Genomic DNA, 114,023 nt, shown 5'->3' on the forward strand with positions numbered 1-114,023 from the left:
CATCATAGGCTAGCATGGACAAGGCAGACAGACGCCTTACTACTCCACGCCACCACTCCACCCCTAAAATAGATTTTTAAACTTCATTTTAGGTAAATTTACAGGGCTGGAGAGATATGGTAAAGCTTAGTTTTTTACATGTGAGACAACAGGTACATACAGGTGTAGGTGTAAAGGGTGTGTGTTGTGTGTTTGTGTGTGTGTATGTGTATGTGTAGTGTATGCACACAGGTCTATGTGTGTTCATGAGAAACCAGGTGCATACAGATGTAGGTGTAAAGGTGTGTGTATATGTGTATGTATGTGTGTGTTCATGAGAAACCAGGCACATGTATGAATGCACTACACCTGGCAATGATCCTAGCTAAGCTGAGGAATTACCCTGGGGGTGCTCTTAGAACCATACAGGGTACTGGGGATTGAATAAGGGTAGGCTCCATGTAAGGTAAATTCCTCTTCTCACCACTGTCTCACCTCTCAGGCTGAAGCCTCTAGCATTGCATGGTCTCCAGAGCATTGCTAGATGTGATTCCAAACCAAAATTTTAAAAATAATTTTTAAATGTACAGGCTAATATAGACTAGCCACATGCTTTCCACAGGAGCTAAAATTTTAGGAATGTTTAGACAAATAATTGACAAGTTGAATTATAGAATTACATCTAGATAAACTATTGAAGACAATGATAATGCAGAAAAATGAGTTTCCTGTGTTTGGAGATGATACTAGAGGCACTAAGGCTAAAAACTGATGTGTATCTACTAAGGAAAAGAAGTTCACATAAACTTCAGATAAGCCAAGTTGGGAGCTCTATGTAATTCCTGCCAGATATCAAGCTAAGTCAACAAAGGTAGAAATCTTCTATTTACAACTGTCTCTAAAGTGAGAAGAAAAATGATTACGGTTTCTCACTTCCAGTTTCCAAAGTAAGCTCGTTTTACGTCAGCAGTGGGCACTACTAGGTAATGTGAGAACTTTATTAACACAAAAGGAATCCTGGTTATGTCTACTAAAGGCACATTACATTACAATTAATGGTCAGGTTTTATAATTAGAAATTAGGGTGGGGAGAAAAGGAAAAGGATAAGTCCAGATGGATTATTTTTAAATTAAAGGTCATTCATATTCCCATTACTCACAACCCTAGACTCCAATCCAAAGCCCTTGAAATAAATGTAATGAAGGACAAATAGAGGTGAAAGAGCCAGATATTTCTTCCACCATGCATTACTGTCATGCACACTGCTGATCTGGGGGAGCTGCCTTCATTTTCCTCCCCAAATGACTTCAGAAATGTTCTGGGGATCCCAGGATATAGGGTAAGGACAACAGGGGATTCTAAAAGTAGAACATAAAAGACCATTGAAAGCAAACCCTTTGACTTTGACCACAGCATTAAGGTGGGGGGAGGGGGGAATGGGTTAGAAGTTAGAATCAGATGTACTGTTGTGGAGAAAGGCACAGTACCCCTAAGACAAGTATAGATTCACACAGTGTAAATGGTATTTCAATTTAAAAAAAAATAAAAGGAAAGCGTAACAGCTCTAACAAGTCACAGATTTAGCTTTTGAGAGGACAAGAATACATTCCTATCGGAAAAAAATAATACTGAATGAGAAGTACTGGCGAGTCCAGTAATGATGAGTAGAGAAAATAAAAAATAACCATCCCCTTCTACAGGAGAAAAAAATAAACCTTCAGATTTCGCAAAAGAAATTAGATGTGTTGGTCTGAGCAACAGTACAGAGGACAGAACGTTTAACTTGCACATGGCTGACCCAGATTGATCCCTGGTATTCCAAATGATCCCCCGAGTTCCACCAGGAGTAATTCCTGAAGGCAGAGCCAAGAGTAACCCCTGAGCACAAAAGAAAAATAAAGAAAAGATATGCTATACACTGGAAGTAAGGGAGGAAAAGTGGATGTGAGCAACTGAGACGAAACCTGAAGCGGACATGGTGAAAAATAGAAGTAAATCAAAAAGGCTGAGAAAAGATGCAAGGGATCACACAAATCGCTTCAGCTAAAATGCAAGAACTAATTCCTAAAGGATGGTAGCATGCTATTTCCTTCTCAGTGGCCTATGCATCACTGTTGCGGTGTCAATCCTAGGGCCCAGAGATGCGGTGATGTCAGAGAAGCAAGCAGCAAGAGCGCTTCCGGGAAACTGTCAGTTTACAATTTGCAAACATAAAGGAGCTCGAGTTATTGAACCAGACGATGCAAAGACCCTCGGGGGTAAAAAAAAAAAAAAAAAAAAAAAACAGCCTAATATGCCAAGTCCAGTCTCCCTAGCCCATGGATTGCACGTTGGCTGCTGCGCCAAGCAGGGTTCACAAGTGAAAAAAGAAAAGGGCGGTGACCCTAAACTCAGCGACACCTGTAACATCCTAGCCGGGGCATGTCCCTTGCCCGGGCACGAAAGGAAGCACAGGGGGTGTCTGTCGTGTTAAACCGACGGAACCCACGCGAATCCATTTTCCACCGAAGTCTGGCGGACGAACGCCCCGGGAATTCTGCACGGAGCGTTCGGAATCCCACGGGGACCAGGGGTACCCCGCGACTGTCGCCTGATCCAGAGAGCGAGGATGGAGCAAACCGCTCGGGCCCGATGGGGAGAAGCACAAGGACACCCTGCGGGGCACACAGACCTTCGGGGGCCGGGGGTTCAAGAAGCGACAAAACAAAACAAGCAAAAACGGCCCCGCGAGACTGAAGCCAGAGGATCACGCCTCAGCGTCCCCCGGGGCCGATCTCCGCCCGCCGCAAGGTCAAAGCCGCACTCCGGGCCGGTGTAGGGAGGGAGGGCCCGACCCCCGCACCCACCCGGGCGTGCTAGGCCCCAGACGCCGGCCTTAGCCTCCCGGCTCTGCCTCCGACCCCTGGAGCCTCTTTCTCACCCTCACCCCAATTCCGACACCCAGTCGCCTCGTCTCCGCTTTTTTCTCCGGCTCCCGGCGCTCGTCCCGGTCAACCCGATCCCCGGTAAACCTGATACTCGGGTCCCGTGTTTACATTCCTTGTGCCCTTTGACCACCGGAAGCGGAAGTTCTTTCTCGACCTCCGACCTTTCTGCCATAGAGCCGGCAAATAAGTGACTTCTCAGAACTTTTCTTTGGAGTCTCTGGACTACAAGTCCCAGAAGTTCCTTGCGTGCGCATTGCTCTCTGGGATTTGTAGTCCGCCGCCCGCAGCGGGCCAAAAAACTGCGGCTGCGAAAGCGCTGTGAGACGCCCAGCCAGTCTGTCTTCTTGTAAATTACCACTCATCCGGTCCTCTCGTTAATTACAGTTCGGTGCTTAAAGGAATTGACAGCTAGTTGCGGCCTTGATTTCCCAGGAACGTTAACGCAAACCTATGGGATATGAGTTCAAAGCTGGGAATTCAGGAAAGCTTTGCCCAGAAGTGACTTTAATTAATTGGGCCCAGAAGAGAACATTTTGGTAGCTGAGATTCTAATCACTAAAAAAAGTTATTAATGAAAATTAATTCAATTTAAAAATAAAAGAAAGGGGCCGGAGCGACAGCACAGCGGTAGGGCATTTTTGCCTTGCACGCAATCGTTCTGCGTTCGATTCCCAGCATCCCATAAGATCTCCAGAGCCTGCAATGGGCAATTTCTGAGCACAGAGCCAGGAATAACCCTTGAGCGCCGCCGCCGGGTACAGTCCAAAAACCTAAATAACTAATAAAGTGGTTAGGCAGGAAACTGTAATTCAGGCGAACGTTTAGGAAACGAAATGAAGCTTTTTAACAAATGTGCATAGCTGTTTTGTGTATAGGAACTCCATCTATATAGCAGGCATTGTCGAGTACTGGGAACTGGGTGATTCACCAAGGGCTCTCCAAAGCGGTTAGCAGCCTCTCTGGGCACTACCTCCTAAATGTCAGCAGCAGCTATGGTCACCATCCCCACTGGTGACAATCAGACATGTCCCTAGACGCTGCTAAAATGTCCCTGGAAGATAATCTGGCTCCCTCACCCCTGCACATTGAGAACCACTAATACATACCAATGATTCTGAAAAGGCTGATCTTCAGGCCACTGAGGCTCAATAACACGCTTTCAGCATCATTGCAGTGCTATTTACAATATCCAGAATCTGGAAACAACCCAGATGCCCAACAACAGACGAGTGGCTAAAGAAACTGTGGTACATATACACGATGGAATACTATGTAGCTGTCAAAAGAGACGAGGTCGTGAGATTTTCCTATTCATGGATGGCATGGAAACTATTATGCTGAGTGAAATAAATCAGAGGGTGAGAGATAGACACATATAGTCTAAATTAAAAAAAAAAAGACAGTGGGGGCCGGAGAGATAGCATGGAGGTAAGGTGTTTGCCTTTCATGCAGAAGGTCATCGGTTCGAATCCCGGCGTCCCATATGGTCCCCTGTGCCTGCCAGGAGCAATTTCTGAGCATGGAGCCAGGAGTAACCCCTGAGCACTGCCGGGTGTGACCCAAAAACCACAAAAAAAAAAAAAAAAAAAAAAAAGACAGTTTGGTAATAATACCCAGAGACAATAGAGATAAGGGTGGTCTGGAAAACAGGCAGGCGGGTGGGGGAGGATGGAGTTAGGGGGCATTGGTGGCAGTAAGGTTGCACTGATGTGCTTTTTTGACTGAAACCCACCTACAAACATGTCTGTAATCACTGACTGCGGGAAAGTGCAGGTGGACAAAACTGCTGGCACCTATCAAAGGATAGATAAGAGCATATGCCTTGAAAATGGCAAGTTGGAGTTGGATCCTCCACATCATTCTATATGGTACACCCCTACCCCACCAGGAGTAGTTTCCAGGTGCAGAGCCAGGAGTAATCCATGAGTACCATCAGATATGAATCCAAAACCCAAAATAAGTAAGTAAAATGACCAATGTAGGCCGGAGCAACAACAAATAGGGCATTTGTCTGCATGCAGCAGACTGTGGTTCCACCACTGGCACACTACATGGTCACCCATGCAGCCCCAAGAGGAATACCTGAGTACAAAGCTAGGAGTAACCACCCCAGGGGCCATTGAGGTGGCGCTAGAGGTAAGGTGTCTACCTTCCAAGTGCTAGCCAAGGAAAGGACTGCTGTTCGATCCCCTGGCGTCCCATATGGTCCCCCCAAGCTAGGGGCAATTTCTGAGCGCTTAGCCAGGAGTAACTCCTGAGCATCAAATGGGTGTGGCCCGAAAAAAAAAAAAAAATATGGAGTAACCACCCCTAAGCACCTAAGCATCTCTAAGGCAACCTATAATTCCTCCAAACAAGGGCAGGGCAGGGGGGAAATCCTCAAGAATAAATAAGTAAACTGACCAATGAGTGGTCTAAACGTACAGTAACTAAGCTTTGCAAGCAGTCCACAAAGGTTGGATATCTAGCACCTCATCGAGTCCCCCAAATACCACAAATAGTGATCCCTGAGCATAAAGCCAGGAACAAATTCTGAGCAGAGAAAGGTTTGATCCAAGAAAACAAATTAGTAATTATAATAAAAATAAAATAACCAGTGAAGTACCATGAACATGGTGCAGCAATAAAGCCTTGGATGCTGCTAACCTGGGTTCAATCCCCAGCACCCCATTTGATTCCCAGACCCCCGATAGGGGTGATCATGAGTGCAGACAGGGGTAAGCCTTGACCACTAGCAGTGTCAAGACCAATATATATTATTATATATTTATATAAACAACTGTAAATACTCAAAAAGAATTTCTGTATATTGAAGCATGAAGTCTCAAGTAAAAACTTACAGACTGAGTTATAAACTGACACACAACATTTTCCTGAATACAACTTTTGACTTAGAACCACTGGCAAATAGCCAGACAGCAGGACAATCTCCAATGAGGCCCTACTCCCAACATCCATAGTTTTTTTAACATTTGACTTTTTGAAAATTTATTATAGTTTAGGTCAGTAGTGGGCAACCTTTTTTTTACAACTGAGCCAAATCTTGCCAAAACTACGATTGAAATTTATTTTGAGAGCCACATTTTTAAAACCGAAAATACATAGGATGGTACACTGTTTTTAGTTTCAATAAATTTTTATTGAGAATATTCTGCATGCAAGTATCCACATAGGTCAAGAGGATACAAATAATACAACTAATAAAACAAAAACTTTAGAACAATATTTATTGACGTTAAATTTCATAAAATTTGCCTTACAATGTAGAGAAAATTACATCCTGACAATGACTGACAAAGTCACAAACACTAATGTGAACATTGGCCTTACATTTCCTCGATAGTTTAAGTCAGGCTTGTATGTTGTTTTAAATTTTAGGCACGATTCCAGATTCCATCGATGAAATGATTTCTCAATTTACTCTTTTTTTTTTTTTTTTTTTTTGGTTTTTGGGCCACACCCGGCATTGCTCAGGGGTTATTCCTGGCTGTCTGCTCAGAAATCGCTCCTGGCAGGCACGGGGGACCATATGGGACACCGGGATTCGAACCAACCACCTTAGGTTCTGGATCGGCTGCTTGCAAGGCAAACACCGCTGTGCTATCTCTCCGGGCCCTCAATTTACTCTTGATAAGATTCATGCTTGAAAATGATAGTTCAGGGGCCGGGCGGTGGCGCTAAAGGTAAGGTGCCTGCCTTGCCTGCGCTAGCCTTGGACGGACCGCGGTTCGATCCTCCGGTGTCCCATATGGTCCCCCAAGCCAGGAGCAACTTCTGAGCCAGGAGTAACCCCTGAGCGTTACTGGGTGTGGCCCAAAAACCAAAAAAAAAAAAAAAAAAAGAAAATGATAGTTCACATAAATATGTAGACCCGAACAAGGAAAGAACAGCAAACACTGGCTTTTTTAGTTGATTATGAGTCAGGAATACAATTCCAGGTGTTAAAAATAAACATATCTTCCTTCTCCGGGTCTCCAGTAGACCACTTGTGCTGTAAACTAAGTTCACATTTGTTTCTCCAATCTTTCTAAATTAGCACAAAGACATTCAAATTTCGAGCTCCACAGTTCTTTGTTTTTTAAACCCAGCAATTGCATTTCAAAGTTGCCGGTGTCCATTTTAAAGGGAGAAAAATTCAATTCTGTTACAGTGGCATCCAGAGGTTTTCTTTTTAACAAAGGCCAAGGTCGCTTTGCTGTTTCTGAACTCCTGAAACCTCTTGAGAAAAGCTTCCCTCATATTTAAAAGTGCTGTTTTAAAATAGGTAATGTCAATATCAGAATTATTTTCTTGGCGATGTTTCAACAGGCTGGGAAAGTGAATCAAAGTTTCTCTGTCAAAATCTTGAGCAAAGGGGCCGGGCGGTGGCGCTAGAGGTAAGGTGCCTGCCTTGCCTGTGCTAGCCTTGGATGGACCGCGGTTAGATCCCCCGGTGTCCCATATGGTCCCCCAAGCCAGGAGCAACTTCTGAGCGCATAGCCAGGAGTAACCCCTGAGCATCACCAGGTGTGGCCCAAAAACCAAAAAAAAAAAAAAAAAAAAAAATCTTGAGCAAAAGCAGATAATTTGTTTTCAAACAAAATAACTTCTTCTTCTAACATCAAAAAAATTGTGTTTCCTTTCCCCTGTAGTTTATGATTAAGCTGATTTAGATGTAAAGTAACATCCACCATGAAATACAGTTTTTGAATCCACTGATCGTTTGTTAATTCTGGATAGTGAACACCCTTCTCGAGGAAAAATGCTTTGATTTCTGATAATAAGGAAGCAAAACATTTCAAAACGTTTCCTCTTGATAACCAAAATATGCTAAAAATTTGAAACCCTACAATATGGAGATGAAACAGGTAAAAGAGAAAAACCTTTTTTAACAATCTTTAAAAGCAAGAACAGTGTTCCAAAGAAAAGTAGTGATTTCACTGAAAGGAAAAAGAAATCTATTGACACTTTAGTGTGTGCTGCAAGAAACCAAACTAAAATACACACAAAAACAAAAACGGCACTTTTAAAGGCATATGATATCATATCCTAAAGAAATTATGATAGAGTGCCTGAAACAATATAAAAATAATTTTTTATTTAAGTGTATTTGTTACAAAATTATTCATACTTGCGTTTCAATCATAGAATGTACACCACCCTTCACCAGTGCACTTTCCCCACCACCAATGTCCCTTGTTTTCTTCCCCTTCATTCTCCTCTGCGTATGTCATGGGCAGGCATTTTGCTTTTTTCTCTCTATCTCTCTTTTCCTTTATGACACTGAGGTTTGCAAAATTTCCTTTATGACACCGTGGTTTGCAATGTTGTTAATTAAAGGGTACCATGCATGCCACTTATCCATTTTCAGCATCCAGTTCTTGTCCAGAGTGGTAAGTTCCAACTATCAATGTCATAATGTACCTTTCTCTATTCTAACTGAACTCACCACTTTTTATGGCAAGCTTCCTATCATGGATTGGTCCTCTTGTCCCTTATCCCTATTTTCTCTAGATATTATTACCATATTGCCATTTATTATTCTTATATGCCACAAATGATTGTTCTCTCCTTCTGACTCATTTCACTCAGAATAATAATCTGATGTGCTGATGTATGTACAGATGATGCACTGTGCATGGCTCAGTGTTTTTGTGTAGTCACAAGAAACAGAAGTTGCACACCAGTACATTGTATCCACTCATTGTATGATAGACTGTATTCAAAAAAACTCCCTGCTGAACTAAACTGTGACAGATGACACAGTAAAGATAATTTGTAAAATTCACAATTGTGATCAAATCCAGGCTATTCACCACCCTGGGTGAGAATATGGATGCCCACTATTAGCATCTTCTCCATGAAGAAGTGAAGTGGCTGTTCAGAGGAAGGGTGCTCTCTCGCCTTGTTGGCAAGAGGGAAGAAGTAGTGCAGTTCCTGTGAGAGCAGAACTCTGACTTTGTACAGCCCCAGTTGGACAAGGAATGGATAGCTAAGCTTGTGTATTTGGCAGACATTGTTCATTTTCTCTATGAATTTATTATTTCTCTGCAGGGGAATTTCACAAGTAGTTTTTACAGTGAGACATAAGATGGATGTGTTCAAAAAAGAATCTGATTCTGAGATGCTGAGGAGATATTGAAATGTTTCCACTATTGCAAAAAATTTCTGACTGCCACTTATATTATGCAGAACGTCATAATCAATATGAAAAACAGCATTTAAGGGCATTAGCTCACAACTTTAATCATGAGTACTCTGAACATAAGAATCCACAGAAAAAAAAAGAACTCTGGGTTGAGAATCCCTGCATGGAACATGCCCACTCTTGTGCAAAATAAAATATGTGTTTTAAGATCATTCCAGGCACTGTATTTCTAAACCCCACCCAACCTGGTCTGAAGAAGCAGGGTAGCAAGAAAGAAATAATAAACCAAGCTAGCCAGGAAAGGATGATCATGGAGTCCATGGCCTTTTACCTTGTACTCTCTACCTAGAGCCCAAAAAGTTAGAACACCTCTTTATTAAAACCAATTCCCAATAGCAGGAGGCTTCAGGTCAAGAGAGAGAGACTAAAATACATATTCAGTGGACTTTTACATATCAAAGGAAGAGGTTTAAGAAAGGATGACGTTGGTAGAACACCTTTGTTTAGGGTTGATACTGGGTATCATCTTACACTCTTGGAGCCGGGCTGCAAACAGGGCGTGCACTGACAGAGGCTAGGAGCAGAGTCCTGACTCCTGGAGCGGCTGCCTGCAACCGGCACACAGAAGAGCCACATTAAAAGTGTAAAGAGCGGGGGCCGGCGCGGTGACGCTAGAGGTAAGGTTTCTGCCTTGCCTGTGCTAGCCTAGGACGGACGGCGGTTGGATCCCGCTGTGTCCCAGATGGTTCCCCCAAGCCAGGAGCGACTTCTGAGCGCAGAGCCAGGAGTAACCCCTGAGCGTCACCGGGTGTGGCCCAAAAACCAAAAAAAAAAAAAAAAAAAAAGTGTAAAGAGCCGCGAGCCAAGGTTTGCCAACTACTGGTTTAGGTAACATGGTTACAATATTGGTAACACAAGTAAGTTGATTGATGGGCAAAGATTCTGCAATCCACACCACTACCCAAGTGTCCAAGACCCTCCATTACTGTCCATGTCACCTGTGGCCCCATCCTGTCATGGCCCACACCTCTAACTATGTTGCTTGGGGATCCTGAATTTTGTAAACTGAGGCCATGGGTTTGTCACTCCTATATTATTTTCTTGTTTTGTCTCTAAGCTCATTAGGTATTTGTCCTTTCTTATTTCTCTGCCTGATTTTGCTTACCACTAGTGTTTATACTTCAGTTTTCACACTTTAGGGCACAACTTCCCAACTTACTTTGGTCTATGATCTTGGTACACCTCTTTTCATTGCCTATGCTGTTTTTTTTTTTTTGGGGGGGGGTCACACCCGGCAGTGCTCAGGGGTTTCTCCTGGCTCCATGCTCAGAAACTGCTCCTGGCAGGCACGGGGGACCATAAGGGATGCCAGGATTTGAACCGATGACCTTCTGCATGAAAAGCAAACGCCTTACCTCCATGCTATCTCTCCGGCCCCTCCTATGCTGTTTATAGAAAGCCAATCATCTTCCAAGTTGCTAGAATTCCTCTATATTGATCAAGTAACATTTATTGTCATTCTGTAATAAATAGAACTATTTGTTCACTAGAACTAAAACAGTTCAATAAATGTTGATTTTTTTCAAAGAGAATGTCTTGTTCAACTTTGTACTGTATGAATAAATACCCAGTGAAATTTAGAAGTTTCCTACCATGCTGTGTAACCTTTATAACTCTTTAGTACTATTTGCTTTTGTTGATATTATCAAGCTATTTTAAAGAGATAGTGTACCAATAATCTAACACAAGAATTGCCTAGCGTTGCCATAGAGGATTAAAGACAATGCTCAGTGAATTCTAAATTAAATCTAGCCCAGGGATAAAGAGTAAATGCTTTGTTTTTATTATATAGATCTTAATATACTGTTCAGATGGTTGGTATTTAGATGACATCCCAACTAATTAAAATGACTCACACAGGGGCTAGAGAGATAGCATGGAGGTAGGGCATTTGCCTTACATGCAGAAGAATGGTGGTTCGAATCCAGGCATCCCATATGGTCCCCCGAGCCTACCAGGAGTGATATCTGAGAATAAAGCTAGGAGTAACCCGAGGGCTGCCGGGTATGACCGCTCCCCAAAAAAATATCTCTCTCTCTCTCTCTCTCTCTCTCTCTCTCTCTCTCTCTCTCTCTCTCTCTCTCTCTCTCTCTTTCACACACACACACACACACACACACACACACACACACACACACACACACACACACACACACACACACAAAACAATGTTTCAGGGACCAGAGAGTACAGTGGGCAATGCACTTGAACCGCTTGCAGCTCAAGTTCAATCTCTGGCACCCCATATAATCACTCCCTGAGACTGAGTCAGGAATGATCTCTGGTGGAGAGCCAAGAGTAAGCCATGAGCACCACCAGATATGACCCTAAAACAAAACAAAAATATTACAATATCTGACTGCTAAAATTTGTTCAAGCACTATTTCTTTTATTCTTTGGTGTTTGGTTTATTGGGTCTCAGCTGGAGCTACTTGGGGATTATTCCTGGCTCTTTGTACTCAAGTATTTCTCTTGGTGGTACTCAGGAGACCATATGGGATGCTGGAGATAAAACATGGGTTGGCTGTATACAAAGCAAAAGAGCTATCCATGTATGCCAAGTACTATATTTTATGTTTCTCAGTTTTACAAAGGAAAGGTGCACAAATCGCCAGCTACAAATAGGTGCTTTTTTTCAATTTAGTTTTCCCAAAGGCTTAAAAAAAGTTCACACACTGTACCATGAAAAATGATATTTTCTTTATTATCCATTTTCTAAATCAAGATATTTGAAATTGCTTATACTCCAATCAAAACATACATGTATGCATCTCAAATAATGTACCACAAAAATGAATTTCTTACCTTATTACCAATATACAGTTAGACTGTATGTGGAATTTCATTCATTTTATTGGAACACACAGTGAAAATGAGATTTCTGTTGTGGAGAGGGAGATGGAAGAAATTAAGCAGAAAAAGAAATCAAGACAATTTTTTGTCCTGTCACCTCAAAGGTGAATGAAGTTGTACATCTATCCACAGTCTACCACACATTACCTGGCTGTGAATCTTATCAAGTCAAAAACGGCAGGAGGGAGGAATGAGGGTAAGACATAGAGTATAAAACCATTTAAAACTCTGAAAAACTACAAAAGCATCTCAAGAGAAAATATAATAAAAAATAAAAGCAATGGAGTTTATTTCAGTGAAATTATTTTAAATTAGATATGATATATTAAGCTCTCATATCCCCCAACCTGATAGAAAAGTTCTTCCCAATGAGAAATCATTTATTTGAATGGCAAATTGTTTACATATTAGTAAAATCTGTTATATTTAAAACTATTTATACAGTACTTTTCTTGCAAAAGTCCTTATACATCTTTCAGTTGTCAAGACAAAGTAAAAATATGGTTGCATAAAATCCAAAAATATAAATTGCTGAAAAGATAATAAAAAAAGATAAAAATCATTTTCATTGACTCCATTACATCTTCAATTAGTAAGAATTTGCAAACAACAATAAATTCGAGAGAATTCTGATACAACCTTGACATACTTAAACAAAAATTGTCATTTCAAATATCCCAGCTTTAAAAAAAGAATTTACTGCAATATGTCTGTGCATTTTATCATACTATTTGTACAAGTGCAATATTTAAACATCTCCAAAATAAAACTCAGTAACTAAAAGGAATCACAATAACTTAAAATTAAAGCAAAGTTTACAAAATTAACAATTTTAGAAGGTCCTATTTTAATTGATTCTTCCTCTTGCATCCCCCTCCCCACAACAGCTTATAGAAACGAAGATGTCTTAATTCCATATACAAAAAACTGTAACTTTAAAAATACAGTCTTCTGTTCTTAACATCAAGAACATGATTCTGCATTTATAAAGCCTTAAGAGAAATTTATATTGCCAAAACAGATGGCCACATACAAGTTATAATGATTTTAAACCTATATTTAAGTGTAATCCCTATTATTTTGTACAACTTCCAAATTATATGTTGAATAGAAGAGGCTCTGGACAAAAAGAAACAAGAATTGCCTTCTTTCTGAATTCAGTGCACATTTCCAGAGCCAAATTTACAACTACACAGAACTGTTTATGAAAGCTGCTGTGGCATATCTTTTGGCTGCATAGGTGTTCACTGCTACCTCTCACAAGAACAATCCTACAACACATTATTAAAAAGAAAAAAGGAAAAAAAAGATCTTTTACAAGTGAAAAATCATTAATACTAAAATTCTTGAAGTTAAAAGTTATCAGGTAGCTATGGGTGATAACTATGTATTTTTATAAGCACACATAAATTAGTTTTTTTCCTAAGGTGAAGTTTCTTCTTCATTTATACTTTTGCTATGACTAGAACATAAAAATATTGACGTGAATCAGATATTTTAGAAAATTAAGCATCTTGGGGCCAGAGAGATAGCATGGAGATAAGTTGTTTGCCTTGCATGCAGAAAGTCGGTGGTTCGAATCCTGGCATCCCATATGGTCCCAAGCCTGCCAGGAGCAATTTCTGAGCATAGAGCCAGGAGTGGCTCCTGAGTGCTGCTGGGTGTGACCCAAAAACCAAGGAAAAAAAAAAAAGAAAGAAAAGAAAAGGCAAGCATCTTCAGACAGTTTCCATAATTCAGTTATTTTTGGCTTTGTTTTTGTGCCACACTCAGCAGCACTCAGAAATTACTCCTAGCAATGTGCTCAGTAATCACTACTAGCAGGCTCCGAGGACTATATGGGATGCTGGGGATGTAACCCTTGTCGGCTGCGTGCAAAGCAAATGCCCGACAATGTCTATCACTCCGGCCCCCATAATCCATTTTTTAAAAGTAATTAAAAACCAAAAGTGGTCATTTAGAAGAATTACCTGATTTGGTGCCATAGATTATCAGAATAATACTCTTGTCATATCTATGGAGACATGTACACTTTCAATTAGGTCATGGTATGAATAACCAGTTATATAAAAAATCTGGGGCCAGAGCAGTGGTGCAGGCGGTAAGGCTGTAAGCGCCTTGCCTGCGCTAGCCTAGGACAGACCGAGGTTCAATCCGCAGGTGTCCCATAAGGCCCCCCCCAAACCAGGAGTGATTTCTGAGCACATAACCAGGAGTCATCAGGTGTGACCTCAAAACCAAAACAGACAAACAAAAAAGAAATCTGAAGGGCAATTGAAAAAAATCATGATTATAATCATGATTAGATTAGGAAATGAACTATATTTTAACCACAATATTTAAGAGATCCTTGAAGTGTTGAGTGATAATAATTTGCAATGTCCAAATGGCTCATGGGGAAAAGCACATATACACATATGTTTAAGTATATCCTATCTTTATATTGATATAAAGCAAATATGTTAACATCAAAGTGTTAAGTGATAAGTTAAAAATGTTAAGTAACAGATAAACGTGTTATCACCGTGCAGCCTTTCAATTTTCCTGTTTTGAAAAATGTTCATAATAAGGTTTTGGAGAAAAAGTCCTATCTATGCATTTATACACTTTTATGTAAGATGTTCTTCTCTGTGCACTGAATGAATTTTAAAGATACATAGTCTGATGGCCAGAATATTTTGTATACATTCGATACTGACGGATATGATAAACAAGGAATTTGTGAGATTGGCAAATACAACATGATTTATTTACAATATATGCAACTCAGCTCTTATGACAAAAAGAGCAATTTATGTACAGAATATAGTGGAATATATGGTAAGATTAAACTTAGTGCCTAAAGTATTTGAGTATGTTTTTTTAACTTACCAAGCTAGAGGAAACTATGTAATTGTGTCTTAAATCTGAAGTGTGAGTTATATCATACTAAAGAGTATGAAGGTGGGGAATGAGTAACGCAGATAATACCACTGTTGAAAATATTTGCTACTTACGAAGCCCAGAAAATAAAATCACCTATGAAGGTCTCTGGAGATTCTATGCAAATATTTATTGAAAAGCTTTATGAAGCAAATATATAACACATCAACATATAATATATGAAGGCCTTTATGGTAAATTAATATTCTATAAAGCCCTGTGTACACTAAATATAAAATAGCCAAAAATCAAGTGAGCCTGAGAGACCTATAATTCATTTTGTATATTACTCTATATACCTAATTAAACAATAAACAAAATTATTTAATTTTGAACATTAGATTTTTAACTATTGATAATGTTCCAATTCCTGTGCAAATTGCATTCAAAAAGGCCAATTCTCAGTTACAATTGTGTATAACTTGATTATAAATGGAAGCATTTTGGCTATAATTTATTATGCATGCTTATTGCTATAAAAGAAATAAGCAACATTTTAGGTTTATTGTGCAAGAATTTTAATCAGATTTGCACACATCTCAAAAAACTCTATTGTGTGACTTCCTGGCCTTGGAGTTAAGTCAACAGGAGAAGAGTCCAGTGATGTCACAGATGAGGTAAGAGAAGCTTCTGAGGGTTTCCCTGGAGTCTCAGCTTCTGAATCATTCTTTTGGCAAGATCGATAGTTGCTGACAGATCCCGATCTCTGTGGAGTAGCAGTCCCTGACTTGGCTTCAGTAATTTCATCTGGGTAAAAAGAATCTTGATTTAGTATAGTTTATCATACTTTTTTTTTTGTTTGTTTTTGGGCCATACCTGGCGGCGCTCAGGGGTTACTCCTGGCTATTTGCTCAGAAATAGCTCCTGGAAGGCACGAGGGACCATATGGGACGCCAGGATTCGAACTAACCACCTTAGGTCCTGGTTGGCTGCTTGGAAGGCAAACGCCGCTGTGCTATCTCTCCGGCCCCTAGTTTATCATACTTTTTTTTTTTTTTTTTTTTTTTGGTTTTTGGGCCACACCCGTTTGACGCTCAGGGGTTACTCCTGGCTATGTGCTCAGAAATCGCCCCTGGCTTGGGGGGACCATATGGGACGCCGGGGGATCGAACCGCGGTCCTTCCTTGGCTAGCGCTTGCAAGGCAGACACCTTACCTCCAGCGCCACCTACCCGGCCCCATCATACTTTTTAAAAAAAAATTTGGGCCACATTCAGATATGCTCAGTTTACTTCTGTTCTGCTCTCAGGGTTCAATTCTACTGAACTCAAGAAACCAAGGAAGACACTGGAATCAAATACAGCAAAACAAATGCCCTATCCACTCTCCTATCACTCCAGCCCTACCAGAAATTTTTAATATTTCATTTGCTTCTTTGAGTCTATCTATCAGTTATCAACATGTTTAGGGCTGGAGAAATACTACAAAGGGTAAGATACTTGCCTTGCATGCAACCCTGGTTTGATCTCAAGTACTGTGTACTGTTCCTTGAGCACAGAGCAAGAGTAAACCCTGAGCAGAGCTGTGGCCCCCAAACAAAACAACAAAACAATTCTTCTAGGGTCAGGAAGAAAGCTCAAAGGAGTAGGAGCAGATATCATGCACATCACATGCAAAGAACACAGTTCCATTCTAGGCACTATATACTCCCTTTATATCATTAGCCCTAATACCAAACCTTTGGGCCCACACATGGCCATGCCAGTTATTACCAGGAATAACTACCCCTTCTCAACACAGAGAAACCCTTCATCCCTTTAAGTAACTCCTCTATATCAAATCATATGCTAGGGACTTGAGAGTAGTACAGAGTTTTAGGCACTTGCTTTGCCTACTGATGAACCTGGTTCAATCCCCTATACCACATGAGGTCCCCTATGGCCAGCCAGGAGTGATCCCTGAGCAAAGAGCAAGAAAATTAAGCCCTGCTCTAAGCATTGCCCGGTGTGGCCCAAAAACAAAAACAAAAAAAAATGGTCATTCATTTGGCAAACCAGTTGCAAGTAAGCCTAACATTGTAACTTTAATACAAAAAAAAAAAAAAAAAACAGTGAAATAAATAAAACTCATTTTATTTTTCAGATGGTATTAGTAGATAAATAGCATCTGCACATAAACAAAAGCAAGTAAGTTTGGTCAGCTCAAATCTATGGCTTTCTGATACTACACAAGTAGTAGTTTGTGTTAATTAAAAAAAAAGACAAAAATAATCATAAATATATTTAATAAATTTTTGTTTTTATTTTGCTTTGGGGTCACACCTGGCAACAATCAAGGGCAACTCATGGCTCTGTTACAAATTTGTATTTAACTAAAGGCTTTTGCTCAAAAAACATTTGTAAATATAGGAATGCTCTTTACAATGCTAGAGAAAATGTACAATGTAAAAGTACATTTTAAGGGCATGCAAACGTGGGATCTGAATTCATATAGATTTCAAGCCATTTAATGTACTACATCGTTTTCTTTTTTTTTGTTTTTGGGCCACATCCAGCGGTGCTCAGGGATTACTCCTGGCTATCAGCTCAGAAATAGCTCCTGGCAGGCACTGGGGACCATATGGGATGCCGGGATTCGAACCAATCACCTTAGGTCCTGGATCGACTGCTTGTAAGGCAAACGCCACTGTGCTATCTCTTTGGGTCACTTTCTATTAATCTGTCCTATACATGTATACCCCAATATTAAAGATGCCTTTTTCCCATTTCAAAATTAAAATGTAAAATATCTTGCTTCCTGAAATTTATAATTTATCTCAAGCTCACCAAAGTAAATTACTTAAGATATTCTTGCAAATTATACAAATTGGTAATCAGAGATGCATTTTCTAGGTATAGAAAATTTCACTTTAAAACTGAAAATTGTGGGGCCAGAGAGATAGCATGAAGGTAAGGCATTTGCCCTGCATGCAGAAGGTCGGGTGGTTCAAATCCTGGCATCCCATCTGGTCCCCTGAGCCTGCCAGGAGCGATTTCTGAGCATAGAGCCAGGAGTAATCTCTGAGCACTGCCGGGTGTGACCCAAAAACCAAAATTAAAAAAAAAAGCAAAAAAAAAAAAAAACCTGAAAATTGTGAAATACTCCACCTAATTTAATGTTTCTTTAATTAAATTCAAGAAGGTTCTTTAAGACCTTCCAGTAGGGGTCACTTTTGATGACTGAAATACAAAATCTAAAATTTTAAATATTTCAGTGGCTTCATATCAGGCCTGTGACTATATTAAAGAGTAAACAAAAAATAAGGCTGAAGTGGTAATATACAGTGTGTAGGGTGTATGTTTGAATGCAGTCAAATGATTCCCAGCATCCCATATGGTTCCCCCAGTCAGTCAAAAGTAACTGCTAAGCACAGTGCCAAGAATACTCTTGAGTACTGATGGGTGTGGAAAAAAAATCCTTTATTGAAAGCTAAATAAAACTGGAATCATGTAACTTACAACAATTAATTATCAGTTCATATATTTCTTCAGTGTAAGGATTTGGAAAAAAAAATCTGGCTCAAGAGAAAAAATAATCTAAAATTGTATAAAACAGGGGCTGGAGAGATAGCATGGAGGTAAGGCATTTGTCTTTCATGCAGAAGGTCATTGGTTTGAATCCCGGCAACCCATATGGTCCCCTAAGCCTGCCAGGAGCTATTTCTGAGCATGGAGCCAGGAGTAACCCCTGAGCGCTGCCGGGTGTAACCCAAAAACCAAAAAAAAAAAAAAAATTGTATAAAACATTTCTCAGTCCCCTGAAATAAACCTTACTCAGCAATATTTCCATTTCCTATATGTTACTGAACAACTCTATTAACTATATTCTAATTCTTAACTGAAAATTTAAACTTTATTAAATATTTTTAAAATTTTTTAAATATCTTACCTAAAAACAAAAACCATATGGACCCCCAAGCAGGAGCGATTTCTGAGCATATAGCCAGGAGTAACCCCTGAGCGTCAACTCAACAGGTGTGGCCCAAAAACAGAAACAAAAACAAAAAAATAGGGGCCGGAGCGGTGGTGCTAGAGGTAAGGTGTCCGCCCTGCAAGCGCTAGCCTAGGATGGACCTCAGTTTGATCCCCCAGTGTCCCATATGGTCCCCCCAAGCCAGGAGTAATTTCTGAGCACATAGCCAGGAGTAACCCTCAGCGTCAACAGGTGTGGCCTTAAAACAAAAACATAATATGTTACCTAATGTTTGTTAAATATTAGATTAAAATGTATCTTAATAAAAACCAATAGAAAAGTCAATATTTCTTTCTAAATGAAACACTTTATCTCACTGAAATGAATCACACAAAACAAGTAGCAGAAACTATCACTTTAAGATTCTAAGAATCAGACTACATCTAGCCTTAAGGATTTTATAAGATATACATATGAACAGGAAATGAGATTCACAAACAAAGGCATACATGCATACACGTCACATTTTATTTTCTTTTGTTACTGAAATACTGAGACTAATTCAAGAAACTTGAACTGGAAAGCCAAATGGCAAGGTCATTTGGTCTAATATTTATGATATTATTTTGTGAAATGTACATACCATCAATACTCCGGAAATCCAGTAAGTATGTTCTGCTATCCACTTGGTATAACTGTAGACTCATTTTGGAATAAGTGCTTGTCACAGGATTCTTCCTTCGAACCCGCAAGTAATATGGGTTTACAACCTAGCGAACAACGTAGACAAAAGCAAAGTCAAAACACAAATTTTATCAAAAATTTCACATGCCTGGGCCCGGAGAGATAGCACAGCGGCGTTTGCCTTGCAAGCAGCCGATCCAGGACCAAAGGTGGTTGGTTCCAATCCCAGTGTCCCATATGGTTCCCCATGCCTGCCAGGAACTATTTCTGAGCAGATAGCCAGAAGTAACCCCTAAGCAATGCCGGGTGTGGCCCAAAAACCCAAAAAAAAAAAAAATTCACAAGCCACAGTTTTGCCAAAGGGCTGTCAAACAGAATGCTCATTCTTACCTTCCATTCATAATCTAGTTGTTTAATTGCTCTACAAACTTCTGCCATGATATCATTTGGTCGACTCTGACTTCTAATTCCCAAATGCCATTTAGCTTTCCTTACTCCTTGGTGTTTGGATTTCTGTGGATTTAATTCATCAAGCGTATGGCGAGCCCGTGGTGTTTCAGCAACCAGGAACGGTACTCGCTCAGGGTGGGGTCGAGTCAAATGGTGATCATCAAGAAAAGAATCAGGTGGACTTGTCGCCAAATAAAAATCTTTGGCCTCGTTCATTATTCTCCTGTTATCTATTATGAGGTGGTAGGCAACGGCCAAAGGGTCCTGATGATTTCTATTGTAAAGGCAACTAAGAACCTCCTCTTCTGAGCATTCAAATTTTTCACAAACTTCTTTTAAGGCTTCGTCATCAATCATGGTCGAACTGTACGATGGATCCTCAGGAAAGAGGTATTTTGGAAGATCCTGTTTAAACCATTCATGTTCCCTTCGAAAAAATTGTAATGTTAGGAGTCTGAATACAGATGAGATTGAAAGTAACTGTGGGGCAGGATTAAGATATTAATTCGGGGGGGGGGGGCTGTTTGTTTTCTATTGTTTGCACTCAGAAATCACTCCTGCCTGGCAGGCTTGGGGGTCCATATTGTCTCCCCTATTCATGTGTTTTTATGCCCCCTATTCATGTGTTTTTGTTCATGTGTTTATGTACTCTGCCCCATTCATGTGTTTTTATACTCATTCTGTACTTCTCATTATTTTTTCAACTGAGATTTTCTTCTTCTGGCTTACATTTCATCACTGCATAAATATTCGGGAAAATGCCACAATCTCCCATCAAATATTAAAAGGGAGAAAGCATTTGCCGTAGGAGTAGAAAAAACCGTCTACCCTCTTTGCTTAAATATTTTAAAGTATAAGTTTTAGGAAAGTAGAAATAGGAAACATGAGTAACCCAAGTACTGCCGGATGTAGCCCCAAAGCAAAAACAAAACAAACAAAAACAAAATACACCATGATGAATGAATGAATCAATCAACACAAGATTGGTGAAGTACCTGCCCTGCATATGATATGCCCTTGCATTCAATCAACAGTATCACTCCCATCCCCCACAAAATAGTTAATAAATATATCTGTACATTAGTACAGGAATGCTTTATACTTCCTCTGTCCTACAACTTCTACTCTTGAATAACTATGATGAGACTATTAGATCTTGCAAATGTATTACCTGATATCTTTTATTGTGGCCCTCTTCATGGGATCCACCTGCAGCATATGTTTCAAAAGGCTAATCACAGAAGGATTTAAATACTGTGGGGTATAAAAGATCCCATCGCATATCTTCTTAAAAAGAGTTGGCACATGATCATCATCAAATGGAAGTGTTCCACATAATAAAGCATAAAGAATGACCCCACTACTCCATATATCTACCTCTGGACCTGCATACAATCTGTAAGAACAAATACAAATTGGATTAAATAATCATCAATGACAGAGAGCCTACCAATCAGAATTTTTTTTTTTTTTTTTTTTTTGGTTTTTTTGGGTGTTACCCAGCAGTGCTCAGGAGTTACTCCTGGCTCCATGCTCAGAAGTCGCTCCTGGCGAGCACGGGGGACCATATGGGACGCCAGGATTCGAACCGATGACCTTTTGCATGAGAGGCAAACGCCTTACCTCCATGCTATCTCTCCGGCCCCACCAATCAGAATTTTTAAATACAGATACTTCATAAAGAATTTCTAGTAAAATAGAGCTAGAGCTATTGCTACAGTAAAAGATCCTAGAGCTTTAAAAATTAAAATCTTTCTATAATCCTCATGAGACAAGGTCGAAACTTGAATAAAATATCACTATTGGGGACCGGAGAGATAGCACAGTGGCGTTTGCCTTGCAAGCAGCCGATCCAGGACCAAAAGGTGGTTGGTTCGAATCCTGGTGTCCCATATGGTCCCCCGTGCCTGCCAGGAGCTATTTCTGAGCAGACAGCCAGGAGTAACCCTTGAGCAACGCCGGGGTGTGGCCCAAAAACAAAAAAAAAAACAAAAAACAAAAAAAATATCATTACTGATTTAAAACCTCCCCTTTCTTTTTCATTCCAGAAAAGAACCAAGTAACTGCTTTACAGGGAAAAAAATTCTATTTTTGGTTTTTGGGCCATACCTGACAATGCTCAGCAGTTACTCCTGGCTCTGCAATCAGGAATCATTCCTGGAGGTGCTCAGGGATGCTAATGACCAAACCCAGGTTGGCTGCATGCAAGGCAAATGCCATACCCACTTATCACTCTGGCTCCTACAGAAAATTTTAAACTCATATTTGTAATACGCAATGGTCCACCAGCTTAACTAGCTATCATATAACCCAGTCAAATGACTGGTATTAGGCAAAGGATTTCTTTAAATTGGTCAATATAAACACTATTTTGAAATTTTGGGCCAAAAAGATAGTACATGTTAACCTGGCCAAGCCTAGTTCAATCCCTCAAGCAGCCCTGAGAGTCATTTCTGAACACTACTGGATGTGCCCCACAAGCCTGAAGTGTCCCCTCAACTTAGTCCCAGCACTAAACCACTGCACAACCAGGTGTGACCAAAAGGGAAACTAACTTCTTGTTAGTTAGGGAAACTAACAAGAAGTTAGTTTCCACTCACCCACACAAACAGAAAAATATCTTCAAAATTGGGAGAATTAAAACATTTATTACTTGTTGTTACATTTATGCATGATTATCATATATTTATCTTCCTTATAACTTAGCATCATCCCAGTATCCATATACCTGGCATCATATATGGTCCCTAAGCCTGCCAAAGATGATCCTTGAGCACAGAGACTAAAGCAAGCCCTGAGCACAACCGGGTGTGGCCCCAAAACCAAAAAATTAAAAAAAGTCAGGAATACAGTCAAAAGGCTAAAGCTTATAATTTCATCATAGAGTCCTGGGTTCCATTATGGTACCACATGGTCCTCTGAGAATCACTAGGAGCAACTTCTCAGGATCTCTGGGTATGGTCTCCAAAAAAAAAAAAACACAAAACACCGAGCTAAAAATTCAGTGCATGTCAGCAGCATTTGCCTTACAAGCAGCCGATCCAGGACCAAAGGTGGTTGGTTCAAATCCTGGTGTCCCATATGGTCCCCCGTCCCTGCCAGGAGCTATTTCTGAGCAGACAGCCAGGAGTAACCCCAGAGCAATGCCGGGTGTGACCCAAAAACAAACAAACAAAAAAAATTCAGTGCATGTATGTGGTAGTCCCTGGTTCAATCCTCAGCACCACCAAAATGGTCCAGGACATTGCAGGCATTGCAGGACCTAACCACACATTTAATTTTATTAGAGGGCCAGAGATATTGCAGAGGATAGGGCATCTGCCTTCCACACACTAACCAGGGATTGATCCCTGACAACCCTATGGTCCCAAGTCCTGCCAGAAGTAGTCAGGAGTAAGTCCTGGACACCAAGTGTGACCCAAAACCAAAAATAGACAATAAAATTAAATTAAAATGAATAAACTTGGTAATAATACAATGGGAAAGACATTTGTTTTGCACATATGCAACTCAGTTTTGATCCCTGGCACCATAGAAGGTCCCGAATATTGCAAAGACTGATCCCTGAGAGCAAAACCAGGAGCAAGTGCTGCACACCACTGGGTATGACCCCCCCAAAAAAACAAACAAAAAAACAAAACAAAAAAAAAAAACAAGAAGAAAAAATTATATCTCTGATTCCAATTTCAGTGATAACGGTGAAGAAAACTTACTCAAGAAATTTCTATTTTGTGGAGCTCATGAGACAGTACAGGAGTTAAGGAGCTTGCCTTGCACAGGACCAACCCCAGTTCAATTCATGGCAACCTGGCACTCCTTCTGATCATCCCGAGTTCCACCAGAAGTGATTCCTGAGCACTATCAGATGTGGTCAAACATCTCTCCACAAAAAACTGTATTTTTTGATCCAGAGAAATAGTACAAAATTAAGGCGCCTGCCTTCTATGTAGCCCAATCTCCCCCTCAAAAAAATAAGCTAATTGGGCCCGGTGAGATAGCACAGTGGCGTTTGCCTTGCAAACAGCCAATCCAGGACCAAAGGTGGTTGGTTCGAATCCCGGTGTCCATATGGTCCCCCGTGCCTGCCAGGAGCTATTTCTGAGCAGACAGCCAGGAGTAAACCCCTGAGCAATGCCGGGTTGTGGCCCAAAAACCAAAAAAAAAAAAAAAAAAAAAAAAAAAGCTAATTAATTAGTAAGCTAATAGTAAACTAATTAGGAATTTCTACTTGGGGACCAGATAGTACAGGATTAAGGTGATTGCTTTACATGTAGACAAACCTGGTTCTATCCTCAGCACTGCAAATATTCCTAAGCACTTCTGGAAGCTACTCCCAGACACAGAGCTGTGAGTAGCCTCTGAACACTGCTGGGTATGGCTTACAAACAAACAAATAAATAATGCTGTGAAACGGAGATAATGGAGTGGCTAAAGTAGCTTTGCATGCTAGTGATACTGGCTCTATCTTCACCCTCATTCAATCCCACTAACACTGCCAAGTGTAGACCCAGAGGCGCTGAAGATGCCAGAGTGGCCCTAGTGGGCCCCAGCTCCCAAATGGCCCTTTCAGCATAGAATTCTTGAGCCTGTGCACTGAACTGCCTGCCAGCTAGCTGACCACTATCAGAAGGAATGGTACCCAAGCTCCTGAACACTGCTTGTAAGTCACACTCCCTCAAAATATTATATTTTGGGGGCTGGAGCGATAGCGCAGTAGTAGGGCATTTGCCTTGCATGCGGCTGACCCAGGATGGGCCTCAATTTGATCCCCGGCATCCCATATGGTCCCCCAAGCCAGGAGTGATTTCTGAACACATAGCCAAGAGTAACTAAACTGCTGAGTGTCACTGGGTGTGGCCCCAAAACAAAACAAGAATATATTTTGGAAGCTGGAGTATTTGTGCAGTGGGTAGGGTGTCTGTCTTGCCAACCTGGGTTCAATTCTGGGCATCCCTTAAGCCCCCCATGCCCTGCCAGGAGAAGTCCTGAGCTCAGAACTAAAGTAACCCCTAAGCACTGTTAAATGTGATCCCAAAACCAAAATAAATAAATTTCAGAAGACTGGAGAGATTGCTCAAAGGTTTATACTATGGTTACATGGAAAGCTGAGTGCTTTCCATAATGGAGTCCTTAAACTTTGATCCCTGCCTGGTACTTCCTCGTCCCTTGAGCACAGAGTCACCACACCTTGGACAGCCAGGTGTGACCCACAATCAACAAGATTTTTTGTTATATCTTATTAAGCAGACTATCGTTAATCATTTTAGGTTAAAAGCACAAGTGAGTAGAGGTAGAGATATCTCCACACATTCCGGGCCTGACCCATTATGAACACCTTGCCTACACCCACCCTCCAAACAGAATAAAAAGACGAATCTGTCATTTAAAATATAAGAAAATCCTCAAAAATCCTTTTAAAGCTATGTGTTAATAAAGTGAGAGATTAAAATCCTTTTTTTTTCTCAGGGGAAGAAAGAAGGGATTTGTGGTCACTTCCTAAAGAACTCAGTGGTCCATAGAGTGAATGGGACTTCCTGATGCCAACACGTGCTCCAGTCCTTTGAGCCACCTCCATGCTATCTCTCGGGCCCCAGATTAGAATTCTTATATTCTCCACAAGATTTAAAGAATAAAAATTCAAAGAGGGGATAGAGATATGACAGCAGTAAGGGCACTTGCCTTGAATGTGGCCAACCCAGGTTAGATCCCTGGCACCCCATATCGTCCTCCAACTCCTGCTAGGAGTGCAGAGCCAGGAGTAATCTCTGAGCATTGCTGAGAATGGCCCCAAACAAAAACAATACAAAAACACACCCAAAATTTTTTTCAAAAAAATCTTAATAATTTTTTTTCAATATTCCTGTCTAATTCTGAGGCACTTTTAACCTAAAACTTACAGATACTACAAAATGCCATCTATTTGAAAAATTAAAGCTACACAATACAGTTTAAATTTTACCTAAAAGTAACCATTTTCTGTCCAAGTTTGTAACATCTTACCTACCTTTAAAACTCAGTAGTTTAAACCTTCAGTTTTTTCCACATGAGGAAACAATGAAGGTACTCTCATGTAACTAATATAATACAGACTTGCAAACTTTCTCTATGAACGGCATCCTTAATTATTCATTTACTGGGTTAAAATTTTAAAACAGCACTTTCTACATAAGGAAAAAAATAATCTTTAAATAGCTTTCCTTCCACTACAATTAAATAAGACACTAAAGGCTAACAAAATCTAGGAGAAAAAGACAATTACAAATATATATGGTATCAAATACTACCTTCCTGAAATTACTTCTGGTGCAGCATAGTTGGGTGAGCCACAACTGGTTCTTAAAAATTCGCCATCTGACATCATGTTTGAAAGACCTGAAAATGCACAAAATCAACTACTCAGGATTTCCCAAGAACAAAAATAAAAACAAATGTCTATTAAGCAATAAAACTGAGTTTGCATTAAAATGACCATCCTGTTCTTTTTTTTTTTTTTTTGGGGGGGGGGCCCACACCCGGCGTTGCTCAGGGGTTACTCCTGGCTGTCTGCTCAGAAATAGCTCCTGGCAGGCACGGGGGACCATATGGGACACCGGGATTAGAAACCAACCACCTTTGGTCCTGGATCGGCTGCTTGCAAGGCAAACGCCGCTGTGCTATCTCTCCGGGCCCCATCCTGTTCTTTATGTCAAGAAAATCCTACAATCTTCACTGTCTCAATATTTTAACATTATGTCCTAAAATCTGTAATCTACTTGAACATTGTAGTTATTTAATGAATTATTTGTGTTTAAAGAGACTACATTATATTATTGGTTATTCAGCTTCCTAGAATATTTCATTTATAATTATATAATAAATGTTGCATACAGAAATTTACAGAGAAAAATGTAGAACAAATAAAAAGAACAAAAAGCAAAAGTTTCTATTGAGTGCTATTCAGATTTATTTCGAAGAAACTGGTGGAATTTTAATATCAAAGTTTCCTCTCAGTTTACTGCTGTAAGAAACTTCTAGAGTTGAAAAGACAACAAACAAGAAACTTGCCTGCATTACATGCAGCCAATTTTATGTGGTCCTGAGTACCTAAACCCTGCCAGGAGTGATCCATGAGTGCAGAACCAGAATAAACTTTGTGCACAGCCAGTGTGGTCCAAAAAGTACATCAAAGAAACCTTTGATGCCATGAAGATAACTCAGGAGTTAGAGCAATCTTACTTGAATGCTCAGGGACAGATCCAATTTCAATTACCAGCAGCCTGTGGCCTCTGAGCACAGAAAACTGTAGTCCTGGAGTTCCCTCAGAATGTCCTTTGAAGGGCAGGGGGGTGGGGGGGCAGAATGATGGCAGAGCGGTAGGGCGTTTGCCTTGCATATGGCTGACACAGGATGAACCATATGGTCACCAAAGCCAGGAGAGATTTCTGAGGCATAGCCAGAAGTAATCCCTGAGCATTACTGGGTGTGGCCCAAACCCCCCAAAATACCAATTCTCCCCCCAAGAAAACAAAGAATGACCCTGTTTTTATACTGTCCAGATTGATTGAACTCATCATGAGTGGCCCCAAAGCCCCCATTAGAAACACTGTTCAGTGAGGCTGAAGCATTAGTACAGCAGTAGGGCATTTGCCTTGCAAGAGTCCGATCCAGGACAAACTCCAGTTCGATTCCTGGCATATGGTCTACCTGCCAGGAGCGATTTCTGAATGCAGAACCAAGAGTAATCCAAGAGCATGCATGTGTGGCCCCAAAACCAAAAATAAATGCCGTATATACTCGAGTATACCAACTCCTAATTTTACCTTAAAAACTTGGAAAACTTACTGACTTGAGTACAAGCCAAGGTGGAAAAATGCAGCAGCCACTGGTAAATTTCAAAAATAAAATATAGGGGGTTGGAGAGATAGCATGGAGGTAAAGCGTTTGCCTTGCACAGTGGTTCAGATCCCGGCATCCCATATGGGGACCTGTGTCTGCCAGGAGCGATTTCTGAGCATAGAGCCAGGAGTATAGCCCCTGAGCACTGCCGGGTGTGACCAAAAAAAAAAAACAAAACCACAAAAAGAAAAATAACCAAAAAAAAACAAAAAATATATACCCAAAACAATTACAATAATCGAGGAATCAGTAAATAAATAAATACATGATTACATTTACATGATTGTTTGATATACTGTATACCATTAATATACCACATTAATCTATAGTATTCAATGGCAACTTTAATAAAGTGAATAAACCATTTAAGGCAGTAAAGCACTGTAAATAAATGGTTAAAAATCTTGAATCCTTATCCTCCAAAAACCCTGATTATAAGGATTCAGGATTTATAAACATTTATTTACACAACTTTACTGCCTTAAATGGTTTATTCACTTAATTAAATATGTCATTGAATACTGTAGATTAAATAGTTCAGTGGCATACAGTTCACTTTAGCTGCCTACCTCTTCAGCTCAGCTGCGACTTGTAGACTGAGCTGAAGCACCGCCCCCCTCCAGCAGATAACAGAAGATAACTGGAGACTACGAACTTTCAATTTGGTGTGTGTGCACTGAATCAAATAACCTGTTTTGTGCTGGAAAAACTAGGCTTATACTCGAGTATATATGATAAATAAAAGAAATACTGTTCAGAACAAGAGAGGCTGTACAATAGCTAAAATACTTGCCTTGCACATGCCTGACCCAGATTCCATCCCTAGAAACACATATGGTTCCTGAGACCCATCAGCGATAGTACCTCAGAACAGAGCCAGGAGTAAGCCTTGAGCAAAACTGAGTGTGGGCCCCAATCAAACAAACAAGAGGAAAAAGTAAGAGATCTGGAGCAGTGGTACAGCAGAGCAGGTAGGATGTTTGTCTAAGAAGCTGATCTGGGTTTTTTTTGTCTTGTTTTGTTTTTGGGTCACACCTGGCTGCGCTCAGAAGTTACATCTGGTGCTATGCTCAGAAATCGCTCCTGGCAGGCTCAGGGAACCATATGGGATGCCAGGATTCGAATACCCGTCTTTCTGCATGCAAGGCAAATGCCTTACCTCCATGCTACCTGGGTTTTGTCCACAACATCCTTTATAGTCCCTGGGAGCACTGTCAGGAGTAATTCCTGAGTTCACAATCAGGAGTAAGCATGGAGCATTGCTGGGTGTAGCCCAAAAACAAAATAAGCAAAATATAGAGGAAAATATTCTATGTACTCTGTTTTGTCATTTTTTGGGGGGAGGGGCACACCCAGCGGTGCTCAGAGGTTACTCCTGGCTATCTGCTCAGATATGGTTCCTGGCACGCATGGGGGACCATATGGGACGCCAGGATTCGAACCAACCACCTTAGGTCCTGGGTTGGCTGCTTACAAGACAAATACCGCTGTGCTATCTCTCCGGCCCCTGTTTTGTCATTTTTGAGTCTTAGAAGCCTGTAGGACTTCTAAAACCACCAATACAAGGCTAGGGTACTGGCTCAAAGAGAGAACGCATGCTTTGCATGAGAGAATCCAAGGTTCAATGCCAACATGTACTCCCACCAAAGTACCACCTGGGGTAATTAAATGACTGATATAACTGGAGACTGTGGTCTAATGCCAATTTTACTGGCATAAGAAGGTCTCTGGAACCAAAGGGAGTATACAACTCTTTTTAAAACAAGTGTTTAAGCTTGAAATGGTTCAATCTAGGAAAGAGGAATGCTTATGTCTACAAAGCACCTACTGGTGCTAACTGAACGAAGCAGAGTATCGGTGGGAAAGGTAGCCAATAACCACAGAACAATGCTCAAGCATCCTTCCTGTTCAGCCATCAGATGTAGAATATCTATGATGCCTACCCACTTACAGACTTAAAACATATTGGTAAATATGACAGTTCAGCTATTTTTAGATCAACCCCAAACAACAATAAAAATGCACTGAATACATATAAATAATAACAACTAACAATTAAGGTAAATGAATCATTTAATCAATATTTTGTAATAGCTCAAGAATAGTTGGCACTGTTTCTTGTGCTCTTACAGACCACTATAGGCTAAACCACAGATACAGGTAAGAAAATAAAATATTCTAGAGTTTCTTCTGGGGGTATGGGAGGCAGGGGTTAGGATGCCTGTGACCCAAGTTTGATCGCATAATTTCTTTTTTTTTTTTTTTGGTTTTTGGGTCACACCTGGCAGTGCTAAGGGGTTATTCCTGGCTCCAGGCTCAGAAATTGCTCCTGGCAGGCACAGAGGACCATATGGGGCGCTGGGATTTGAACCGATGACCTCCTGCATGAAAGGCAAACGCCTTACCTCCATGCTATCTCTCTGGTCCCCTCTTGGATAATTTTTTAAGCATAACTGGGTGCCATCCTGGAGGCCCCCAAACATAGACAGAATGGCCCTAGAAGTCCCTAGCCTCACAGAGGCTTATGGCAACGCATCTTCATGTCCTACCACTAAGCAGCCAAGCCTATGTATGCATCAAGCCCCACTAAGGAGACCTTGCCCCCACCGAAATATATTTCCTCTGATATGAACCAAAGCTAAGCAAGAATTGTAGAGATTAATTCTTCTCTTAGGTTTACTCATGTCAATGATATTTTATATAGGGAAAGAAAAGACAAAGTTAATTGGTTTTATGATCTTATGCTTTTCTATCATTTAAAACATTTTACTTTTGGAAAGTCTGAGAGAAGATATACTTGCCCTACTGTGGATGTCCCAGATTTGATCCCAGTTCCCATATGGTCTTCACCTAGCACTACTAGGTATACACCCAGATACTCCTGAAACTTACCCAATTTACATTATTTTTTCTAATCATCTTGTTCTAGGGCCAGAGCAATAGTACTATGGATATGACACTTACTTAGTATGCAGCAGATCCAGGTTTGACCCTGGCACCTATAGGATCTCCTAAGCACCACTAGAAGAGACTCCTGACCTTTGAGAATGACCAGATATGGCCTAAACACACACCAATTATCCCCAAATTATCCTGTTCAGAGGCAAGAGAAACAGCATAGGATGTAAGAAATTTACCTTACATGTAGCAGACCCCAGTTTAAATCCCAAGCACCATAAATGTTTCCCTTAGTCCCACCAGGGGACATTCCTGAGCACAGAGCCAGGAAATGGCCTTAAGTGCTGAGCCCAGTTGTCACTACAATTTCCAAAACAAAGTTACTCTATTACTTGACTTTCTGGCTTCTAATGTTTGACCAACCCTATCCCTTTCCTTGTGTTCCTTCCATACTTGATTTAAAAACCTAGAAAAAGACCGCTGACTATTAAGTACTTCACATAATAATATCTTTTCAAGTATCTATAATGCTGCCAATGGCTTACCTAGTCTCATAAAGCTCAACTTTTACTACTGGAATATGCAGCTAATACACAAACTATCTCAAGAAAGCAAATGATTTAAAAAAAAAAAACAACAAACAAAACAAACAAACAAACAAAAAAAACACCAAGCAGAACTATAAAAGCATCCTTACCAAAATCAGCTATCTTTGCATTCATGTGTGCATCAAGCAGGACATTTTTCAGGTTTCAAATCTCTATGGACCACCATATGCCTATGACAATAATCCACACCAGAAAGGATTTGTTGGAACAGGCGTCGACTTTCTTTCTCATCCAGCTAAGAAAAGTAGAGAGATACTCTTAAATAATGCCTCAAGAGAAATTCTTCCTAGAATTTTCTAACCTATAAAACTGTCAAATTGAGTGATGTTATTCAAATAAACCTCTCCTATGAAATGGGGAAATACACACAATACAAAATAAATAATAAAAAAATCCTAGAACAAAATCAGTAACCAATTTCTGACATTCTAACATTGTAACAGCTTGTTTCCTTTTGTATCTTATGAGACATAAGTATAGTTTTTGTTTTACTTGATACAAAAAGGTTTCCTCCTACTAGTTTGAAAAGGTTTGAACTTTCATTCTTTTAATAAATAGTAACTGAAACATTTTCAATGTGTTATACATTCTCTTTTAGATAACTATGACATCACAATGAATAAGACAATGGTCTAATGTAGTTGGTGTAAATAAATAAAAACTAAAAAACATGAATAAAAATGCTCGGAAAAAAACCAAAGTTGGATAAAGCCATATAAAATTACGTTTGTGGTGGGAATTCCACATTCATTATGTAAGAAAATAACATTAAAATATTTTAATTTTATAAAAATTTTATAAAAATTATATATTTATTTTAATGAGCTATTAGACAACCATGTCATTTTATGTTATGAAATGCAACAAAAAAGTTACCTTTTGTTTTACAAAAAAGCATTATGTTTAGTCTACTATGAAAAATACTGTGTCATATGCTATATACACACTTTGAAAAATACCATTTAAGTTCTCTTTCCATTTAACTCTATTATAGTTATATACATGATAACCACTACTCAGACATATCTGTTCCCCAAAAAGTAATTTAACTTATTACACTCAGAAATCGCCCTTGACAGGCACCGGGGAACCATATGGGATGCCGGGATTCGAATCACCCGTCCTTTCTGCATGGAAGGCAAACGCCTTACCTCCATGCTATCTCACTGGCCCCCCTATTTTTTAATTTAACTGTTTTTAAAACTATTAGCACTCTAGAGAAAGGACTGTAATATGCAAAACTCTAACTCAGGTCATAAATACAATACAATCTAAAATTAGATCTTTTTTACTTCCTCTTTTTTTTTTTTTTTTTTTTTTTTAGTTTTTGGGCCATACCTGGCAGCACTCAGGGGGTTACTCCTGGCTCTAGGCTCAAAATCGCCCCTTGGCAGGCACAGGGGACCATATGGGATGCCAGGATTTGAACCACCATCCTGCATGAAAGGCAAATGCCTTACCTCCATGCTACCTCTCCGCCCCCCCCCCTTTTTTTTGATTTGAGCTATACTTGGTACTGTTTAGGGGTTACTCCTAGCTCTATGTTAAAGAGTCACAACTGACGGGATTTGGGTGTCCATATGAGATGCAAGGAATCGAATCCAGGTTTGCCTCATGAAAGACAGGCACCAGGGGCCCGGAGAGATAGCACAGCGGTGTTTGCCTTGCAAGCAGCTGATCCAGACCAAAGGTGGTTGGTTCGAATCCCGGTGTCCCATATGGTTCCCAGTGCCTGCCAGGAGCTATTTCTGAGCAGACAGCCAGGAGTAGCCCTTGAGCACCGCCGGGTATGGCCCAAAAACAAACAAACAAACAAACAAACAAACAAAATTAAATTAAATTAAAAAAAATTAAAAAAGATGTAAAAAAAAAAGAAAGAAAGAAAGACAGGCACCTTACCCACTGTTTCAATGGTCCCTAAAACTAGGGTCTCTAAATCATAATTGATGTAGGAAAAGATAAGCTAGATATGTTTGAAAGCAAAATTAAAACTACTCAATGAGGTTAAATTCCCTTTCAAAAAATACACACCAGTACATCTAACACCTTTATTTCCAGAAGAAATGTATGTTTGTTTTAAGTACAGTTTCATAGCAAACTCCGTAAAGGAGAAAGGTGTTGTGTTCAAAATATGAAAGAGAAGAATATTGATGCAACAAAATAAGAGGCAAAATATCCAAATAAGAGACAAAATGAAAATACTACCCCTGCAGAGCCCCACGCCCTGGTTCTTGGCACACATTCTCCTGAGTACAACCAGGTATGGCCTCAAAAGCAAAAAATAAAGAAACCATAATTTATTAATAGAATACAAAGAGCTGAAAAGAAGTCTAGAAAGGGAAGATCAGAAAAATGAGTTTTTTATCCTACAAAATTACCAAAATTTCTGTACCTGCTCCTAACAGTATTCAAAAAGAGAAAAAGAAGAGATGGCAGTTAACCATGAAAAGTCCTCAAGCTGGAGAAAAGAGAAAAAGTGATAAAGAGCTTGAAGATCAGGAAAAGCTGAAACCTCTGTCTACAGGGTGGAAACCACCTTTTTAAACCCAATTTTAAAAAAAAATATTTCTTTCTGCACGCAAAAATCTGGAAAGAAGGCTGAAAATAGGAACAATTGGGTTTAATTTTTAAAATCAATCCCATTAGAGGGTAAGATCCCTGATTTACTATAGTAAGGCTGAGCCAGCCCAAATTCTCAAATACATTGAAGCAAAGATCAGAAAGTAGGGGAAAAAGAATGTGAATTAAAATTACTGATTGTCAACAAACTGGCCAGAAGAACTTGTAGCCCTCTTCCCATCTAACCCCAGAGCACTGGATGCTAAGCAAATGCCAAAAGAAAAGCTGGAAGGTTTCTTAAGGGATCCAAGGAAGAATACTTGAACAATACATGATTCCAAGGAACAATACTAGTAATTATTGACATTCGACAGATCCTAAAAACAGCCGGTCACTAACTACTCAATCTTTACAGGAAGGTTTTGATAAGTCAGACATTTAGTAGTAGTATTTTCTCTCAAATGTGGGTGGATAAGAATCATCACAGATAGCTGAAGAAGGGGTCTAGACAAAAGACAAATACCAATAAGAATAGGAGTGGTGGGAGTGTGGTAAAGGGTCCCAAGAAGGAGGAAATATAGATGGAAGAAACACAGCAGAAAACAGAAGAAAAAATAAATTAGGTGGACTGCCATCCCCCAAAATGTTATTCTAACTGTAGAGCCAAATTGGACTATGTATTAAAAGAAAACTTTAGAAAATAACATTTTTGAAATAGAAAATCTGACAGGCTGTAAATGTCAAGAAGGCATAACCTGAAGAAAATCCTCCTAACTTAATAAAGAACAAGCATCAAACAAAAATGCAATGATAAGAGAATACCAATTTAACTTGTGCCTATTCCATTCTTCTAGGCCTCAGAACATTTATTCAGTGGGGCAGGAACCACAGTGAGTAGAGAAGGGAAACACCTACAACTGAAAGGCAGCATGGTAAGAAATGGTGAAAACCAAATAAAACAGATAACAGTTTATATAGATGTTTAAAAGTAAACATTTATGCTGCAGAAAACAAAGTTAAATGGATGCTATGTAGATTATTAAGGAAAAAAATAGCTTCCTCATACAAGTAAGGACTTTCAGAAAGATGCATTTATATAACATAATCTGATGGGAGGGACAGTGACTTCTTTTTTGTATCTGAACTTAATGCTATATAAAAGTGCTTCTAAAGGTTGTTATTTTCAAATTCTTTGTCTACTTCCTTCCTGCTATCATAAAGCTTGTTTCTTAACTATTACCAATCCTGTTCTAACTACTGATGTTAACTATTAACTATTAATTATTAACATCCAGTCTCCTTTTTCTTTCTTTTTCATTTGTGTTTGTTTATTGGTTGGTATGGGCCACAAACAGCAGTGCTCAGGGCTTACTCCTGGCCCTGCCCTAAGGAATCACTCCTGGCAGTGTTCAGTGGACCATATGGGGGTGCTTGAGATCTAACCATATGCAAGGCAAAATGCCTTACCCACTCTACTATCACTCCAGCCCCCATATATCACATTTCTGAAACCAAAAAAATTATTGCAATTTAGATGAAAGTAGGGGTAGCTAGCAAGGCCAGTGCTTTAAAGTATTTGAATTTTTTTAAGGGCAAAAGATATTCTTTAATATATATTCAAAGTATCTGTATACTCATGATTTGAAGATAATGAGTTCTAAGGTCTCAATTCAATTTGGTATTAATATACCTGTGATACTGTAAAACATACTATAAGTCCCCATCTAGTAAGTAAGTAAGCTAAGGAGATCATCTTTAGGATACTTTCTAGCTCTGAATCTGTCTAAGTCTAGACTCTAGACAAACGTATAATTAAAAGAACTGGTTGTTGGGGCCGGAGTAGTAGCGCAGTGAAAGGGCGGTTTGCCTTGCACACAGCTGACCTCAGGATGATCCTCTAGCATCCATATGGTCCCCTGAACCAGGAGCAATTTCAGAGTTTATAGCTAGGATTAACCCCTGAGCGTTGCTGGGTATGCCCCCCCCCCAAAAAAAAAAAAAAAAAAAACAACAAAAAACTGGTTGTTAAACAAACTTCTTTTCCAGGAAGATTAAACAAGGGGCTAGAATTCATGCTTGAGACCCTGAGTCTAATCAGGTTATAGCATGCCCCGCCCCAAACAAATAATATGCAACCCTGGTACCACTGACCTGAGCATCAAGAAGCAGCCACTGTACCAAAAACCGTCAGGTCCACAAAGTTCAACCAAATATTATCAGAGTAGCTCATAAACCCAACAGAGCACTGCTGGGGAGGAACCCCCACTAAGAAAAGAAAAACTACACAGACCTACTAAAATTGCTTTTTAAAACTTGAGTATAAACGAATACCAAATAAATACACAATATAGAACTGCTGTACCCTTCCATTTTTACAGATATAATCAAATAGCTCTCCTCCTGAGACATACTCCATCACCATGAAAATATCAGATGGTGTACTGATGACTTGGTACCTGGTGAGAAAAAAACATTATCTACCAGTATTAAAACATGTATAGCCATTCTTTTATTTAATAATTGCTAAGTACTGGGGCCAGAGAGATAGCATGTATGTAAGGCATTTGCCTTTCATGCAGAAGGACAGTGGTTCGAATCCTGGCATCCCATATGGTCTCCTGTGCTTGCCAGGGGCGATTTCTGAGCCTAGAGCCAGGAGTAACCCCCTGACCACTGCCGGGTGTGACCCAAAAACCAAAATAATAATAATGATAATAATAACTGCTAAGTACCTATAATATAGCAGGTACCATGTCAGATGCCTACAAACTTCAGGGAAAATTATCCCGTGCAATTCATATTCTCTGAGCCAAGAAACAGATACTAAATTAGTAAGTATTGCCTTTGTGAGTGGGACATGCTATGATGAAGTGAAATACAGCAAACTAAGGAGAACATTTTATGTAAAGTGCTTCAGGGAAAATGATTTTGATAAAGTAATATTTGAGCAGGGCCAAAGGAAGATAACAGATTTAGAAAGGAGGTGAATCAGGCAGAAAGTCCAACAAGTGCAAAAGGGCCCCCATGTCGAAGCCTAAATGGTAAGTTGGAGGAATGGTAAGAAGCTAGAGCTGTGATCTGGGGGAGAGAAATAGGATGTGCAGTTGGGCAGAGGACATATGCTTGAAAGCATGATGAAGCTCTGGTTTTTACTCTAAGGGAGCCAAAAAGCTGATGGTTTTAAAAGCAAAATAGTCATGTTAGTTCCTTGATTAAAAGGGTAACTTTAACCTGTGTATCTCACAGTGATTCCAGTTTTTTTAAAATACCAAATATTAACCTATCCTGAATGCAAAAAAAGAAATTGGGGAATTTTACTTTACAGTAGAAATATGGAGAACTGTGAATATTGAAGATAAAATTAAAGCAGGAGATGTCTACAAGATTCAATAAAAAGAGATGAGATGGCTCAGACTAGGCTGATGGCCATGAAGGAACTGAGAAACAGACTATAAAGACACAATCTGAAATAAAAGATGAAAAGGATGAAATGGAAGTGGAAGTAGTCCACAAGTTTAAGAATAGTTCCTAAAGGGGCCAAAGCGATAACACAGCAGTAGTGCATTTGCCTTGCATGCGGCTAACCCAGGACGAACCTGGGTTCTATCCCCGGCAATCCCATATGGTTTTCCAAGGCAGATGTGATTTCTGAGGGCACAGCCAGGAGTAATAACCCCTTAGCGTCACTGGGTGCGGCTCAAAAACCAAAAATAATAAAATAAGGAACTTAACATTAACTCAAATAATGGGAAAGAGCAGTTTGGAAGGGGTAATAAAGTTCAATTTTGGCCATATGGAGTTTACTATGTCTTGTGAACATTGAAATGGGAACATGAATAGGCAGTGGACATACAAGTCTAGCACTCTGGGAAGACGCTTTAAAGCAGGTAAGTATATTTAATTAATAGTTCATTCATCAGCATATGGATGGTATTTAAAATCCCAGCACATTCACAAAGGACAAGAGATAAAAAAAAAACACTGATTCAGTTAGTACAGTATTTTTTATACAAAGAGGTTTTTTGTTTTGTTTTGTTTTGGTTTGGTTTGGTTTTTGGACCACACCCGGCAGTGCTCAGGGGGTGACTCCTGGCTGTCTGCTCAGAAATAGCTCCTGGCAGGCATCGGGGACCATATGGGACACCGGGATTCGAACCAACCACCTTTGGTCTTGGATTGGCTGCTTGCAAGGCAAATGCCACTGTGCTATCTCTCTGGGCCCCATACTAAGAGGTTTTAATCTACAGCCCTGCACAATAATGCTGAGCGTTAATAGGTTATTATCCACAGATCCAACATATGCACTACAAAGCAAGGTGAATATTACTAACATCTTGAAATACTGATATTTTATTATTTGTTCCATTTTATTGGTAACTGCAGAATGGGGAAAATAATTTCTGCTGCATTGTCTTACTGATACCTGGAAAATTTTTGGAGGTAAGACTTTTTACTAACAAATCCTTGCTATCCCTACAGTAAATGGTGGCATTGAACAACTCTCACAAGGGGAGTAATTCAGAACACAAGAAAAATAAGGATGAGAATGGCTGATAAATATCAAGACAAAACATGAACGTTAGTTCAAGTACCACAAATGGGGTTAAATGAATAAATAACAAAAGAGGAAATTTCAACAAAGTACAGAGATACCCTTGTCAAGATATCACTTGTCAAATTATGTGTGTTTACAAAAACAGTGACAGAAAACCATGATGACTATAATTAACATAATCAGAGCTTACAGTTTAATTATATGAGGATGTCTGAAAAGCTTGAGGTTCTGAATTTCTCTACGGATTTTTCCTACCACATCAAGGCTGCGAATCTTCTGTCGATTAAGAATCTTCACAGCAACTTTGTGCCCAGTCAACTCATGTTTGCCAACTGTAGGAGAAATAATTTCATAAATCAGTATCAGCCTTGATTAATAACGTATTTAGATATGTAGAATAACACACTATTTTAAGTATTCAGAATCTTGAGCAAAATTAAGGTTCTTTTAATTCTGCCTAATTTATTCATGAACTTTTACATAATTTAGTGGGGAATAATTAAGAAGTTGTTAGCAATGATTTTTTTTTTCCAGAAATAAAAGCTAAAAAAATATATCAAAGAAAGAGAAATGTAAAAAAAAAAAAAAAGAAGAAAGAGAAATGTAAAAAAATTCTTGGGGTCAGAATTATAGCACAGCAGTAGGGCGTTTGCCTTGCACATGGCCGACCTAGAACAGACACGGGTTCAATCCCCAGCATCCCATATGGTCCCCCGAGCCTGCCAGGAGTGATTCCTGAGCACAGAGTCAGAAGTAACCCCTGAGCATCAGTGGCTGTGGCCCAAAAATCAAAACAAAAAACAAAAAAAATTATTTATACCTTTCTGGACTTAAATTTTGATTTTCATTTTCAAACTCATACAAATTGAAGTTTGGGTTTTTTGTTTCTTTGTTCTGGTTTTGGGAATCACACACAGCAATGCTCAGGGATAACTGCTAGCTCTATGCTCAGAATCACTCCTGTCTTTGTTTGGGGGACCATATGGGATATGAGGATCAAACCTGAGTTGGCCATGTGCCTTACCAACAAGTGCCTTACCCACTGTACAATCACTTCGGCCCCATAACTGAAGTCTTGGGATAAATATTTTAATACCTGGAGAAATTGGTATAACCACAATTAATAATAAAAACACCATCACTAAATAAAGAACAGTTTTATTCTAAAAAAAAAAAAAACACCCTTATATTATACACACACTTTCCTCCATATGAGGGGCCAAAGACAAAGTACAGCTGTTAAGGCATCTGCAAAGTATTTTACTCATTCTAGACTGAAGAGGCTTTCCTACTTGATCTGGGATTGCAATGGAACTGGCCTGATCATCCTTTAAAAGTTGTCAAAGACTAAGAACTTACACAGATTGTTTTTAGGCAAGAAGCAATATAGTACTTACTCTAAAAGAAAAAGAAGGGTCAGGAGAGATAGCATGGAGGTAGGGCACTTGTCTTGCATGCAGAAAGATGGTGGTTCGAATCCCGGCATCCCATATGGTCCCCCGAACCTGCCAGGGAGCGATTTCTGAGCGCAGAGGGCAGGAATAACCACTGAGCATGAGCCGGGTGTGACCCAAAAACAAAAAAAGAAAAAAGAAAAAGAACCAGAGAAATATTACAGGGATTAAAGTCCTTGCCTTGCATGTGGCTGCATGTGGCTTTCCCCCGCTCAATCTCTAGAAAACACATATGATCCCTGAACACAACCAAGTGTGAGAGGGACAACAGCGAGGAAAAGAAGGAAAGCAAGAAAGAAGAAAAGAGAAAACCCACTTGACAGCTTAACAACATAAAGGCATGGATTTTATAATCAGAGAACTGGAATTTAGAATTGGATCACTGGGCCCAATAATTTTCAACAATTCAACATTTTTCTCACAAGGGTAACCAAAGCAATGAGTGATGATGGATCTCTCATGTTTTTCTTTTCTTTTTTGGGGCCACACCCAGCAGTGTTCAGGGGTTATTCCTAATTCTACACTCAGAAATTACTCCAAGTAGATAGTGCTTGGGGGGACCAAATAAATGAGATGCTGGGGAACCTGGGTCAGCCACAAGCAAGGCAAGCACCCTTCTCACTGTGCTACAAGTCTGGCCCAATGACGAGCTTTTCTACCCCAACACAACTCTGCTACTGAGAGGGGTGGGCAGGAAACAGATTATTTCCTCATAATTTTTGGTACTTTTGAATCTTTAAGCATAAATATTTTAATTACCAATACTAAATCTAAGATTATAGATAGCACAGATATTTAACAGTGGGAGAAAAAGTCCTTAAGACTCAAGGAGTGAGAGAGAGAATAGTGAGGAGGGCACTTGCCCTGCATACCTGAGCCCCACTGGAAGTGATTCTAGAGCAAAGAGTCAGGTGGGGCCCTCCCTGGGAAAAAAAGGGTTCAAAAAATACTTAAGTCAGAGTCCTAACACTAGATCCTTCCCGTGAATTAGGCTGACCACACTAAATTTAAATTTGTTTTCCATTTATCCCAGATCCTTGCTTGGCTACTATGCTATCTCTACACTACAAATCTTTCCCCTAAGAACTCACCTGCAGCACCTAGTACTCTATCTAGTCCCAAGTATTCTCACAGAATCATAAGGTAAAAATGGCAGAGTCTACAATGTAAAAGTAACTTAAATGTCTTTATTTTGCTATTACAGTTTCAACTGATTTAGAATCATCATGTCATAACAAAAAAATCCGTGAACACTGGCAGAGTAACAAGAATATACCGAAGTCTATTAATAAGATCTTGTCAAAATAAAATATACCTCAAATCAGTGAGGAAGAAAAAACATTGTCACAGAAAATTAACTATGAAAATCAAGCACATTCAAGTTTCTCCTAAAGATTTTCACCAATCTCCAATACCAATCAGATGTTGAAATAACTGCTCAATCCCAAATTGCAAAAGTGCCTGCTTTTGGGGATTTAAATCTATCCATCTCAAACATGTCCAAGTCCTGGCTACTGGAACCTTCTCCCACTCACTACACCACTGAAACTATCTGGCAGTCACAGATCAGGTAGGTTACTGATAGCAAACTGAAACTTGAAAAAGAATATGAAAGCAGAGCCGGAGAGATAGCACAGCAGCAGGGCATTTGCCATACCACAACGGCCAACCTGGGACAAACTGGGTTTAATCCCCGGAATCCCATATGGTCCCCTGAGCCTGCCAGGAATGATTTTCTGAGTGTAGAGCAGAAGCAACCCGAGTACTGCCAGGTGTGGCCCAAAAACCAAACAACAAAAAAAAAATTTTTAAAGCAGAATGGTTGAGTCTTAAGTTCAATTAAATATAAATCAACTAACCTCATTCATCAATTTGTTTAAACTGAGTTTTGCTCAGCTCCTGCTCATACTTTGCTCAACTTCAACTAATGTGAGTAACCTACAGCAAGCAGTACAGCCAATGTATATGGAGAACCAGCCATTACAGCAACAGAAAGGAAGAGAGGCAGGAAACAATGAACAAACTTAGATGAAAATGGCATATTCTGACATTAAATGAGATCTTGCAATGTACTACAACACATACTTTGCCTTGAGGTGTGGAAGCCACCTTCTCCCACACACCACCAACCAGCACAAGTGAGAGAGACCCCAACCATAAGTAGCCACTGAGCAGGGCCAGATGTGGTTCAAAAACAAAACATAATTCAGTTCAAAAAATTGGTATGGAACAGTGTTTATCAGCATTTTCTAACCACAGTCTCTTTCTCACCTTGTTTCCTTCCTCAGACCCTCTGTCCTACGGGTTAGCTTCTAGTCTTATACTGTATCTCCCCCACACTTAGGCTATTTTCGGATATGGCCCTCATGGAATATCCTGGGGGGGAGGGGTCAAATATGACCACTGGGGTGAGAAATGCTGGTATAGGGGGAATCTCAAGTTCATTTGGCATATCTGAGCATTTACTGTATTTCAAAAACAAAGACAGGGCTAAAGGATACTGATCAAACTGTCTTGGAGATAGTACAGGGAGGGGTTAAGGAGCTTTACCTTGCATGCAGCTAATGCCAGTTCAGACCCTGAGCACCACCAGAAGTGATGTCCCCAAGCACTGAGCTGGGAGTAGCCCCTAACTACTACCAGGCATAGCCCAAAAAAATCAATCAGCCAAGCCAAATTATAAAGCAAAAAACCTGATCATTGAACCTTGTCTATTAAATTTGTAGTACTTTCCCTCTGTGAATCTGAAGACTTCATTGTTGTTGTTGGGTTTGGTTTTTTTTTTTTGTTTTTTTTTGGTTTTTGGGTCACAGCCCGCAGCATTCAGGGGGTCACTCCTGGCTCTATGCTCAGAAATCACTCCAGGCAGGCAAGGGGGACCATATCGGATGCTGGAATTCAAACACTTTCCTTCTGCATTCAAGGCAAATGCCCTAGCCTCCATGCTATCTCTCCGGCCCTGTTGTTATTGTTTTGAACTAAACCCAGTTCTGCTCAGGAGTTACTCCTGGCTCTATTCTTTTGGGGGGATGTAGGGGGTAAGAGTTGGATGTAATACCCTTCAGTGTTCAGGGATCCTTGAACATTTTTGTGTTCTGATCCCTGAACATTCTGTGATCCTTTGTGTGTAGGGATTCCTTCTGACAGTGCACAGGGGCTCATATGTGATGCTAGGGATGGAACCTGGGTCATCCATGTACAAGGAAAGTGCCTTACTTGTTGTACTAACTCAGAAGCCACTTATATACTTAAAAGTCGTCCCCAGCAGTGCTTGGGGGTCAATGCAGTTTCAGGTATTGAACCTGAACCTTCAGTATGGAAATTGTATATATTCTAGCCCTTTCAGCTATGTCAGGGCCCTGTCTATAAGCCTGAATGTTTATGTAATCATATCTTTATGACTTCTTTAGTTGTTTCAAAATGGAAGGCACTCTGCCTGTGTAGTTTCCTCAGATTACTTTATAATGTAACAAAATGCTCAAGTATTAGGAAAGTTTTAAACTACCTGTGTGTAACCACCTTGTTAATATATTAAGTTTTGGGTTTTTTTTTTTATGGTTTTGGGGCCAAACTAGGTGACGCTCAGGGGTTACTACCCTGGCTATGTGTTCAGAATTTACTCCTGGGCTATGTGTTCAGAATTTGCTCCTGGCTATGTGTTCAGAATTTGCTCCTGGTGTGGGGGACCATATGGAATGCCAGGGGATCGAACCAGTCTGTCCTAGGTTAGTGTGTGCAAGATAAACGTCCTATTGCTTGCACCACAGGCTCCAGCTCCTAGTTTTGTTTTGATTGTCTGTTTGTTTTCCTTAGAAAAGAAATAAACTACCAGAGAATAATATTTTCCTCCCTCTTGCTCATAGAGTTGAATTTTACTTGATTCCTAGTAATTTTTCACCCATCCCTATATCTTGCTTTATATTTTTCTCATTTTTTGGTTTGTTTTCTATAAAATGTTGTTATAGTTCTGGTATCGTTTTCTGCTTTCTAAATGATTGAACTGTTGTTCTAAAAGTTGTAGCTGTATTATTTTGTAACTTTAAGTTAGGAGTTATACTCTAATCATCATGAAATAGTCTACTAACTTTTCTGAAACTTTCAGATATTCTTAGGTAAACATTGACATCTAGACCTTTTGCTTTGGATTTATGGGGTTTCTTTTACTTACATCTTTTTCTACATGAAGGTCCCAGTGACTCAAGTTAGTTTTTTTCTTGCAAGAGGAAATTGAGGTAGAGGGATTGGGCCTCATCTGATGGTGCTTGGAATCTATTCCTACCTCTCTGTACATAGTCTGGGGGCAATCAGAAGTAGTGCCAGGAACTGAAGGAATTCTTTACTCTCTGTACTCGCAGTTTAATGTTTGGGGAGATCACTCATGGTAGTTCCAGGAATTAACTCAGACCTCTTGCATGTAAATGACATGCTCTAGGAGCCATCAGATGTGGTCCAAACCAACCCCCAAAATATAAATTAAGTAATATGTTAAAAATGTTAAAGACCAATTTGATACATTTTTTGTTCGCAATATAAGACTTACATAGGAAGACTATATAAAAGTCCTCATAGCGAGGTGGCGCTAGAGGTAAGGTGTCTGCCATGCAAGCGTTAGCCAAGGAAGGACCGCGGTTCGATCCCCCGGCGTTCCATATGGACCCCCCAAGCCAGGGGCAATTTCTGAGTGCTTAGCCAGGAGTAACCCCTGAGAATCAAACGGGTGTGGCCCAACCCCCTCCCCCCAAAAAATGAAAATGAGTCAGGGCCGGCGTGGTGGCACTAAAGGTAAGGTGTATGCCTTGCCAGAGCTAGCCTAGAACGGACCGCGGGTTCGATCCCCCGGCATCCCATATGGTCCCCCAAGCCAGGAGTGACTTTTGAGCGCATAGCCAGCAGTTACTCCTGAGCGTCACTGGGTGTGGGCCCAAAAACCAAAAAAGAAAAAAGAAAAAAAAAGTGAAAATGAAAATGAACCGAGTGATAGCACAGCGGTAGGGCATTTGCCTTGCACACTGCCGACCCGGAACAGACCTGGGTTTGATTTCTGAGCACAATAGCCAGGAATGCTCGCTCCTGAGTGCTGCTGGGTGTGGCCCAAAAAACCAAAAATAAATAAACAATAAAAACAAAAAGAACAAACATATTGTATATATGTAAACTATATTTCTCAGAAACAAAAATTTCAAAGAAAAGTATAAATGCTAAAGATAGTCTACAGGATATATTTTTTCCAAACCATACTTGCTGTTTTATAATTCAGTTTGCAAAAGGCAGGGGAAATAGCTCAAAGGGATAAAGTGCATTCTTGGCATGCAGGAGGGCCCAGTTCCAATCCCAGCACTGCATAATTTCCTGAGCACCATTGGGAATGACTCCCAACTGCCAACAGAGGAGTAGTCCCTGAATATTGTGTAGTGCGGCCCCCCCATCAAAGTGGGGTGAGGAAGTGACAAAAATAACTATTAAGTATTAACAGAATTCACCTTTTTTCTAGATGGGGAATTCTGGTAACAAATTACACTTCTAAAAGAGAAAGCAATCTGTGTACAAATTATAAGACCCTGTAGTTCCAAAATCCCAAGTTTTATTCCTAATGAGAGGTATATACTAGCTGTTTGACCTGGGGAAGTTAAATTATTTCAACCTGTATGTAATTTATATATTTCACTCATATATAAATATAAAAAATTGGGGTAGAACATTCACCCTGCATGTGGCCAACCTGGTTTCAATCCCAGTTGGTTTCAATCCCTGTATGGTTTCTCACTTCACCAGGAGTGAATCCTGAGTGCAGAGCAAGAAGTAAGCCCTGAGTTCCACAGGGTGTGGTCACCCCTTACTCCATAAAGAAAACATAAATAAGGTTTATAAGGCATTTTAAATAGTGACATGTATTTATAAAGCATTTTTAAACATGACTATTCATGCTTAAATACATGGTATAATGCACGGGTAACACTTAGTAGTTCTTTATATTCCACCATACCCTGACTTGTTGTCCATTGCCTACCCAAACAGCCCTGAGTTTAATTCCTATATAACCAATTTATTTTTAAATTCTATAGCTCCTTGATTTGTCCCCTGATCCAAGACTCTGTAACATGTCTTTTTCCAGGCTATGTGCTAAGCAACCTAACCACCGGTAGCTTTCCCATACATCTTCTCATCTGGCTTCCATCCCTATAAGTTTCAATCCATTAGCCAGTTCCATCCTCACCCCTTCTATCACCAGCAGTCTTGAGGTTTCTACTTTCCAAAGTTCAACTCATTCCTCCAGTTGGGTTAATTTTCAACAGATTACTACTATTTCTATATATCCCTAGCAATAGAGATTTCACCTACCTATAAACTGGAAGAATACTTATTCAAGGTGTGGAGAAGTAATTCAATAATAAAATACGTCTTTGGGGCCAGAGCAATATTGCACAGCAATAGGGTGTTTGCCTTATACGTGGACCGACCCAGGACAAACCTGGGTTTGATCCTGGCATCTCCAAATAGTCCAAGCCTGCCAGGAGTGATTTCTGAGTGGCAGACCCAGGAGTAATCCCTGAGAGGACCGGATGTGGCCCCAAACAAACAAAAAATGTTTGCATGTAGAAGACCTGAGTTTGAGGACTAGGAAGTGAGCACAAAGGGTCTAGTGTTCACATACTTGGCCGCACAAAGCCAGGTTCAACCCCTGGCTGGAGCTCCTGGAGCATCAGGCCAGGAGTTGTCTCTAAACAATACAATTTCTGAGTGCAGAGCCAAGAAAAAACCCTGAGCATGGGCCAGGTGTGACCCAAAAACAAAATAAATAACAATAACAATTAACATGTTTTGTTTTTGTTTCTGGTTTGGGGGGAACTGAACAACACTCAGCAGTGCTCCAGGCTTACTCCCTGGCTCCACACTCAGATATCATTCATGGTGGTGATCAGGGAACATACTAGGGATCGAACCAGGGTCCACTGTGTGCAAGACAAGCACCTCAGTTAAGACAGAGATGGGGCCACTTTGACAATAATAGATGGAAGTGACCACTCTGGACAAGAACTGGGAATCAAAAGGAAGTGAAGTGATATGCATGAAAACCATTCAGTAAGTGTTGGGGTGGGAGAGGATAGGGCAGATGGGGGAGAAAGAGACAGGAGAGGGATAGGTAAGAGTGGGTAGAGAAAGGGGTAAAGGGGGGAGAGAGAGAAAGAAAGAGAGGTATGTCATAGAGACAGGCTGGGGGTGGGAGGGAAACTGAGGAATGAACACTGAAGGGATGGGTGTTGGAACTTTGTATGACTGCAACTTAACTATCAACAACTTTTTAGCTTTGTATCTTCCTTTGCTGCAATTAAAAATAAATAAATAAATAAAAGGTAACTCCATCACTCTCTCTCTCTGGCCCTATAAGCAACATTTTACAGGTAACCACAAGGAAAGATCAAAAATTCCCCTAATTCCCCCCAAGTTCCACATCTGTAAAGTCAAACCTTGAACCAAGTTGCCTAAAACATTCAAGCTTTTTTCCAATCCTAAAAAGGACATTACACATAGTAATAAAGATGAAATACTTTATTGTGGTAGTTTTGATGGGAGAATGAGAGCAGAGGTCCACAAGCTGTGGACTAGCCATGCAGTGCCCAGGATCAAATCCCAGGTCAGGTGCATGCTAGCCTTGTCTCTTGCCTCTGAATTACCTCCTCAGCCCTGAAATTACCTTTTTTTCACATAAATATAAGATGAACATATCAGAGAACCCTTAACTTAGAGTTGTTTTGTTTGTGGGGCCACACCATATGGCACTAAGGGATTACTCCTGGGTCTGAGCTCAGAAATTACTCCTGGCAGGCATGGGAACCCTACAGGATGCCAGAAGTCAAATCGGGTCAGCCGCATGCAAAACAAACACCTCTCCGCTGTGCCATCTCTCCAGCCCTTCACTTAGTTTTATAATTTTGAAAATAAAGCTGATGGGGGCCGGGAAGGTGGCGCTAGAGGTAAGGTGTCTGCCTTACAAGCGCTAGCCAAGGAACGGACCGCGGTTCGATACCTCCGGCGTCCCATATGGTCCCCCCAAGCCAGGGGCGATTTCTGAGCACATAGCTAGGAGTAACCCCTGAGCGTCAAACGGGTGTGGCCCAAAAACCAAAAAAAAAAATAATAAAAAAAAAAAAAAAATAAAGCTGAATTCTTCCATGCTAATAAAACTTCTAAACGTACTCCATTCACTTATGCAAGTTACTGGGAAACGAACTCTGCCTGCATTATTCCAGGTACTGATCAAGAGCATATCTTCCTTAACCAGAACACTAAGTCTATGGGAAATATCCATACCAATTTCAAATTTTAAAACAAGATAACAAGAATTTTTATTCATTCTTTTTTTAAAAACCAGTTTTCAACAGTTACTCAAATACTGGGGGACAGAGCAAGTACGGAATAAAAAGGGTTGAGGTGGAAAGTACGTAACTCAAATGTTAAGGAAGAAAGAAAACAAAACTAAAAGCAAATAAAACATAATGGCAACTCACACCAATATTCATTGCAACGCTATTTATAATAGCCAGACTCTGGAAACAACCCAGATGCCCTTCAACAGATGAATGGCTAAAGAAACTGTGGTACATATACACAATGGATTATACAGCCGTCAGGAGAGATGAAGTCATGAAATTTTCCTATACATGGAATCTATTATACTGAGTGAAATAAGTCAGAGGGAGAGGAGAGAGATAGACACAAAATACTCTCACTCATCTATAGTTTTTAAGAAAAATTAAAGACATTATTGTTATAATCCTCAGAGATGAGGGCCTGAAGGGACCGGCTCATGGTATGAAGCTTAGCACAAAGAGGGTAAGTGCGGTTAGAAAAATACCTACACTAACAACTGCTATGACAGTGTTAATGAGTAGGAGAAGTAGAATATAGGCACGGGGTGGGGGGAGAAAGGAGATAGGAGGCACTGATGGTAGGAATGTTGCACTGGTGAAGGGGGGGGGGTGTTCTTGTATGACTGAAATCCAACTACAATCATGTTTGTAATCACAGTGTTAAAATAAAGGCATTATTTAAAAAAAAAAACATAGGGGCCAAAGAGATAGCATGGAGGTAAGGTGTTGTTTACCTTTCATGCAGAAGGATGGGTGGTTCAAATCCCGGCATCCCATATGGTCCCCTGTGCTTGCCAAGGGGCGAGTTCTGAGCATGGGAGCCAGGAGTAACCCCTGAGCAGTGCCAGGTGTGACCCAAAAAAACAAAACAAAACAAAACAAAAAAAAATCAACATAATGGCAAATATACTGGGCTAAAAAGTGTCTCCTGTCAAATGCATTGTCAACAAGAATCTCAGAAATAAAGTCTCTCTGGGGGCCAGAGTAATAGCACAGCTGTAGGGCATTTGCCTTGCACATGGCTGACCTAGGATAGGACCTGGGTTCGATCCCCAGCGTCCCATATGGTCCCCCGAGCCAGGAGCTATTTCTGAGCATATAGCCAGAAGATATTACCGGAGTGTCACCGGGTGTGGGCCCCCCCCAAAAAATATATATATATAAAGTCTCTGCAGATTAATTAACCAAGAGGAAAATTGCTAAATTGTCCAGAAAGAATCATCCTAGATTCAGAGGCCCCTTGATACAGGAGCCTGTATCTGATATGTGATGTCCTTTAGAGTTGGAAGATGTGAAGAGTCTGAGATGAAATTTATACAGCCACAAACCAAATAATTTCCGGTGCCACCCAACCCCAAAGGTGCTCAGACTCTCCACTAGAGCCATCAGTGGAAAAGGAACACTGCCAGCCCCTTAATTTTCAAACTTCTGGACTCCAAAACTCTAAGAAAATCATCTTTCTTGCTTCAAGGAACTTTGTTACTGAAATCCCAGGTGGCTGATAGAATAAGCCTACCAATCTATAAGTGAATTTTTTAAAATATGATATTTTTCATTACAATTAACAAGTTAGCAAAAGAAATTGTTCTTTTTCTTTTCTTTTTGTTTTTGGGCCACACCCAGTGGCACTCAGGGATTACTCCTGGCTCTTCGCTCAGAACATCACACTCAGCAGGCTTGAGGAACCATATAAGATACCAGGATCAAACCCAGGTCCGTCCTTGGTTGCAGTGTGAAGGCAAATATCCTACCGCTGTGCTACCACTCCAGCACAAAAGAAATGATTCTTATTTATTTATTTATTTATTTATTTATTTATTTATTTATTTATTGGTTTTTTGGCCATACTCGGTGACGCTCAGGGGTTATTCCTGGGCTATGCACCTAGAAATCGCTCCTGGCTCAGGGGGATCATATGGGGACGCCAGGGGTCAAACCCAGATCTGTCCTGGGTCAACCGCATACAAGGCAAACGCCCTACCGCTCTGGCCCCCAAAAAAATGATTCTTTAAAAAAACAAACAAACAAAAAAAAAAACTTGGGCCCAGAGAAATAGCACAGCGGCATTTGCCTTGCAAGCAGCCGATCCAGGACCTAAGGTGGTTGGTTCGAATCCCGGTGTCCCATATGGTCCCCGTGCCTGCCCGGAGCTATTTCTGAGCAGACAGCCAGGAGTAACCCCTGAGCACCGCTGGGTATGGCCCAAAAACCAAAAAAAAAAAAAAAAACCCAAAAAAACAAAAAACCAAACTTTTATTATGTTGATTGGTTTATTTGATTGATTTGTTTATTTGTTGACTGGTTTTGGGCCACACCCAGAGAAGCTCAAGGGTTACTCCTGGCTCTGTACTCAGAAATTGACCCTGGGGGATGGGGGGCCATATGGGATGCCGGAAAAATGAACTGAGTCCCTCTTGGCTGCATGTAAGGCAGGCACCTACCCCTGTGCTATCTCTCCAGCCCCAGAAATGATTCTTAAATATTGGTTTCCTGGAGGCCAGAGATAGCTCAAAGTGCTGAGTGAACACTCTGCATGCACCTGCTCTGCACCTGCAGGCTCTGGTTTGTTGCATCATCCCATAGTCCTTGTTAAAGCACTGGCTGAGGAGTAGCCCCTAAACGCTTCAGAGTGTGGCTCAAAAACAGCAAAAGATTTTTTCTAGATGATAATCTATAAAACACAAAAATGGGGACTGCAAAGAAAGAGTTTATGTTAAACCTGGAAGAGTATATGTGTTTTGTCACATATATTTGCTACACAAATTGTCAGTAAAAGGCTCTAAAATACCCAACAGTAAAAAAACCAGTTAAGTATTGTTTAAGCTATTTCCCAGTCTTTTTGGGTTTTTTGTTTTGTTTTGAATTTTGGGTCACAGCCTGCGGTGCTCACGGGCTACTCCTGACTCTACACTCAGAAATCGCTCCTGGCAGGCTCGGAGGACTATATGGGATGCTGGGAACCAAACTAGGGTCTGTCCGAGCTTGACCATCTGCAAGGCAAATGCCCTACCACTGTGCTATAACTCCCGCCTATTTCCCAGTCTTAAATGGATACTATGTATGTTATTTCTCTCCAAAGTTTTCAAAAACTGTCCCAATATTAATGGTTCTCAAGTCTTTTCTTTTTCAAAATAAACTGATATTCTCCATAATGTAGATGTAAATTCTTTTGTTTTGCTTTTTCTTTTGGGTTCTCAGGGATCATTCCTAGTGGGCTCAGGGAAGCTGGGGTATCAGGGATGAACCTAGGCCGACACTATACAAGGCTAGCACCATGCCTGCTGTACCATTGCTGTACTATTGCTCCAGCTCCCATCTTACTTGTCTCCCTCTTCTCTGAAAAAATCTTGGTGACTTAAGATTATTATATATAGACTATTTCATTTTTCTTACTTATAGTAACAAAAAATATTTGTTTAAATACAATTACCAACATATGACAATGTTTAGAATTTCAACAGCAGGGTCGGAGCGATAGCATGGAGGTAGGGTATTTGCCTTGCATGAAGAAGGATGGTGGTTCAAATCCCGGCATCCCATATGGTTCCCTGAGCCTGCCAGGAGCAATTTCTGAGCATAGAGCCAGGAGTAACCCCTGAGTGCTGGCGGGGTGTGACCCAAAAACAAAAACAAAAACAAAATAATTTCAGGGGCCGGAGAGATAGTACAGGCGGTAAGTGCGTTTTGCCTTAGATGTAGAAGGGACGGTGGTTGGAATTCCGGCATCCCATATGGTCCTCTGAGCCTGCCAGGATTGATTTCTGAGTGTAGAGACAGGAGTATCCCCTGAGTGCTGCCAGGTGTGACCCAAAAACCAAAAAAAAAAAATTTTTTTTTTCAGCAGCAGAGATAGGAATGCTATTGCAAGGGGCTAAGAGCAGGCTTTGTATGAAGGAGAAGGAGGCCTCATTCAATTCCTGGGCACCACAGGCTAGGAGAGATCAAAGAGCTTGGGAGTAGCCCCAAAAGATCCCCAGGAGGGGCCCCAAACAAGAAATAATCATTTCGAAAACCTAGTACCATTTATCTTAGAAAATAGATTATTTCACAAGATCCTTACAAATAAGTCATGATAGGGGCCAAGAGATACAGGTAAGACTAGTCTTGCATGCAGCCCAGCACCGTATATGGACCCTGAGCACTGTCAGTAATAATTCCTGAGTACAGAGCCATGAGTAAGTCCTAAGCATTGGTGGGTGTAATCCAAAAACTTAAAAAAAATGCTTATGATCAGGACGATGGCCATGGAAGTCGGAATCTTCTAAGGAGTATGTGACAACTCACCTGCTGAATCAACTAGCCCTGAAAATGGATGGCGCTGAGGGTCGGGCCCATACCCAGCCATCGCTGGCAGTCCTTGACGCATAAGAGGTGGATGGAAGCGACCCTCCGGGGGGTGTCCGATCTCAGACGGGCTCCCCTGACTCCTGCGGACGCTATGCCATGAAGAGTAGGAGGGCCGCTGCGGTGAGCCTTGAAGCCTAGAGCGCAGGCACAGGTGGAGCCGCGCAGGTGCATAAGTTTAGAGACTTTTGTTTGTTTGTTTGTTTTTTCGGGCCACACCCGTTTGATGCTCAGGTGGTTACTCCTGGCTAAGCACTCAGAAATTGAGAAATTGCCCCTGGCTTGGGGGGACCATATGGGACGCCAGGGGGATCGAACCTCGGTCCTTCCTTAGCTAGCGCTTGCAAGGCAGACACCTTACCTCTAGTGCCATCTCGCCGGCCCGTGTTTAAAACTTTTTTAAATAGAATTAAAAACAACAACAAAACATACACACACTCACACGCGCACACAAATACTTATGATGGGGCCAGTGTGGTGGTGCAACAGTAGGGCATTTGCCTTGCATGCAGCTGACCTAGGACAAACCTTGGTTCGATTCCCCAGCGTCCATAAGTCTCCCAGCCAGGAACAATTTCTGAGCATGGAGCCAAGAGCAGCATCTGAGTGTCACTGAGTGTGGCCCAAAAATAAAAAAAAATAAAAATGCTTATGATACTAATCATGAGGCACTGAGAGATATCATTTATCAAAGTAAAGATATTAAATGATCGAGTATGAACAGGTCTTTGCTAAATCACTTAACCTAGTCACTCAATCTCACAATCAATGTACCATATAAGGGTAATTGATTACAAAATATCATAATATGAATCATTTTTGAAAAATTGAGCAAAAAAAGTCTTCACTGACTAAACTCAGCTGTAGTCAAATTAATTGCTACCCCACAGTCAATGTAGTCAATGGGCTTAGATATGAACATATATTACTGGCATCAGCGTGACAGGACAGTCAGTAAGGTGCTTCCTTGCACAAGACTGACCCTGGATCAATTCCTGGCATCCTCAATGGTCTCCCTGAGAAATGCCAGGAATAATTCCTGACTGCAGAGCTATGAGTAAACCCTAAGCATCAGTATAGCCAGGTGTGCCCCTCCAGCCATGAGAGGAATATACATTTTTAACAGATATCTCTTCCTTTTCCCTGAAGCTCAAAACCCCACAGTGATATTCAGGCTACTCCCTGATCAGTACTGGGAGTTGCTCCTGAGGGTGACTAGGGAATCATATACCAGGGATCAAACTGAGCCGGGGCCACATGTAAGGCAAGCTGCTTCACTCCTACACTCTCCAACTGTGAATGTGACTATTTAACAGCATAACTTCTGAAAAGAATGAAAGCTATTTCTACATGTTCCCCATGTGTAGTTTATCAGTATATCATGTGTAGTTTATTCATAAAGTCTCACTGAAAAGAGAATATTGAACTCAATATCAGCTAACAACCTGCTACTGCTCTCTAAAGGAACTCAAGACTCAGAATTTATTCCTGGCAAGACTTGCAGAACCAGATGAGATGCCAGGAATCAAACCAAGGTGGGGCACATGCTAGGCAAGTGCTTTACCTGCTGCACAATATATCGTTCCAGTCCTATATAGGAACTCAATACTGTAGAACATATAACAATAATTTTCCCCTAATCAGATATTTAATTCTGAAGGGAAACAAACCCATACCTTGAGGGCTAAACAGTAGTTCAGTGGGTTTAGAACACCTGCCTTGCAAGTATGACATCTCAAATTCAGGTTCCTTGCCTTGAGCTAAGCACAATCCCAGAAGTTCTATTGGCTGTGGTTACTAGGACTGCAAGGGATTTCAGACCATTCTAGCCAGAGCCAAAGCACCACAACAAAGAGGTGCAGATCATACCATTACCACCGTAAGCACATAACCAAAAATACAGAAATAGCATAATTGGGGGGCCAGAGAGGTGGCGCTAGAGGTAAGGGTGTCTGCCTTGCAAGCGCTAGCATAGGATGGACGTGGTTCGATCCCCTAGCGTACCATATGGTCCCCCCAAGCCAGGAGTGATTTCTGAGTGCGTAGCCAGGAGTAACCTGGCTGTCACCTGGGTGAGGCCCAAAAGCCAAAAAAAAAAAAAAAAAAAAAATACCATAACTGGCAAGTACAACCCCTAAAGAATACTTGTGAGCACTATTCCAGATGACTTGACTAGAGTGTGCGTGACTACCAAAATGGAAGAGGCAGCCTGCAGTCATTGCTGCTGCAAAGGATCTAGGCACTGCGACCTGGTATGCAATAACCCACAATTGGAATTGTGCAGGAACCAGAGCCAGAGGTGTACGCAATCCTGTCATAGTAACACCACCAACAACAAAGGGACTGAGGAGATATCTGAGAGAGGATTTTAAATCTTGCCAAGGAGTGGCAAAAAGAAATATCTACTGAAGGTATTCTAATCATCTGGTTATTCCATTCCCACTCTGAAATTAAAAATTCACTGCCAAAATTATTAAGGAAACAACCATCTCAGTGGAGAACATCAAGCTTTAAAAGCTCTAGGTAGATGAAGCCAGAGAGATGGTACAGCAATATGAAGTTTGCCTTGCAAACTAAGCCCAGCATCACATACCAGGAGTGATACCTCAGCAGAGTTAGGAACAAGCAAGCCCTGAGCACAGCCAGATATGATCAGTAAAAGGAGGGGGCGGGAAGCTATAGGTCGTCAGGGCTTGAAGATAGCACAGAGAGCAAAGCCATTGCTGTCTTCCATCCCATAGACCTCAGTTCACTTCCTAGCCTATATACAGTTCCCCAAGCACTGTCAGGAGAGATCCCTGTGCACAAAGTCAGAGTAGCCCTTGAGCACCTTCCAGTCTGGCCCAAGTCCCAACACCCCCAAATAAAGAGCTCTAAGTATAAATTGGTCAAAACTACCTTTTCTAATTTATTATTTACATTATTAAACAATGTGATTATAAGATTGTTCATAATAAAGTTGGGCTTTTTTTTTCATAATTGCAAAGCTGTTCATGAGTTTTAATCATGCAATGTACAACACTCATCACCAATGTCCTGAGTTTCCCTTTGGCCCCCTCTCCTTGCCTGCCTCTGGGCAGACATTTTTCTTCTGTCTATCTCTCTCTGTTCCTTTTTTTTTTTTCCTTTTAGACACTGTGGTTTGCAATACTGCTGCCTAAGGAATGTCCCTCCTATCTCTTTATCTCCTTACAGCACCCAGTTCTTGTTCACAGTGATCAGTTCCAACTATCATTGTCAAAGTGTTCCCTTCTCTGCCCTAACTGCATTCTCCTGTCATTTATAGCAAGTTTCTTACCATGGACTGGTCCCCGTGGCCCTCATCTCTATTGTCTCTGGATACTATTACCTACTATCTTATTTTCAAAATAAGATACCTTTTCTTACCCTTCCTAATTCCCAAAGACTAACCAAATATCAAGAGCCACACACCACCAATTTTTAACCAACAGAATTATTACAAATGGGCCCGGAGAGATAGCACAGCGGAGTTTGCCTTGCAAGCAGACAATACCAGGACCAAAAGGTGGTTGGTTCGAATTCCGGTGTCCCATATGGTCCCCTGTGCCTGCCAGGAGCTATTTCTGAGCAGACAGCCAGGAGTAACCCCTGAGCACTGCCGGGGTGTGGCCCAAAAACCAAAAGAAAAAAAGAATATTACAAATGCAGATGCAGTTCAAGTGATTCCTCCAATTAGCTTTCCTTTCCCCTTCCCCACAGAGGCTACCACTTCTGATTGTATAACAAATGCTTATTCTTACAATTATAACATACATTATTTTGTGAAATTAGTCCCTGCACTGTACAATTCAAAAATAAAACAATATACATTGAACTGTTCCACTGCTCCCTGTAAAGAGAATTCTGACAACTAACAAAGCAAATTGCAGGAATATCTTTTGAGAGACATAAATAGATTCAGATTTGCCCATCAACTTTTCATACAGAAAGTGCATATTGTTCTCCTCTTAGGTTTTTCTCTTGAATAAAAGCTCCCTAAATTATAAAGCCCTTGCATTTCCACCACCATTTGCAGGTATACATTAAGTGGGTAATAACTGTTACCTATTAGAAAGGTTAATTCCAATATTTTGCACTTATAAGTATTCTGCACTTACGAATAAGAAATATTTACAAATATCTTGCGTTTACAAATACGACAAATACTTATGCCGTTTATGTCATTATGACAAATATTACAGATTTATGGTATCTCTTTATAGAAAATTTGTAGAGGCCGAACCATTTCATTAATTTTTATAAATACTATCACATCTATAGAGACTGTACAATGAACACAGCTTCACCAGCAAGATCGGAAAACTTTGTTTTGTGTTTTGAGCCATACTCGGCGGTACTCAGGGGTTACTTCTAACACTGCACTAAGAGAGAACTCCTGGCAGACTCGGGGGACCATGTGGGGTTACCAGGGATCAAACCCAGGTCAGCTGCATGTGAGGCAAACACCCCCTGCCTGCTATGCTATATCGCTCTGGCACCAAGAGGTTTTTTTTTAATATGTTTATTAATTTATACAAATACTTTTTATTTCTTTTTGGATCTCTTTTGGTTGTGCTTCTGGGCTTAATCCTGGTTCTACACTCAGGAATCACTCCTAGCATTGCTTCAGAGGATCATGTAGATGCTGGGAATAAAACCCAATTAGCAGCTTGGAAGGCAAATGCCAAACCTACTCTATTATCACTCTGACTCCAACTCTTCTACAACTAACTTATATAGGTTATATAGCAGTTTTGAGCCACAGCCAGCCATGATCAGAGGTTATTCCTGACTGAGCTCAAGAATCTCCCTGGTGGTGCTCAGGACCACATGGAATACCAGGGATCAAACCTGGGTTGGCAGCATGCAAGGCATATGCTTTACCAACTGTAACTCGCTCTGGCCCCTCAACCTTAAATTCTGGAGATCCATTCATAAATGTCATATATGTATTATATACATAGCTCAAAATCATATGTAGATGTGCTACATTAATAGAAATGCTCCAATTAACTTTTATGATTCATTTACAAAGAGAACAGTCATCTATTTACCTGTGTTTTTTAAGCAGAAATACTTGCAACTAAATAAATAGGTTTATATATGTAAACCTCTCACTTGCCAAAAACCACCCCCATCTTACTAGATAGTCTTCTCTGGGAAAAGCAACAAAAATTGCTGTTCTCAATTACTGCCAGAGTATCAGGGACTCTGCATTTATCTGCATTGTTCCTCCTGAGGAAGAGAAGTATACACCCTAGAAGGGAGTGGAGAGTAACACTAACAAGTAGAGGAAGAAAAAGGGTACCTTAGAAATAGTAAGAGTGGCTATTGAGATAGTACAGTCTACATGGAGTTCCCAGAGCCAAGGAGGAATGACCCCTGAGCACAGAGCTAAAAGTAAGCCTTGAGCACCACTAGGTGTAGTTCAAAACCAAAATAAATGTAAAAAGATGATCAAAGAGAAGCCTGAGTGACAGAACAAAAGGGAAGGTGTGTTGACTTGCATTTGACTGATCCCAGATCCCATATGGCCCCTGATGCCCTCAAGGAGTGATTCCTGAGCACCGAGTCAGGAGTAAGCCCTGAGCACGGCCAGGTGTGGACCAAAACCACAGGAAGGGGAAAAAGATCAAAGCAAAATCCAAACTATTCCAGATTTTTTTTTAAAAACTTGTCCCCCAAGATGTTAAAGGACTGGAGCAATAATACAGCAGATAGAGTGCTTCCCTTGCATGTGGCCAACCTGATTCAATTCCCAGCATCCCATATGGTCCCTGCAGCCCGCCAGGAGTGATTCCTGAGCCTGAGCACTGCTAAGTGTGACCTATTCCCCCCCCACCAAATAAAAAAGTTATCAGAGTATTCTTTTAGCCTTTAATTAGAAATAAAATAATCATTGTAACAGGGGCCAGAGTTATAGCACAGCAGTAGGGTGTTTGCCCTTGCATGCTGCCCATATGGTCTCCTGAGCCAGCCAGAAGTGACTTTTGAGCGCAGAGACAGGAATAACCTCTGAGTGCTTCAAGGTGTGCCCCCCCACAAAAAAAAAATCATTACAACTATAAATATATAGATATTTGCACCTAAAACTTAAAATTTCAAACTTGGATCCAGAGAGATAGCATGGAGGTAAGGCATTTGCCTTACTTGCAAAAGGTCATTGGTTCGAATTCCGGCATCCCATATGGTCCCTGAGCCTGCCAGGAGTGATTTCTGAGCAGGGAGCCAGGAGTAACCCCTGAGCACTGCTGGGTGTGACCCACCCCCCAAAATAAAACTTTAAACTTAAGTTGCCATGCCAAAGATCAAACATGGTTGGCCACATGCAAAACAAGTGTCTTAACCCCTGTACATTTGTGTTAAACTGAACAAAGTATATGTCTAATTTTACTTCCCTTCTTAATTTTTGTTTGAGGGTCATACAGCTATGAGGACTACTCCTGCATTAGTATTCAGGAGTTGCTCCCCATAGGACTTGGGGGAGCCTATAGTGCTGGGAACTGAGCTCAATTTTGCTGCACATGCACCTTCCAGTCCTTCAAATTAACACCAGCAATCCCAGACTGTGTGTAACTTTTTCTAAAAGTTAAATCTATACCAAATTGCCAATGAAGTGTCTAATTCTAACATCCATATGAATTCAAATCAAGTTGTCAATTCACAAGTAGTTTTGCCTGTTGAAGAGCACCAGTGTTCCTCCTTCTGTCATACCAGTTCATACCAATCCTATTCTGTATAGATATCTACCCACCTTCTTGTGATATCCAATTACTCATAAGAACATATACCTACGGGCTGTAATGACAGTAAAGTGGAAATGGCATTTGCCTTGCACATGACCAAACAGGTTCCATTCCCCAGCATCACATATTAGCTTTCCCCCTAAGTTGCCAGTTGCAGAACCAGGAGTAACCTTGAACACTGCCTAGTGTGGACCCCAAACAAAAACAAAGAATATGGGGCCGGGCGGTGGCGCTGGAGGTAAGGTGCCTGCCTTGCCTGCGCTGGCCTAGGACGGACCGCGGTTCGATCCCCCGGCGTCCCACATGGTCCCCCAAGCCAGGAGTGACTTCTGAGCGCATAGCCAGGAGTAACCCCTGAGCGTCACTGGGTGTGGCCCAAAAACCAAAAAAAAAAAAAAAAAAAAAAAAAACAAAGAATATATTCTCAACATATACATCCAAGGATAGGTCAGAATCCTCTCAGGGTACCATTCCTCCCCTTGGTAGTGTCTACTTCGGAACACCAGTCTAGGAAGGCCTTTGGCCCATGGAATTCCTACTAGAGGCTTGGAATAACCAGTGACATTAATGAGCAATATGTGGACCTGGTGTCCTTGCCCTGAAGCATGCCAGAGATGTTCCTAACCAGTATGAACTAAGACTTCTTATTGCTCGTGGCAAAAGTTTTGCCAAATGTTCAACATCCTCTAAAATATACCACTGAGGGGTTGAAGAAACAGTACAATGGGTAAGCACTTGCCTTACACATAGGTGACCTGGGCTTGATGTCCAGTACCCCCACTGAACCTCACCAGAGTGATCCCTGATGATCCCCAAGTGCTAAGCCAGGAGAGAGCCCACCCCTCAAAATAAATAAAAATACATTGAGTTTAAAAGACTGTTCAAAACATTGGAGCACTTGTTTTGCATGCAAAGGTTTACATGGGTTCAATCACCAGCAGTATTTGGTTCACTGAACGTAAGGTAGACTCTCTAACCACCATCTTGTGTAATCCCTACCTCACAAAGTGCTCTGGGGGTGGTTGTAAGGAGCATACCATCTGATGTGTTTATGAGCAAATCTAACTGTTTCCACGAAACTACAGACCTAATATTTGGCTGCTCAGTCTTTGGAGTCACTGTTCACATGGAAAGTATGTGATGTTCCGAGAGTGGCAGGTGTGGAGAGAAGATTAGGAATAGGAATCACTAGAGAAATTCCTGTCTCGGACACATCAAGTACGAATCTAGAAAAGGCATTTCCTCTTGCTTTCCAGCTGCTCTGCCAAAGGCCAGTTAGTAAATAAAATGATGAAACTTGACTCAGCTCAGACCTATATTAGGAGAATGATGAGTATCCTAATCCAGGCAAAACGCTGGGAGGGGTGAAAGCACCAAAACTGTTAATCATTATTGGGGACATGAGTGATCATTTCTTACAAATACCTGTATACAAAAGGCACTGTGTAACTGCTACCAAGAGCCTGAAGAGCCAAAAACTTAAAAAGGCAGAAAACATTCTTACTGGCCTAACAGTTATTATTACCCTTTTATGGCATTAGCGTGCTTTTTTTTTTTTTTTTACAAGGTCTGCCCTTGCTGATTTTTTGTACAAAGGCTTAAGCTTCCCTATGACTATATAGCAATTTCCCAGTTCTCTGACTCGGAAAGGGAAAGAGAAGTACAATACATCCCTAGATAAAATTTTAAAATATTTAACTCTGGAGGAACAAAACTCAATTAATTCACTGGAACACTTTCACAAACTTTTTTCTTTCCAAGTCAGTATTTACTGGAGGCAGAGGGATAGTACAATGGGATAAGGCACTTGCCTTACACACAACTGCCGGGATTCAATCCCTGGCACTACATTTGGGTTCCTGATCTGCCAGGGAAGAGATCCCAGGAGTGCAGAGCCAGGAGTAAGCCCTGAACACTGCTGGGTGCAGGCCCAACCCCCCAAAAATAAAAATCAAGTCAATATTTTACCAAAAGCTTAGTATATCTGAGTCAGAGCCTTTAATTTACCGAAAGCCAGCATATGAATTACTACCACTTCCCTATTTCCTTCTCTCCTCCTCTCTCCATCTCTCTCTATACTCCTCTCTCTCACTCATCTCATCTCTCTCCTCTCTCTCTCACTCTCATCTCTCTCTCTCTCTCTCTCTCTCTCTCTCCCTCTCCCTCCCTCCCTCCCTCCCCCCACACACACACCCCTAACCAAAGAGCCAAATATTTTTTTAAGGAAAACATTTACCCTTCAAAAAAAAAAAAAAAGAAGAAGAAGAAGTTTTACAGTAAGTAAAACTTTTCATGATGTTTCATGATGTCAACTGGCTGGTCGGAGGAAAGCTTTCTTTCCAAAAGGCTACACTGAAATAGAAGGGTTGTGCATCAAAATGATGTGCAGCCACTTGCTTCTGAACATTGAAATCCCGTGAGAAAACGACTGGAAAGCGAACGGGTTGTGAAATAAACAAGTCAAATACTCTCTGAAGGCAACATCAGCAGGAAGGCTTTGAGCACACACTGACTCTGCATGCATGCAGGCTGAGACTCAGCATCCACCAAAAAAATTATCTCAAAAATAATAATAATAATAATAATAATAATAAAGGGGACTCAGTCTCTAGATGCACTATGGCTGGGGAGGGGGGGAGAATTCTTGATCCTTTTCCAAGGAGACTCTCAGCCTTTTCTTATCAGGCCCCCCAACAAACTGGCCCCCGAACCACCAGCCCATGTGGGTTGAGTTGAGTGGGGGGGAGGTACTTGGCCCTTGCCGACCGAGCAGGCGGGCAGGTGAAAGGACGGAAAACTCCGGACAATGCCCAGAAGTGCCGGGAAGCGATGGGGCTGGGCCGGGGCGCGGGGGGACCGGGGCGCCGCCGCCCTCCAGGAGGAGGAGGAGGAGGAGGATGAAGCGGTGCGAGAAAAGCGGGCTCTTCCGCCCACCCTCGACTCCCCGACGCCGCGAGCCACTCACTCACCCTTCACTTTGCCGAACGTGCCGACCCCCAGGCGTGTCCCCCAGGATGTAGTGGCCGATCTTCACCCGCCCGTCGTGCTTCTGCTTTCTCGGCCGCCGCCATCTTTCCCCAGGAACGACTGCGTCTGCGCAGACGGAGCGGAGCGCGGCGAGGGGGCGGAGGGGTGGTGGGGGCGGGCGAGGCGGGAGGGAGGGAGGCAGGGAGGGGAGAGGAGAGCCGCCGCCTGTCGAGCGACGCCCGTCGGGTGGCCCCGCCGCAGCACGTCGGGCGCACTGCGTCTCCCCCTGGCGGGCAGGCCGGGAGGGTGGGGTCTCCGAAAGGGTCCCCGGGACCGCTCAGCGTCCCGCACCGCCCACCTGCGCGCGGGAGGGGTGTAGGAAGTCCTGCCTCGCAGTGCCGATCTGCACCAGCACGCCGGTGCTCGCTCCCTTATTGCAACTGGCGGCAGGAGGGCTTCTGGTGCTTCCCAGGGGCGAGATGGACACCGGGGAGTGGCATGAGCGTGCCTAGGGCTTGGTTGCTGAGGCGCCGGAGGACTTCAAGGTCGCCAGGCCGGGCTTTTTCCTCTTTCTTTTGTTTATTTATTTTTTTATTTATTTTTGGACGCTCAGCGGCTCCTACTGGCTCTGCGCTCAGAAATAGCTCCTGCTTGGCTTGGGGGATCTAACCCAGGTCCTCCTAGGCTACCGCGCGCAAGGCAGACGCCTTTTACCACTTGCGCCGAACCGCGCCGGCCCCAGTTGCCCGGGTTTTCTACCCTCTTCGTCCATTCTGGTTTCCTGCTCCCATGCAATCGAGAAACCGCAGAGGGTTGTCATTCCGTCGGTTGGATGGAGCGGCCCTGCCCGGTTCTCTTGCATCGGCGGCCTAACCTGTTTTTACTGGAGCTATTGAGTCAAGTCAAAGACCTCGGCAGCTCCAGGGCTTTGGTTGCTTAGATCTTTTACCCCTGCTGGATGGATACTCGACTGAAATCTACTCTCTTACCCGCCCCCACCCTTTCCCCAAAACCACCTCCCCTTCCACCAAGTTGCAAAGAGGGACCTCTTGGTGCTGGGACGAATTTGCAATGCATGCGTGTTGGGGGTTTGGGTGTTTCCAGACATGGAGACGAATGGGAATTAATAGTTTTTAGACACATGCTTTGACTAAGCTGCAAACAAGACTTAGAGCCCTATCAGACCAACATGTGTATTGCTTGAGTACAATTCCAGCGAGTAAATTTTAATCTATTATTTTACATGAGGATAATGTCCTATCAGAAATAAAGTGGGCTTTATTCATAACCTAGTATGTATAAGAGTGACTTTGTTACTCAGTTATATTCCGCTAACATGGAAGGGGCAGGGGAAGACAGTTTTTTCTATGATCTCAATTTTTGCTATGTCATAGGCGTTTGGGTCAGTGTCAATAGGAATAAAAAATTGAAAGACTGGCCATTTTCATCTTTTATCTCTCCCAACAACAGTTACCCACCTCTCACTTCAATTTTACATATTTTCTATTTATAACATCAAAGCAACGTGCATTAGCTTACTGCAGGTAAAGCAAGAGTCTTGGAGCTTAGAATCCTCAGTCTGAAATGCTAAGAACAGTTGCAACTAGCTCTGGACAGCTCTTTCTTTTGAACTGTCCTGTGTGTGTATCCCACAGCTTGTATTGAAGAGCAAAAGGGGTTTAAAACCGCTTTTATTATTTGGGAAATTTGTGGTTAGCCATGGTTATGGTGGTACTGGAATTTTTGCTCTCCGGTCTCTTCACACGTTTATTATGAATATGGGCAGCTCTGGCATCGGGGGGTCTCCACAGAATAGAAACTGCTCTCTAGGTTTTCTCAGAAAAATGTGCTTTAAACTTTCACACTTATAAATAATATCTTTAAAATTGCATCATGGGGCCCAAAAAAATAGTGCAGCATATAAGGAACTTTGCTTTGCATGCTGCTGACCTAAGTTAGGGACCCCCAGACTCCCCTTGTGGTCCCTGGAACACAGTCCAGAGATCACTCCTTAACACAAGAATAACCCCTGGGCACAGCTAGGGTGTGACCCAAAATAAAAAAACAAACTAATAATAAAAGCTAATCGTGTCTAGAATTTTCCTTGTAATGTTTTAATTATTTCTTTAAACCTTTAATTAAAAGAAAAATATTGGGATGGAAGAAATAGCACAGCAAGAAAGACATTTGCCTTGCATGTGGCCAACCGAGTTTCAATACCTGGAACCTCATTTGATCCCCCAAGACCACTAGGAATAATCCTCTGAGCAATTGAGTACCAGAAATAAGCTCTAAGAACTATTGGTAAGGTCAGGAACAAACAAAAATTTTAAAAAATAAATAAATAAATAAATAAGATAATTAAATAGGTCCCGGAGAGGATAGCACAGGGGCGCTTGCCTTGCAAGCAGACAATCCAGGACCAAAGGTGGTTGTTCGAATCCCGGTGTCCCATATGGTCCCCTTTGCCTGCCAGGAGCTATTTCTGAGTCAGAACAAGCCAGGAGTAACCCCTGAGCACCCGCCGGGGTGTGACCCAAAAACAAAACCAAATAAATAAATAAATACATAAATAAAAGAAAGAATATCAATGACCTCAGTTTCTGGAGGGGTTCAGTTACATCAAACCCACATTGCCATTCTCCATGAAACTATGAACACCCTACTGAGAAAGTAATAATTATGTTTTTAGGCAGCAGCAATGTTTCTGCTTTAGTGTTATTTTACATTATATTATTGTTTAGTTAAACATTTATGCAGTGTTCACTAAAGAAGCAATGTGAAAAAATAAAGCCAAGAATAACACATTGAATAGAAATATAAAGGCTATGTTATCTCCTCTCCCATGGTTTCTTTTCAAGCAGTTTTAATTGCTGCATTTAAAAAAAAAATTTAATTAAGGAGCCTGAGAAATTGCACGGTAGTTAAGGTGGCTTGCCTTGTATCTTACCAATCCAGGTTCAAATCCCTGATTACCGCATATATCATGTAAGCAAGACAGGGATTATTCTTGAGCATGGATCCAGGACTAGCCCCTGAGCAAAACCCAAAATAATAAGATGCTGGAGCTATTTCAAAGGTGGGTAGGGTGTTTGCCTTTCATGCAGCTGACCCGGGTTCAATTTCTTGGCATCTCATATTGTCCATTAAGCCTGCCAGAGTAATTCCTTAGCGCAGAGCCCGGAATAACCTCTGAGCACTGCTGGGTATGGCCAAAATCAAACCAAACGAACAATAATTGATGAGCAAATAATATTGTTTTTAAAATGAGGTCCAAAGTATTCCAATTAACTTTCCAACTAATTAACTTTAATAATAGGGGCTGGACTGAGAGTACAGTGGTTTGCCTTGCACGAAGCCCAACCCGGGACAAACCTGGGTTACAATCCCCAACATCCCATTTGGTCCCCCAAGTCTACCAGGAGTAATTTTCTGAACGCAGAACCAGGAGTAACCCCTGAGCACCACCAGGTTTGGGGCAACCCCCCCCCCAAAAAAAAAAAAAGTAAAGTAAATTATAACATTTTATTTGGCAAGCTCACCTGGGGCCCACACCTGGCAGAGCTCAGGTGCCACTCCTGACTCTAGCTCAGACATGACTCCTAAGTGTGCTCAAGGGACTAATATATAGTGCTAAGGATTTAACCCAGGGGTTGGGTATGTCTTAGGCAAACATCATAACCTCTTTATGATCTCTCTGGGGTCCCTTATTTATTCATTCTTTTCCTTTAAATGTTCACATCTATTTTCATTCTTAGTCTCCATCCCCAACCTTCCCTCTCTTCTCTTCAAGCATTTGATCATTGCTAGACACCAAGGTTAAGTACAAAATGTAAAGTCATGGTTCCTATCTTAACACAGTGCATACTCTAGAATGTCATTTCTCCTTATCTTCCTTTCCTACACCTCTCACTACACATAGCAGGATAGATAATATTCAGTGCTCAACATTCTTCATAGTAGAATCAAAGATAAAGCCTGGCTTATACCAGATTCCAGTCGTATCAGGTAGTTTTACAACTATCTTTGCAAAGTACATTACCAAAGCCAGACAGATGACACTAGGCTTTGTGTACATGAGCCCCAGGTTCGATTTCTGGCATTAGATGGTTCCCTGAGCACTGAGTTGGAGTAGCCCCTTCAATGACTGTCAGATATAATCCCAAAAATGAAACAATACAGGTATATTAGAATATAAACAATCAGGAATGACATCACAGTAGTGAATCCACACTAGTTTAATGGTGGATGAAGGAATAAATTAATTTGTTCACAAAATTATTGATTTTTGGTTGGTTTCGGTTTGAGGACTACACCTCCTGGTGGTGCTCAAGAGCTAGCTAATCCTACATCAGCTTGTGCTTTAAGTCCACTCCCAGGGTGCTCCAAAATCATGCTGAGTTTCCTATCCAGCGTTTTCAAGATGCAATACACGTGTGCTATGGGTCTTTGCATTATATCCCATAACTTGGGTCTTTGTCTCTTATTAGTACATAGAAGTTAGAATACTGATGTAAGACATATCAGAATAACCTAACATTACTATAGAATAGAGCACCTGGTTTCATGGAAGAATTCACAGAGTTCATTTGTCAGTCCTTCTCTAATCTAATTATGGTTTTAAAGACCATCACAATGCTATGATGTCTACATTCAGGTGGGAAGTAAAGAGTTGACAGAGAGATAGTAAAGTGACTAGGATGCTGGTCTTGCATGCAGCCAACCCTGGTTTGATCTCTGACACCACAGAATGATTCCCTAAGCACTACATGAGGTCACTCCTATCAGAGCCAGAAATATCCCTTGAACACCACAAATGTGTGGCCCCCACCAAAATCAAATGAAAACACATTGTAAGATAGCCAGGACCAAAAAGTATGGCATGCCACAAATGCAATTTAATATCTCCTTAACTTCTTTTGCAGCTAATATTAAGATTAACTATTTTTAATATAGTGTAGAAATATTAATAATGTAAAAGGGCTTTTGAAAAATTAAAAAATACTAAAACTATTTTTATGGGGATTACAACTCAAAAAAACAACACAATTGCCTCCAGCATTGCAAAAACAGTCTGACAGATGCTAAAATTAAGTATGTGATCCCCAATATACATAATTGAAAGTATATCAAAAACCAAAATAAAAAACAAAAGAACTCTTTTAAGGGAGGGATAGATAAAGAGCACAGCAGGTAGGGCATTAGTCTTGGCTCACCGGCCAACCCAGACAGATGGTGATTCGATTCTCTGCGTCCCATATGGTCCCTTGAGCCTGCCAGGAGCAATTTCTGAGCTTAGAGCCAGGGAGTAACCCCGAGTGCCTCTGAGTGTGGCCCTCTACCCAATAAAAGAACTCTGGAGAGAGATAACAGAAAATGAGTGGTTTTCTTCTGATCAATATTACTGGAAAATAGATTGCTGTTACCTTTTATATGAGTCAATTCAATGCTACACTTATATGTAATGAATGAGAGATCACTGAACTTTATTATTATGATTAACTCAGTGCTTGCATATCCAGGTCATAGATAATTAACTATCCTATACAATAAAGAAAATTTTTCTATGAAAGTAGTCTTAAGGGGCCAGAGATAGCATGGGAGGCAAGGCATTTACCTTGCATGCAGAAGGACTGTGGTTCTAATCCAGGCATCACATATGGTCCCCCAAGCCTGCCAGGAGCGATTTCTGAGAGTAGAGCCAGGATTAACTCCTGAGCGCTGTGGGGTGTGACCCAAAAACCAAAAACAAAACAAAAAAATTAGTCTTACATTATATATTGTAAATTATTGGGGAGAAGCATAAGGCCCATACCCGGGACTTTCTGGTTCTGTGCTCTTGAGTGATTCCTGGTAATGTTTGGAAGACCATAGGAGAATATCAGGGACATCTGTATGCAAGGCCAGCACCTTAAACCCTCTACTACTTCTTAGGCCCCATAAACTATTATTTATTGCTTAGGAATGCATATCAATAACATTTTCTCAGAATCTTTATTACCAAAGAGAATGGGATACCTTTAGCAAATAGTTGTATCAATGCACTGTCCAAAATAAAGTTTTATATAGAATCTCATACCTCTTGCAACTTTAAAAGCACTGTGCATGCTGTGCATACCCCAGAGAAGGATGTTCCTAGAGGTTTCACTCCCCCAGTGCCCTTTCTAATTATACTGACTCTCTAATGCTTTCTGCTTCCTGTCTCTCTCCTCAAGGGACTTGCTGCTTCTTTGAGGACAGATCCCCTGTGACAAAGGGAACCATAACAGTTTCTGTAATAACAATGCTTTCTTCATTCTGAAGTGGTTCAAACATAAATTGTCAACCTTTTCTCCTGAGATGGTTCCCCAAAAGATGATCGTTTTTACTTAAATAACGCATTTGCCACTGATATAATACCAGTAGCATATTCCTCTGCCAACCCTACCACTGATCCAAACTTTAAGTTCTTTCTCCTACATTCATTTACCAGTTGTTTTTTCCTTTTGGGGGGAGGTGGATTATGTACTTATTATTTACTTGTTTTGGGGGGCAATACTTGGTTATTGCTCATAGCTTACTCCTTTGGATCTCTCCTCTCAAAGATTAATACTGGTAGTGGCTCAAGGGACTAGACGAGGTGCTGGGGATTAAAACTCAGTTGGCTTTGAGCAAGGTAAGTGCCCTACTGTTAAGCCAGACCCACAGAGACACCAGAGATAGACAGCAGAGAAAAAGAGTTTATTAGAGCTTAGAGCTAAGAATCCTGGGTTAAAGAAACACCAAGACAACTAGCAGTCTTATAGTACACATGAAGTACTTTTCTTACATAGAAACTGGAGAAAAGAAGGCCACATTCCCACCTCACTTGATGTACATCATAGGTACAGAAATGGAGAGCAGGGTTAGAATACCCCAAAACATCCTGATGAGTTAGTGTGTCATATTTAGGTCTTCCCTATTCTCATCCTCCTTGAGTGCTACCAGTGCTCTGAAGAAGAGCCCATACACCTTCTTTTCTCACAATAATTGCACCAAGTGCGCTTCTTTATTTTTTTGTTTACAGTTCATGGTGGGGGTGTGTGGGAGTGAAGGTGACACCTTTGAGGTTAATCTCTATTTCTATTCTGGTAGGGCAGGGTTGCCTTACACTACCAATTCTTGTCCTGCTTTCCTATTCTCAAACTCTCTTTTGGATTGAGTTAAATTATTTCCTGAACATACCCCAAATAAGCAACACATAGCGGTTAGGGATATCCTGAGACTTGTGACATACATACATCATGTTCAAACCTAACTTTGGATGGCTTTAATTTTGGCTTCCCAGCTGAGAAATTGCCTTTGCCCAAGGCTAACTCTTATATGTTGGGGTGTGAGAATAAACTAGGCTAACAGCCCTAAACAAGAGATGTTCCCCCAACTTCATTTTTTCCCTAAACCTCTTCTTTTAGTATGTAAAAGCCCACTTGGAAAACTCAACCTTCCCCCTTCCAGCTATGGGGAATTGTTTTGAATATAAGAAAGAGCAGTTCTGGCATGTGCAGAGGCAGAGGAGGCCATGAACTAAAAAGCAGAGGAAACTCAGATGAGATCTTTCCTGCCTGCTTGGTGGTACTATTTTCTCCACCCACTACACCAGTGGTCGTCAGACCCATCCACCAAAGGGTTAGAAACATGGTATTTGGGGTAGTCTCAAAACCACTGTGTATTTTTATTTTACAGGGGACTATACTGGTCTCACACTATATTATGTACTATCTCTCCAGCTCAAGCCAGTTATTATATTATTTATTTTTTTGGATTTTGGAGCCACAGCTGGGTGGTATTTAGGACTTACTCCTGGCTCTGCACTCAGGAATCATTCCTGATGTTTCTTGGGTTGGTGAACGTGGGTCAGCCAAATGCAAGACAAAGTGTGGGTACCTGAGTGATATAGTACAGCAGGTAGGGTGTTTGGGCTTGCATATAGCTGACCCCAGGTTTGAGCCCATACGGTCCTCCTGTCAGGAGTGATCCCTGAGTGTGGAGTAAATAGTAACATCTGAGCATTGCCAAGTGTGGCCCAAAAACAAAAACAATAAAAAAAACAAAAATAGAACAAAAACTGAATGTAACACTATGTGAATAGAACTCTTCTTCCTCCTCAGGAAATTACCAGAATTATTAATTACACACATGAAACATCTAAGATCTAAGAATAGTCTCACACCATCTTTTATTTTTAATTTTTGGGGTCCACACTTGGCAGCACTCAGGGGTTACTCCTGGGTTTTATTCTCAGAAATCATTCCTGCCAGCTGGGGTGTGAGGACCATATGGAGATGTCCCAAGGAATTGAATCCAGGTCAGCTGGCTTGCAAGGTAAACACCCTCCCAGCTATGCTTAGACTCCGAGGCCCCACACTATCTTTTTAAAACAGTGCCACACATATGGGGCCAGAGTTATAGAGGGTAAGAAGTACCTTGCACCAGTTCAAAGCCCCAGCTCCACAATCTGATCCTCCCAACCACTAACCAAGGGAGTCATTCCCGTTAGCACAGAGCCAGGAATAACCGCTTGAGCACCACTGGATATGACTCCAACTACATCAATGCCCTAAAGCACACATATGTTGTACACAAAAAATGTCCAAGACCCCTGTCATAGTTTTTAAAACACACTCATATACAATGTACATAAGATACAAGAACCTGGCCATAGTCTTTATAAGTTCAGAAGACATTGGCTAAGTGATAGTATAGTGCATATGGCACATACTTTGCAAGTAGTCAAACTGGGTTGTCCCTGATACCACACATGGTCCCCTGAGCCCTACCAGGAAAGATCCCTGAATGAGCCCACCTTAAGCACTGTTGTGTGCCCAAAAACAAATGAAGAAAAATCTAAAAATTACTAGTGTCAGACCTAACTCTTCATCCTAGTAACATATCCCTACTGTATAGATAACCACAAAAATGTGTTATATCAGGGGCCAGAGCACTGCCAAGAGTGACCCTCCAAAACAGTTATTTCAATTTTCATAACAGTGCCTGTTATGAGTAGTTTCTTTTGTCTTTTTTTTTTCCCTTAACAGTTGCCTGTTATGAGTTGTTTTGTGTTTTTTTTCCCCTTAACAAAACAGTTCCTAGGGGCAGGGAGTGATAGCACAGTGGTAGGGAGCGTTTAAATGCCTTGCATGCTGCCGTACCCAGGACAGACCTGGGGTTCAATCCCTGGAATCCCAAAATGACCCAAGCCTGTCAGGAGCAATTTCTGAGCGAAAAGCTAGTATTAATCCGAGTGCTGCCAGGAATGGCCCAAAGCAAAAACAAAAACAAACAAAACATTTCTCTACCTCACTATACAAAGCAGCTTTTTTTTTTGTTTGTTTTTGAATTCCCCCCACCACCAAAAAAGTCAGAGCCAGGATCAGAAAAATTCTGATACATTAGGGGTCAGAGAAATAAGCACAGTAGGGTGTTTGTCTTACAAGCAGTCGATCCATGATGGAGGGGTGGGTTTGGTTCAAATCCCCGGCATCCCATATGGTCCCCAGTGCCTGCCAGGAGTGCTTTCTGAGCGCAGGTAACCTCTGAGCATACCGTTGTGACGTGTCGTCCCCAAGTCTGATACACAGATCTAGTAAAATTTTTTTCAGATATCTTTATTTTACTTTTGATTTTTGAGCCACACCAAACAGTGCTAGAGGGTTAGTCCTGGCTTGGGACTCAGGGGATCACTCTTGGTGGGGATTGGAATGCTATATGGGGTGCTGGGGATTAAACCTGGGTAGACTACACACAAGGTATTACTTTCCACTATCACAGCTATGAACCCCTAACAAAGTGGGATTTTTTGGGGGGTGTGAAGTGCAGTCACACCTGGCAATGCTCAGGGGTTACACTGGTGGTCCTCAGGGGACAATATGTGTGCTGAGATTGGCTGCATTCTAGAGCCTTAATCCTTGTACTCTCCAGTCCCAATCCGATTACTCTGGAATGAGGTTAGAAAGCAAACACAAACCCTAACTTCTGTCAAATCCAGAAGTCACTTTTATTCTTTTAATAATTAGGGCTGGAGGACTAGATGGGCAGGGCAGGGGTACTTGATTTCTATACAGCTAATCTGGGTTTTGCTCCTGCATCCCATATTATCCCTAAACCCATCAAAATAATCAAGCACTACGGGTGTTGGCTCAAAAATAATTTTTTTCCCTTGGCTTCAGCCACATATGACTAAGTGCTTCTTCAAATACTACTATGGGCTTCGGTGACTCAGCCCAACACAGTGAACAGTCAGCTTCCAACCCAATGCTAGGGATTACTCCCTCGCTCTGCTTAGGGATCATTCCTGAGGAGGCTCAGGGGGGGACCACATTAGGGTGCTGACAGAACCTGGTGGGGCTGTGTGCAAAGCATCAATGCCTTACTTGCTGAGTCTCTCTGGTCCAGCTTTATGATCTTACTGTATATAGCCTACATTCAGCAAGTGCAACCATTACAGATAGGGATGTCTCCTATTAATATCTCCCAAGAATTCATCATTTTGGGGGGAGGTGCTAGGAATGCCTCAGGGGACCAATTCAGTGATAGAACCAAAATACAGACGATGCTTACTCCCGGCATACCAATACCTGCCTCCAGCTCATTGCCGCTCTAGAGGCCCCAAATTCATGTCTATTTTCCTCATTTTGGGATTTATATTCTTAAAATATGTTTTGTTTGGGTTACACCCTGCAGCGCTGTTTACTACTCGGGCTCTCTCAGAAAATCGCTCCTGGCAGACGCAGAGGACCATGAGATGCCGGGATTCAAACCTGTCCTGGGTCGGCTTTGTTTTTAGTGTGACCCTGATAACACAACCATAGTACAATCCTGGAGAATCCAAAACCAGGGTCTATTTCCTTGCTACTCTCTGAATACCTTCCAGGTATCACTTCAGTTCCACTATTCTCTTCTCAAAATCACATATACTATCTTTTGTTTCCAACTGAGGTTGGTGGCACCCTGCATCTTTTATCTGTCTGTACCTTATCCCCACAACATATGCTCAGTATTTGTTTGGTCATCAACCTGCCACAGGAGACCTACTCTTGGGTCACCTCCCCAAACTATGGGATGTTTTCGGGGCAAGGGAAAGCAGTGGGGTGCCACATATACTCAGATCACTGAACCCTCCAATCTCCATAAATTTTGGGGGCTCATACATGGAGATGCTTATCACTCTGGCAAGGTTCAGGGGTGCCAGGGATGGATCCCAAGTTAGCTTCAAGGAAGCAAGCACTTGGCCCCTTCTCCATACATCTTAAAAGCAAATAAATACTTCAGTACTTATGTTAACAATGAATCTTAATGAGTGACAGACTTCTGTGTGCCCCAGCTACATCTTTCTAAATGCACCAGTAACAAGTTTAGTGTACCTGGCTATATTGTAATTGAGCAATTTCATTATTTTCAAGTTACGTTTTCTGTTCTGGAGGCCACACAGGCCAGGGTGTGCCCACAGCACATAGGATTACACCTGACACACTAGGGGAACCAATGGAGCACTGCCTATTGAACCTAAGTAAAATACATGCAATTGTCACACCAACTGAGTCTGGCCTCTAAGTCATTTTTGGGGATAATCAAGGACTTACTCCTTGCTTGTGCTTAATTATCAATTCCTACAGAGGCTAGAAGAACTATATGACAGGAATCAAACCTTGGCAGACCATTGACTTAAGACATATGAATACTTCACCCTCTCCATTTTTAGGCGTTAACTGACATGGTTTAAGTAAAATCATACAAAATAGAATTCAGACCTCTGATCTTATAACATGCAGAACACCATGTCATTAAGGAAGCTCATACAAATTTACAACTCCCCACAAGTGATGTACAGCACTGAAGTGAGAAGTTCAAGAAATCAGGAAAGAAATGAATTAGGAAGTAACATGACCCATGGGCATGGCATTCAAGTTCATATTTTTTTTCCCTATGGGGATGTCTCTACACTTGGTGACAAGTAGTACCAGAAATTGAACCCCAGTCCTCCCCCATACTCTAAGGACAAGTCTATTACAATTTACAAGTAGTTTCAAGACAGCTGATCCAACATTTGTGTAATGTAATCTTTCCCATCTTTTCTTTTTTGTAGAGGTTAAATTTGGGTCACAACTGGAAGAGCTCGGGGCCCTATATGGTGCTGGGTGTGAACTGGGATCTGCTGCACGCAAAACTAATGTCTTACTTCCAGTATTCTCTCGAACCAATTATTTTCCATTTTAATAGCAATTTGGCCCTGACTCTCCAGTCTTCAATATTGCAGTAACCCAGCAACACTGAGTAAACAGTAATATTTCATGGTTTAACAAAGAAAGGATTACAGCAGGACTAAAAGTTCTACCTAGTAATTAACTCACATCTTTAAAACAAATTCTGCTGAGTGGCAGCCATTTAGACTACAGCAGATGTCACCCTTACATTTGCACATATGAACACCTATTATTTTGCCAGATTAACAGCAACAGTGTGGAGATGGCTCCAAAGACTAGAACCCTGACATCTTGTGAAACCCAAGTACTGTTAGTTTGCCTTTATAAGCATTATGATCAAGGAATTATAAAAAGCTCACCCTGTGTTGTAAAAGTTGTTAAACAAGGGGCCAGAGTGATGATAGCATGGCAGGTAGGGCATTTGTCTTGCACACAGGCCTGCCAAGTGTTTTCTAAGGGCAAAGCCAGGTGTGGACCACCCCAAGTCATCAAACAAGTAATTCTGATATATTCAGTTGTCCTATTTACAATCCTCTAAGTCACTATTACAAATCTAACAAAAATACCTTAACACACCAAATATTTTTTAAAACCAGGACATTTATTCACAAGACTAGTTGTTGAATTCCTTAAGATGAACTGGATGCTGCAACAGCTGCTCTCTTAGGTTTAGGCGTTGTTCCCTCACGGAATCCATGTCTGCACCAAGTTAAAAACAATATTAAGTCAGCAAATTACACACACAAATCCTTATAAAAATAAAAAAGACCTTAATGAGCTTATCTCAGTTAAGTGCTGAAATCAGTATTGAACTCATATGTTCAGACATTTATTTTTACAGCATCACTGATAAGCTACTGTCTGTATTAGGAAACAATCTATAGCTGAAAAGGAAGTTTATTTACTGCTTGTATCAGGCTGTTATATTTCCACAGGATGGAGGAATTCATGAAAATGCATTTGTATGCTGGGGTACAATATCCTAAACTACTTCCTTTTTGTTAAGCAAGCACAAGAAGCATGCTTAATGAAAGGCATTTTCTAAGTGGCATAATAAAGCTTTACATTTTTACAAATACCCCAATGGGCCCAGATGACCCTTTAAATTTTGAGTGAGCAGAGCTCTGAAAATCTGCCAAACATTCTACATAATAGTGAAGAACAAACTGCCCACACTCACAGGTCTAAGACCTTGGGTGGGCTAACCCTTTAAAAGCTGATGTCAAAGCCCATCCTCTGTACTCATTCAGTACTGCTAAAGTCCTCCACACCACAGGTTTTGCAACCCCCCCATTGTCAAAATACTATTCTAAATTAATCTGGGAACTTTTTAAAAGCTGCATTTTCTTACCAACTCCAAAGCCTGTCTTTAAAGCAACAAGAAAATAAATTTCTGCCATCCAGTCCCCCCATGAAATCAGGGTATCCTCACTCTTATACCAGTCGATAATTGAATAAACATTTCATTGGCAACTCCATACCAGAGCTCGGTGAGCCAATTTAGCATCGGTGGCAAAAATACCATGCATACCTGAATCTGCGGTACACAATTTTCAGGTGCCTCATGCGACCGGTCCCGGTGGTATTCCTCCTCTTGGCCTTGGCGCTCCAGTTGTACTTTCTCTTGCGCTTGGCGGGGTAGCCACACTTGCCGCAGGTGGACTTCTGCAGGTGGTAGGCCTTGGAGCCGCAGCGGCGGCACAGCGTGTGCGTCTTGTTGCGACGCTTCCCGAACGATGACGTCCCCTTCGTCTGCAGAGGGAGACACACAGCTCTCAGGTCTACCGATTCAGATGCACCATCTCTCGGAGGCACCGGGCTCACCAGTGACCATCATGAAGGCGAACTACACGGTGCATTTCTCAGCGCTTCTTAAATGGTCAATCACAGACCTATACAGGCACATCACGCTACTCCCGGATACTACCAACCAGCCAGCAATCCCCTGGCTTACCCTGAGCCCAACTTCCCCCCCCCCAAACGTGTTCCTATTCGGAAGCAGAGCTGGGCCGGCCCGAGGAAAGGCCCAACCTAGCACGAACTAGGCTCCCACACTGTAGGCTCGCGCACCCCCAAGGAAAAGAATCCCTCTCGTGGCTCTATAAAGGGCACCGCGCGCTTCATTCCTACCCACCCGCTCCCCTGAACCAGGAGCTTTGCCGGCGACCCACAGAAAGAACGCGGGGAGGCCCAAAGACCGAGGATGGAGGCCGATTCCCAGACCCGGGAGGAACAACTCACCATCTTGCTTCTATGGCGGGGACCAAAGAGGCCGGAAGAGCCTGCACTTCCGCTATATGGCGCACCGCAACTTCCGTCGGGAAACACTTCCGGCACGGCGCGGTGCAACGTTCTTTAGAGTCCGACTTCACAGCGATAGGCGGGGTCAGGAGAAGGAGGGGGGGCCAATAGGATTTGTCGAAGCGTTGTCGGTGGGCGGGGCTTGCAGCTTTGGGGCGGTTCCTTTCCGGTCGTCGAAGCCCTTTTCCAGTTGGAACTGTGGCAGTAGTTTTATTCCTGTCCTGTGTGTGGAGACATTATTGGGGTATCCGCGCCCACTCCGTTTTCCTGACATGTGTGGCTCGGGGTGGACAGGGATCTTGGAAGAGTTTTTTGGAGCAGAGCCGATCCATATGGCATCTTGACCTGGATTCAGCAATCTAAAGTTAGGGTTAAATTAAATGCTAAATTAGGGCGGAGAGAAAGCATGGAGGGTAAGGCATTTGCTTTGCATGCAGGAGGGACGGTGGGTTCGAATCCCGGGCATCCCAGATGGTCTCCCGAGCCTACCTGGAGCAATTTTTTGAGTGTAGGGCCAGGAGTAAGCACCTGAGCGCTGCCGGGTGTTGACCCAGAAAGACAAAAAGAAAATTAAATTAAAAAAGATAATCCAAATTAATAAAATACTATTTTATTCCCTCACTTAAAAGCAAGCCTATTTTTTCTAGGATTGAGCCACTCCCGTGGCACTTGGGTTACTCATGGCTTTATGCTGTAGAAACCGCTCTGGAAGGCTTGGGAGGACCACCTGGGATGCCGGGGATCGAACTCTCGGGTGGGCCATGTGTTATAGTTAAACAAACCCGCTGTGCTATCGCTCCGGCCTCAAAGGGATTTAGGTTTAACCTCAGATTTTATTGTGTTGAGAAATCACGTGGAAAGTGTTAGAATTAAATCTCCTGCACTCGCTCCTGGAGTGGTACTGAGGGTAAGATACTTGTCTGACACAAAACTGATCCAGGGACCCCATGTGATGGTCCTTGAGCCCTCCAGGAATGATTCCTGAGTGTATAGCCAGAAGAAAACCATGAGCACTGCCGGTGTGGCCCCAAACACTGGCACCGGTGAGAATTTCTGAGCTAGCAGCTTTGAGTCGAGCCTGGAAGTTGGGTGATAGCGTAGGAGGGACTTTGCACCATTAGGGCTCACTCTTGAGCATGACTGGGAGTACTTGCCGTTTAGCCCAACTTAAAAAAAAAAAAATTAGAAAAAAAAATTAAGAGGGATTGTTGATTACAGTACAATTAATGGTAGTTTCACGCGAAATTTAAAAAAAGAAAAGAAGGGACCAGAAAAATAGTACTGAATGTAAGACATTTGCTTTATATGCAAACCAGTTTTGAACCTACACAATACCATTGATGGTTCCCCAAACCCATAGTCGCTCCTGAGTACAAGAGCCAGGAATAGCCGCTGAGCATCAAAGGTTATGGCCCCAAACCCCATCCCTAAGAACAAGAGAAAGAACCTGTAATTTTGAAATTAGTGAGTCCCACATTTCTTTGATATATTCTAATCCTACTGTTACTTTCTTACCTATAAATTCCCTACCCAATCATGGGCCATTTAAAAAGATCCTAATATTTAGGTAACTGTTGGGGAGGGGATCCTGATATATAATATCTAGCTTACAGTCTAAACTAAGCCAAGAAGTCTTCACCTAATGCATAAATATTAGCAAGATAGTTATTAACTTTGAGAAATGAGATGAAACAATAGAAAAAAGGTTTAATTTTTGCCAGTTGGTATTAGGATTTTTATTAGTAGCCAGGAATAGCAACTTGAAAAGGACATAGTCGCTTTAAGGAAAATGGTATGTGGATTTTGGGGGACAAACCTGCTGTTCATACTGGAGAACCTGGTATTAGTTTCCTATTAATTCTAACGAAATTAGCACAAACGTGGAGTTTTAAAGTAAGACAGAAAATCGATATATAGTTTGTTAGATGAGTAAATTCTAGAATATGTTGCATAATTTATATTATGTCTGTAGTTGCCAATGCTTAAAATATTTACTCATGTAAATGGCATGGTAAATCTTTTTACAGACAGTTAAAACTCAAATACATCAAGCGCGATGGATCTGCTGGAAGATTGAGCGAATGTTTCCTTCTGAATGTAAAGCACCTGTTCATCCCTTGAGCTTGCTATCTTCTCATTTCCCTAGCCAATTTTTGGATTATTTTTTTCGTCTCGTTGGGATTGATCAAACCCAGGACGGCTCAACATGTGAAAACCAGTAGACATTGCATCCATTCCCCCCTGAAATTTAAAGTTAAATTGATTAGCAACTTAGTTTCCATCTGCAACCTATCTCTCCTTTGCCATGTCTCTTACCATATTCACAATTTTGGTGGTGGTAATTGTGTGTGAGTGAGAGAATAAGAGAGAGAGAGAGAGAGAGAGAGAGAGAGAGAGAGAGAGAGAGAGAGAGAGAGAGAGAGAGAGAGAGAGAGTATGTGTGTGTGTGTGTTTATAAATCTCTTTCAACTTCTAGAGGCTGAGCTGGGGAGCATCCTTATGAAAAGTGAGACCAGTGTAAAGAGTATAGGGAGATGTGATAGCCACTGAGGAATTAGACCAGGGGTCTCAAACTCGCAGCCCGTGGGCCGTTTCCGGCCCTCCGTACAACATTTTGTAGCTCTGCCCTAGAGGAATCTTTTTTTGTTTTGTTTTGTTTTAGTTGTTTGTGTCACACCCCCAATGTTCTAGGCTTACTACTGACTTTGCACTCAAGGATCACCCCAACTTTGCCTCCTATGGCCCCCAGGTAAATTGAGTTTGAGACCCCTAATATGACAGTGGCACTGTCATTAGAACACTTTTTAAAAACTTTACTTTAAAGAGCACATATCACAGTGTTGACATAGTTGATCATAATATATTTGTTTCCAAGAAAGTGGGAGCAAAATTATTAAAAAAAAGAAAAAAGAAAAGAAAAGAAAAGAAGAGGGGGGAAAGAGCAGCAATAAGAAAATTTGGAAAATTATTGTATCTCCAATGAGATCATAGTCATTGTCAGAAGAGTTAGTAAACTCTTGTTACTAGTTGACCACTTTGTTACTTCATTTATTTTTTAGCATTAGGTGGCTTCAGAAACCTATTGGCATCTAAATTGGTGTGTTCCTATTGGTATAGTATTAAACAAAATTGGAGTTGTCACAGCCACGTAGTCTAGGAATTCCAAGCACTGATACTGAGACTTTGTGGCTTTTTTGGCTCTAGGTCTTAATGAAGTACAAGAAGGTGAGGGAGAGGGTGCCTGTTCTCATTCCAAAAAAAGTCCTGCTGATATCAGCCCAAATACTAACATAAGTGGAATTTTGGTCAGATTAGTGTTTCTGCAGAGCCATAGAGGACTGGTGAGGCAGGGCCAGGGGTGAAGCTCTGATTATGGGTGCAATAAGAGTGGCATCAGCAGGGTGGAGGCTTGGCCTTCCTTTACTGAGATTGCCAGCTTTCAGTTATGTGGCCAGTGTACCTATAATTTTTTACGGCTTGGTTACATTTTTTTTTCACTCAGCTGGCATATAGTGTTTTGTTTTTTTCCAGATTTTTGCTGTAGTAAATAGTACCACCATGGGGGCCGGGCGGTGGCGCTGGAGGTAAGGTGCCTGCCTTACCTGCGCTAGCCTAGGAGACGGACCGCGGTTCGATCCCCCGGCGTCCCATATGGTCCCCCAAGCCAGGAGCGACTTCTGAGCGCATAGCCAGGAGTAACCCCTGAGCGTTACCGGGTGTGGCCCCCAAAAAAAAAAAAAAAAAAACCAAAAAAAAAAAATAGTACCACCATGAATACAGTTGTGCATATATCTAATGAATTAGTATTTTGTTCTTTGGATAGATTTCTATCAACTGTAGGATCAGCTGGTAGTTCTAATTAATTCTTTTGAAAAATACTCATACTATTTTCCATAGAAGCTGTGCCAAAATACCTTCCCACCAAGTCAAAGAGGGTTTTATTTTTCTTCACACTAGCCAGCACTTGTTTCTGATGTTAAAAAAACAATTCCTCTTTCCTTTTTTTTTTTTTCCCCTGCTTTTGATTGGTCAAAAGTTCCGCATAATTGAGTTCAGGGCTGGGGCCTATGCACTCAGATACAGAGCTTTCATGTTTTAGCTGTAGTGTTTGTGCTCTTTCTATGGTCCTAGCATTCCCAAAAGATAGTGTGGTACTGGGACTATATTTGGTATCCATAGTCTGGGCTTGTCCTCATGCCTAAAAGCTAAACTTTGCAGCTGCTAAGCTTTCTCTAGGACCCTATTTGGCCTTTCTGTAATAGGTCATTCTCAGTGAAGTGACATCTTACTGACATTTTGAGCATCATATTTTCTTTCTTCTTTTTTTTTTTTTGGGGGGGGCACACCCAGCGTTTTTCAGGGGTTACTCCTGGCTGTCTGCTCAGAAATAGCTCCTGGCAGGCACGGGGGAACATATGGGACACCGGGATTCAAACCAACCACCTTTGGTCCTGGATCGGCTGCTTGCAAGGCGAATGCCGCTGTGCTATCTCTACGGGCCCGAGCATCATATTTTTCAAATCAGCCTCTCCTGGCCATCCTTTCCCAGCGTACATTCATTTACTTTCTAAACCTATCCTGTGCACAGGATATTATCCAGCAACTGAACTTAAAATTTTCCCATAAGTTTAAAGTCCACTGCTGAGTTTCTCACTTAAAAAAAAATCCTGTTTCTTCTGCCTGAGAGAAGGATTTTTTTAAATAAATGTTTGTGTATTTACTGCTGATGGAAGTGATCACTGTACAAAAAGGGTCAATCAATTTATAACCTATTATCATAGCTAGAACTGAGAGCTGGGAATACTCAAGCTGGAGTTCAAGTCTTTCTGAGGAAATGACCTTATGGTTGAGTTAGTCTTAGCAGACCGAATCCGGTCATATAAAGAATATATCAATTTCCTCAGGGTACCATGGTCAGGGAAGGGAGGGGTTGAGTAACCTATTGCTCTGGTAAATTTGCATTCACCCTCTGCTCCACCAGGCACCACTGACATATTTAGTCTCTGCCATCTAGAATTACCTTTTTCCTTTTCACATTTGTATTTATTTAACATTTGGAGTGGTTTCACAATCCACATCCTGGTTTGGAGAAAACAGGAACAATGGCTACCAGGAGAGTTTCCTCAGAGATCATAGAGAAAGAACGAAAAAAGATACTTGAAATTCTCAAGCAGGATCCTGATTTCATCTTAGATACATTAGCCTCTCGGAAGCTGATTTCTGAGGATGAGTATGAGACTCTAGAGAAGATTCCAGATCCTTTGAAGAAAACTCGGAAACTTCTAATTGTAGTACAGAGAAAGGGAGAGGGGAGCTGTCAGCATTTTCTCAAATGCTTATTTAGTGCTTTTCCAGAGTCCGCTACCACTTGGAACTTAAAGCGAGGTAAGTTGAATTTATGCACTTTTGTGGGGAGAAAGGAGGGCAAGGGAGAAGCCAAGAGAAAACTATCAGTTTTTATTCCATTTGTCTTTTTTCTCCCCAGAGATAATTTTTACTAAAATATGTTGGGGTTCGGGATGAGGAGAGTGGATCATGCTCAGACTAAAAGAGCAAGAACAATACCTTGTGTTTGATTTCATTCAGTGTATCCCAAACATGCAGCACAGCAGACCCCAAACTTGTTTAGTGTACTCCAAACTTTGAGTTGTTTCTGTGTTAATATAAACTGCTCATTGTTCTGCAGGCCACTTCCTAAAACACTTATGGCTGTAGAAACCATGAGGGCTGCCACAGCCTGAATTTCCTTATAAAGCAAGTGAACTTATAATCCAGGATTAAAAATTGCATCTTCCAGTTAGCATAGTCATTTGAAAATATAGGAAAATGATTTTTGACACATAAAAATGGTGGATTAGTCATTTTATTTTCTCTGTTACAAGAATGTCAGCAAAACCCAGTTTTCTAGAACAATTCAAATGATGATTCTTCAGAATTTAATATTAAGTAGTGGCAAGGGAGAAAGCAGTTCTTTCAGAAGGGATTGTCTGTAGTCCAATTATCATTAGAGCAGTACTATAGATTTTAACTAGCTATAATTCATTTTTAAGGAAACTAAAATCCCAAAAGTCCATTGAGAATTGTTTAGAACTTATTAAGATCAAAATTCGGGGCCAGAGAGATAACATGGAGGTCAAGTGTTTGCCTTGCATGCAGAAAGTTGGCAGTTCAAATCCGGGCATCCAATACATATGGTCCCCTGAGCCTGCCAGGAGCGATTTCTGAGCATAGAGCCAGGAGTAACCCCTGAGCGCTGCTGGGTGTGACCCAAAAACAAAAACAAAAACAAAAAACAAAAAAAAAAAGATCAGAATTCTTTAACAGTATCCTAGGAAGTCTGAGGTGGTTTGTAGGGTCATAATAAGTCAGTAAATAAGCAGTTTATAGAATCCACATTCCCCCACTCATTTACACAATTAAAATTCTCACAATTAACTTGTGGCCATTTTGATGGAAGGTGGTGGTAGGCATTTTTACACTTCAATGAAAGAAAAAATATGATGTTTTGAGGTCTTGGAAAGGCAAGTTACTGTAAAATTGCTTTTTGTTAATTTTAAAAACAAAATAAAACTGGTGTTTGTTTTTTTCTTTCCAGAATTTTTAAAGCATGAAAATGTGGAGCCTTGTCAATATATGAGTGTCAGAAAGAATTCAAAAGATGTTTTTTTCCCTTTAAAGAAAAATCCAGAGAATCTTGAGATCACAGTGCCCTTTAATGAAAAAGAATACGTGAATTCGGAAATGTCTGAGTATTCCACGGACAATAAAACTCATTATAGGGAAACTGCTTGGTTGTCAAGGGAAAATGAAAAGGAATACAACTCAGCAGAAATCACATTGCCACATTCCGTTGCAAATATTGAATACAAAGCTCCATCTTTTATTGAGTATTTACAGGATGGACAGAGGTATGAGAGCCAGATGATTCTTTATACTTAGGAAAAGAAGAATATTTAAAATCTCTTGGGTACTCTGAAGATTTAGAAGCCATCATTGAAGGAGAGAATTATGATGATCCAGAGAACATTATTTATGAAGAGCAAGAAGATGTTGCATATTCTGAAAACTATGGGTCTTCTGATGAAGGACAGAATTATAAGGAGTCAGAAAACAAGTCATTGGAGGAGGAAGAGGTGGAGAAAACTACAGAAGGTATTGAAATAATGTGTGTAGAGTTCGCCAAACAACTTACTGTAGATTGGTATGATGTAGTTGGGTTAGAGGCTAAGGTACCTTCATTAGTGAGCAAGATGTCAGTAATGACTCAGAAGTTTCTTTAAGGTAGTTGTTAGGAGGCCAGAGAGATAGTAGAAGGGTAGGAGATTTGCTTTGCAAGTGATGGACCCAGGTTGAATACCCAACACTACATATGGGCCCCTAAGCACTGTTAGGAGTGATCCCTGAACTCAGAGATAGATGTAAGCACTGAGCACTACTGGATATGTTCCCCCCACCCCTCAATTTCATAAAGGTAGTTGTTGACAGGGAGGAGCATAGAACCTAGAAATGGGCAGTATAAATCAGGGTCTCAAACTCGCAGCTTTTGGGCCGCAAACGGCTCTCCGTACAACATTTTGTGGCCCTGCCCTAGAGGAATCTTTTATTGTTTTGTTTTGTTTTAGTTGTTTGGGTCACACCTCCCAATGTTCAAGGCTTACTACTGACTTTGCACTCAAGGATCACCCCGACTTTGCCTCCTGCTGCCCCCAGGTAAATTGAGTTTGAGACCCCGGTATAAATAAAATAAATGTTCATTGTCAGTTTATAGGTATCTATAGTAACCTGTGTCATACTTTTATGTTTGTTTGGTTTGTTTTGGAGCCACACCTGCCTGTGTTCTGGGTTTACTTGAAATAAGGCCATATTCTGAAATATTGTAAAAAAATCGCCATGTCTGTGAGCAGCAGGTGATTGTGTATATCACAATTTTACCCAATGTACTATCCCACTTTCACCCCACTCTGTTGGATAAGCCAAGCTAGTCAAGATAGATTCATGGGTTTAGGAAAATTAGACTCCATTTGGAGGTTAGTCATTTTTGATGAAAAAATGGTTACCATTTTCTGTTTCTAAATTTAGCAGGGACCTTCTGAGTGCCAAGGGTCTTTAAACCCATACCAGGTGATGCTTGGGGTTCATGAAATGGTGTTAGGCACATATAAAAGATGTACCCTGTGGGTGTCGGGTGGTCCCTCCTGAATGGGTCCCAAGCTTTCCCCGCCCTTCACCCAACACTAGGGTGGGAAGGGCACAGGACAGAGGGCAGGCAGATCCTGGCTTCCGGTTCTCTACCGAATCCTTTCTTGATCCGGAGATGTACCCTTAGGCTGGAGTGATAGCACATTGGGTAGAGCTTTGCAAGCAAGCTTTGCTTGCTGCTGTATTTGGGCAGACCTGGGACTGACCTGGGTTTGATTCCTGGCATCTTGTATGGTCCCCTAACCTTCCAGGAGCAATTTGAGTGGAGAGTCAGGAGTAATCCTGAGAGTTGCTGGGTGTGCCCCCCCCCAAAAAAAAAAGATCTACCCTAGTTCCTGTAATCTCTCTGGCCTCTATGTTTCCTTTCTTTATATGTATATTCTTTGGATTACCATATGTTCTAAGCATTGTGCAAAGTAAATTGTAAAGACTTTGGATTACTAAATTTATCTAGAGTCTTGAATATTTGGGTCTGTTTTAGTTCCCAATTACCTGGCTTTATTTCTTTGAAATTTGGTCTAAGCAACTTAATTTTGGTAGTAACCAAAACTACAAATAATTTATTTTGATTTCAACTTGACTTATCCTCATAATTTTTAAAAATAGGGGCCTCCCCAGTACTGCTCGGGAGTCTGGGAGCTCCTCCAGGTAATACTCAGGTACTATTTGCCTGGCGGTGTTTTCCCAATGGTTCTGTGCTTGGGGCCAGTCCTGTGGTATGATTAAGCCTAAAAGTTTGGGGACTACCAGAGCTGTATCTTACATTGCTGGGGAATAGGAGAGCTACATGTAGTCATGCTGAGAATGGGGTGTATACATACAATGCCAAAGATCTAAGTATGCTTGGCAGTGCTGAGGGGTTACTCCTGAATCTGCACTTAGGATTGATTAATCCAGACAGTGATGCTGTGGGGGGAGTGTGGGTGGGGGGAACATATACAATGCTGAGGATCAACTTGGGTCAGCTCTGTACAAGACAACTTTTCTACCTGCTAAACTATGTATGACTCTGGCCCCTGAATGAATTTTGATTTTTGTTTTTGGGTCACACTCAGTGGTCAGAGCTTACTCCTAGTTCTGTGCTCAAGAATCAATCCAGGTAGAGTTTGGGGGGTCCATATGTGATGGAACACAGATTAGACATGTATAAAGCAAACACTCTACCTGCTGTACAACCTTCCAGGAAAATTTTGGTGGAAATAAAAACTTCAATTATCCAAACTTTATAACAAGTGATACATTTAAGAAAAGAATCAGTAATAGCTGGAGCGATAGCACAGTGGTAAGGCATTTGCCTTGGATGCAGCCAACCCAGAACGAACCTTGGTTTGATCCCAGTATCCCATATGATCCCTCGAGCCTGCCAGGAATGATTTCTGAGTACAGAGTCAGGAGTGACCCCTGAGCTCTGCTAATGTGGCCCAAATACCAAAATGAAGGAAAAAAAGAAAAAAGAAAGAAATCAGGGGCCAGAGCAATAGCAGAGCAGTAGGGTGTTTGCCTTGCACATGGCTGATAAAGGATGGACCTTGATTCAATCCCCAGTGTCCCATTGTGATCCCCAAGGCAGGAGCGATTTCTGAGCAAATAGCCAGGAGTAACCCCTAAGCGTCACAGGGTGTGGCCTGAAAAGAAAAAAAAAAAAAGAAATCAGTATCAACCTATTCATCATGCAGATAATATCATTAAGCATTGACACATTTTTATTCCTACCTACAAATACTAGGCAAAAATCAGAAATATCTAAATGATCAGTAGCAGACAAAGGTTAAACAGACAATGATTTGTCTAACTATTAAATATGATAAATTAGCTAAAGTGAAATAACAATACATAGTGACTTGAAAGAATATAAGAAGGGCCGGGCGGTGGCGCTAAAGGTAAGGTGCCTGCCTTGCCTGCGCTAACCTTGGACGGACCACGGTTCGATCCCCCGGTGTCCCATATGGTCCCCCAAGCCAGGAGCAACTTCTGAGCACATAGCCAGGAGTAACCCCTGAGTGTTACTGGGTGTGGCCCAAAAACCAAAAAAAAAAAAAAAAAAGAAAGAATATAAGAAATAGTATTAGAGGGGCTGGAGAGACAGCACAGCAGTAGGCCATTTGCCTTGTAGGCAGTCGATCCACTATGGATGATGGTTCAAATCCCTGCACCCTATATGGTCCCCCAAGCAGCCAGGAGTGATTTCTGAGTGCAGAGCCATGAGTAACCCCTGAGTGTTGCCAGGTGTGACTCTAAAACCCAAAACCCCAAACCAAACACACACACACACACACACACACACACACACACACACACACACAGGAATAGTATTAGAGAAAATAATTTGAAAAAATGTTTATTATAATATTATTTATGCAAAATATAAATAGTATTCTCTTCAGCTTGATCTATTCTTTCTTTGAGTTCTATGAGCATTCTCCATATTACTACTCTAAACTCCTTGGCTGAGAGGTTAACTATGTGGTTGGTACTTTCTGGGTCATCAGAACTGCTATCTTCATTTTCTATGCATGCTGTTGTCCTGTGTTGTTTCCCCATTGACACGCTTATAGTGTGGCTTTTACTGTGTGTTGTGGTGGAGGTCATGGGCTAGGAGATTTGCGCAGCTTAATTACGGATGTTACTGCCTTGTGGGCTGGTACCTCCTACCTGGCCATTGAACCTTGATGGGATTAAGTTCACTTTGATGGCATTAAGTTCTCTGGGGTCTTGCTCAGTCTCCCGCAGGGGTCAGGAAGCCCTGTAAAATATAATAGTATTTATTAAACTTAAGGATAGAGTTCTATTTGCTTATACATGGATAGACATGGAGAGTATCATGGTGAGTGAAATGAGCTAGAGGGAGAGGTACAGACATAGAATGATTGCACTAATCTGTAGGATGTAAAGACCATAGTATGAGAATAATACCCAAGGGCAATAGAAATGATGCGTGGGAAATGCAGTTAAAACAGAAAAGGGACCACTAAGACTATAATTGTTGAAAACGATCACTTTGGACAAGAGATAGGAATTGAAAATAGGTAAAGTGATATGCATGATACTCCTTTGGTAACAATATTGCAAACCACAGTGGGGTTGAGAGGGTAACTGGGGAAATGGGTGGCAGGAAATAAACACTGGTGAAGTGTTGCATATCAGTCCTTGATGGGGCTGGCTGATGGAGGGATGGAGGATGAGGTCTTTCTCCTCCTGCTCAGACCACGCATCTGCCACCCTGTTCAGCCGGTGGTTCTGAGGTGAATGCAGCGGGTAGAAAGTTAACAGGCAGTCAGGCTTCAGAAGATATCAGCTTTATTCAGTGGAAATGGCTGAAGCAAAAAGCCCCAGAATCAGCCCCAGAAAAAAGCCCCACCCTTCCACAGACCCTTGCTTTTTTTTATACATCAGAATCAGGTACCACTCTAGGGTGGGAGCAGAATGCCAGGTCACACCCTAGGGTAGAACACAATTATTGATTAGGGTACCATCAGTAACATAATAATCCTATGGAAATGTTTACATACATAACAGTGAAGGGATGGGTATTGGAACGTTTTATGATTGAGACTCAACTGTCAGCAACCTTTTAACTGTATCTCATGGTGACTTGAATTTAAAAATAAATTTAAAAATTAGATTTGGGGGGGGTTGGGTCACACCTGGCAGTGCTCAGGGTTTACTCCTGGCTCCATGCTCATAAATCACTCCTGGCAGGCTCGAGGGACCATATGGGATGCGGGGATTCGAACAATAGTCTTCTGCATGAAAGGCAGACGCCTTACTTCCATGCTATCTCTCTGGCCCCCCAAAATTAGATATTTTATGTATCACTCATACTTATGTACTTGCATATAAAAAGGATGAGAAAGATCATACCATACTTTTCTTAGAAGGGAAGTAGAATTAGTTGAGAGGTAAAATATTTAATTTTATTGATATTTTTCTCTCCCTTTTTGGTCTTAAATGAATCTATGGAATTCCTTTGATACAAATAGTTGTTTCATCTTTTTGCAATAAATGTCAATTATTTAATTTTAAAGTCATTAGTGATGCTTAAATTCTGAAGGTGTCATTCACTTATTATTTTCTTTTCTACAGAGAGAAAGAAAATATTTCAAGATGTCCTGTCATTTTTGGAAATGGACCGAAAGAGAAAGTTTTTTCCAGATATTGTTAAACAATTCTCTCGAGAGCAAGGAAGTAAGTGGACACCCAAAACTCCAGGAGACTTAGTTTGGAATTTCCTGATGAAAATTCAAGCACTGGATGTTACGGCCAGAGATCCAATTTTCAGATATAAGATTCTGGATGAGGACAGAGAAGCAGAATTGAGGAATGAAGTAGAGAATTCAGAAATTAAAGATCTTCAAACCATTGACCCCCTTGATATCCTGTGTGCCTCTCTGCTGTGTTCAGACAGCTCTTTGCAATGTGAAATCATGTGTAAGATGTATCAGTGCAAGTTTGCTCTTCCCCTGCTGCTGCCAGATGCAGAAAACAACAAAAGCATCTTTATGTTAGGAGCCATGAAAAGCATCATTAAGGAACAGTCTACACCATCTTCAAAAGACTCTATCAGTAATTCAGAAAAACTCCTTGCACTCACAAAGATGCCTATCATCTCTTTCATGCGCCTAGGATACTGTAGCTGCTCCAAGTCCAGAATCCTCAACACACTACTCAATCCTGCCACCAAATTGAAACCACCAAAGGTCTTTCTCCATCGGGATTTGACTACTCCGGTGCTTCCCCGGAAAATCTCGGATGGACTTGTTGAAGTAGCTTGGTATTTTCCTGAAAGGTATCCTCTCAAAGAAAACCCTAGTTTTTTCCAAAATCCTGTTGCTCTAGCCAACCTTCATGGAGATCTGGAAACCTTGGGAACACAGTTTAGTTTTTTGATGGATATTTCCTCAGCTGTGTTTTTCTTCACTGAATGTCTAGGTGAGAAGGAATGGAATTTGCTAATGTTTTTACATGACAACATTGAAAGGTGCTACTTTGTTCTCAGTCCCCAAGCCAGGGAAAGTGAAGAAGTTCAGATTTTCCAGAGAATCTTAAAGTTAAAGGCATCACAACTACTGTTCTGGGAGGAAGAGGCTGAAGAGGCAGGAAAGAACATGGAGGGTTTTCGAGCTTCCTTTGAGGAAGTAATGTCTTCTTCACTCAGATGTATGTCCCTGGAGGATATGGCATTGTTGGCCAGGGAATTGGGGATCCAGGTAGACCAAGATTTTGACAATGTTCAGATGATTCAAGATCTCTCTAACAAAAACTTGACCAAAACAGCTGAAATTGAAGGACAACCAAGATCCAGTTCATTGAAGAACTCACCTGAAAGGCCAGATGAAACAGTTGGAGAAGAGGCTGAGGTCAGATGTGAGGTTATCCAAAATATTAGAACTTTCCACCCTATATTCAATCCTCATTTGGATAATGCCTCTCCTTTAACAGCTGTTACCAGAGGTAACTTAAATAAGGTTTCCTGGAAAGCCCCCTGGGTCACAGGATCCCACTTTTGGTCAGAACAGAGGACTAAGTGGTTTTGTCCTTCACCATTTAAGAATAAAAGGGACCATACTCAAGGTGAAAGTTTTGGAACTAAATACTGCCAACCACAGAGATTTTATTCACATGAAAGATTCATGAAGTTTTTGAGAACTGCTTGGGTACACCACACAAATGGAATACTTGGAAAGTCTCCAAGATCTGCTTCTCAGCATGTCCAGGTCCAGCCTGAGAGAGTAGAGTTGAACGAAACTCTTTGGAGACATGGGGAAAGGGCTTCCCAAATAGGACATTTCCACTCTCAGTCAATAGTGACAGTTGGGAAACCACAGCCAAAGCAAGCTGGCACCCAGGGAACACAGCTAATTAAGGGAACTGGAAAACTCTTGAAGACATCATCCTTTAATTCATATCCTCACCTTCAAGCCTTTCAAGCAGGAGCCATACACAATCCAATGAGACATGCCTCTTGGAAAGAAGAGAGGTTGAAGACACAGAGTGGGACTTCAAATCCAGCTTTCCATGTACGATCCCATCCTATGTCCAGCAGTGAATTCATACCCAGTTTTCAGTTAAAATCCAGTCACCTCAAATCATCTCAGGTCAAGCACCCTCAGTCTAATCCCTCCCAACCTCTCTCTCTTCACCTGAAAGCCTTTCAAACAAAATTAACTCAGCCCCAGTCCTCTCAGTCTAAGCTTTCTCAGCCCCAGTCCTCCCAGTCTGTGTCTTCTCAGCCACAGTCCTCTCAGACTAAGCCTTCTCAGCCCCACTTTTCCCAGCCTGTGTCTTCTCATCCCCAGTCCTCCCAATCTCTGTCTTCTCAGACAAAGTCCTCCCAATCTAGGTCTTGTCAGCCCCAGTCCTCCCAGTCTAAGACTTCTCATCTCCAGTCCTCCCAATCTATGTCTTCTCAGATCAAGTCTTCCCAATCTAAATCTTCTCAGACCCAGTCCTCCCAGTCTAAGTCTTCTCAGCCCCAGTCCTCCCAAGCTCTGTTTTCCCAGACCAAATTCTCTCAAAATAAGCCTTCTCAGCCCCAATTTTCCCATTCTGTGTCTTCTCAGACAAAGTCCTCCCAATCTAGATCTTCTCACCCCAGTCCTCCAATCTAAGACTTCTCATCTCCAGTCCCCCAATTCGTCTCAATCAAAGCCTTCCAATCTAATTCTCAGCCCAGCCACCCAGTCTAAATCTTCTCACTCCTGTCCTCCCAATCTAATCTTCAGTCCAACTTCCCAATCAAGTTTTCTCAGCCCTGTCCTCCCAATCTATATCTTCTCAGACCTCCTCTCAATTTTCTTCTCAGCCCCAGTCCCTCACAATTTAAGCCCTTTCAGTCCCAGTCCTCCCAATCTAAGTTCTTTCAGTTCCAGTCCTCCCTATGTAAACCAATTAAGCCTCCATCCTCTCTTTCTACACCCTCTCAGCCCCAGACTTTCCAATCTAAGACATCTCAACTCCAGTCCTTTCCATCTAAGTTTCTCAGCTCCAGTTATTCTCTTTTAAAATATTTCAGCCCCACCCTTCCCAATATAAATCTTCTCAACCCCAGCACTTCCAATCTAAATCTTCTCAGCCACAGTCCTCCCATTCTAAGATAACACAGTTCCCCTTCTTGCAATCTAAGCCTTCTCAGGCTTGCTCCTCCCAGTATAAACCTCAGTTGTATTCCTCCCAATCTAAGGCTTCTCAGCACTACTCCTCCCCATGTCAGTCTTCATCTTTCCACTCCTTCCAGTCTAAGCCTACTCAGCACCAATCCTACCAGTATAAGTCTTCACAATTCTACTCCTCTCAGTCTAAGGCTTCTCAGCACTACTCCTCCCCATGTCAGTCTTCGTCTTTCCACTCCTCCCAGTCTAAGCCTACTCAGCACCATTCCTACCGGTATAAGTCTTCACAATTCTACTCCTCTCAGTCTAAGCCTTCACAGTCCTACTTCTCTCATAAGACTTCTCAGCACAAATCCACTCAACCCAAATCATCTTGGACCAGCCCTTCACAGGCTAAGGCAAACTACTCAAGAACTGGGACCAAGAGAATAGGGAAGCATTAAAGTTCTTGTTGGTCCATTTCCATATTCAGGCATTTTTTTCACATGGAAATATGAAGAGGAGGGTTGGAGCAATAGTACAACAGGAAGAGTGTAAATGACCCAGGTTCAGTACCTGGCATCCTATATGGTCTTCCAAGTCTGCCAGGAGTGACTCCTGATGTCAGGGTCAGGAGTAATACCAAAAACCCACAGGCCCCCAGACAAAAGAAATCTAAAGACTAAACAGGAGTTGCAGTTCTGGTAAGAGACCATAGACAAGGGTTGGGGAGATAGTATAGTGGGTAGGACATTTGCCTTGCTTATGACCAACCTGGGTTCATTGCTGGTAACCCATATGGTCCCCTGAGGCCTCCAAAGAGTGACTCCTGAACATAAAGACAGAAGTAACTCCTGAGTACCACCGGGTGTGGTCCAAACCTAAAGAGAGAGAGAGAGAGAGAGAGAGAGAGAGAGAGAGAGAGAGAGAGAGAGAGAGAGAAAGAGAGAGAGAGAGAGACCATAGACAAAAAATTATACAGAGTCTAGAGCTGGAGCAACAGCACAGCAGGTAGGGCATTTGCGTTGCATGCAACCAACCCGGGTTCGATACACACATCCCATATAGTCCCCCATCAAGAATGACTCCTGTGCCCAGTACCAGGACTAAATCCCGAGTTTCATCAGGTATGACCCAAAAACCAATATACATACATACACACATGTATGTACAAAGTCTAATTGGGTATCATTAAAATATAAGAATTGTCTCTAAACGAGAGAGAGAGAGAGAGAGAGAGAGAGAGAGAGAGAGGAGAGAGAGAGAGAGAGGAGAGAGAGAGAGAGAGAGAGAGAGAGAGAGAGAGAGGAGAGAGAGAGAGAGAGGGGAGAGAGAGAGAGAGAGAGAGAGAGAGAGAGAGAGAGAGAGAGAGAGAGAGAGAGAGAGAGAGAGACCACCTACACCCCGCAGCCATGGGCTACATCCCGCGCGCCACGGCCACAGCTGGAAGCCCAAGGCACGAGCTGCTCCCCGGGAGAAGGCAAGTTCTGCTGGTCCAGAGGCTCGGCCGCCCTCGGGAAAGTCAGGGCTTGGTCGGACTTGGCGGGTTCCAGCGGAGACCCCAGACGCGGAGCCCTGCGGGTCCCCAGTGGGCGACGGAGAAAGGGGCGATCGCACAGAGTTGGCTCCCGGCACAGGAGTGCTCTCAGCTCTTCCTTAAACTTTTTCTTCTTGCAAGCCCTTTTAGCTTGGACAATTTTTATGCTATCCTAGACATTTAGATATATAAAATAGGTATGCACAAATCAGATGTTGATAATCCAATAATTTTTATTGGATTAAGAAACCAAATGAATTTATTTTAAAACGAATAAATTATTTTATTGAATTAAAAATCATAAATGAGGGGCCGGAGCAATGGCACAGCGGTATGGCGCTTTCTTTGCACGCGGCTGACCCAGGATGGACCTCTGTTCGATCCCCGGCGTCCCTTATGGTTCCCCAAGCCAGGAGCGATTTCTGAGTGAATAGCCAGGAATAACCCCTGAGCATCACTAGGTGTGGCCCAGAAAAACCAAAACAACAACAAAAAAAATCATAAATGAATTTATTTTAAAGGCAGATGTTAATTTTTTTGTGATCCCATATAAGGTCAAGACCTGCAGTTTAAGAAATCGGCCCCCTGGATGTTACTTGAAAATGATCCTAGAGTCAAACAATAGACAAAAACCAGAGGACCAGTCCATGGTTAAGAAGCTTGTCACAAATAGTGAAGGAGTTTAGTTTAGTGCAGAGAAGGGACCACTATGACAATGATAGTTGGAAATGATCACTTTGGACAAGAACTGGGTGTTGACAAGGAGATAAGTTGATATGTATCATACTCCTTTAGTAACAATATTGCAAACCCCCAGTGTCTAAAATAAAAAAAAAATAGCAGAAGAGGAGAAAAGAGAAGAGAAGAAAGAAAATTTGGTTGCACAGGGAAGGACTTGAACTGGGCAAGAAATGTGCACTGTGACGGGTGTTGGGCATTGTCTGAATGAAATATGAACGAAAGTTTGTACTACTGTGTATCTCATGGTGATTCAATTAAAGAATTAAAAAGAAAAGAAAGGCCTTGACAAAAAGAAGAACCAATTCAATAATAGCCACTAACCAGATAGGCTTGTTTATCTGGAATATTTTGTTTGTTTTTGAGTAACACCTGGCTGTGCTCAAGGCTTACTCCTGGTTCTGTGCTCAGAAATCGCTACTGGTAGGCATGGAGGACTATTTGGGATGTTGGGAATCAAACCACTGTCCATCCTGGGTTGGCTGCCTGCAAGGCAAATGCCCTATTGCAGTGCTATCTCTCCAGCTCCCTTATCTGGAGTATTTTAAATACATTTTCTCATATATTAGATCTTTAATTTGGTCAGATTGATGAAACTATATATATATATATAACTATCTATAGTTATAACTATATATAATATATATAACTAATATACTGTTTATAATATACCTTATAATATATTATTGCTATATATATCTATATATAACTAATGTACTAATGACCTGTGAAATTAATTTGCATGAACTTTAGGAAGAAATATAGTTTATTTAAAAATTTAAAAATAATTAACATAATTTGAAAAGAATGGGTTTATGCTTCCAATATAAAGTGCCTAATAGAACTTTTCATTTAGTTTATCAAATTAGGGTTATACTTTTTCTAAGTTGAAAACTTAAGATAGGCTTATAAAGTTTATTTTAAAGAATACTGGGCTTTGGGACCAGAGGGATGGTATAGCAAGTAAGATGCTTGCCTTACATGTAACTGACCTGGCATCCCATCTAGTCCCCTGAAAACTGCCAGGAGTGTTCTATGAGTTTAAAAAACTCAAAGTAACTCCTGAGCACTGCCAGTTGTGGCCCAAACAACAACAAAAGAACATTCGGTCTAAAGAATGAGGACCAAACCTCATATGGGGTTTGTGTTCCCATTTAGTGCAGTCTGGAAGGAAACTGCAGTCTTACTGCTAGAAGTCAATGAAATAATTGTGTATAATTTTGTGATGATTTTATCTTATATGTAGAGAATTGGGGAGTGATAGCACAGCGGGTAGAGCATTTGCCTTGCACTCAGCTGATCTGGATTCATCTCCAGCATCCCATATAGTCCCCCGAGACTGCCAGGAGTAACTTCTGAGTGCAGAGCCAGGAGTAACCCCTAAGCATTCCTGAAAACTGCCAGGTGTGGCTCAAAAACCAAAATAATATATATAACTCTATGTAATGGTATACATATTTTTTGCTTATTATAAATTTGATGTATGCTTATTTTAGAAAACTTCAAAGTATAGTGAAAGAAGAAAAAAAGGAATATTCTTTTTTTTTTTTTTGTTTTTGTTTTTGGGCCACACCCGGCGGTGCTCAGGGTGTGGTGCTCAGGGTGCTCAGAAATAGTTCCTGGCAGGCACGGGGACCATATGGGACACCAGGATTCAAACCAACCACCTTTGGTCCTGCATCAGCTGCTTGCAAGGCAAACACCGCTGTGCTATCTCTCCGGGCTCAAAAAAAGGAATATTCTTAAACTCATCATTGAGAGGTGAAAAATTTTCATTTTGTTGGTTTTTTTTTTTCTATATACACAATATTTATGTTGTTTTCTTTTAAAATTTATTTATTTATTGATTGGTTCTTGGGCCATACCCAGTGGTGCTCAGGGGTTACTCCTGGCTCTGTACTCAGAAATAGCCCATGGCAAACTGTTGGACCATATGGGATGCTGGGAATCGAACCAGGTCCCTCCCCAGCTGGCTGCATGCAAGGCAAATGCCCTACCACTGTGCTATCTCTCTGGCCCTGCTATATTTATTTGTTAACTTTCACATAGTTGTTATTATACCTAAGTAACATGCTGTATTTTATACTTAAAAATAAACATCATGTCATATGATAAATGTTTCCCTAAGTTATTGTTTCTTAAAGCTAATGTTCACTGCTTTTCAATTTAAATATTGTAGAGTAAAAGCTTTCCATTAAAAAAAATCAGGGAAGGGGCCGGGCGGTGGCGCTAAAGGTAAGGTGCCTGCCTTGCCTGCGCTAACCTTGGACGGACCACGGTTCGATCCCCCGGTGTCCCATATGGTCCCCCAAGCCAGGAGCAACTTCTGAGCACATAGCCAGGAGTAACCCCTGAGCGTTACTGGGTGTGGCCCAAAAACCAAAAAAAAAAAAAAATCAGGGAAACTGGATTGGCTAGGGTGCTTGCTTTGCCTATGGTGGATCTGGGTTTAATTCTCAACATTCCATATGGACTCCACTTTAGATGGTCTCTAACAACAAAGATGAGGGCTGGAAGGACTGGAACTCAATGTGAAGCTCACCACAGAGTGGTGATTTTAGTTAGATGACTACACTAACTAGTATGACAATGTTAATGAATGAGAGAACTAGAATGCCTGTCTCGAATACAGCAAGGGTAAGGGAGGAGGGAGATGGGGAGCATTGGTGGTGGGAAGGTTGCACTGGTTAAGAGGGTGTGTGTTCTTTTTATGACTGAAACCCAACTACAATCATGTATGTAATCATGGTGCTTAAATAAAGAAAAAAAATTATAAAAGAAAGTAGTTGGTCTCTCAGTACAGAGTCAGAAGTAAGCTCTGAACAGACAGGTGTGGCTCAAACTCTACCTGTCCCCCCTTCCCTAAGCATTGGAATTGAAAAAAATTTTGGGTGACACCCAGTGGTGCTCAAGGACTACTCCAAACAATGCCGAACAATGCTCAGGATTCACTCTGGTAGTGCTCAGGGGACCATTTAGTGTCGGCCTTCTCTGTGTAAAGCCTGATCTTAAACTCATTGGGTTCTGTCTCCAACCCTGTAATTTTTTTTTTTTGGTCACACCCAGCTCTATGCTCAGAAATTGCTCCTTGCAGGCTCGGGGGACCATATGGGATGCTGGGAATCGAACCGAGGCCTGTCCTGTGTTGGCTGCAAGCAAGGCAAATGCCCTACTGCTGTGCTATTGCTCCAACCCCATAATTTTTTGTTTTTATTGAATTTTGTGCCATATATATTTGTGCTCAGAACTTAGTTCTGGCTCTGTGCTTAGGAACAGATCCTAGTAGAACTCAGGGCACTAATAGGTTGCTGGGGATTGAACTAGGGTTGACCACATACAAGATGCAAGGCAAGCACCATATGAACTCTCCAGCCACCCTGCAATGTTTAGGAGAAGTTAAGATTCAAAATATTAAGGCTGGAGAGACAGCATGGAGGTAAGGCGTTTGTCTTGCATGCAGAAGGATGGTGGCTCAAATCCGGCATCCCATCTGGTCCCCTGAGCCTGCCAGGAACGATTTCTGAGCATAGAGCCAGGAGTCAGCCCTGAGCGCAACTGGATGTGACCCCCCCCCCAAAGCAACAACAAAAAAGATTCAAAAGATTTATAATTTTAAGTTATTATACCTATTATGGTTCTAAATATTTGAGTAAGTCCTGGTAATTAGTAGTATTAAGTAAAAAAGCATATATTAAATTTAAAATATTTAAGTGAAGATTTATTAATGACATCAAATATTAATAAAAAGTAACTGTAGGGGGGCGGGAGAAATAGCACAGCAGTAGGGCATTTGCCCTGCATGCAGCCAACCCAGGACGGACAGTGGTTCGAATCCCGACATCCCATATAGTCCCCTGAGTCTGCCACGAGCAATTTCTTAGTGTAGATCCAGGAGTAACCCCTGAGTGTCATCGGTGAGACCTAAAAACCAAAAAAAAAAAAAAAAAAAAAGTTACTTTATATTACAATTCACTATATTTAGTATAGGTCTGTAATTGTCCAGTACCTAATATTCCTCACAAAAGAGAAACTGAGTAATTCCTAACACTGTCAATACTAAATAAATAAAATAAAATAAAAATAGATTTAGAAATAAAACAGTATTTTAATTTATAAACTGAAGCTTATTTTAAAGTGTTAAATGAGACCAAGTAATTATTTTGTTTCTTTTTCTTCCTTTTATTTAAACACCATGGTTGCAAAGTTGTTCATGATTGAGTTTCAGACTTACAGTATATACCACCTTTCACCTATGAACATTTCCCATCACCATGTCCCCAGTTTTCCTCCCACCTTCTTCCCTGACTGCCCCTGGAACAACTGGGTTTTTATTCTTTCTCTCTCTCTCTCTCTCTCTCTCTCTCTCTCTCTCTCTCTCTCTCTCTCTCTCTCTCTCTCTCTCTTCCTCTCTCCCCCCTCCACTTTATTTTCCATTTAGACATGTGGTTTGTACTATTATTAACGAAGGGGTACTGTACTTTATCTCTGTTTAGCACCCAAAGTGATCCGTTCCAACTATCACTGTCAAAATGGTCCGTTCTCTACCTTACCTACACTATTTAAGCAAGCTTCCTATCATAGACCAGTCCTCCTGATCCTTATCTTTATGGTCTCTTGGTATTATTACCATACTATCTTTTTTTATTTGTTTGTTTGGTTTTTTTTTGTTTTTTGTTTTTGGGTCACACCCGGCAGCACTCAGGGGTTACTCCTGGCTCTATGTTCAGAAATCGCTCCTGGCAGGCTTGGGGCACCATATGGGATGCCGGGATTCTAACCACCAACATGCACGCAAGGTAAACACCTCACCTCCATGCTATCTCTCCAGCCCCCTATCTTTTTTTCTTGTATTCCATAAATGAGTGATAATATTTTTATGTCTATCTCTCACCCTCTGATTCATTTCACTCAGCATAATATTCTCCATATTCATCCATATATAAGCAAATTTCACGACTTCATTGTTTATCTATCAGCTACATAGTATTCCATTGTGTAGATGTATTACAGTTTCTTTAGCCACTCATCTGTTCTCTGGCACTTGTGTTGTTTCCAGATTATGGCTATTGTAATTAGTGCTGTAATGAACACAGGAAAGCAGAGGGTTTTTCTGTATTGTGATTTTGGGTTCCTAGGGTATATACCTAGGAGTGGTATTGCTGGGTCATATGGAAGCTCAATTTCTTTCTTTCTTTCTTTCTTTCTTCTTTCTTTCTTTCTTTCTTTCTTTCTTTCTTTCTTTCTTTCTTTCTTTCTCTTTCTTTCTTCTTTCTTTCTTTCTTTCTTTCTTTCTTTCTTTCTTTCTTTCTTTCTTTCTTTCTTTCTTTCTTTCTTTCTTTCTTTCTTTCTTTCTTTCTTTCTTTCTTTCTTTCTTTCTTTCTTTCTTTCTTTCTTTCTTTCTTTCTTTCTTTCTTTCTTTTTCTTTCTTTCTTTCTTTCTTTTTCTTTCTTTCTTTTTCTTTCTTTCTTTTCTTTCTGCCTTCCTTCCTTCCTTCCTTCCTTCCTTCCTTCCTTCCTTCCTTCCTTCCTTCCTTCCTTCCTTCCTTCCTTCCTTCCTTCCTTCCTTCCTTCTTCTTTCTTTCTTTCTTTCTTTCTTTCTTTCTTTTTCTTTCTTTCTTTCTTTTTTTTTTGAGGAATATCCGTATTATTTTTCAAAAGGGCTGAACCAGTTGGCATTCCCCCCAGCAGTGAATTAGAGTCCCTTTCTTCCTGCATCCTTGTCAACACTGGTTGTCCTTGTTTGTGATGTGTGCCAATTTCTGTGCTGTAAGATAATATCTCCTTGTTTTGGTTTGCATCTTCCTTATGTGGAACATTTTTTTCATGTGCCTTTTGGCTATTTTTTGTTTGTTTGTTTTTCGTTTTTTTTGGGGGGGGCCACACCCAGCAGTGCTCAGGGGTTACTCCTGGCTGTCTGCTCAGAAATAGCTCCTGGCAGGCACGGGGGACCATATGGGACACTGGGATTCAAACCAACCACCTGGTCCTGGATTGGTCCTGGATTGGTTGCTTGTAAGGCAAACGCCGCTGTGCTATCTTTCCTGGCCCGGCTATCTATTTTTTGAGAAAATGTTCATTTCTTCTCCCCATTTTTGAATGGGGTTATATATGTGTGTGTATGTATGTATGTATATATATATATATATATATTGGTTTTGGGGTCACACCCAGCAGTGCTCAGGGATTACTCCTGGCTCTAAGCTCAGAAATTGCTCCTGACAGGTCAAGGGGACCATATGGGATGCTGGGATTAGAACCACCATCTTTCTGCATGCAAGGCAAATGCCTTACCTCCATGCTATCTCTCCGGCCCCTAGATGTTTGTTTTTTTGTTTTTGCAGAGTTCTACCAATGACTTATATATCTTAGATATTAAATCCTGACCAGATGGGTGTCAGTGAATAGTTTCTCCCATTTTGTGGGTAGTCTTTGTATCCTAGACACCATTTCCTTTGAAATCTAGAAGCTTTTCAGTTTAATGTAATCTCATTTTTTTATTTTAGAAGCATTTATTAATACCCACTCCCCCCATCAACATCTATGCAATTGTTGAAGTCCAAAATATAGGATGCTTTTCAATTTCACAATGTACCTTTCATAGACAACATAATAATTGTCAGTTTGGTAGCGGAAGGCATTGTTGATTTCATCATTAAAAATTTTTTTTTATTTATTTATTATGAGAACAAGGGTGCAAAGAAAGAGGACAAGGTAAAGTTACAGTGGAAGGACAATCACCCATAACATAATTCTCAGAAGTCCCCTTGCTGATATCTTAACTTTGAAATTTCAGCCAAAGAACATTAAGATAAATAAGACAGAATCCATGTACAAATACTTTGTCCCTCAAGTACCCAGATTGTAACACATTATAATATTTCTTAACAGTACACAAGGCAATCTAAAGCCATAAAACTTACGTAACTCCTTAAACATTACAGGCATAGTATTTTCTTACATTTCCATATACATGCATATTAGCTTAAGTTAACCTCAAATTTTAAGTGAGTTCTTTTTAAGGATTAGAGTCAAAGGAGCACAGTAAAAGTGGTGTTAGAGTGGCAATTGTTGTTTGCATAGGCCCACCAAAATATGAGGGACATGGAAAGAAATAACCTTGGCCTAAGTACAAAGAGACCAGACCCCTGAAGTTTCCTGGCATAAGACCAAGTCTAGGCTCCAGGCAAGTTAGATCGTCCAATCCAATACATTGTCTGTAGTGCCAACACACTTTTATTTTTCACACAGTTTCTGTTGTTGGTATCATGTTTCTGTATTAAAGATCCTGGAATCTGCATATCTTACATTGAAGTCAGGATGTGGAGCATCCTCTCCTTTTACCTCACAATCAAAGGGCAACGCAGGGAGCCCTGTCCTGTAAGCAGGTCGTTGTTGTTGTTAAGTCTTCTCAGTGTTAAGGGAAGTCTCTTTTGAGCAGGTCGAAGTCTGAGCAGTGTAGGTCTTCTGTGGTAGAGGATTGCTTCCAGGTGATGTTATAGACCAGCCTGGATGTTTCGTGGATGGCTTCCCTGGTTCAGGGGAAAATGGATTATGCCCTTTCTTCTGAGGTCTGTGCCAGGTCGTTATGTCAATGTTCAGGGTGTAAGGTCCCTTTGCACTACAAGATTTGTGTGTTCCAATCGCTATCAGATAGAATCTTATTTATATGTATAGTATTTTCCCATTTTAATGTGCCTATGCAAATAAGAAGCAATGCCACATGGTGTTATTGGCGCATATGGGGGCCATAAGAACAATTCCAATGATTCCCATGACATGGTTCAATCATAAGCATTAAACTGGGGACTCTTCCACCAAAATTCCTTGTTAAACAGCTCAAAAAGAGAAGATAAAAAAGTGGTTAGAATCATCACTGTATAAGACAACATTTAGTAAGAATTATAGCTGTCAGAGAAAAAACAAAATATTCTAAAGAAATACGTGTCCATTTTATGTATCTTGAAACAGTTTGGGGTTGTCACACACAATGCACAGCTTTGGACTGTGATTAGGATTGTACACTACTGAAGTTAAAAAGAGTAATGTAGGTTAGTGATGTTTGAGAGGGGGTTAGAGAGTTAAGGAGTAAAAAAGAGCTTTGTAGGGGTGTGGGAAAGGGCAGAATACAAAATAAACATTCTGTATACGGAAAACATAACATAAAAATAAGGAATATTCTGAATACATGAAGTACGGTTCTGTAGTTTTTGGATGCCTAGGGAGGAATTTCTCACCCCCTTCCCCCAGGGCCCGATTAACCAGGTGTGGCCCTGAAGACCCGCCTGGTGTGGGGGGAATCATGCTCGCCTGGACTAAGTGGTCAGCCCAGGGGTCCTATGGCTAGCTGTCCTGCCCAGAGCCCCCATCATACCAGTCAAAGGCACACAAAATCCTGGCATGTGGAGTTTCTGAGCCCAGCCGAGCCTCTGTAGTTTTTGGATGCCTAGGGAGGAATTTCTCACCCCCTCCCCCCAGGGCCGGATTAACCAGGTGTGGCCCTGAAGACCCGCCTGGTGTGGGGGGAATCATGCTCGCCTGGACTAAGTGGTCAGCCCAGGGGTCCTATGGCTAGCTGTCCTGCCCAGAGCCCCCATCATACCAGTCAAAGGCACACGAAATCCTGGCATGTGGAGTGTTCTGAGCCCAGCTGAGCCTCTGTAGTTTTTGGATGCCTAGGGAGGAATTTCTCCCCCCCTCCCCCCAGGGCCCGATTAACCAGGCGTGGCCCTGAAGACCCGCCTGGTGTAGGGGGAGTCATGCTTGCCTGGACTAAGTGGTCAGCCCAGGGGTCCTATGGCTAGCTGTCCTGCCCAGAGCCCCCATCATACCAGTCAAAGGCACACGAAATCCTGGCATGTGGAGTCGTAATCTCATTTTTTTAAATCTTTGCTTCTACTTGCTTGAGCAGTGGTGTATCTTCCTTTATCTTCAATGAAATCCAAGTGAATTTTTCTGTCTTAAAAATTGCTTTCAGTGGCTGATGATATAAGACAGTGAGTAAGGTGTTTGCCTTTCATATGGCCAATTTGGGTTTAATCCTTGCATTCTGTATGGTTTCCTAAGTACTGCCAGGAATACTTCCTGAATATAGAACCAGGAATAACCCCTGATAATTTCTGGGTGTGGCAAAAAAAAAAAGTTGCCATCCTCTCCTCAACTTGTCACATTGACAAATAAATGAGAGCAAATTTATGATACGGAAAATTATCCCGAGAATGTTTTCATTCAACAATAAGCATTCTTCATTTTTTGTACCTCTATTAAATAATCACTAAATTAAATAATTGAGAAGTTGTTAGACCTCTCAAGGTTAACACAAGCAACAGTTAGCCCTAGCAACAGTTCAGCAGAAAGGGTGCTTTCCTTGCATGCAGCTGACCTATTCCCTGAGCCTACCTGGAGTGTTTCCTGAACTCAGACCTAGGAATAACACTTGAGCACTGTTGGATGTGGTAAAAATAAATCAAACAAACCAAAAAAATTAGTGCACAGGAAGAAATATAGGACTGGAGTGGAGAGAGCGCTCAGTGCAGTGCCATAGGCATGAGTTTGATCCCTGGCACCATGTGATCCTTTGAATACTACTGAGATAGACCTCTTAGGATAGAGTTGGGAGTAGCCCTGAGCTCCTCTTTGTGTGATAATAAACCAGCCCCCCTTCTCAGAAAAGAAATAAAAAGAGGGCTGAAGCGATAGCACAGTGGGTAGGGCGTTTGACTTGTAAGCGGCCAACCTGGGCTCAATCCCCATCATCTCATATGGTCCCCTGAAACCTGCCAGGAGTGATTTCTGTTTGTTTGTTTGTTTGTTTGTTTTTGGGCCACACCCGATGACGCTCAGGAGTTACTTCTGGCTATGTGCTCAGAAATTGCTCCTGGCTTGGGGGATCGTATTGGACCCCGGGGGATTGAACTGCGGTCCATCCTAGGTTAGCGCTTGCAAGGCAAATGCCCTACCCCTTGTGCCACCTCCTGGCCCTACCAGGAGTGATTTCTAAGTGCATAGCCAGAAGTAACCCTAGAGTACTGCCAGGTGTGGCCCAAAAACAACATCAATAAAAAATAATTGGAGGGCGATGCATATGAGCATTTATTTATTTTTGGTTTTGGGGTTCTGGCTAAACCCAGTTTAGGCACGTGCAAGGCAATCTTCCTATTCCCTGTAATATCAACCTACCCCTTGCATATGGATTTTTATTTATTTATTTATTTTTTGATAGGAGAAAACTTTTTACCTAGGTCTAGTAAAGAGTAAACACTTTACCACTCAAGATCTGCAGAGATCTATATAGAAAGGGGCTTGTATCTGGTTGGCCGAAGGCTACAGGGACCTGCAAGGAGTGTTGGGTCATACCCATCTTAATTGGAAACATGTTACTTCTTCATCCACACTCTCCTCCTCCTCCCCTTTCTCTGTACAAAGAGGGCAATTAATTATGTAGTCTCCAGAACTGTATAACCTGAAAATAATTTTCTTTTCTTTTCAATCATGATATATGGTTTTGTCCTGACATATTTCAGGAAATGGTGAATAATCCACACAAAAATAAGGCAAAGATACTGGACTGGTCTGCTTTATAGAGCACAATCTTCCAGGGGACGGTGGAACTTATTTCAAAGCAGTTCCACAGGCCCCACCTTCTGTGGAGGTAGTATTGGGAGCAACCTGGGAGCTTGGTTTTTGATCCTTCAGTCATTGTTTTCTGAGCTTTCATAGCTGCTGCGCCTGTACTTCCCTGTTGTATGTGTGGACACACACGTCACCCTGGCAAGGAGCATGGGGGCACCAGTTGGAAGCGATACTTTATAACAGTGCTAGAGATCTAAACCCTTTACTAGTTTACTCATAAACAGAAAAGAAAAAAAAAGAAAAGAAAAGAAGATAAGATGGAGTAAAATACTGCCATTTTACAACAACATGAATGATGGATGGCCCTAGAGGGGGTGTTTTACTCATGAAATAAATCAGGGAAAAGCAAACACTGGTAATTATACTTGTGTAAAAAATAAAGAAATAAAGGGAACAAATAAAACCAGTGTCAGATTAATATAGGAACAAAATAGTCATATGCCAGAAGGTGATGGGGGAAGTAAATTAGGGTAAAGTGGAAGAATTACACATTGAAGGATGGAAAACATAAACACCCGTTTATAAAGAAGTTGATTTATAACGCGTGCATACCCGGAATCTGTAAGCCAATGTTATTTCAATTTTTTTTTTAAAGAAACAACTAAGTTGCTTTTGTCTTCTTGTTCTTTGAATCTCCTTGGGCAATGTCCTTTTCTGTCTGATTGAAACCAATCGATCTCATTTCCTTCATCTAATTTAGGAAAGATGAGGGAAAAAAAAAAGCCCAAGTCCAGGGAAAGAAGCCCAACCTAAAGTTAAAAAAGACTTGTAGGGCTGCAGTGAGAGAACTCAGTGGGAGTGGGATGCTTTGCATGCAGAGACCTGGACTCCAGCCTCCCCGCACTGAGCCAGGAATAATCACTGCTGGTATGACCCCAAAACACCTCCCCAAATCTCAAAACTTTAGGGACTGGGAGTGAAACTCAGATATCAGCTTTCTTTCTATTCTTTTTATATTTTCTTTTTTAATTTTTGGGCCACACTAGCAGAGCTGAAGGGTGACTTCTGTGCTCAGAATTCACTCCTGGCAGGCTTGGGGATCATATGGGATGCTAAGGATTAACCCAGGTCTACTTCATGCAAGGCAAATGTCCTAACCACTGTGCTATTGCTCTGGCCCAGATATCAGCTTGGTTGTTATTTGATTTGACCGACACCTGGCGGTGCTCAGGGGTTACTCCTATACCTGAGCACAGAAATTGCTCCTGGCAGGCTCAAGGGACGATATGGATGCCAGAGATGGTAATCTGGGTTCATCCTGGGTGCGTCTGTGTACAAGGCAAATGCCTCTACCACTGTGCTATCACTTCGATCCAGATATAAGCTTTTTTTTAAATCTCTAGGGGTGGGCCACTGGGGGACCACTGCTGATAACTTGCCTTTCCTTACAAGTGGTGAGACTGGGTGTTCAGATTCCCAGGTGTTAACTCAAATGCCTTGAGTGGGCCCCTACTCTTCTGCTATCTGGGACTCCTGATTCCACACCATCATGAAGTGTGTGCAAACACCACAGACTAAAAACCCATAAGGCATCAATGAGCATCAAGAGCCCAGTGTTGTGAGCACCACAACCAGGCTTGTATGGGATCTTGGATCATCGATAACAACAAAGGGAATGAAGAGGGGTAAAACAAATGAAGTTGTCAAGATGGTTCTGACATAGAGTCAAGGTTGAGAACCACTGTTGGAGGACTTTGCTATTCAAAGTGTGGTCTGTGGACCACTGGGATTAGCACAAGTCTAAATTTAGCAATTCCTACAAACAGAAGTTTCTTAAAAAGGTCTTTTTTTTTTTTTAAATAGGTCTTTAGATATTTCATCTGCACTGTAAAAGTAGAAAGCACTTTCTAGAGAAAAATCACAATTACAAAAAAAGAATCTTTTAAAAGGTAGAATGAACTCATGCTTAGAAACAAAGATAAAGATGTTTAAAGGGAAAATAAAAAACACAGGACAATGTTATATTGATGGTCCCTAGAAAAGGTGGGAGGAATAACACTGACAATCTGTGAGAACAATCAACTATTTTTGTTTTGTTTTGTTTTTGGGCCACACCCAGAGGTGCTCAGGGGTTACTCCTGGCCTTCTGCTCAGAAATAGCTCCTGGCAGGGACGGGGGACCATATGGGACACCGGGATTAGAACCAACCACATTAGGTCCTGGATCGGCTGCTTGCAAGGCAAACACCGCTGTGCTATCTCTCCAATGAACTTTAAAGAAAAATGAATTTATTTCGGAAGAGAGTAAGGGTCAAGGTCGAAGTTAGCAGAGGGCCTTCTGCCTTACCCATTAATTTTCATGCCACTAAGTTGTCCTTTTCTGTGTGTGACATTTCTCTACTTGTTCCTTTGTGCCTTGCATGTCCTTATTTTTCATCATTTAAAACTATATAAAATATAGGTTTATATATGTATATAATCTGTACATATAAAAGGAAGCAACTTCCATATTTTTAGATTATATTTTTCTCACTCTAAAATTTAGGGGAAAAAACCCTCAATTATATACTGCCATCTTCTGGACCTTTTTAATATTAACATATTAATGACAATACAGGTCTATAGTACCAGGTTTCTCCAGCTTTTTAAAATCTGGAACTGTGGGGGCCAGAGAGATAGCACAGTGGCGTTTGCCTTGCAAGCAGCCGACCAGAACCTAAGGTGGTTGGTTCGAATCCCCGGTGGTTCCATGGGGCCCCTGTGACTGCCAGGAGCTATTTCTGAGCAGATAGCCAGGGAGTAACCACTCAGCGTCAGCCGGGTGTGGCCCTCTGGAACGTGTGGGGGCCGGGAGCATTAGCCCAGTGGTAGGGGGCATTTGTCGTGCACGTGGGCTGACTCAGGAAGGAACTCAGTTCGATTCCCTGCATCCCATATGGTCTCCCAAGCCAGGAAGCGAGTTTCTGAGCACATAGCCAGGAGTAACCCCTGAGTGTCACCTGGTGTGGCCGCAAAAACCAAAAAAATGTGAACTGTGATATAGTTATACTTTCTAAAATTAAGGATCCCTTCTTTAGTTAATTGGAAGGTTTTAACCAATTAATTATATAGCAAATATGGGAGTTTAAAAGTGAATGTTTTCAGAATTTTACTTGGTACAAGGAGGAGAAAAATTTACATTGTTAAAACTCACAAGTAATTCAGCAGTACCTATTGGCCATTTATTTCAACCTATTTCAAAGACAGTTTTTTTTTTTTGTGGTTTTTGGGTCACACCCAGCAGTGCTCAGGGGTTACTCCTGGCTCCATGCTCAGAAATTGCTCCTGGCAGGCACGGGGGACCATATGGGACGCCGGGATTCGAACCGATGACCTTCTGCATGAAAGGCAAATGCCTTACCTCCATGCTATCTCTCCAGACCCGTCAAACACAGTTTTAAAGAGTAGTTTTAGTAGGTGTGGTCCATAAAAATATCAAATAGTTTATGACAATTTTTTGTGAGAGCAACTTGGTAGCATATATAGAAAATAACAATGAATGTAACATTTTGTCCAACAGACTTTATTTATGTATGCATTCACACATATTTTTTTTTATTCTGTCCAAAGTGGCATAGTTTTAAAGATGGCATTACTTTACATTGTTAATAAAAGACTAGAAAAGCCCAGAATGCCTAAGTAGATGATTATACTATACCTATGCAATTTAGTGCTCTGCAGTGGGTTAAAAGTAATTCTCATCAACTGCTGTTTGGAATGCTGACTGATCCAATCTCAGTGGAAAACAGTATGGAGGGTTCTCAGTAAACTCAAAATTGAGCTGCCAAATGACCCAGCAATCCCTCTTTTGGATATCTATCCTCAGAAAAACATTCATCCAAAAGGATGTATGCACAGCGCTATTCATTGCAACACTCAGTACAATAGCCAAGACTTGGAATCAACCTAGATGTTCAACAACAGGCGAGTGGTTCATGAAGATGTGGTACATATATACAATGGAATACTACATAGTTGTAAGGAATGATGCAATCATGCAATTCGCTACAGCATGAATGGAACTGGAAGATACAAACATTCACTGGTTGAAGCCGAAGTCACAGCATAGTGGTAGGGCATTTGCTTTGCATGAGGTTGACCTAGGATGAACCCGGGCTCAATCCCCGGTATTCCATATGGTGTCCTGAGCCTGCCAGGAGCAATTTCTGAGTGTCGAACTAGAAGTAACCCCTTAGTACCACCGGTTGTGATCCCAAACAAACAAACAAACAGAAAGCAAACAGACAAAAACTCCACACACTGGAATGTTAAAAAAATGATTAAATATTATTTTTCAATAGTATTCTATATGTCCCATATATTTTCTTCATTTGTTTTTTGTTTTTGTTTGTTTGTTTGTTTGTTTGCTTTTGGGTCACACCCAGTCGTGCTCAGGGGTACTCCTGACTCTGTGCTCAGAAATCCACTGTGAGCTAGGCAAATGACCTACCTACTGTGCTATCACTTTGGCCCCCTATACATGATACTTTTAGTACTTTATGAGTTATTTATGTAACAAAAATTACTTTTGGATTTCAATCCATAGAAGAGTGGTATACTCAGAATTTTACAAATGGGACATAAAGCATATATATATTTTTCTTTTTGGAGTGTTTCTCCAGTGGTGCTAGGGAATACTATTGGCTCAATATTTGTGGAGGTCCTTTCTAGTGTACTGGGATTTGGACCTTAGGCTCTCCTATATGTAAAACAAAAGGCTAGATTTTTTTTCTTCATAATCTTTTTTATGTTATTTTATCTACAAAATCTTTGATATTATAAATAAGATAAAAATTGACTAGAGAGATGGTATAAGTTAAGGTACTTGCTTTGCTGTCAATTAACACTGGTTCCATTCCTGATACCACATACAGTCCTTTAAGTATCTCTAGGAGTGATCCTTGAGCAGAGAGGGATCTACACATCTGTCTTTTCAATCACCTGCCAGCTCATTTATTATGTATCTGTTTGTTCTCGAGCATTGGCAACTACCTCAAATTGATGATGTACAACACTTATTAAGTGTGTTTAAAATGTGATAGGTTGGGCCCGGAGAGATAGCACAGCAGCGTTTGCCTTGCAAGCAGCAGATCCAGGACCAAAGGTGGTTGGTTCGAATCCCGGTGTCCCATATGGTCCCCCGTGCCTGCCAGGAGCTATTTCTTTTCTTTCTTTCTTTTTTTTTTTTTTTTTTTTTTGGTTTTTGGTCACAGACCAGGCAGTGCTCAGGGGTTTATATCCTGGCTCCAGGCTCAGGAAATTGCTCCTGGCAGGCACGGTGGGACCATATGGGACGCCGGGATTCGAAACCGATGACCTCCTGCATGAAAGGCAAACGCTTTTACCTCCATGCTATCTCTCCGGTCAGGAGCTATTTCTGAGCAGACAGCCAGGAGTAACCCTGAGCACCGCCGGGGTGTGGCCCCCCCAAAAAAATAAATAAGAATAAAATGTGATAGGTATGTTTGTACTAGGCCAGCTCCATAGACTTCACTCTATTTCTTTAAAAGAGATGTACACCAGCCATGCAGCTGAAAGCTGGAAATTTTGGGAAGAGACAGCAGGCCAAGCCCCTGTTCTGCCGAAGCCACACCTGCTGCATGCATCAGCCATACTCGCCGCTTTGCCTATGGCCCTATTTCACCACTTTGCTAAGATTCTCTGCAGAGACATCAATCTAAATATACTCCAGGTATGCTGGTATTTGGACTGATATCATCTTTCTTTGGAGTGAGTGTGGGTACCTTCCCCTCACCCCCTTTCTCCTACTTTCAGGAGACTTGGCAGTTGAGAACATGCCCTACAAAAGCCACAGTATGTGGAACAGTGCTTTGAATTCCTGAACAACTTCACTTGTTTGACGCTGTCATCCCCATAAGAACACATCAGTTTAGATGCTGATATGTAGCTGAGGTCACTGAATGTTAGGAAACAAATGAAATAACAGAATGGTCAGCTAGCAACAAGAGCTTACTAAATCTTCTGCCAATGCCTTAATGACTTTATTGGAGATACAGTAATTTTTACAAATTTGCTTGTCACTGTATTTGTTTTTTTTATTTTTTTCTTCATCTTTATTATTTTCTTTCTATTCTTTTAAAAATAACTTTGCTCTCACTTTTCTGGAAACATGTATGACAGTCATTTCTGTCAACTGTGTGATGAATGTTCTTTAAATAGAGTAAATAAATTAAAAAACAAAGAATGTGTTAGGTGAGGTTCCAGAGCAGTAGCTTTGCATGGAGCTGACCCAAGTTTGATCCCTGGCCTCCTAGCCTGCCAAGAGTGATTTCTGAGTGCAGAGCCAGAGTAACCCATGAGCACTGCAGGGTGTGGCCTCCTAAAAGAATGTGTTAGATGACAGGGACAGGGATGGGGCTCAACTGCTAAAATTGTGTCTCATGTACTTGAGACCTGGATTTGATTCCTGGCACTGTAGAAACAAAGACCCCCACCTCCAAAAAACATAACAACAACAAAAGCAACCCAAAAAAACAAACCTTTCTAGGGCTGGGAGATAGCTCAGTGGCTAAAGTCCTTGTCTTGTCATCATGATGTAGTTAGTTTGACCCTTAAGCACAATTCTTGCAGCTTGGCTCTCTGATTTGAACGCTGCAAGTGAGGGGAAAAAATGTGATGGGGATATTGGTGGTGGGAAATATGCACTGGTGAAGGGGGTTGGACATTGTATGACTGAACCTCAATTATGAACAACTCTAACTGTGTATCTCATGGTGATTCAACAAAGAATCTGTTTATAAAAAATAAGATAAAACATCAAAGAGAGGCTGGAGCCATAGCACAGTGGTGAGTCATTTGCCTTGCACGTGACCAATACAGGACGGACCCCGATTCGAATTCCAGTATCCCATATGGTCCCCAGATCCTCTCAGGAGTGACTTCTGAGCGCAGAGCCATGAGTGGCCTCTGAGCGCTGCCGCTCAAACCACCCCCTAAAAATTTTAAAGAAAAACATATATCAACACTGAGGCCAGGAATGTGCCCCTGATGTGCACATGTGTAAACTCCACAGCAGCAAGCCCACACAAGCATGCCAGAAGTGCACGAGTACCACAAGTAAAGGGTCATGAGCTTTGGTGAGCACTGTACCAAGTGTGATAGCATCAGCCTGAGGCCTGACCTCCCAGGGAGCACCACAGCAAAATGTGTGACTCCACACCGAAGCGTGTGTGAGACTTCTGGTTATTACAACAACATCAACAGAGAGAAGAAAGGGGATAAATATAGGGGGAAAACTCCACCCACATTATGAATTATTCTGCAAGGTTATTTATTTTAGCTAGTCCAAAAATGTCTCGAGAGAGAAGGGAAGGAGACTGTCTTTTGGGGTTTTGTTATACTCAGTGTAGGATTGAAATAAGGTTTCTTCCAGAAGGTTGCACATAATTTTCCCTTTTTCCTGCAGGCTAGAAATTAGGCTAGAAATATGGCTATCCTTCTCTGTAAGGGAGGTTATAAAATTTAAGGTTTTTTTCTCAGTGCTGGGAATTGAACTCCGGTCTCATGCAGGGCATGTGCTTTACCCTTGAACCAATCCAGGGCTCTGCTATGATGTCTTTATTGCTAGTCATTAAGTTCCCAGTTCAACAGCTGAGTTCCAATATTATATAACAAAAGAAGAATAAACACAGGGAACCAAAAATAGTCTCTGATTCAGTTACTAAATGGACTAAATAATGGAGGAACATAAATTAGTTCAAATCAATTGTGCCTGGCTTACCTCTCTTACAGTTGTTTTCCAAAGATAGTCATTGTAATTCTTGTGGGCTTTAATAGAATCCATTGCACTCTAGGTAGATCAGAGAGGTAAACTTAATGGAAAAGAAAAATAAAACAAATATTTGCTATTCATTTTTTTTTCTTCCTTGAGCCAGTCTCCAGTGCTTGAGTGTTGTACATAGCTCCTAGCAGGCACAGGGGACCACATGGGATGCTGGGATTCAAACCAACCACCTTAGGTCCTGGATCGATTGTTTGCAAAGCAAACACCGCTGTACTATCTCTCTGGTACCATCTTTTGGCTTCTAATATTTGCTTTGGACAATGTGCCAGCTACCTGCTTAGCCACTCTCTCATATTTTTTCATGTGGAAGAGCAAGAGAGAAAATAAGAATTCTCCCATCTAGAATCAATGGCAAGAAAAGTAGATTTGCTTTTATTATTGAATTTTCAAAAAACTTTTTGGCCAAAATGAAAAGGGGGAGATCATGACAGAAACTGCAGAGATCCAAAGGGTAATCAGAGACTACTTTGAGAAACTTTAGGCTACTAAACATGAGAACTAGAAGAAATGGATAAATTCCTGGACACTTATAACCTTCCATGGTTAAGTAAGGATGATGTAGCATATCTAAACACCCCCATCACTATGGAGAATATTTAAACTGTAATCAAACAGCTGCCTAAAAAGAAAAGCCCAGGCTCAGATGGATTTACTAATGAATTTTTTCAAACCTTCAAGAGGAGCTACTACCAATCTTAGCCAAGCTTTTCAATGAAATTGAAAAAACGAGAACACTTCCAAACAGTTTTTATGAAGCCAACATCACCTTGATACCAAAACCAGACAGAGATGCTGCCAAAAAAGAAAATTACAGACCAATATCCCTGATGAATGCAGATGCAAAGATCTTCAACAAAATCCTGGCAAATAGGATCCAATGCATCATCAAGAAGATCATACTCTATGACCAAGTAGGTTTCATCTGAGGAATACAAGGATCGTTTAACATCTGTAAATCTGTCAACATAATACAAAGCATCAAAAACAAGAAAAATAAAAATCACATGATCATATCAATAGATGCAGAGAAAGTATTTGATAAGGTCCAACACCCTTCTTGATCAAAACTCTCAGCAAGATAGGAATGAAAGGAACCTTTCTCAATCTAGTTGAAGCCATCTAGCACAAGCAAATGGCAAAATATTATCCTCAATGGAGAAAAACTAAAAAGCCTTTCCTCTAAATTCTGGTACAAGGACAAGGGCTGTCTGCTCTCACCACTCTCTTCACATAGTACTGGAAGTACTTGCTATAGTGATCAGG

The 114,023-nt window shown here is 41.4% G+C and overlaps 4 protein-coding genes and 1 non-coding gene across 5 annotated transcripts in view; 1 reads left to right on the plus strand and 4 right to left on the minus strand.

The window, feature by feature from the left end:
• Positions 1–3,019, minus strand: part of TTC33 (tetratricopeptide repeat domain 33) — a 31,564-nt gene extending 28,545 nt beyond the window's left edge. The window contains exon 1 of the mRNA XM_049767701.1: positions 2,907–3,019. The gene's annotated coding sequence lies outside the window, so the exon portion shown is untranslated. The remainder of the gene's footprint in view (positions 1–2,906) is intronic.
• Positions 3,020–14,984: 11,965 nt separating this feature from the next.
• On the minus strand, positions 14,985–62,387 carry PRKAA1 (protein kinase AMP-activated catalytic subunit alpha 1). Its single transcript, XM_049767691.1, is given in 10 exon segments — positions 14,985–15,616; positions 19,403–19,529; positions 19,834–20,320; positions 21,065–21,289; positions 26,178–26,265; positions 31,364–31,409; positions 31,411–31,509; positions 36,196–36,289; positions 38,579–38,720; positions 62,271–62,387. Coding segments are annotated over 8 exon segments (1,377 nt in total). The 5' UTR covers positions 36,256–36,289; positions 38,579–38,720; positions 62,271–62,387; the 3' UTR covers positions 14,985–15,371.
• Positions 62,388–75,067: 12,680 nt separating this feature from the next.
• RPL37 (ribosomal protein L37) lies at positions 75,068–76,730 on the minus strand. Its single transcript, XM_049769048.1, has 3 exons — positions 76,617–76,730; positions 76,018–76,238; positions 75,068–75,185 (listed from the first exon to the last, which is right to left on the minus strand). The coding sequence occupies exons 1-3, from the start codon at positions 76,728–76,730 to the stop codon at positions 75,116–75,118; spliced, it is 405 nt and encodes a 134-aa protein (XP_049625005.1). The 3' UTR covers positions 75,068–75,115.
• LOC126002766 (small nucleolar RNA SNORD72) lies at positions 75,263–75,342 on the minus strand. The gene has a single exon (XR_007493406.1). It is a non-coding gene; the product is annotated as a small nucleolar RNA SNORD72 (small nucleolar RNA).
• A 5,159-nt stretch (positions 76,731–81,889) lies between the features above and the next one.
• CARD6 (caspase recruitment domain family member 6) lies at positions 81,890–92,538 on the plus strand. Its single transcript, XM_049769050.1, is given in 6 exon segments — positions 81,890–82,172; positions 83,383–83,697; positions 83,700–83,939; positions 89,070–91,266; positions 91,327–91,534; positions 91,999–92,538. Coding segments are annotated over 6 exon segments (3,783 nt in total).
• The last annotated feature ends 21,485 nt before the right edge of the window (positions 92,539–114,023 follow it).

This window comes from Suncus etruscus, chromosome 2 (assembly GCF_024139225.1).
Source record: "Suncus etruscus isolate mSunEtr1 chromosome 2, mSunEtr1.pri.cur, whole genome shotgun sequence".
NCBI classification, from domain to species: Eukaryota; Metazoa; Chordata; class Mammalia; order Eulipotyphla; family Soricidae; genus Suncus; species Suncus etruscus.

Excerpts from the sequence above, each read along its gene's own strand:
- RPL37 (XM_049769048.1), bottom strand. The coding sequence starts at position 76,730 with ATGGTGAGTTGTTCCTCCCGGGTCTGGGAATCGGCCTCCATCCTCGGT. Across the intron at positions 76,239-76,616 it reads TGGTTCAGGGGAGCGGGTGG|ACGAAGGGGACGTCATCGTT; the intron begins GTAGGAATGAAG and ends CTCCCTCTGCAG. Across the intron at positions 75,186-76,017 it reads ATTGTGTACCGCAGATTCAG|ACATGGATTCCGTGAGGGAA; the intron begins GTATGCATGGTA and ends AACTTGGTGCAG.